Source organism: Lithobates pipiens, unplaced genomic scaffold (assembly GCF_037356315.1).
Source record: "Lithobates pipiens isolate NorthernLeopardFrog02 unplaced genomic scaffold, aLitPip1_a1.2 Scaffold_18, whole genome shotgun sequence".
NCBI lineage: Eukaryota > Metazoa > Chordata > Amphibia > Anura > Ranidae > Lithobates > Lithobates pipiens.
In genome coordinates this window covers 295624960-295769138 of record NW_027507758.1, presented here as the reverse complement: position 1 = coordinate 295769138, position 144179 = coordinate 295624960, and the positions used below count along the sequence as shown (strand labels likewise).

Below are 144179 nucleotides of genomic sequence, written 5' to 3'. Positions count from 1 at the left end.
AATTAGTTTTACAGAGAAGAGTGTCTCAATGACCAAAATGCCATTTCCAAAAGAACTTGGCACATTTATCCACGTAAAGCAATAAATTGTGTGATACATGTGTTTAGAGCTAGGCTTTTTTATTTTGCTGTATATTCAATAGTTTTTTCTCATGTTTCAGGCATAGTGAATGTGGTTAATAGTGAAAGAAAAGCATCATGATATGATAGTCAGCCTTTTACTTCCAAAAGCGACTACACAAAAAGACAAGTGTGGTGACTCATTTTTCATTACGAGAGTATATAAATATACTTTAGAACCTTTAAAAAGGATAGCTATATTGCACATAAAAAAATGTTTTCTTAAATGACCTTAAGCAGGCAAATAGGATTTGTTTTACGGAAGCTTCCACATTTTTATGCTTCCCTAACAGAGGCTGGTTTATTGACTGGTTTATTGATTATTGATTATTGGCTGGTTTATTGACTTTATTGATTAATTAGTATATACATGATAGTTATATATTAGTTCATGATCTTTCTTAATAACATTTTATTAACATTTTATCTATACACAAAATAGAACATACATCAAAGATAATGTAGTTTCATAAAGAAAAACATAAGAGTAATATTATATTACAGGTCTTACATAAAATGCAAGAAATATATTCAAATAGGAAAGGTAAAGACAATACAATGGGGGGGGGGGGGGGGGTGATCTCTGTCTTATGCTGAGCATACATGGATTGAAATTGGGCCGGTTCAACAGGTACCATCTGAATTTTGATCCATCTATGGTTATTCCTGTTCATAAGAAGTAAATCTATTGTTCGACTTCTTACGATTGGTCCTGCTGGAAAATTCTCATTTAATCAGCACTGGTAGTCAATTTCTGTGCTGATCAGTATATTCTGACCATGGGGGAGTCCCACGGCTAGAATACAATGACATAGCCGGGAAGAATCCTGCATCCATGTCAAATGTGTAGATGGGGGAATCGGGTACTTTTTTTTGTTCAACCTGCTGGCTGAATGAGAAAAACTGACTAATGTATGGCCAGCCTAACCATTCTACTGCCACTGGCATAAGGGTTATGACAGAGCAGAAATGCTTCCAGCTGACCAGCACCATAAAGCCGCGTACACACGGGCGGACTGAATGGCCAACTTAGTCCGTCAGACAATCCGACGGACAGTCCGTCCTACTTTCGAATGAACGGACTTGACCACACACGATGCACAAACAGTCCGTTGAAAGCTTGCGCGATGACGTGTACAGCACGTATGACGGGACTAGAAATAGGACGTCCAATACACAGCAATGCAACCTTCGGCCGTGTAAATCCTTTCTGAGCATGCGCCATACTTAGTCCGTCCAACTAGCCTACTCACGAGCGGATTGTCCGCTGAAACCAAAGTCTGACGGACAATATTACGGAAATTCCGAAATACTTAGTCCGCCAGACTGCACGCTGAAAAAGTCCGCTGAAGCCCACACACGAGTGGACTGTCCGCTGAAATGTGTTTCGACGGACTAAGTTGGCCAGACAGTCCGCCCGTGTGTACGCGGCTTAACTCTTACAGCAATTCCCTTAGGCTATCAGCTCATAGTTGCTTTATAGTAGAAGAGTCTCATCAGACCTTGCTGATTCATGAATAGCTGTGATCAGCACCTGACAAGTCATCAATCTATTTCTAAAAAAAATGCGGTGCATCAACACACTAAAGGCCCCTTTTTACTGGCAGGCACACATGTGCTAGTGCACCTAGTGCATGTACTCTGTAGTGGATTGTTACAACATCACAGTGGTTTCTCTTTTTTAAAGCCTTGATTGGACAGTATCACAAGACATAGGTGTGAAGCCAACCTCCAGATTTTTATCAGTATTTATTTCTTATTTACAGCTTTGCCTATTTTCAATTTTCTCCATTTCGCAGAAAAGCACAATTTGAAATTTACAACTATGAGTTTTTTTTTTTTACCTTTTTATATTTGAGTATCTTTGAAAGGAGTTTTGTTATGTTGTATGCTATATTTTTATAGAAAATATTGTTTTGATAAACATTTATGCAACTATTGCGCAATGACCAAAATCAACAGCACCTTCTTTTTTATTCTACCGGTCCTGTGCTTTCAGAAAATATATGGTTTGTTGGTATTTTATAAACTTTCAAAGTTGTAAGTTAAAAAAGCAATGAAACATTATTTAAAAATAAAAAAAGCAACAATAGTCGGACCACCTAATTTTAACAAGTGGAGAGCAGAGCAAGGGCTGATTCACCAGATGTGGTATGACCCTTGTGAAGTGGGCTGAATCGTAATTATATCAGAAGGTTTATGATATAATAAGTTCTTCTGTAAAAAAAGATCTGAGGCTGTCTCCAGCAATGATCTACTGGAGTTTTAAAATGTAGCCAGCACGCCCAGGTTTTATAAAAGTTTGCTTGCTTTAAGATAGAGATTTCTCCATGGGGTGTATTTAGTCTACATGCAATATCTATTCGGCCACAGGTGGTAGTCTAGCGGTCCTCTAATACTTAATGACTTGTAGTTGCATTTAGGAGGTGAGGCATTCTTCATTTTCTTACATGTGGGAACAGACATGGGAGTACTGGGGTATAAAATAACCCAGGGGTCCTGTGGAATAGTCACAATAATGATCTTTTTAATTAAATTAACAATCTGTACCCCAAAAATATTTATTAGTAAGCAGTTCCACCGGATATGGTTATGTGTGCCGAGAGCTAGGGGGCCAGCACAATGGAGCAGTCTGAGAGTCGCATCTACTTAGCCTACTGGGTCTCTGTCCATGAGATAATGACTAAGAGACCAGAGACCCAATACAACTAACTTAGTCATACTGTGTCTTTGTACATTAGTTCATGAAAAAAACAGCTTAAAGTTTGACTTCAGGCAAACAACTAAAAACAGATATTACTAAATAAAGAGCTGCATTAATGTGTGCCTTAATGTTATGCCAGGAGTTTAGCTTTAAAACATTCATTGCCATTATACTACCAAACTATCTTTCTCAAACTATTACAATTTAAGGTATGGTGTATGAATTTTTGTGCAAATGGTTAAAGATGCTTGTAACTAATACAAATCATCTTAAAAACTGTTCTGGGATACACAACATTTTTCTAAATAAATATAGCCATAAATAACTGTAGTGACTACACAAAGAGCAGCCTCAAGTACTCCTATGTAGTTTGCAGAGCTAGAGATCTGAGTAAAAGCTGCAGTTCTTTTCCACTGCTAAATACTTTGGAATGGAAGAAAGAAGTGCAAAAAGTTACAAAGAAAAGAAAAGGATAATTAGGGGACCTGAAGCCTTCCACTAATATGTATAGGACTTTGTAGGATGTAAAATGTCAAAGAGGCCACAAAGTGAAAATCATATATTAAAATCAAGTAAAGCTTTATTCCAAATGAGTTGAAGATTCTGGATATTGATTCCAACACGTTTCACAGTTGGACATTCCAATAGACATGTGCGCACCAAAAAATATTTTGTTTCGGAATTTCGCCTAGAGGCGATTCAGTTCGCATTGTGCGCTATACAAGTATTTCATTCATTCATTCATTCATCCGAAAAATAAATGTATTTAGTTACTCTCGAAATTTGTTTTTATTTATTTTGTTTAATTAAAAAATGCATTTGTACAAAAATCCGAATGAATTAAGGTTGAATCTGTCAATTGAAGGCTTATGGCGTCTGTCGGATCTTCTGTCGAATCTTCTGTTCTAAGAAGATTAAACAAAGCAGCTAAACTGTACGATGCCACGATTGTACATTTCCGGTTGACCGCTCTGCCCACAAGCTATGGTAGAATTTAATGTTTTTTTGCTAGTAATAATTCTAATTATTATTATTACTAGTCAAACAACATTAGAACTATTCTATAGCCTATGGGCAGAGCATTAGACCGTAAATGTCCATCCACGGCGATCATATGTTTTTAGCTGCTTCGTCGAATCTTCATGTCGAACAGTATTATAGATATTTTTGATCATATCGAATGATACGATACTTGTTTGTTTCTGTTCATGTCGAACGGTCTACACCAACATACACCAACAGCCAATGGAATTGCATTGAATCGAAATTCAAGCATATAACTTCCTTCCTGTTCGCTCTCTGCTCCTAACGGTTCTGGTTTGACCCCATGGAGGGGAGTCCTCTTTGGTTACAATCAGCCAATAACATTAATCATCATTATCTTTTACTTCCCCCACCCATTCCAGCAGTGACCACTAACAGATCTTTTACTATTGTCTCTATAATGTCTAAACCTTTCTCTCTATGTCAAATAATCTTGGACTAAGAGTTAGGTTAGGCATATTCGACCGCAGGTTCGATAGACACTGATCGCTATAAGTCGAATCTTCTAGCTATCTATATTGAACTGTTGTCGCAATGATACGAAAATATAATGGATCTGAAAATAAAACATTTTTTTTATTTTGGTTCTTTTGGATTTTGGATTCTGCACATTTGTTATCGTTTTCGTAAAATCCCCCAAATTCAGACGAAAATGCATTCGGACGAAAATGAATGCACGTGTCTACATTCCAACACAGTTGATAATATGCTGAAAGTTGAAGATTCTGGATATTGATTCCAATGCGTTTGACAGAGTTGGTCTGCTTCCTCAGGGAATATTAATGTCCATCAACTGTAAAAATACATTGAAAGTGACCAGTGGATGCAGCTCCAGAGGGACGAAAGGAATATTACGGTCATGGATCTGCAAAGACCTCAGCCACAGGATGTTAATAAGGGCAGTTGCTGACCATGACCGTGATGTTCCTTTTGTCCCTCTAGAGCTACAGCAATCGGTTATTTTTAATGTATTTTTACAGTTGATGAATATTAATATTCCATGAGGAAGCAGACCAACTCTATGAAATGCGTTGGAATAATTATCCAGAATCTTCAACTCTACGCATATTATCAACTGTGTTTTACCTTGTATGCCCGTTGTGACATTTTTAAAGTTGTGTGGTCATTTTGGATTGCTACTCGTTTTACTCATTTGGAATAAAGCTTTACTTGATTTTAATATATAATTTTCACTTTGTGGCCTCTTTGACATTTTGCATCCTACAAAGTCCTATACATATTAGTGAGAGGCTTTACGTCTCCTAATTATCCTTTTCGTTTCCTTGTAAGCTATTTTTGGATGTGGAAGTAAATTGTCACTCCCCTAGCTGGTACTATCCAAGTTTAAGGCGTGTAAAAAGTTTAATAGATTTCGCCATTGGTACGAACTGCTCCACAAAAGTGAGATCATGTTTCATATGAGATTAATTTGCCTAGGTGACAAAATGTAAAGAGCTTTCCTAATTTAGGGTGTGCCAGAAAATAAAAGCTGCACATTTATTGTACACACAAGTGATATTTTATTGCCAATGGATCCCTGCACTTAAATCAGAACTGCAAGAAAAGAAAAAAACCCAAGAAACAGGACACTTTTAGTCCAATTATGTATTTATTAAAAAGTAAATGTGCATTCAATAAAAAGGCATTAGGCAGCCTGATTGGCTGCTATAATTCTAGAATATTTCCTAAAATATTTCAGTGTTCTATACCTTCAAATTATGTAGCCACGGAGAAAAACAGATAAAGGAAATGTAATCAAAAATGCTTTAACAGATATATTCCTAGATATGTAAAATATATACAGCAAACCTTTTATATATATAATCAATAAATTGATATTTTAGCCTAAATAAAAACTGCCAGTATATGGCCATTTCAAATGGTAAAAACAAGTTAATACCACGCTATAGTGCAATTAAAGCATTAGCTGCAACAAAAACCATCAAATATCTCTATGGTGCAAGTAAATAATAAAAAAAGATAAGTTGCGCTAAATATGAGAAATCACAAATTAAGTCACATATAGTGCAGATAGATAAATAAACAGTGAACATTCAAAAATTCATCTACACAAAATACATGTATACATATAAAAAAACTTGATACTAGGTGAAAGAAGTCCAAAATTTATAATTAAATAAAGAAAATAAAAAGTATATAAAATAAAAAAGAGTCAATTGAAGTAATAAGATGAATGAAAAAAGGAGGAATCCATTGAATTGAGGTAAAAAGTTCCAAGAGTTATCCACCTTCACCAACAGAGGAAGAGAGGGGAGGAGGAAGAAGAGATCCCAATTTGAAGAGAAGATCATACTCTATGAGTGGGAACCCTTACCGGAACAAGTGGACCCCTCTAGAGCGAGGTCATAAGCGCAGGCAGATTAAGCCCTCTGCAGGGACTGGTTGGTCTCCGATGCCTTTTGAAATCCTTCCAATATGGACAGGAGCCACTCATCAGGGCATAGTGGAAACAAACCAACAGGCACTCCAATCTGGGGATATACACTCCGACCCAAAGCAGCAAGTGTAAAAAAATTAAATAAAAAAGAAGGACTCCAATCGTGAAATAACATTTTAAAAAGGAGCCTTTAATACTTATTAAAACAGAGAGCAAGCAGTGAGAAATGCAATACTACAGGATAAAAAATAGCTGGCAAGTTCAAAATACAAACACTGTGTACCAGGGTCACATGTGGCGTGATGGTGTCAGCGCATAGCACCACCCCATCATGCGCTGACGCCACCACGCTACATGTGACCCTAGTACACGGGTATTTGTATTTTGAACTTGCTGGCTATTTTTTATCCTGTAGTATTGCGGTTCTCACCGCTTGCTCTCTGTTTTAATAAGTATCAAAGGCTCCTTTTTAAAACATTATTTCACGATTGGAGTCCTTCTTTTTTACGCTTGCTGCTTTGGGTCAGAGTGTATACCCCCAGATTGGAGTGCCTGTTGGATTGTTCCCACTATGCCCTGCTGAGTGGCTCCTGTCCATATTTGGAGGATTTCGAAGGCACCGGAGACCAACCAGTCCCTGCAGAGGGCTTAATCTGCCTGCGCTTATGACCTCGCTCTAGAGGGGGTCCACCTATTGCGGTAAGGGTTCCCACTCATAGAGTGGGATCTTCTCTTCAGATTGGGATCTCTTCTTCCTCCTCCCCTCTCTTCCCCTGTTGGTGAAGGTGGATAACCCTTGGAACTTTTTACCTAAATTCAACAGATTCCTCCTTTTTTCATTCATCTTATTACTTCAATGGACTCTTTTATTTTATATACTTTTTGTTTTCTTTTTTTAATTATCAATTTTGGGCTTTTATCACCTAGTATCAATTTTTTTTTATATGTACATATGTATTTTGGGTTGATGAATTTTTGAATGCTCACTGTTTATTTATCTATCAGCACTATATGTCACTAAATTTGTGATTTCTCATATTTAGCGCAACGTATCTTTTTTTATTGGTCATTTTAAATACATATAAAAATAAACCATTAAACATGCGAATGTACAAAAGAAAGTATGTAGTGTGGCTGACTCACTAAATAAATAGGGCTTGCTTAACTAGCAAAGGGAATGTTTACTTAGTGAATAAGGTAAATCAAGTCAATCACATACAAGCAAAAATCCTGTTTTTATAATTTTTGCATGATTGGGTACTCAAGGTGAACAGGCCTTTACCTTATTAGCAAACCTATGTTAACAACCTCTATTCCTTTAACAATTTATTCCCTCTGATTGTAAATATTCTGTATCTGTTCACCTATGTTCTTATGAGTGCATGTGGTCAGTCTGTGATAATAGTGTATTATTATTGTATTGTTAACCTAATACAGTGAGTATGTATCTTGTCTTTACAGGGTGGCTGTCCAGTGGACAAGACACACAGAAATCAATGTAGGGCATGCCGTCTGAAGAAATGTTTAGAAGTCAACATGAATAAAGATGGTAATTAACATAAGAGTTCACTAAATGTCTCATTCTTATTAATAGGACCGTGTGATCATTTCTGTCCTAAATATACAATCATCTATTGTCACTCATATTAGAAAAAGAAAAAAAAATCCAATTATAAGATTTTCTTAGCAATCAGTGAGACAGTCATTGGTATTTTTTTAACATAAGCAAAATCAAAAGCATTATGCTTAAGAACAGAAGCCTACATTAAAATGATTGACATAGCTCTGGTAAAATATAGATTAATGTCGTTATTTAGAAAGGGAAAATCATAAGGAAGAAATGTTCTCTCAAGGACACAGTATGAGGGAAGATTTTCATGATTTTAACCTTTTAATGAAATGAAGTATCTAAGAGCCTGCTCTTTGCATCAATTTTCCAAATGAGTTTGATTAGTACTGAGATGATTACTGGATTGATTTCAGCTGTTCAACATGAAAGGGGACCAAGAACATCCACCATAAGGAAGCAAGTGGCTCTATATTTCAGAGGACATAAAGATGTCAATGGAAGCACGCCTCACTTTCCTTCAGCAGCCTTATCAACACCTACCTTCTTCACCACTGTTAGTCAGCTGGAGCCACATAACCTAGAGCTGGCAGCAGTATCCACCACTCCTGAGAGACAGACCTTGATTGGCCTGGCACAGCCAACCCCAAAGGTAAGTCACACTCTATCTCAAAAGCCATTCCATGCAGCATGATAAATCATTCAATGACATATAAATACTATGAAGAAAACCCTGCAGCTGGGCTAAAATAGGAAAGTAATTTATTATCATAAAGCGTATCTAAACCCCAAAACACAAATTTATTATATTAGTTTACTAGTCCTTAAACATGGTGGCTGCATTAGTTGTCTTTTCAGGCTTGGTGATCTTGCAAATAACACACCTCTTGTTCCTTCATTATTATGCTAATTTCTCCATTGTATCTATGGAGAGAGCCACAGTTTTCACACAGGCTGACCTAAACATGTCTGTCTATTTTTATCTCAATTATATGGTGGATTTATGGGACTAGCGCTTTACACAAGAATGATAAGGATGCGTGTGCTTTCTTTTTAGTTAAGATCAACAGATATTTACTTAGAGCTACATAGTAGCATTCTGACGGGTAGTCTCCGCCCCTTTTCTCTCATAGGTCCATTTATACACAAATTGGTACCCCATGCAACCATAGTGTTTACATTTTTTCCTCTTCCTAAACTCTTATTGAACGCATATGGACCTTTTATCCTGCCTTGCCAGTAAATCCCTGATGGTCCACCTATGTTTTGAGAGAGGTCCCCCCAAATGGTCTTCTAAATTAAATGCTGATATGAGAGTTCTACTGCTGGTCTCCTGTGACATGCTTTATGTATTGGTATGTTGGGAAGGTGCAGTGAGATGTGGCAGGCAGTAAACATACAGAATCCTGATTTGCAAAGAACATTGTATTGAACAGTAAGTCAGCAGCACAACAGGCCCAGCAGGAAGCTGACCCTTCCAGAGCCACTTACAAGTGTGCAGGGAATTTACAGTGGTCAGAAGACTCAGGGATGCTGACAGCATCTGCCACGAGAAGCAAAGTGTGACCTGGCCATTCCAACCCAAATTGTAAGCTTCCTGAAGAGGTAGACATAATCCCTGCTCTTTACCTTCTCCCCCGTAACCTTTCCTTAGTGCTGCCACTGCTGCCCCAGGTACCATGATTCTCCCACCATGTAGGCATTTTCCTACCACTCTATATGTTGTATTACTTATCAGGCTGTAAATGTAGCATAGTAATAGTATGCCAGTTACCTTTGTTTTTAGAATAAATCCAGCCATGCCAATCGCTCCAAAAGACCAGCTAGTTTAGAAATGGTAGGTAAGGGCTCCCACTGTACCTTATGCAGTGCAGCATGTTCTCCTGTCATCAGTCTCCCTTTTTTCTTGTGTGTCCTCAGCCCTTTATAGCAGATCAAATATTTCCTCACTCTTCCTGAAACAGATATAAACTTCGAAAGACACAGATTTTCACCCAGAGAAAGAAGTCTCTTTAGCCATCATTACAGAAATCAAAGATCAAGGTTTCCTTTGACACATTATCACTCTTCACATAGACCATATAAGAGAGCTTACCATTGTCACCCCCTTCTGATGGGTATTGGGCCTGTCATAACATAGTCCTGCAGGGAAAGACCAATTGTGAAAGTTACTTTATGGAAGCAACCAGGGACAAAGAGGCCAATCACCACCAGGTGGTTTCCCTAATGCAGGGGTCTGCAAACTATGACCCTCCAGTTGTTCAAGAACTACAATTCCAATCATGCCTAGTCATGTCTGTGAATGTCAGAGTTTTAGAATGCTGCATTGGACTTGTAGTTCCACAACAGCTGGATGGCCATAGTTTGGAGATGCCTGCTCTAATGAAACAAATGTTCCAGGAAACCTTACAGTCTTTCATCTGTACCTCAACCATTCAACATTCTAGCAGTCCAGAGAACCCAACTCTGTGTCCAGAAACGTAAACTCCAAGATCGCAGGAAGATGCCAAGTCTGAAGATTCTTGTTAGTCCTCATCAGATGAGGGAGAGTTGGAAGTTTTTCAACCTTGCCTTATTGCAGCCCTTCGTCAAGTCAGTCAAGCAAGACCTTCTGTGGGAGGATCTGGAAAAGAAGTTCCAAAAGAAGAAAACATTCTTTAAGCATATGAAGATGGAAGTTACAGCTTTCCCTCTCATAGACAAGTTTAAATACATAATTACGGATGAGTGGAATCAAGTTGACAAAAAAAAAATCATAATATAATACATTTGTGAAACTATATCATTTGGGTGTAGTGATGTGGATTTAAAAATATAAATATTTGACAGTGTCGCGTAAGCTGGTGGTGGCCTTAAATTGGGTCTCAAGGGCCCTCAGAGTTAGTGTTGAAAATGTTGAATCAGCTGTCTCCAACCATCCCAGTCAGACCAAGATTCTTACTACAATGAAAGACATACAGTGCCTTGCAAAAGTGTTCACCCCCTTGGCTTTTTACCTATTTTGTTACATTACATTGAACTACATTTAGTTCAATTTTTTTAATCTGAATTAAATGTGATGGATCAGAACACAGAACACTAAGTTGGTGAAGTAAAATTAGAAAAATATTTGCATAAAAATATTTTTCAGAAATACAAAACTGATAATTGGCATGTGCCTATGTATTCACTCCCTTTGTTATGAAGCCCATAAAAAGCTCTGATGCAACCAATTACCTTCAGAAGTCACACAATCTATCAGTGAAATGATGTCCACCCATGTGCAATCTAAGTGTCACATGATCTGTCATTACATATACACACTTTTTTGAAAGGCCCCAGAGGCTGCAACACCTAAGGAAGAGGCATCACTAACCAAACACTGCCATGAAGACCAAGGAACTCTCCAAACAAGTAAGGGACAATATTGTTGAAAAGTACAAGTTAGGGTTAGGTTTTAAAAAATATCTAAATATTTGATGATCCCTGGGAGCACCATCAAATCTATCATAACCAAATGGAAAGAACATGGCACAACAGCAAACCTGGCAAGAGACGGCCGCACACCAAAACTCACGGACTGGGCAAGAAAGGCATTAATCAGAGAGTCAGCACAGAGACCTAAGGTAAACCTGGAGGAGCTGCAGAGTTCCACAGAAAATTGTGGAGTATCTGTACATAGGATGACAATAAACCATACGCTCCACAGAGTTAGGTTTTATGGCAGAGTGGCCAGAAAAAAGCCATTACTTTCATCAAAAAACAAAATGGCACGTTTTGAGTTTGCGAAAAGGCACATGGAAGACTCCCAAAAAGTATGGAGGAAGGTGCTCTGGTCTGATGAGACTAAAATGTAACTTTTTGGCCATCAAAGAAAACGCTATGTCTGGCACAAACCCAACACATCACATCACCCAAAGAACACCATCACCACAGTGAAACATGGTGGTGGCAGCATCATGCTGTGGGGTTGTTTTTCAGCAGTCGGGACTGGGAAACTGGTCAGAGTTAAAGGAAAGATGGATGGTGCTATATACAGGGATATTCTTGAGCAAAACCTGTACCATGCTGTGTGTAATTTGAGGCTAGGATGGAGGTTCACCTTCCAGCAGGACAGTGACCCCACACTGCTAAAGCAACACTTGAGTGGTTTAAGGGGAAACATATAAATGTGTTGGAACGGCTTAGTCAAAGCCCAGACCTCAATCCAATAGAAAATCTGTGGTCAGACTTAAAGATTGCTGTTCACAGGCGCAGACCATCCAACTTGAAGGAGCTGGAGCAGTTTTGCAAGGAAGAATGGGCAAAAATTCCAGTGGTAAGACATGGCAAGCTCATAAAGACTTATACAAAGTGACTTGGAGCTTTGATAGCCGCAAAAGTTGGCTCTACAAAGTATTGACTTTAGGGGGGTGAATAGTTATGCACATTGACTTTTTCTGTTATTTTGTCCTACAGTGGTGTGAAAAAGTGTTTGCCCCCTTCCTCATTTCCTGTTCCTTTGCATGTTTGTCACGCTTAAGTGTTTCGGAACATCAAACCAATTTAAACAATAGTCAAGGACAACACAAGTAAACACAAAATGCAATTTGTAAATGAAGGTGTTTATTATTAAAGGTGAAAAAAAATCCAAACCATCATGGCCCTGTGTGAAAAAGTGATTGCCCCCTAAACCTAATAACTGGTTGGGCCACCCTTAGCAGCAACAACTGCAACCAAGCGTTTGCGATAACGTGCAATGAAGCTTTTACAGCGTCCTGGAGGAATTTTGGCCCACTCATCTTTGCAGAATTGTCCTAATTCAGTTACACTAGAGGGTTTTCGAGCATGAACGGCCTTTTTAAGGCCATACCACAACATCTCAATAGGATTCAGGTCAGGACTTTGGCTAGGCCACTCCAAAGTCTTCATTTTGTTTTTCTTCAGCCATTCGGTGGTGGACTTGCTGGTGTGTTTAGGATCATTGTCCTGCTGCAGAACCCAAGTTCGTTTCAGCTTGAGTACACGAACAGATGGTCGGACATTCTCCTTCAGGATCTCTTGGTAGACAGCAGAATTCATAGTTCCTTTTATCACGGCAAGTCTTCCAGGTCCTGAAGCAGCAAAACAGCCCCAGACCATCACACTACCACCACCATATTTTACTGTTGGTATAATGTTCTTTTTATGAAATGCAGTGTCCCTTCTACGCCAGATATACTTGGACACACACCTTCCAAAGAGTTCCACTTTTGTCTCATTGGTCCACAGAATGTTGTCCCAAAAGTCTTGGGGATCATCAAGATGTGTTGTGGAGAAATTGAGACGAGCTTTGATGTTCTTTTTGCTCAGCAGTGGTTTTCTCCTTGGAACTCTGCCATGCAGGCCATTTTTGCCCAGTCTTTTCCTGATGGTGGAGGCATGAACGCTGACCTTAACTGAGGCAAGTGAGGCCTGCAGTTCCTTGGACGTTGTTGTGGGGTCTTTTGTGACCTCTTGGATGAGTCGTCGCTGCGCTCTTGGGGTAATTTTGCACGGCCGGCCACTCCTGGGAAGGTTCACCACTGTTCCATGTCTTCGCCATTTGTGGATAATGGCTCTCACTGTGGTTCGCTGGATTCCCAAAGCTTTGGAAATGGCTTTATAACCCTTTCCAGACTGATAGATCTCAATTACTTTCTTTCTCAATTGTTCCTGAATTTCTTTGGGTCTCGGCATGATGTGTAGCTTTTAAGGATCTTCTGGTGGACCTTACTGTGTCAAGCAGCTCCTATTTAAGTGATGCCTTGATTGTGAACAGGTGTGGCAATAATCAGGCCTGGGTGTGGCTAGAGAAATTGAACTCAGGTGTGGACAACCACAGTTATAGTATGTTTTAACAAGGGGGGCAATCACTTTTTCACACAGGGCCATGATGGTTTGGATTTTTTTTCACCTTTAATAATAAACACCTTCATTTACAAATTGCATTTTGTGTTTACTTGTGTTGTCCTTGACTATTGTTTAAATTGGTTTGATGTTCCGAAACACTTAAGTGTGACAAACATGCAAAGGAACAGGAAATGAGGAAGGGGGCAAACACTTTTTCACACCACTGTATTTGTCCTTTGCTTCACAACAAAAAAAGTTGTGGGCATGTTCTGTCAATTAAATGATACAAATCTTCAAACAATCCTTGTTAATTCCAGGTTATACTTTTGCAAGGAACTGTACTGCTTACTTTTGTATTCTTACTGGAAGCATTAATTGACATCATCAAGTCAGTGACAAGAGTAATGTTATTATTACTCACAGGAAGGAGAGCACTTTCACACAGGCTATAGATGATGAACCCTGTCTCAAACCAAGGGTTGTGCAAGGCCCCCTTTCAGGGTCAATCATTATTCAGCAACAAGCTGGATGTGCCAAGGTGAATGGTGGTATATACTTCAGACAGGCAGAGGAAGAAGAGACCCCAATTTAAGCATCCATCTTCAAATACAGCAACAAGAGTTCACAATTCTAGACTAGGTCTCTATGGAACAAGAGACTTTATACTGATAAAAGTTCATACTTGAATTCAAATTCTCTTTTGTAAAAGCTCTACTAGAACAGCAGTAATTACAGTACTGCAGCAAGAGCTCTTCCTGGAGTATATTCACCTTGTTGAGAAGAAGGCAGGGGACTGGAGACCAGTTGTTAATTTTAAGGGTCTCAACCAAAACACATCAAGATGGAGACTCTGCAAACTTTTTTGCTGGGAGATTGGCTTCTTTCAATAGATGTAAAAGATGCCTATTTCCATATTCTGGTACATTCAGAGAGTCAAAAAGAGGAGGGGGGGGGGGGGAATAAATCAGGGGACAGGTCAAGGGTCCAGTTGTAATAAAAAATGGACTAGGTAGTGAATATCAATGTTAGGTAATACACTTAAAGAACATTAGCCCATACAATAGTCCTTAAAGTGGTTGTAAACCCATGGGAAAAAAAAAGCAACCTGCAAGGCAAAGGCATAATGAGCTATGAATAACTTACCTGAGAACGAAGCCCCCGAAGCGGTCCTCCGTCTTCATGTTCGCCGCTGCAATGTATCTCGGAGTGACTTCTGGGTCTCGCTGCTCCTGCGCTGTGATTCGACGGAGCAGCGATGACGTCACTCCCGCGCATGCGCACGGGACCCTACACTCGCGCCATGTCACCGCGATCTGCGGCCTGCCCGGTGGCTGTCTTTTTGTAAATATCTCCTAAACCGTATAGGTGTAGGGGATATTTCTTGGACCTACAGGTAAGCCTTAATCTAGGCTTACCTGTAGGTCAAAGTGGTTTGTAAGGGTTTACAACCACTTTAAAATCTGCTGAATACTTGTAGGCAGACAGTCCATAAAGCAAAAAGCTCTAAAATTGAATCAAAACAAGAGAGAGAGAGAGAGACGATGCTCTCTAAGTGCAGCAGGTAGTTGACACACATTTATTATAATAAAGGGATTAAAAACACTCACAAAGGAATTGTGAAGTACAGGCATACAATAGTTACTTGTTCTGTCCGCATTTCCCGGGTACCAGAGATCTCCTGCGTTAATGTCGAGGGCTCCAGCTCCTTCTGTGTGTCCTGTTTTTGGTAACCAGATGAACTCATGGCCTTTCCTGAATGCTGGAGCGCAAGCGGTGGAGAATCAGGGAGAGCCCGTGTTGTCTTGAGGGTATTTACTCCTGGGAGCGGGGTTAAAATGGTGGCGCTTCGGAGCATGCGTGCTCCTTCATCAGGCTGTATCAGTGGCCATATTGATTGAGGGAGGATATAGAGCGAGTAAGGGGAGGGGTCAATATAAGATATAGGCTGCAAAATATATGTTTTGTTTTCAGATTTATATATTTTGGAATCAGAGATCTGAGTAAAACAATACATTTTCACACGTTCTGTGGGCACGTCTGTTTCCTAGGACCTGTGCTGTATAACTTTCTCTCTCGGCCTCATGTAATGGTAGTCAGATTCCAACTTCCAAGGCAGATGTGAAAGTGATTTGTGGCTGTGATAATGCTGAATAGGGATGAGCTTCGTGTTCGAGTCGAACGTACGTTCGACTCGAACATTGGCTGTTCGTCCGTTCGGCGAAATCCGAACTCTTGGTCCGTTCGCGTCAAAATTCGTGTGGCGCTCACGGCCCACAATGCACTGCAATGGCGCAGTGCATTGCTGGCTCATGATTGGCCAAGCATGCACTGTGACCCCGCCTGCTTGGCCAATCGCAGCGCCAGCAGCGAGGAGAGCCATGATTGGCCACAGGCAGGATGCCTGTGGCCAATCATAGCTGAGGCTGTGTAGTGCACGCCCCACACTATATAAGGCCGCCATTGAGGCAGCCTCGTGTAGTGTGTTAGCATCTGAAGCAGTGGGTGTTCTGTGTACCTTCAACACAGTACACACCGATCGTTTTTGGCTGATTTCCTATCTTGCTGTTGTGTAGTGGTTATTGTCTGTGCCCTGACCGCAGTATACACCACTATATTCACTATTTACTTCACTATATTTATATATCTTTAATAATAGAGCTTGCAGTCAGTAGTGTTAGGAGATAGTGCGTGCTGTCTGCGTGCTCTGTACCCAGTACATACCGCTATAATCCACCTACATAGCTGTTCTCTATTTGAGCCCAATTGCCATCTGCAGGAGTTATTGGAAGTTGTGTGTGCCTCCAGCACAGCACAGTATACATCTGTATATACCCCTTTATCTCTGCTGTTTTCTGGTTATTGTCTGCGTGCCCTGACCGCAGTATACACTGCGATATTCACCTACCTATATAGCTAGTGATCTATCGTTAATAATAGAGCTTGCAGTCAGTAGTGTTAGGAGATAGTGCGTGCTGTCTGCGTGCTCTGTACCCAGTACATACCGCTATAATCCACCTACATAGCTGTTCTCTATTTGAGCCCAATTGCCATCTGCAGGAGTTATTGGAAGTTGTGTGTGCCTCCAGCACAATATAAACTACCCAACTGCTGTTTTACCCAACTCCCTTCAGGCCATTACCATGTCTGGAAGGCCAGCAAGGAGAGGCAGACAGGCGCGAGCCGATAAAAGAGGGCAAGCAGGCTCTGTGTCTAGAGACAACAGTGCTGGTCGTGGACGCGGTGCATTGTCATCAGCAGGTGGCCATGGGACATGCTTGTCCTTCTTTTCGGCAGCTGGACATGTTGAACCGTAACATGCCAACGACTTGGTAGAGTGGATGACCAAGCCCTCTTCATCCTCCTCATCCTCTCTCACCCAGTCTCAGGGTAGTCGCAAAGCAGCTGCCAACGCATCGTCTTCCCTCCTCTCAATGTCATCATCAGTGACTCCTTCCCTAGACCCACCACGTCCTCCTGAGGAGTCTCCTGAACTCTTTGAACACAGTGTTGGGTACATGCTCCAGGAGGATGCCCAGTGTTTGGTGGGCTCTGATGATGACACTCAGCTAGAGGAAGGCAGTAGCGTGAGCGCAGAGAGAGGGGATGCTCAAGAAGGACAGCAATCTGGCAGTCATGTTCCACAAGCTGAAGCATACTGCCAGGTTTGCTACAGCGATGAAGAGGGAGGGGATGATGAGGGCACTGACTCCACTTGGGTGCCTGGAAGGAGGGAGGAGGAGGAGGAGGAGGAGGCACATGTCCAACGAGGCAGGATGCCCTCCGGGGGCCAGCTTAGGGGCAGCACACCGACTGAATCACACCGCAGAGCTCCGCCTGTGCAGAGCGCTGCCTCTGCGCGTTATTCTAAAAGTTCTTTGGTGTGGGCCTTTTTTGAGACGAGTGCATCAGATCGCACCGCTGCTATTTGCAACATATGTCTCAAGCGTATCTCACGTGGCCAAAACATCAGCCGCTTGGGCACCACATGCTTGACCAGACATATGTTGACCTGCCATGCAGCTCGTTGGCAAGCGTACCTCAAAGACCCACACCAAAGAACAAAGCGGACCTCTCCTTGCTCCTCATCAGCTGGCATCTCCAACCCCACTAGACCTTCAGTCCTCTCTGAAACCTGCTCTGAGAGGAATGAAGGTGTAGAATTAGGTGTGTCACAGCCAAGTGCTTCCGGGAACTCTGCTAGCGGTACACCCACGTCCGATTATAGCAGGCAAATGTCCCTGCCCCAGCTGCTGGACCGGCGGAAGAAGTTTACTCCCAGCCATCCACATGCCCAGCGGTTGAATGCTAGCTTGGCTAAATTGCTAGCACTTCAACTGCTGCCTTTTCAGTTGGTAGACTCGGCCCCCTTCCGTGAGTTTGTACAATGTGCGGTTCCTCAGTGGCAGGTCCCCAAACGCCACTTTTTCTCATGGAAGGCGATTCCGGCTCTCTACCGGCATGTGGAAGGCAATGTCCTTGCCTCGCTGGACAGGGCGGTCAGCGGTAAGGTGCATATTACCGCTGACTCATGGTCCAGCAGGCATGGACAGGGACGTTACCTGTCTTTCACGGCCCATTGGGTCACTCTTCTGGCTGCTGGGAAGGATGCAGGATAAGGTGCAGTAGTGTTGGAGGTTGTTCCGCCACCACGCCTCCAAAATGCTACTATTGGTTGTGACACACCTCTCTCCTCCACCCCCTCCTCTTCTTCTTCCTCCATGGCCTCTTCCAGTGCTCTGTCCTCAGAACCAGCGGTGCTCCGTAGGCGTTGCAGGGGCTACGCAAGTACGCAGGCAAAACGATGCCATGCCGTGCTTGCGCTGGTTTGTTTGGGGGACAGGAGCCACACTGGGGCGGATGTTTTGTCAGCTCTGCAGGGGCAGGCCGAGAGGTGGTTGACGCCACGCCAGCTTAAGCCAGGAATGGTGGTTTGCGACAATGGCACCAACCTCCTCTCCGCCCTCCGACAGAGACAACTGACCCATGTGCCCTGTGTAGCTCACGTCCTTAACCTGGTGGTGCAGCGGTTCTTGGGCAGGTCCCCCGGCTTACAGGATGTCCTGAAGCAGGCCAGGAAAGTCTGTGTGCATTTCCGCCGATCATTTAATGCCTGTGCTCGGCTGGCTGAGCTCCAAAAGGAGTTGAACCTGCCCAAGAACCGCCTTATATGTGACATGCCCACCAGATGGAACTCAACATTGGCCATGCTGCAGCGGCTGCACACGCAGCAGAGGGCCATCAATGAGTACCTGTGCGACTACGGCACCAGGACAGGGTCAGGGGAGCTTGGTTTTTTCTCACCACGCCAGTGGGGCATGATCAGGGATGCATGCACTGTCCTGTCACCGTTTGAGGAGGCCACAAGGATGGTGAGCAGTGACAGTGCATGCATCAGTGACACTGTACCTCTTGTCCACCTCTTGGAGCATACTCTGCGTGGAATAATGGACAGGGCACTTGAGGCAGAACAGAAGCAGGAAGAGGAGGACTTCCTTGCCTCTCAAGGCCCCCTTTATCCAGACAGTGTTCCTGCTGTGCCACCCATCACACAGGAAGAGGATGAGGAGGAGGAAGAGGAGGAGGAGGATGATTGTGTCAGCATGGAGGTGGAGGCTGGCACTCAGCATCAGCAGCAGCAGCAGCAGTCTTATAGGGATGATTTACAGTCCCAAGAAACACGTGGACTTGTACGTGGCTGGGAGGAGGTAGCTGCGGATCATGTTGTCCTTAGTGACCCAGAGGACTCCGGACCGAATGCCTCAGCTAACCTACGCTGCATGGCCTCCCTGATCCTGCAAAGCCTGCGGAAGGATCCTCGTATTCTTCGGATAAAGGAGAGGGACCATTACTGGCTGGCCACTCTCCTTGATCCACGGTACAAGGGTAAGGTTGCCGACCTTATCTTGCCATCGCAGAGGGAGCAGAGGATGAGACATCTCCGGGAGGCCTTGCAGAAAGCTCTGTGCAACGCGTTCCCAGAGACTGGGAGGTTACAAACTCCTGGTCCTGGACAACGTGTTGCTGAGGCATCGGTCAGAAGGAGCGGTGGAGAAGGTGGCCGTCTGACTGATGCTTTCAGACAATTTTTTAGTCCGCAGCCCCAAGGTATGATTGGTTCCAGCACCCATCGCCAGCGTCTGATTTACATGGTGCAGGAATACCTAGGGGCAAGGTCAGACTTGGACACCTTTCCCACTGAAAATCCTCTGGCTTACTGGGTCTTGAGGATGGATCACTGGCCAGAGCTTGCACAGTATGCAATTGAGCTACTGGCCTGTCCTGCATCCAGCGTTCTTTCGGAACGCACCTTCAGTGCTGCTGGTGGCTTTGTTACCGATCACAGGGTGCGCCTGTCCACCGAATCAGTTGATCGACTGACCTTCATCAAGATGAATCAGTCTTGGATCACCCACAGCTACCAAGCACCTGAAGCTGATGTAACCGAATAATTTTTTTTGAAATACCACATCCCTTCAAGACTGCCTATGCTGATGCTGAGTGACTGTCCTGTTATGTTGATTGTCTATCCTCTTCCTCCTCCGCTGATATGTTGGAAGAACATTTTTGGTTCTGGGTGATGCCAGCAGCCCAATTTTTCTGCCCCTGTTTAACAGGGGCGTTTAATTTAAATTTTTGATGCAATGCTTTGCAGCAGGGCTAATTCCTGCAATAAAACTAGAGTATATGGCAGAGGTTGCAGTGTGGTGGCACCAGCACCAGTGCCTAAGGCCCAATTTTTCTGCCCCTGTTTAACAGGGGCGTTTAATTACAATTTTTGATGCAATGCTTTGCAGCAGGGCTAATTCCTGCAATAAAACTAGAGTATATGTCAGAGGTTGCAGTGTGGTGGCACCAGCACCAGTGCCTAAGGCCCAATTTTTCTGCCCCTGTTTAACAGGGGCGTTTAAGTACAATTTTTGATGCAATGCTTTGCAGCAGGGCTAATTCCAGCAAAAAAACTAGAGTATATGGAAGAGGTTGCAGTGTGGTGGCACCAGCAGCAGTGCCTAAGGCCAAATTTTTCTGCCCCTGTTTAACAGGGACATGTAATTACAATTCTTGATATAATATTTCACAGGAGGGCCCCTTCCTGTGCCCACCCAGAGTAACGGTGAGGACTTATAGTGTTGTGGCACCAGCACCACAACCACCAAAGGTCAATTTTTCTACCACTGTTCAACAATGGCATGTAATTACAATTCTTGATATAATCGTTCACAGCAGGGCGCTCCAGCGCCCACCAAGAGTCACTTTGAGGGCTTACAATGTTGTGGCAAAACCAACACCTTGTTCTGCCATTTCTGCAGAGCATATAGGGCAGGCCCCTACTTTCAAACATCCAACTTACAAACATCTCCTACTTGCAAACGCAAGGAGACAGCAGCAAGTGAGATGAGAAAAGATGGACGACAAAACAAATTATACAGGGGTGATAACCCTTCCCTATGTTTTCCAAAAAGCTTAAAAATAGTTTTTTTGACTGGAGCTACACTTTAAAAATGTACCAGTTGAAAATTACAAACAGATTCAACTTAACACAACAAACCTACACAGTCCCTGTCTTGTTTGCACCGCCTGTATACTGCTGTTCTGAGTATATAGGGCCTGGGGGCCACACGCATTTCCTTTTTTTAATATGGGTACAGGGTTCCCCTTAATATGCGTACAAGATCCAAATAGGCTGGTAATGGGCAGGGAGGGCTACCCATGCCATTTTTCTGAATGATTTTCAACCATATTGCAGGAACCAGATATAACATTAAAACCGCAAGCAGTTTTAAATGGTGTTATTTCCGTTAAATGTCATTTTGTGCAGGGACTGTTCTAAACACGGGAAACACGTGGCACTTCACAGGCATACTACAGACACCCCACAGGCACCATATTTAAAGGAATATTTCACTTTTTTTTTTCACTTTAATCGTCATTAAAATCAGTGCTCCCGCAAAAACGGCCGTTTTTAAAACTTTTTTTTGCATTGACCCTTGTCCCCTGGGGCAGGAGCCAGGTCGAACGTTCGAGTCCCATAGACTTCAATGGGGTTCTAACGTTCGTAACGAACGTGGGGTCCGTTCGAAAGTTCTGGTGCGAACCGAACCGGGGGGTGTTCGGCTCATCCCTAATGCTGAACCTTGAGCAATGATCTTGTGGTGTGGTGAATTTTTGAGCCCAATGGAGTAATTAAAAAAACAAATGTAAATGGAATTTCCGGATCACTAGATTAGTGTCAAAAGGAGAGGGATTTAAAGGTGCAATACAGCAATGCTTGTATTAAAAACAGAATTACTGAGCAAGCAGGCTGTGCTTTCTGTAGATATTTTAAAGCTTAGATGTGTATTTATGCTGAAGTGTAAAGTTTGTTTTAATTCTTAGAAGTCCTATCTACCAAAAACAGATGTATGAGTTTTGTACAGATGTTTCCACGTTATACTTATGCTACCTCTTTGAATCGCTGGCAATAAGATTCCTGCATTACATGAACTTTACAAACGTACTTGCCTATTGCATTCATACATAGGAATCTTCAATATGCAGAAAATAGCAGTAACAAGATTCCATCAGCTGCAACAGGAAACATAAGTCTCCCTAAGATGTGGGGACAGAGTTAGGAACTCAACTGAAGAGATCATACACTTCAATTCCTAGGAGATATGTGAAGCAAGTGAGTGAACACCCAGGTCTGACCCTCTCGTGACAACACCTGTAAGAGCATCACCTGGGGTTTTTTTCTCTTCATCTAGGGCTCCAAATGGACAGAGTAAAGTGAGCAGTTATGTTTACGGAGCCCCTAGAAGACATTAAGGGTGTGCCCGACATTACCACTCAATTGAGGGTGTTCTTTGCTTGCAACTCCATCCTCAGGACTTTGATAGATTAAAAAGTGGAAACTCCATGTCCCGTTTTTTTCCTCCTGCCTCTTCAGAGGTCCCTTGGATGGGACAAATTGGATAGCTCCATTCCCTATAATTGACACACTTCCTGGTATCACTTGGAGACTTTTAAGCTTAGCTACGAGAAGGGGCTACATGAAGTTAAGCCCAACTTGTGGAAGCAAATGATTGTCTACAAGTTGACCAGAGACAAGAACATAGTGGTGTCTGTTTCTGGCCTACCTCTAGCCACTTGTAAGGTGGTGTGGAGGAATGTTTCTTCAAAGAGACTCACCAACAGGCACGAAGATCTGCCATGGATGGCGATCCGGGGGGGGGGGGGGATTGGAGGACAATCATACATGCAAGAAACCTGAGCAGATACAGGTGTTGCTCCTTTTTCATTTTCCTATAGGAAACTGCTTTGCATCTTTTCTGGGAATGCCCCTTAGCTCAGAACCTGTTGGTGGCCTTGGAACCAGAGCTCAAACTTTGTACCACAAACAGCCACCACCCACTTTTGTGTGCTCAGCAGACTATTTTGTGGTGAATTTGCACAGGAGAATATGGCGCCTGACAGATGATGTGTTGCTTTAAGGACAGTTTCTGGTGCACCAGAAATCCCTCATCCACCAGAGGGAGAGGATGTCAATTGAAAAGTGTCACAGACTGGTCCACAGTTTGCTCAAAGATTATAACTTCATGAACTTTAACCACTTCAGCCCTGGAAGGATTTGTCTCATTTCCTGATCAGGCACTGCGACGCTTTAACTAATAATTGCGCAGACGTGCAATGTTGTACTCAAACAAAATGTATGTGCTTTTTTACCCCCACAAATAGAGCTTTCTTTTGGTGTTATTTGATCACCTCTGCGTTTTTTATTTTTTGAGCTATAAACAAAAAAAGCAATAATTTTGAAAAAAACACAATATTTTGTACTTTTTGCTATAATAAATATCCCAAATTTTAAAAAAAACAAAAACACATTTCTTCATCAGTTTAGGCCAATATGTATTCTTCTACATATTTTTGGTAAAAAAAAATCACAATAGACGTATATTGATTGGTTTGCGCAAATATTATAGCGTCTACAAAATAGGGGATAGATTTATGTAATTATTATTATTTTTTTTTACTAGTAATGGCAGCGATCTGCAATTTTTATCGGGACTACGACATTACGGCGGTCAGAACGGACACTTTTTTGGGACCATTGACATTTATACAGCGATCAGAGCTAAAAATAGCCACTGATTGCTGTATAAATGTCCCTGGAAGGGAAGGGGTAAACACTAGGGGGCAATGAAGGGGTTAACTGTGTTCCCTAGGTGTGTTTCTAACTGTGGGGTGGATGTAACTGACTGGGGTAGGAGACATATCATGGTTTCTACTTAGTAGGAACAGATGATCTGTCTCTACTCCCCTGACAGAACCAGGATTTGTGTGTTTACACACACAGATCCCCATTCTTGTTCTGTCAGGAGCAATCGTGGGTGCCCAGCGGACAACGTCTTTAAGAGCCAACTATAGCTACGGCGATTTGCACAGCTGTGCCAACCTGCTGCAGTATAACTGCGGCAGCTGATCAGCAAGCGGTTAATGAGATAAAGGACGTCTGATGAAGATTTCCCCATACTCCACTCTCCTTTATGTGTCTTTGTCCTTCAATAAAACTTTGCGCCAGTGAACTCTTTTCCTCTCCCCATGCCTCTTTCATGTCCCCTATCACACTCATTGCTTGCTGAAATGTGTGGAAATGCTTTTGAACAGTTTATACTTTATGTTGTGGTGCTATGTAGGCCATACAGGGCAGGGGTCTAATGTCTGAAAATGCACCTCTAGGTATTTTGGTGGTACCTTAGGGACCACATAATGCTTTTGGGGTAAAGCAGCATCATGCATGATATTATGGTTCAAGGAACTGTGCTCTGCACAACGTTAGGCATTATACCGATGAGTGAATGTACAGTAGTTTATTGTGTAATTGGAACTGTATTGTAATGTAGTGTATTTATGTGCTGTATTGCAGTACAGGGTGAAATGTACCCCAATTAAAATGATTGTAAAGTTTTTTTTGTTTTAATTAACAAACATGTTATACTTACCTGCCCTGTGTAGTGGTTTTGCACAGAGCAGCCTGGATCCTCCCCTTCTTGGGTACCTCTTCGTTGCTCCTGGCCCCATCCTCCTGTTGAGTGCCCCCACAGCAAGCAGCTTGCTATAAGGGCACCCGAGATGGGGTGCAGCTCTGTGCCCATTCAGACACGGAGCCCCCATTCGGCCCCACCCCATCTCTCTCCTTTTTGCCTAACTGACTTTGATGGACAGCAGCAGGAGCCAATCGGGACGCTGTTGTGTCTCAGCCAAGGAGGAAGGAGAGTCCAGGATGGCCGAGGGACTCATGGACATTGCTGGAGAGAAATTGGGCTCCGTTAAGTATTAGGGGGTGCTCCTACATACAGAAGGCTTTTTATCTTAATGCATAGAATGCATTAAGATTAAAAAAAATCTTCTGCCTTTACAACTCCTTTAAGTATTTTGTTTTTTATTATTTTTTTATATAAAGTACTGTACTTTATATAAAAAGAAAAATAAAAACAGAGTAAAGGCAGATGTTTTTTTATTTATCTTAATGCATTCTATGCATTAAGATAAAAAAAAAACAGTGTGTATCAGAAAAAAAAATCGGAGTCTATCCAAGACTAAATATCAGTTTTGAGTGACCTGTTAAAGATATTTTCAATGACAGACTTACTTATCCTACATATCCTACAACATGGATAATTTGTGCTTTTGAAACGCTCCTCTCTAAGATATGAGAAATATTAACATATGTTAACATATGTGTGCTTTAAATGTATGCAATAATAATATTTAAATTACCCACAAGCGTCATGTACCTCTAAGGGAGATTTCTGCATGTTTTTCATGTTCCAGCCACATGGTAGCCTTTGGACACCATTTCCTGAACCCAAGCATTAGATATGCAGGATGCATAAGCATCTGTAAAAGGGTAACAATCATCCTCCCACCTTGGAAAGTGGAGGTGTACATTCATGCAGCGAAAGGCTGGGCTAAAAAAAAATAGGGCAATTGCGCACTCTGGACCATAGGCCCCTTCCCCTCATTATGGGAGTGCCTTTACCACCAGTAGTGACTTGGCTAACTAGAGAACTTTCCAGAATTTCCATATCCCTCCTGAATCCATCAGTAGCTGGAAAAGACTGGAGAAACTTCCAAAAATTCAGGGCTGTCTCAGATAGACCCCTAGAGAACCCCAGTATAAAATTGGGAAAACTTGGTGAATCAAACCTGTGAGGTTCCTTATATAGTTACATAGTTAGTAAGGTTGAATAAAGACACCAGTCCATCTAGTTTAACCTGACTGAGTGTCTACAATTGTCCCTATCCCTGTATATTGCACACTCACCTCAGTCCCTACTCTCAATGAGCCCATAAACCAAGGTCCCCATTCATATACTAGGGCCAATTTTGGACAGAAGCCAATTAACCTACCTGCATGTCTTTGGAGTGTGGGAGGAAACTGGAGTGCCCGGAGGAAACCCACGCAGGCACAGGGAGAACATGCAAACTCCAGGCAGGTAGTGTCGTGGTTGGGATTCGAACCAGCGACCTTTTTACTGCTAGGCGAAAGTGCTAACCCCTAAACCACTGTGCCGCCCCTCACTAGCCAGGATTAGAACCTCAATACTGTATGGCCATCTTTAGGAAATACGGTAATACCGGCTCATTGATAAGGCAGGTTAATCTACATAAGCATACACATTTTTAAAGATTTAAGAAACATCTACAATTCAGGAATTTCTTTCTTACTTTTACTGGCAATAGCTTCAATTGGTTGTGGAGTACAAGATATTAAATTGTGCTGGGAGGGTAAGTCAGAGTGGTTTAGTATTAAAGATGAATGATTAATGTAGTAGTTGCCATATACTGTATTAATATGTAACTGAAATGTCTGTTTTCCTTTTTGATCTAGTACCCACATGAAGTGAATGGAGCTCCATTGTATCTCTATGAAGTGGCCACTGAATCTGTCTGTGAATCCGCAGCTCGACTCCTATTCATGAGCATTAAATGGGCTAAGAGTGTGCCAGCTTTTTCTACACTGTCTCTACAAGATCAAGTGAGTTTAGAGTCATAAAACAGTATCTTCAAAATGACTGATTCTTATGTTTGTTTTACAGTGCTTTTGTAAATGGTGTTAAAGAAAACCAGTAATTAAAGTAATAAGCAGATCATTTGCTAGTTGCCTACGTGTCATACTGACCCTTTAGGAGTTCTTTCTTTACATCAACTTGTGTTGCTGCTTACTAACTTAACCTCAGTAACTAGTGAAACTAGAGACAGCCAGGCATCTAACTTTTTATAGCAAATTTATAAAGCTGTAAGGTTCTTACCAAGTAAATTGAAAATGCAGTTTAGATATTGTTATGCTCACTCCCCGATTGGGGGTAATCCTTCTAACTCAACATACAGTATACTTGCAGAATAATTAATGGGACAGACCATTAATAAAAGAGACGTTAATAAAGGGGATTGTGGAGTCTTTTTATTATTATACAAATCCTTTATTTTAGGGATTCAGGATTAAAAATGACAAATGTTATACTGCACCTTCACCCTCCACCATATATATATATATATATATATATATATATATATATATATATATATATATATATATATATATATATATATATATATATACACACACACAAGTGATGACAACTTTGATAACATATATCGGAACACCGTCACTCACAGCAATTCTATGCAGGTCAAACATTAATCCATTTAACACTGAGCTCCACAACCTACAGAAAATATGTATTGTCATGGTGCCTGGCAAATGGCATAATGGTGATAAATAATAACTAAACCATCAGTGATCTACACTGCACTGTTGGCATACAATCCTGCTTCAATACAACTTAGCATTATATTATTAGGTATATATATATATATATATATATAAATAAAATCATCAATTAAATGTGGAACTTTTAAAGGAATGAGCCTAAACGTAATAAATAAACAAGCAGGCAAAGCCATAGGAGCCCTAGTATCATTATTTTTACAAGAAAAAGCTCAATAATCCCCATTATTAACTTCTCTTCTATTAATGGTCTGTCTCAATTATTCTACAGCCAGGCATCTAGCATTTTCAGAGATCAACAGTTAGGCTGGATTCACACCTATGCATTTTTAGTGCCTTTTGCATTTTGCAGAGTTGCACTACAGAACGTGTTCCATAGGAAACCATGTTAAATGGACTGTAGTGCAAATCTACAAAAAGCACTAAAACTGCATAGGTATGAATCAAGCCTTACAGAACCCATTGTTTTAAAACGAATACTGGTCAAAATTGATTCTATGCACTAAAAAAAAATAAAGAAATATTTATTTGAAGACAATCTCACCATCACTTTGGTGTGATATGCAATGACAAAGTTATTGGCAAATCATTAGGCTAAATGTCAGAAATAAACTGGTTTGTAAAAAGTACAATTGATAAGTAATGCATTTTCTAAAACATCCTATTGTCCAGTTCTGAGTGAAACATGGTTATAATATTTCCACGTTTTTATGTATTCAATAAAAAAGTATACTTTATTCAGTGAGCTCATATTCCAAATTTACTGTTTGCCCTAAAGAAAGCCTTGATAACTAACATTTCTACAAGCTTTGTGTTCCATATTTTGGAATTGTGTTAAAGGAGAAGTTTGGGGTTTGCAAAAAAAAACCATACATACTCACCTCTATGCTGCAGCATCTATGCTATGCTGCAGCTGTCCCATTTTGGCTTCAAGACCAAGAATTAGATCACATGACTGCTGTTCACTCAGTTCTCAGTCTGCTCACAGTGGAGAGCAGTGACTGTCAGTCACAGTGTTTTGCTCTGCTCCTGCAGTGGCGGGCAGGGGTGGGGTTGGGAGCAGCTGTCTCTTAGCCATGCACTGAGGGGTGGCATCAGCTGTGTGGATCTCAACAAATTTGTGGGAATCTTTCCAGAGCCTTGAGCGGTACTGCCACATCAACTGATAGTGGGCTATACCCTGCTGTCAGCTGACTCAGGGTCACTGGAGAGGAAAAGCAAGTGCACTCCTGTGACCCACAAGAGACGTATGGCCACAAATTATTTTTTAAATATAGAAATTTGTAGATTAGTCACTAGAGGGGGCTAGGGTGCAATTACTCTTCTCTAACAACTTATTTGTAAAGTAATAGCTGACCCATAGACCTATATTGTCAGAAAAGCATAACCATTATGTTGCACTGCAAAGCAGGATGTGTAATGAAGGAATATGACTGCTCACATGTGTATATACAGTGCCTTGCAAAAGTATTCACCCCCCCCCCCCCCCCCCCTTGGCATTTTTCATGTTTTGTTGCCTCACAACCTGGAATTAACATGGATTGTTTGAGGGTTTGCATCATTTAATTTACAGAACATGCCCACAGCTTTGAAGATTTTTTTTTTTATGTGAAGCAAACAACAAATAGGACAAAATAACAGAAAAAAATCAATGTGCATAACTATTCACCCCCCTAAAGTCAATACTTTGTAGAGCCAACTTTTGTGGCTATTACAGCTCCAAGTCGCTTTGGATAAGTCTCTATGAGCTTCCACATCTTACCACTGGAATTTTTGCCCATTTCTCCTTGAAAAAGTGCTCCAGCTCCTTCGATTTGCACTTGTGAACAGCAATCTTTAAGTCTGACCACAGATTTTTTATTGGATTGAGGTCTGGGCTTTGACTAGGCCATTCCAACACATTTACATGTTCCCCTTAAACAACTCAAGTGTTGATTTAGCAGTGTGTTTGGGGTCATTGTCCTGCTGGAAGGTGAACCTCCGTCCTAGCCTCAAATTACACAGTGGTACAGGTTTTGCTCCAGAATATCCACCATCCATCTTTCCCTCAAATCTGACCAGTTTTCCAGTTCCGACTGCTGAAAAACATCCCCAACAGCATGATGCTGCCACCACCATGTTTCACTGTGGAGATGGTGTTCTTTGGGTGATGTGATGTTTTGGGTTTGCTCCAGACATAGCATTTTCTTTGAAAAGTTCAATTTTAGCCTCATCAGACCAGAGCACCTTCCTCCATACATTTTGGGAGTCTCCCACAAGCCTTTTCACAAACTCAAAACGTGCCATTTTGTTTTTTGATGAAAGAAATGGTTTTCTTTTGGCCACTCTGCCATAAAGCCCAACTCTATGGAGCATACGGCTTATTGTCGTCCTATGTACAGATATTCCAGTCTCTGCTGTGGAACTCTGCAGCTCCTTCAGGGTTACCTTAGGTCTCTGTGCTGCCTCTCCGATTAATGCCATCCTTGCCCGGTTCTGATCTAGCACATATAATTCAGATTAAAAAAAACATTGAACTAAAGGCTGTAATGTAACAAAATAGGTAAAAAGCCAAGGGGGTTGAATACTTTTGCAAGGCACTGTATAAATACAAATCATACAGAAAAATATGAAACATTAAAGGTAACCCTTTTTGAGAGAAATATGGAAACTGCTGTTTCGCCTTTTCATCCTGTAAATGTCAGGTGCCTGGCTGTCATTCAAATATCTTCTGCTTAACCACTTCAGCCCCGGAGGATTTGGCCAAAGACCAGAGCACTTTTTGTGATTCAGCATGGTGTTGATTTAACTGACAATTGCGCGGTCGTGCGATGTGGCTCCCAAAAAAAATTTACGTCCTTTTTTTCCCATAAATAGAGCTTTCTTTTGGTGGTATTTGATCACCTCTGCAGTTTTTATTTTTTGCGCTATAAACAAAAAAAGACCGACAATTTTGAAAAAAAAGCTATTTTTTTAACTTTTTGCTATGAATGAATGAATGAATGAAATACTTATATAGCGCACAATGCGAACTGAATCGCCTCTAGGCTATAATAAATATCCCCAAAAAATATATAAAAAAACATTTATTTTCCTCAATTTAGGCCGATAAAAAACTGGAAGATGATTGTTTCTATGAAGAATTGCACCAGATTTTGCACTTTCCAGTTTTAGTAAATCAACCCCTTTGAGTCATTGTTGATATTGGCTTTACTTATCTGCATACTTGTTTGGAGTCAGTAATTTCAAAACTAGTGAAGTCAGTGGGTCTGCAAAACAGCTGGGCAATTAGCATTTTTCACAAGGAATTGGGCAAAGGCAGACTCCATGGGGTTGATTTAATAAAACTGGAGAGTGCAAAATTTGGTGCAGCTGTGCATGGCAGCCAATCAGCTTCTAGCTTTAGTTTCTTCAATTAGGCTTTGGCAATAAAACCTGGAAGCTGAGCTCCCCAGTTTTAGTAAATAAGCCCCCACGTTTCCCACAGGGAAAGTTTACTTTTCCACATAATGATACGTTTTTACACCAATGCGATCTCTTTTACATGTTTAGCTAAAAAACAAAAAAAAAAACATAAAATTTAGACATAGCATTTAATGTCAGGGTTTTGTTTTTAGGTCTTCTACATAAATTGTGTCGCAAAACTGTTAGCTTGTTCACAGCAAAAGATTTTGACAAAATTATTCAAATGAGTTCAGATTATCACTACTGAGTATGCCAACTGTTCATAATGAAGAAAAAACTATGTATAAAAATATGCTATTTATACATTTAAAAAAAGGTTTTACATATTCAAAGTTAAAAGTGATATACCCAGTTAAACTTGAAAAGCATATGATATTTATAAATATAAAATAAATTGAGCGGATAGATTACACATCCTAAGGGTTCAAGTATTCATGTACAATGGATCTTGTGATTTTTCAATTTTAGTCTCAAGCAGTGCTCTCACATACTGTATATAAGCCAAGAGCATAAAAACCCAATTCATTCCTAATTTAAGTGTCATTGGCAATGCACAAATGAGAAAATGCTCAGATGTAAAGTGTTCTATATAGCAGTCAAAGCAGTCGTGAAATTGGAGAGGGATGCATAGTTTATGTGCTTGTAAACCTATCATTCATTTACTCTATGGCAGCTGATGCTCCTGGAAGATGCATGGCGAGAGCTATTTGTTCTGGGAATAGCACAATGGGCCATTCCGGTTGATGCAAACACACTACTGGCTGTATCTGGTAAGTACCGCTCAATTTAATGACTTTATTGTAGAAATTAACATTAAAATACATAGCAGGGAATATGAACAACATGTGAAGAATAACAAATCCTGTGTGAACAATAGCCCATACCTGTCATTTATAAATCTATATTTAAATGCAAATAGTGTTGTTTTGTTGTATTCATAACTGCCTGCATCATCATTGAAATGCTAATCACTGTGTTTGTTATCATCCAAAGAAGTACTTTATTATCATTTTCATAATATCGACACAGATATAGTTTAGACCATGATGACAGATCCATGTTAAATGGAGTAGACTTGCTTGGATTACAAATGATAGATATAAAAACAATATTATCTATGATATGTTTGGATTTTAGGAATGAACAACGATAACACTGACTCGCAGAAGCTGAATAAAATTATAGCTGAGATTCAAGCTTTACAGGAAGTTGTGGCCAGATTTCGACAGTTACGGTTAGACGCGACTGAGTTTGCTTGTCTCAAATGCATTGTTACTTTTAAAGCTGGTAAGTATTTGTTGATTTTAACCTGCAAAATTAGACACTTGCTTTAACGGCAATCTCTGGGCTCGCTTTATAGGTGGCCATAGGTCTATACGGCAGGCACCTCAAAGGAATTCCCAAAACTCAGGAGCTCTAGTTTAAAGATTTTGTCCACTGCTTCCAGCCTTGATTCCTACCTGCCCCCTTCCACAACCTGAATCTTATTGCATTTAGTGACCAATAGGAAGTCATTGGGGTGTGAGGCATAGATCAGAAAGATTTGTCTTGATAGTGACTTTTGCCGTTACCATTTAGTAGGGCACCCAATTTAATTTAAATATTATTTTTAACATAAGTAATCCTGTACTTGACTTGAAACGTTTTCAAGCTTACAACCTAACCTACAATTGAGTCCACAAGATGCTAGCTTTTTACAGTTTTAAGCTAGAAAACTCTATTCTGCGCTCCTCCGCTTAGTCTCACATTGTTACTAGGGCCTGGCATTTTACTTTCCCCTGTCCAGTGAGTATCAGTGACCAGTAAGTGCACTCTAATTGAACAGTTGAATATCAGTTGTTTGTGCTTAGCCACAAAAAACAGAACGATCAGGCCCCAGTAATAGAGTGATGCAAATGTATGACTCTGTCATGTAGAAAAAAAAAGTGCCACCAATTTAGAAGTGCATAAATGTGTGCAAAGCAGAAGGGAGCAAGGTTCGATACCACTAGGAAGTATAATGCATTCTGACAACAAAATTAGTTGGATTTTTTCAGACGGATTTTGTCCTAAACTGGTGTTGCATACACGCGGTTGTCGGAAAATCCGGTCGTAAGGAAAGTGATGATGTTTGTTCGTTACGACAGGACTACGTTGAGGCTAGTAGCCAATAGCTTTGGTCTTGTAATTTGATCTGAGCATGCGTGGCACTTTGTCCGATCGGAATTCTCTACAAACGATCGGAAAAAGTCAGATCAGATTTTTTGTCGGCGATCTTTCTCTCAAATTTTTTTCCGTCGGAATTCATGATGGAAAAAGTCCAATAGAGCCCACACACGATCAGATTTTACGACAATATAATCCGATCAGACCTTTTCCGTCTGAATTTCTGACCGCATGTACAAGGCATAAGTGCTTTAATGGTCAGAACAGCCTTGCTTTGGGGCATAGCAGCGGGGACTTTGCAGGCCACTGTAGCTATGTTGCGCTTTAAATTTTTACATGATGCCAGTTTTTTGTAACAATGTCCAGAATAATATTATTAGAATAATACCAGTCTGCACCAGATTCCAGTCTATGCTTTCTTGTAAGCTAGAAGTATGATTAGAGTTTTCTACATACAACACTTCTGGGTGTGTTGGATGTCTGCTGCAGAACTGTGGTTCCACCTGCTGGTTGCTACATCCCTAGTAGGTCCTTGTACCTTGGTGATGACAGGACTGAGTCTTCTATTTGAAAATGTTTGGGCCCCAAAAAAGTTGTACTTTTGCTCCAAATAAATGATCAGATTTCATGTAAAATAATTTCAATATAAAAGGAAAAAAAATACAATTATCAAATACACATCAATTACTAAAGTGGCCCTGCCACGCTGGCATGTACAAGTAATTCTCTTTGCACCAGATTGTGTATCTTTAGCTCAACATTGTTAGAACAAGAAACACTATTATAGGATATCACTGCAGATTTTTGAAAACTACATTAAGGTCCCTTTCACACATGTGGACCGTTCGCTTCATCATTTGAGTCACTTTTTTTCCCCAAAAGTATGACGTTTACATCAGTTTGCCATCAGTTTTTCATCCATTTTTACATCAGTTTTTTTACATCGGCCAACTAGAATCCATAACCACTTGAGTCCCCAAGCCATTCTTTCATGCAAAAACGGACTGTTTGTCCATTTACATCCGTTTTTCATCCACTCTGTTTTTTTTTCACAGAAGAAAATTAGGGCTTTGATCCGTTCCAAAAAAAGGATGTTGACGGAAGTGGATGTAAACAGATGTAAATGGATGATCATCCATATACATCTTTTTTTCCATTGAGATGCATTGATGTCCGTTTTTCATTCGTCAATGGATGGATGAAAAATGGACAAACGGTCTGCATGTGTGAAAGGGGCCTTAAAGTGGTTGTAAACCCTTACAGACCACTTTGTGATACAGGTAAACGGATAATAAGGCTTACCTGTAGCTACCCAGGATATCTCCTAAACCTGCACAGTTTAGGAGATATCCCCTGTATTTGACGTCATCGACACATGCGCACTGACACAAACTGAAGCAATGGCACGTTACCGCTCGCATGCACGGGAGTGACGTCATCATGACCCCGGCCAATCACCACGATACCCATAAGTAGCACCAGGGAGTGAGGTCACTGGCCGGTGCTGTGTATGGGCACTGCAGCGAGGGCTTCAATCTCAGGTGAGTATTGCATACTAACTCATTATGCCTTTGTCTTGCAGGTGCTTTTTATTTTTTTTTTCATGTGGGTTTACAACCACTTTAAATTCAGTGAGCAATTGAACCCAGAGATAAACCAACAAAATGTATTGCTGTAAGAAGGACTCATCCATCATGCTCTATACAGTAAATGTGGATAATTTTTTTGTTGTATTATACATTATATAATCAATTAATGCTTTTACTGTGATGTACATTAATGAATTATTTTTCTTCTGCAGTACCAACACACAGTGGCTCCGAACTGAGGAGTTTGAGAAATGCTGCAGCCATCGCAGCCCTACAAGATGAGGCCCAGCTCACTCTTAACAGCTACATACATACTAGGTAAATACATTACTTACCTTTACAAAATGAAAATAATCTTTACTTGATTATCTGCTGTGGTCTCTGCAACAACAGCTCTTGTGAACAGGAACAAAAATATCTGCAACATTTCTTGAACTCAGCAATGTGTTGTGTATGCTAAAAAAAAATTATCATATAGGAATAAAAAAAGGTACTAATGATCAAGTCAAAGATGTAGCAGAACTTAAAGTAGAGGTATAGGCAAATATTTTTTTCATTTTGGATGGAGTAAGGGAAGGTTATAGCCCCTGTCAGATTCCATTGTGGAGATTGTCCCAAAGCCAAAGAGGAAGTTAGAGGAATTAAATAAATAAAAGGAATTTCCTGGGGACCCCAAGGCCACCAGAACTAGTGTCCCCATTGGAAGATTTCCCCTCTATTACTTTTCTGGGGACAACCCAAAATTTGGGATATCCTTTTATGTTCTCATTCAATGATAATGGTACACAGAACAAAGAGATAGGGTGAGATTGAATCTCTAACTGGGGCACAGACAGCAATAAAAACTGACAGGTGTTCTAATTCCTCTCTACCCCATCCAAAATGAAAAGAAAAGTTTTGACTTTAGTTATACTTTAAAGCGTTATTATACCCAAACCAACATATTGCAGCTTACCAATTACTAGATGTGGTGGCTGCATCAGTTTTCTTTTCCTATGCCGCGTACACATGATCGGATTTCTTGTCGGAAAAAGATATGATGGCTTTTCTGACGGGATTCCATTCAAGTTTGCCTTGCATACACACGGTCATGCAAAAGTTCGCTGAAATTACGACCGTTAAGAACGCGGTGACGTACAATACTACGACGACCCAAGAAAATGAAGTTCAATGCGTCCGAGCATACGTAGGAATTTTTCACATTGGAATTGCCACAGACGATTGCATTTTCGGATAGGAACTTTTTCCGACCTAAAAATTGAGAGCATGCTCTCAATCTTTTGCTGGCTGGAATTCCACCAGGAAAGACCGATGGATGCGGTTGCATTTTCCAATGAAAAACTCTCATCGGTCTTTTGCGGGCCAAAATTCTGATTGGGTGTATGTGGCATTAGGCTTTTTCCCTCTGTTTTCACCTGGTGATCTGGCCAGTAACACACTTCTTGCATTAATAAGATACCACTGGGGTGAAAGAGAAAAGGAGGCCCAGCAGACAGCAGCATTATCGGTCTGAGGGGGGAGGGGGGTAGTGATAAATGTATTAGCAGATTAGCATCAAAATTATAAAACGCAACACTTTTATGTTTGCCGCTATTTATCATGAGCTGAACGCAAAGAGCTACGACTTCTCCTATGTACACAAAAGGCCTATTTCTTTCAAATATTGTTCACAAATCTGTCTAAATCTGTGTTAGTGAGCACTTCTCCTTTTCCAAGATAATCCATCCACCTCCCAGGTGTGGCATATCAAGATGCTGATTAGACAGCATGATTATTGCACAGGTATGCCTTAGGCTAGCCACAATAAAAGGCCATGCTAAAATGTGGAGTTTTACTGTATTGGGGGTCGGGGGATCCAAAAACCAGTCAGTATCTGGTGTGACCACCATTTGCCTCACGCAGTACAGCACATCTCCTTCCCATAGAGTTGATCTGGTTGTTGATTGTGGCCTGTGGAATGTTAGTCCATTTCTCTTCAATGGCTGTGCAAAGTTTCTGGATATTGTCAGGAACTGGAACACACTGTCGTATATGCCGATCCAGAGCATCCCAAACATGCTCAATGGGTGACAAGTTCGGTGAGTATGCTGGCCATGCAAGAACTGGGATGTTTTCAGATTCCAGGAATTGTGTACAGATGCTTGCAAAATGGGGCCGTGCATTATCATGCTGCAACATGAGGTGATGGTCGTGGATTGATGGCACAACAATGGGCCTCAGGATTTCATTACGGTATCTCTGTGCATTCAAAATGTCATCAATAAAATGCACCTTTGTTCGTTGTCCATAGCATACGCCTGCCCATACCATAACGTTCACATCAGCAAACCTCTCACCCACAAAACACCATACACGCTGTCCAAAATCTGCCCTGTACAGTGAAAACCGGGATTCATCCGTGAAGAGATCACCTCTCCAAAGTGCCAGACACCATCGAATGTGAGCATTTGACCACTCAAGTCGGTTGCAACAAACTGCAGTTAGGTCGAGACCCCAATGAGGACAACGAGCATGCAGATGAGCTTCCCTGAGATGGTTTCTCACTGTGCAGAAATTATTTGGTTATACAAACCGATTGTTGCAGCAGCTGTCCGATCTTGCAGGTGAAGATGCTGGATGTGGCGGTCCTGGGCTGGTATGGTTACACATGGTTTGCGGTTGTAAGGCCAGTTGGATGTACTGCCAAATTCTCTGAAACACCTTTGGAGACGGCTTATGGTAAAGAAATGAATATTCAATTCAAGGGCATCAGCTCTGGTGGACATTTCTACAGTCAGCATGCCAATTGCACGCTCCTTTAAAACTTGCCACATCTGTGGCATTGTGCTGTGTGAAAAAAACTGCACATTTTAGAGTGGCCTTTTATTGTGGCCAGCCTAAGGCACACCAGTGCAATAATCATGCTGTCTAATCAGCATCTTGATATGCCACGCCTGTGAGGTGGATGTATTATCTTGGCAAAGAAGTGCTCACTAACACCGATTTAGGCTGGGTTCACACCTATGCGAATTGGATGCGGTTCGCATAGCAGGAGAATGTGACTGGCTCTCTATGGAGCCAGTTCACATATCTCTGGGGCGGCTGTGGAGTGTACCGCTGTGCGTCTTTGGCTATCTGATTCGTCCCTGAACCAGAGAACAGGGAGGCACAGCGTTCCAGTGTGAACCGAGCCTTAGACAGATTTTCAAACAATATTTGAGAGAAATAGGAAAAAGGGGAGGGAAAATACTGCACTAAACCCAAAAATGAAATTAAATATATACAGGCATACCCCACTTTTAAGTACACAATGGGGTTTATTTACTAAAGCTAAAAAGTGAAAACTCAGGCTCACTTCTGCATAAAAACCAATGAGCTTCCAGGTTTTATTACCAAAGCTTAATTGAACAAGCTGGGGTTAGAATCTCATTGGTTTCTATGCAGAAGGGAGCCTGATTTTGCACTTTCTAGCCTTAGTAAATAAACCCCATTGTGTACTTAAAAGTGGGGTATGCCTGTAAATAGCAGGTAACACTCAAACAAAGTTCAAAACAATGCACAAAAATTATGTGTAGCGCTCAAAAATGTAACCTTATGGCATGTGGGTCCACCATATCTGGTAAGGGTACCCAATCTCTTATTTGTTAACCCATACAAGTGTACATAGGCATACCATCTGGCTGACTGGGAGTATGTATCCAGAGCCCATCTGGAAATGGGGGATTAAGAACTTTCTCCACTTCTCATGGACTTGGCTTTTTGGACTGCTCCACTGTGCTATATTTAGCACAATTTGTATTTCTTTCATAACACTCATTTGATCCCATCACTGGGTTTAGATGGTGTTCACATGTATATTTTATGGGTACTGGGTATTTACAATACCAGTGCTTGCATTTTTTTATTCACATATTTTGGTCACTTGATTATACGTTTCTTTTCACAAGGTTACATTTTTGAGCGCTACACATAGAAATAGGCCTTTTATGTACATAGAAAAAGTCGTAGATCTTTGCGTTCAGCTCATAATAAATAATTTAGCTCAGTATATATATATATATATATATATATATATATATATATATATATATATATATATATATATATATATATATATATATATATACACACATACACATACACACACACACACACACACACACTATATTTTCTAGAGTATTGTGACACCTACCTTTACATGCACATGAACTTTAATGTCATCCCAGTCTTAGTCCGTAGGGTTCAATATTGAGTTGGCCCACACTTTGCAGCTATAACAGCTTTAACTTTTCTGAGAAGGCTGTCCACAAGGTTTAGGAGCGTGTCTATGGGAATGTTTGACCATTGTTCCAGAAGCGCATTTGTGAGGTCTGAGAATGATGTGGATGAGAAGACCTGGCTCACAGTTCTCGCTCGAATTCATCCCAAAGGTGGTCTATCGGGTTGGGGTCAGGACTCTATCTATGCAGGCCAGTCAAGTTCCTCCACCCCAAAATCACTCATCCATGTCTTTATGGACTTTGCTTTGTGTACTGGTGCGCAGTCATGTTGGAACAGGAAGGGGCCATCCCCAAACTGTTTCCACAAAGTGGGAGCATGAAAATGTCTAAAATGTCTTGGTATGCTGACGCCTTATTGCTCCCTTCACTGGAACAAAGGGGACAAGCCCAACCCCTGAAAAACAACCATAATACCCCCTCCACCAAATGCCTTTGACCAGTGTACAAATCAAGGTCCATAAAGACATGGGTGAGTGAGGGAACTTGACTGGCCAGTACAGAGTCCTGACCTCAACCTGATAGAATCCCTTTGGAATGAGGGAAGACTGCGAGACATCAGTGCCTGACCTCACAAATTAACTTCTGAAAGAAAGGTCAAACATTCCCATAGACACACTCCTAAACCTTGTGGACAGCCTCCCTAGAAGAGTTGAAGTTGTTATAGCTGCAAAGGTTGAGCCAACTCAATATTAAACCCTATGGACTAAGACTGGGATTCCATTAAAATTCATGTGTGTTTAACCATTAGCAGCCTGCTCACTGTCAAATGATGGCTGGGCGGTGTGGCTTTCGTTCTGGGTGGATATCATATGATGGCCTCCCAGAACGACCGCTCTCGCGTGCCCCCGGGGGCGTGCAGTGGCTGTGCTGTGTAAAGAGCTGCGGCTTTTTAACCATGCGATCGGCTGTGTCCCACCACAGCCGGTCACATTTAAACACGGAGATGCCGGTAATCAGTGCTCCGCGCCTCACAATGACAGACTGTGAGGAGAGGAGAGCCGACCAGCGGCATCTCCTCAGAGAGGACATCTAGGGATGTAATCAGGGCATTGATCATCAGTGCCCTGATTACAATTAAGTGTCCACCAGTGCCAGCAATGCCACTGCCAGCAGTGCCAACCAGTGCCCACAATTGGCACCAATCTGTGCCCACAACTGCCAGCAATCAGTGTCCACAAGTGGCAGCAATCAGTGATGCCAGTCAATGCTGGTTATCAGTGCTGCCCATCAATGCCCATCACTGCTGCCCATCACTGCTGCCCAATGCCACCCATCAGTGCTGCCCATCAGTGCTGCCTATCCGTGCCACCTATCTGTGCCCACCAGTACCACCCATAAGTGCCACCTATCAGTGCTAATTAGTGCCACCAGCATATTTGTGCCACCTAATCAGTGCCACCTCATCAGTGCCCATCAGAGCAGCCTATCAGTACCCATCAGTGCTACCTCCTCAGCGCCCATCAGTGAAGGAGAAAAAATTACTTATTTACAAAATTTACTGACAGAAACTAAGAAAAACGTAGGAAAAAATAAAAAACTAAAGAACCCAGGAATGATTAAATACCACCAAAAGATAGCTCTATTTGTGTGAAGAAAATGATAAAAATTTCACATGATTACAATGTAGCATGACCGCGCAATTGTCATTCAAAGTGTGACAGCGCTGAAAGCTGAAAAATGGCCTTGTCGGGAAGAGGGTGCAAGTGCCCTGTATTGAGGTGGTTAAAGGCAGGTGCCCCAATACTTTTGACAATATATATTTTTATATATATTTTTTAATCCTAAAGAAAAAAAAAACTCAAAAAACCCCATAATGCATACAGATAAACCATAAACAGCAAAGACCTCATGCATGCTGTGTGTTTTGCCCCAATGCATGAGGCCCTGCTGCTTATGGGAGGGTGGAAGGTATAGGCACACCATCCAACCCCACTACCAGCAGGCTGTCAAGCTCTATGAGAAGCTGAACACGGCTGCAGCTGGGACGGTATACAGAGCAGTCCAGGCTTTTGTCCCTGGGCGCATACTGCATTAAACACAAGTATCGCTGAGCTGTACAATCCAGCCGCAGCAGCTGTCGTCCTCTCACATTTGACAGACTGCCAGCAGTGGGGCTGGATGGTGCACCTTATACCTAATACCCTCATCTAAACTCTAGAGTCTCATGCACTGGGGCTAAATGCCCACTGTGTATGATGCCTAATAGAACACCAAAAAAAACAAAAAAACTAGTTAATGAAAACTAGCAGTTGGTTACACATTTTTTTATAGGGAGTGAGGAGGCAATATTATTGATGTGTATCTAATTATTTAATAATACAATTTATAGTATAATTTAGAATGTGGTTACTCCTATTATATTTTATTTACTTTTTTGGGGGGGTTATAAAAATTCAAACAACTTTAGTCCATTTAAGTATGTTCCATTAACATGTAACTTTTGCCAAGCTCCAGACATTGATGGGGTATAACATTACTTTTTGTGTTATATGAAGGAAAATGTGAATTACTTTATACTTATAAGTTGCTCTATTGAGGCTTTTTTCTGAGAGTGGGGGGCAGGTGGGATGCAAAGGATATTGTTTTAATGTACCCTTTGTTTTTTTGTTTCTTTTCTGTGACAAACACAAACATTTCAATAAAAAGCATTGAAAAGATAAAAAAAAATTACTTTTGCCAATTATTATTTTAAAGCTAAAGTTTAATCTGCTTATATGTTTCCTTCTCTGGTTCTTCCTTCCACCCATGATCAATATATTAATGAATTTTCTAATAAACCTATCTGTTTTAATTTCTGTGGTGATAATTTTGTACTGATTTTGATCATCTTTAAATCATTTTTGTTTATTCTTTTAATTGTTGTTGCATATTTTCTTTTTGATTGATTTGGGGAGTTGACGTTTGATATTTGTAAGGGTCTATATAACGCTTTCCCCCTTTTTTTTTTCTCTCTCTCTCATGCCGCGGACACACGATCGGAATTTCGGCCAGCAAAAGACCGATGAGAGCTTTTCATCGGAAAATGCGACCGTGTGTATGCTCCATCGGAATTTAGCTGTCCGAATTGCCGCCAGCAAAAATTTGAGAGCATTTTTTCAATTTTCCCCTCGGAAATTCCGATTGTGTGTATGCAATTCCGACGTGCAAAAACTCACGCATGCTCAGATTCAACTATGAGAAGGAAGCTATTGGCTACTGGCTATTGAACTTCGTTTTTCTAGTCCCGTCGTACGTGTTGTACGTCACCGCGTTCTTGACAGTCGGAATTTGGTGTGACCGTGTGTAGGCAAGACAGCTTGAGCGGAATTCCACCAGACCTTTTTCCGACCATAATTCCGATGGTGTGTACGCAGCATTAGAGTTTTGCCTCCCCAGAAATAAAAAGCCAATCAACAATATCATTGATTTATTTTTTGCTTAATATATTTAACCAATATATAAAACCTGGACTAAAAAAGCAAATATCAATTAGTCTTTGATTTGTTTTACACAGGTATCCAACTCAGCCCTGCCGTTTTGGAAAACTCCTACTACTTCTACCAGCATTACGGTCTATCAGCCCATCAACAATAGAAGAAGTATTTTTCAAGAAAACAATAGGCAATGTACCAATCACAAGACTGCTCTCAGATATGTACAAATCCAGTGATATCTGAAGGAAGCTCAAGCTTTAGACTTGAATAATACTGTTTCAATCACAAATGCGTTCCAAGAGTAATGAGACTTGTGAAGACAAATATTAGGGGACCTTCTTTTATTAAAACAGCCATCATATTGATGTGCATAATATCAAAATACTATTTGCCACATGGAACACTCAAAGCCATTTTGGTTCTACAAACCCAACAAAAAAGGATGAATGTTATCTTCAAGATTTCCTGTGATAACTCAGTGGCAATGTACAAAATCAAATCCTAAATTTTAAACAAGCATTTCTATCCTTTCTTTGTACTATAAACTATTTCACATTTTTTCCATGGCTGTAGTTTCAGAGAAAAATAATCACCCATATAGAACAGTATGTGATCAGAATTGTTATGACTACGGACACTTTGGACTAGATTGTATAAAAAGGCAACATGCATCTTTGGCTCCACCTGTGACCTATCGACAAACCACATTATTGTGTGCAACCGCACCAATGATACAACTTGACTAAAGTACCGATTTCCACTTTGCACCACACCATAATATATTTGATTGCCACAAGATTACATGAATCAGTTAGGTGCTGCAAATATGGGATCACATCTGTGATGTGTTTACAATAAAGAGGTTAGCTTTCACCATTATAGTACTTATGGTTAGACCATCTTATCAAATCATTTATTCTGGTCTGCTGGTAATACAAGTCACTTTGGTTATGACCAACTGAATTTTTAAACTGCTTCTTTCAAAACAGTATATATAGGATGCTTGCCTTTACATGCACATGAATATTAATGGCATCCCAGTCTTAGTCCGTAGGGTTCAATATTAAGTTGGCCCACCCTTTGCAAATATAACAACTCTTCTGGGAAGACTGTTCACAAGGTTTAGGAGTGTGTCTATGGGAATGTCTGACCATTCTTCCAGAAGCACATTTGCGAGTTCAGGCACTGATGTGGAGGAGAAGGCCTGGCTCACAGTCTCCACACTATATCATCCCAAAGGTGTTCTATCAGGTTGGTGACAAGACTCTGTGCAGGCCAGTCAAGTTCCTCCACCCTAAACTCACTCATCCATGTCTTTATGGACCTTGCTTTGTGCACTGGTGCGCAGTCATGTTGGAACAGCAAGGGGCCATCCCCAAACTGTTCCCAAAGTTGGGAGCATGAAATTGTCCAAAATGTCTTGGTATGTTGATGCCTTAAGAGTTCTCTTCACTGGAACTAAGGGGCCAGGCCCAACCCCTAGAAAACATCCCCACACCATAATCCACCTCTACCAAATGATTTAGACCAGTCCACAAAAGCAAGGTCCATAAAGACATGGATGAGAGAGTTTGGAGTGGAGGAACTTGGCCTGCACAGAGTCCTGACTCCAACCCGATAGAACACCTTTGGGATGAATTAGAGCGAGGACTGTGAACCAGGCCTCCTCGTCCCCATCAGTGCCTGACCTCACAAATGCACTTCTGGAAAAATGGTCAAATATTCCCATAGACACACTCCTAAACCTTGTGGACAGCCTTCACAGAATAGTCAAAGCTGCTATAGCTGTAAAGGGTGGGCCAACACAATATATCAGCTCGTGTGATAGACGCAGTGTTCTGTCTATCACACGAGCTGATCTAGGAGGAGGGCGGGACTTTTCTCACAGCGCGGCCAAAGTTTTCACACTCAGCTTTGAGACACACAGCGGGAGATGTCCGTCGACTGTGTAATCCAGGCACAGGTACTGACTACGAGGCTGTGATTATGGGCATGGTGAGACTGCATTATGGGCAATGGTGAGGGTGCCATTATAGGCACGGCAGAGGTGCGATTATGGGCACGGTGAGACAGCATTATGGGCATGGTGAGGCTGCGATTATAGGCACAGTGAGACTGCATAATGGAAACGGTGAGGCTGCGATTATGGGCATGGTAAGTCTGAGATTATGGGCATGGTGAGACTGCATTATGGGCACGGCGAGGCTGCGATTATGGGCATGCTAAGGCTGAGATTATGGGCACGGTGAGGCTGAGTTTATGACGTGTGACGTCATAGCCATGCCCCGCTTGAAATAACAACGGTACTAAATCAGCTAAAAGTAGTTGGATCTGTATGTGCGTTATAATTAATTGAAATTTTTGATTAATCGATTAAAGAAAATCAATCATGAAAATTGTAATCAGTAACAGCCCTAATAAATATAAATATATATATATATATATATATATATATATATATATATATATATATATACACACACACACAGTCAATATGCAGTATTTGGGTTTAGTTACATCAGGGGTAGATAACCTGGGGCCCTCCAGCTGTTGCAAAACTACAAGTACCATCATGCCTCTGGGAGTAATTGTAACTGCCAGCCTTGCAATGCCTCATGGGAAATGTAGTTCCACGAGAGCTGGAGGGCCCCGGGTTGCCTACCCCTGGTTTACAATAAACAGTGCAATCAAATTATGGAAAATTGCCTTTTTTGAGATCTAAAAGATTATGTGGATCTGATTCACTAATCAACTAAAAGACAGTCAATGGATGATTATTATTTCCTTTAGGTTTCAGGTAAAACCTCCTAATTTGTATATACTTCACTTATAACCTCAGTTGAAGTCACCAAAATATGATATTCTGTCAGACATTGTACTAACCACAACCATTGTTATAGTTCTACCTCTACTTTCCTGTTAAAGAAGTTGTAAACTGTATCTAAGTACAATTGCAAAGTCCAATAAGCACCATTGCTGTCCCGTGTACTCTTACAGACCTGGTAAGGCACATCCATTCTCCTTCTCCACACTACAAGTGTGCACGAGGAGAGTGTCGGTTTCTCTATACCAGCACAAAGTACTAGAGTGAAAGGGCTGAAAGCACATTTTCACTGTGAAAAAAAATATGTATTTTAAGGCAAGTGAAAATCATGGTAAGACTAATTGAGCTTTAAGGTTATCAGAGCAGCTTTCATAATTTGATAACATAAGCAACATTATAGGTCTTTGAACATTTTGGGAGGAATGCAGGATAGCCAGAAGCAATCCATATGAGGAATTATATATTTATACCAATGGACATATTTGTTACAGATTCTTGAACATGAAACACTACACAATTAATAGACCATTTTACAGAATGGTACATTTTAGTGGCAGACTATAAAAAACCAAACTCCAGGCAAAACGTTAAATACATGGATTAAAGAAATATATTTGAGTGTTTTTATGCCAAAATATTTGTAATTCTATGCAGCCATTCTTGTGATTTTAACACTTCTGCTGGACTGCATGGAAAGGAAAGTGATACCACTCACGCAATTTTGTAATTAACTGTATCTGCTTGGTCACTCAAAAATAAACGAACATGATCACATTGCTAAGTAAAGAACCTCAAACAGTCAGTATGATTTTTGCTCTGCCGTTTGAGTTGTGTATAGATAATATATTTCAGACAGCTACACTAGCATAATGATAAAATAATTAAATGAATATGTAACACCCACTTTTTTAAAAAAATATTTGCCTGGAGTTCCACTTTAACTGAATTTATCCAAATGCAAATAAAATGTCATTGGTCTGTAGAACAAATATGCACCAATTACTTACTGACATACCCTAAGAGTAAGGAAACTCTACATTTAGTACAGTTTAATAGCAGTATTTTTGTTCAATGTTTTCAGTGTATGACTAGGTTCTAGCACTAAGGATATCAGCACTTCAACTATTATAGAAAAGTAAAAATGTTCATTGTACAGTGTCATCTAATTGTGAATCTAAAGTTGTTTTCATTTCTTTACAGAGAATAAAATATATTGAACTTGGGTTCTTTCAGTTATTATTTTCCATAAATATTTGTATAAAATACTATTCATGCTTTTTTTGTACACAATAATATTTATATATTCTGAACAAGCAGTAAAAGCAGTTTAAAACAATTTCTCATTCATCTCTGCAGCTATAGGCATTGTGGAAATTTGTTTTGAAAGTTTGCATCAGAAGTTTTTTCCCTTTTAGCCCTTGTACACACGGTCGGACATTCTGATGGACAATGTCCGATAGGACCGTGTTGTCGGATAATCCGACAGTGTGTGGGCTCCATCGGACTGTTTCCATCGGAGTATCCGATGGACCAACTTTTCCAGCTGGGCTATAAAATTTTCCAACAACATGATCCGATCGGACTCTGTCCGATCATGTGTAGAGAATTCCCGTCGGACAAAGTGCCACGCATGCTCAGATCAAATTCCTAGACAAAAGCTATTGGCTACTAGCCTGAACGTAGTCCCGTCCTAACGAAATAACGGCATCACGTTAAGTACGATCGGATTTTCTGACAACTTTGTCCGACTGTGTGTGTACAACAGTTTCGGCCAAAATCCGTCGGATTTGGCTTTTCGGAATGTCCAACCGTGTGTACAAGGGCTTACTTTACTTTACTACAGAATCTTGGTAGTCTCCCAAAAAAAAAAAAATTCTGAACTGCTAGAAATAAACTGAAATCGATATAGGTGTGCATGTAATAAACAGTGAAAAAACAGTGATAAGAAGTTGTAACAGATGTTTAATAAATGCTTGGGAAATAAAAATCACAGTGAATTCTTGGTAATAAGTACAGAAAAAGTAAAAGAAATGTACCTGTTTAATAAATGAATAAAGTTGTGATGAATAAGGAGAAAAGCCCACTAGACTTATGAACAAGTCAGACTTTTTTAGGTGAAATAGTGAGAAAAGGGCCAGGAAGTTACCATGTGACACATCATCAAGCATAACTGCAGGATTGCTTGTGCTGTAAAACATCCAATCGGGCACTCTTCAACACAAGGTTCCTCACTTCCATTTTACGCAATTGTGAAAAAAAAACAATCAGCGCCAAAATAAAATGACTTCCTCCTATAACAGGGTAAATGTGAGATATATATATATATATATATATATATATATATATATACATACATACATATACACTACCCTGCATTCAGTGTAGCGTATATATATATATATATATATATATATATATATACAGTGGTGTGAAAAAGTGTTTGCCCCCTTCCTCATTTCCTGTTCCTTTGCATGTTTGTCACACTTAAGTGTTTCGGAACATCAAACCAATTTAAACAATAGTCAAGGACAACACAAGTAAACACAAAATGCAATTTGTAAATGAAGGTGTTTATTATTAAAGGTGAAAAAAAATCCAAACCATCATGGCCCTGTGTGAAAAAGTGATTGCCCCCCTTGTTAAAACATACTATAACTGTGGTTGTCCACACCTGAGTTCAATTTCTCTAGCCACACCCAGGCCTGATTATTGCCACACCTGTTCACAATCAAGGCATCACTTAAATAGGAGCTGCTTGACACAGTAAGGTCCACCAGAAGATCCTTAAAAGCTACACATCATGCCGAGACCCAAAGAAATTCAGGAACAATTGAGAAAGAAAGTAATTGAGATCTATCAGTCTGGAAAGGGTTATAAAGCCATTTCCAAAGCTTTGGGAATCCAGCGAACCACAGTGAGAGCCATTATCCACAAATGGCGAAGACATGGAACAGTGGTGAACCTTCCCAGGAGTGGCCGGCCGCCCAAAATTACCCCAAGAGCGCAGCGACGACTCATCCAAGAGGTCACAAAAGACCCCACAACAACGTCCAAGGAACTGCAGGCCTCACTTGCCTCAGTTAAGGTCAGCGTTCATGCCTCCACCATCAGGAAAAGACTGGGCAAAAATGGCCTGCATGGCAGAGTTCCAAGGAGAAAACCACTGCTGAGCAAAAAGAACATCAAAGCTTGTCTCAATTTCTCCACAACACATCTTGATGATCCCCAAGACTTTTGGGACAACATTCTGTAGACCGATGAGACAAAAGTGGAACTCTTTGGAAGGTGTGTGTCTAAGTATATCTGGCGTAGAAGGAACACTGCATTTCATAAAAAGAACATTATACCAACAGTAAAATATGGTGGTGGTAGTGTGATGGTCTGGGGCTGTTTTGCTGCTTCAGGACCTGGAAGACTTGTCGTGATAAAAGGAACTATGAATTCTGCTGTCTACCAAGAGATCCTGAAGGAGAATGTCCGACCATCTCTTCGTGTACTCAAGCTGAAACGAACTTGGGTTCTGCAGCAGGACAATGATCCTAAACACACCAGCAAGTCCACCACCGAATGGCTGAAGAAAAACAAAATGAAGACTTTGGAGTGGCCTAGCCAAAGTCCTGACCTGAATCCTATTGAGATGTTGTGGTATGACCTTAAAAAGGCCGTTCATGCTTGAAAACCCTCTAATGTACCTGAATTAGGACAATTCTGCAAAGATGAGTGGGCCAAAATTCCTCCAGGACGCTGTAAAAGCCTCATTGCACGTTATCGCAAACGCTTGGTTGCAGTTGTTGCTGCTAAGGGTGGCCCAACCAGTTATTAGGTTTAGGGGGCAATCACTTTTTCACACAGGGCCATGATGGTTTGGATTTTTTTTCACCTTTAATAATAAACACCTTCATTTACAAATTGCATTTTGTGTTTACTTGTGTTGTCCTTGACTATTGTTTAAATTGGTTTGATGTTCCGAAACACTTAAGTGTGACAAACATGCAAAGGAACAGGAAATGAGGAAGGGGGCAAACACTTTTTCACACCACTGTATATATATATATATATATATATATATATATATATATATATATATAGTGCATTCAGCGTTGTACGGTATATAATATACTTCATGCAGTGTATCAATCATATATATATATATATATATATATATCAGTCTAGTATATATATACCCTGGCAGAATTTATGATTTCTTGGCCATTTTTTCAGAGAATATGAATGATAACACAAAAACATTTCTTTCACTCATGGTTAGTGTTTGGCTGAAGCCATTTATTATCAATCAACTGTGTTTACGCTTTTTAAATCATAATGGCAACAGAAACTACCCCAATGACCCTGATCAAAAATTGACATACCCTGATGATTTTGGCCTGATAACATGCACACAGGTTGACACAAAGGGGTTTGAATGGCTATTAAAGTTAACCATCCTCACTTGAGATCGGTTTGCTTGTAATGAGTGTGTGTGCATAAAAGGTCATTGAGTTTCTGGACTCCTGACAGACCCTTGCATCTTTTATCCAGTGCTGCACCGACGTTTCTGGATTCTGAGGCAAGGTGAAAGCAAAAGAATCGTTAAAGGATCTGCGGGAAAAGGTAGTTGAACTGTATAAAACAGGAAAGGGATATAAAAAGATATCCAAGGAATTGACAATGCCAATTAGCAGTATTCAAACTCTAATCAAGAAGTGAAAAATGAGGGGTTCTGTTGAAACCAAACCACGATCAGGTAGACCAACTTAAATTTCAGACACAATTATCAGGAAAAATGTTTGGGATGCAAAGAAAAACCCACAAATAACTTCAGGTGAAATACAGGACTCTGAAAAAATGTGGTGTGGCTGTTTCAAGATGCACAATAAGGAGGCACTTTAAGAAATATGGGCTGCATGGTTGAGTCGCCAGAAGAAAGCCATTACTACGCATATGCCACAAAGTATCCTTCTTACAATATGCCAAACAGCAGAGACAAGCCTCAAACCTTCTGGCACAAAGTCATTTGGAGTGATGAGACCAAAATTTTGCTTTTTGGCCACAACCATAAAGACTACATTTGGAGAGGAGTCAACAAGGCTACGATGAAAGGTACAGAGGTAGATCGCTTATGTTTTGTTTATGTGTTAGTTACAAAGGCACAGGAAATTTGGTCAAAATTGTTGGCAAGATGAATGCAGTATGTTATCAAATAATACTGGAGGAACATTTCCATTTACCAGCCAGGAAGCTGCGCATGGGACGTACTTGGACATTCTAACATGACAATGATCCAAAGCATAAGGCCAAGTGAACCTTTCGTTGACTACAGCAGAATAAAGTGAAGGTTCTGGAGTGACCATCTCAGTCTCCTGACCTCAATATCATTGAGCCACTCTTGTGTGAACTGCACGTTTCAGAACTCCCCAGACAGCCCAAGAAATTACAGGACCTGGAGGCTTCTTGCCAAGAGGAAGAATGGGCAGCTTTACCATCTGAAAAGATAAAAAGCCTCATACGCAAAAGACTTCATCTGTCATTGATGTTAAAGAGGGCAATACACGGTATTAGGAACTGGGGTATGTAAACTTTTGATCAGGGTCATTTGGGCTGTTTCGCCTGTCATTATGATTTAACAAGAGTAAACACAGTTGATTGATAATTCACCACTTCAATACAGGGAACATTTGCACCTTCCTGCCCAGGCCAATTTTCAGCTTTTAGCGCTGTCACTTTTTAAATGACAAGTGTGCGGTCATGCTACACTGTACCCAAACGAAATTTTTATCATTTTGTTCCCACAAATGGAGCTTTTTTTTGGTGGTATTTGATCACCTCTGCGGATTAAATTTTTTGCTAAAGGAATAAAAAAAGACTGAAAATGTTGAAAAAAAAGTTTTTCTTTGATTTTGTTATAACATTTTGTAAATAAGTAAGTTTTCTCCTTCACTGATGGGCACTGATGAGGCAACACCAATGTGGTGGCACTGATGGGCATTGATAGGCAGCACTGATGGGCACTGATAGGTGACACTGAAAGGCTGCACTGATGGTACTTATGGGTGGCACTGATGGGCACTGATAGGCGGGACTGCTGGGCACTGAAAGGCAGCACTGCTGGGCATTGATGGGCACTCATGGCTGGCACTGATACAATTAACTAATAGGCATTACTGGTGGCACTGCATTTTACATTGGCACTGATTAGCATCTGCCTGGGTACTGATTGGCCTTTCCTTGGTGGTCTAGGGTAGCATACCTGGTGGTCCAGTGTGGTGGCCATCCCTGGTGGTAGTGGCGGCATCCTGGTGGTCCACTGCGGGCATCCAAGGGAGGGCTGCACTGATAAACAATCAACACAGACCCCCCCCCCCCCGTAATGAGAGCAGCCGATCAGCTCTCCTCTACTCACGTCTGCGCAAGTGAGGAAAAGCCGATCAACAGCTCTTCCTGTTTACATCGTGATCAGCCGTGATTGGACACGGCTGATCACATGGTAAAGAGTCTCTGTCAGACTTTTTATCTAGATTGGAGTTGCGGTGTGTCTGACACATTACTTGATATCCTGGCGACGTCATATGACATCCGGTCAGGATATCGCAACCACTTTGTCAACATCATATTGCTATATGGCGGACAGCAAGTGGTTAAGCATTATTAAGATCACTGCTCCTGAAAAAAATGCTTTTTTTTCTCTGCATTGATACATGTCCCCTGGGGCAGTACCGGGTCCTCATAAACTTTATATGACAAGAACTTGGATATAAGCCTTTAAAAGAGTTTTCATGTTTGTGTCTCATAGACTTTAACGGTGTTTGCACAAATCTTTTGCCTGTTTACATGTTCTGCTGCGAAGCGAACCGAACCGGGGGGGGGGGGGGTTGGTTTCGGCTCATCCCTACTCATCAGCTACATAGAAGGTTATATAAACAAGTGTGAGGAGGGGCAGAGAAGCTAGACCAGCACAGAGAGTAGTCACTCCAAAAAAAAAAAGAAGAGGGCTATGACATGGCAGGAGGGATGGGGCTATGCTGGGGAACTGACACTTCCCGAAGCTGTCAAATTTTTCTGGCATGTTTCAAGGCACATTGCAAGTGAATAAAAAAAACATTATTGAAAGAAAAAAACATTTCAAGTATACATTAGATTTTTTTTGTGCCTTTAGGCTGGGTTCACACTGCTGCGGGGGGAGATCCGGATGTGATTCGCACAGCAAATCACATCCGATCTCCGTAGCACTGCGAGTTCAGCCATACAGATAGTATGGCTGAACTCGCAGCTGTCCCGCAGCAAACTCGCACAGGACCCTTTTTTGGGTCCGCAACGGAATCGGATCGCATGGGGGTTCACACCATGCGATCTGATTCCTGTGCGAGTCGGCAGATCGCACTGCGATATGCCGACGGATCTGGGGGTGTCATTAACATAACATTGACACCCCCAGCCGTCCGCATAGGGCAGTGTGAACTGCCGGCGGGAGGTATGCGATGCGGGAAAACGCCGCGGATTCGCGGCGTTCCCGCATCGCAATAGTGTGAACCTAGCCTTAGCTGCAGTTTTTCAAGTAGGTGACAGGGTCTCTTTAACAAGCATCATGGAAGAAAAACAAAAAACACAAATACCTGCACTACTGATAGGAAACAGAGCACAACAGTACATTCATACCTGTGCATTGATGGTGGGGTGCATATGTGTTTGTTACATTGCAATACACAAGTACCGCTTGTTGTGGTTTACATGCAATAGCACTCATAAGCAATGGTGTAAAAAGAGCCTTAAACATACTGGATTCCTAATGGAATATCCTACTTTTGTCAGCTGATTGTAAGCAGGATATTAATATGAGTCTATTTGCAATTTGGCAAACTAGCCATATTTGTTATTTTGTCACCGACCTGAACCCCTGGCTGGTGTCTGTGCACAAACATCAGCCAGGAGTCTCATTTTGTAGTGGTACTTCAACTCAAAATTACCAATTTCGTCCAGCTTCTGTTTGTACACAAACCAGCAGGGGTCCGTATTTTTTTTTGTGATATCACTAAGAATCCCTGGCCGCTATGTTGACATACAACAGTTAGCTAATGTAACTCATTTAAAAACAGGATCAGTGGCAGGTGAACATGGGGAGACAATGTATCAACCCATGGCCATATTTGGTCATGTGCATAAAATGGAAAACAGTGCAGCGCTAATTGAAACAACACTAAAATAACACCAAAATATAATTATATATATATATATATATATATATATATATATATATATATAGGTCAATTAAGCTTTCCCACATGCATATTAGAGATGATTAATGCCTTTTACGGGATCCGAAAATTTTTGTTTAGGCCAGTAATATTGAACAAGGGGGTAGTGCCACATCCAATAATGAAAGAGAGAAGGAAATATCCCCTATATGGTGGGCTTTTAAGGCACAATCATTTTTCAAAAGATTTTAGTAAAGTATTTTCATAGTTTCAAAAATATTTATTGAAAAAAATATATAAAAAATTGTATAAAAGAACCTGGAATGTTTTAACACATCTAAAAGCTTATACACTGTCATATACAATGTGATACAATACAGTCTATACTTCTTGCACCTGACGCATTTCAGAGTACTAAGTTGTCTCCTTCTTCAGGGGTATCTAGCAAGAAGAGCCTAAGTTTCTAGAATAAAGCAAAAGATGAATGAATACAGAATATTGACATTGGTGTTAGGTAACATACAATGTTATTGGAGTACAGTGTTGAAAGAAGCACTTACAAACGTTCTGATGGTACTTTCTAAAGTGCTATTGTAAGTGAACTGTATATTAACCCTCACCTCTGTTATCCTGCCCATATGAACATTAAAACATTCATCTTCATCTGGCCATTGCATATGCCCTGTACACATCAACCCATTCCTTCTTCTGTGTATTCCGTTTATTTATTGCATCTAGTGCACCATTTTCAAGCTCTGTGTTTAACCACTTCAGCTGAGGAGCATTTGGATGGCCAAAGACCAGAGCTTTTTTTTTTCCATTCGCCGCTGCGTCGCTTTAACTGACAATTGCGCAGTCGTGCTACATGGCCCCCCAAAAAAATGTATGTCCTTTTTTTCCCCCACAAATGCAGCTTTCTTTTGGTGGTATTTGATCACCTCTGCAGTTTTTATTTTGTGTGCTAAAAACAAAAAAACTATTTTGAAAAAAAACTCAAACTCATTATTTTTTACTTTTTGCTATAATAAATATCCCCCAAAAATATATTAAAAAAATCATTTTTTTCCCACAGTTTAGGCCGATACGCATTCTACATATTTTTGGTTAAAAAAAATCACAATAAGCGTTTGATTGGTTTGCGCAAAAGTTATAGCGTCTACAAAACAGGAGATAGTTTTATGGCATTTTTATAAAAAAAAAAATATTTTACTAGTAATGGCGGCGATCAGCGATTTTTATCTGCGACATTATGGCAGACAGATCGGACACTTTTGGTGCTATTTTGGGGCCATTCACATTTATACAGCGATCAATGCGTTTAAAAATGCATTGATTACTGTGTAAATGTGACTGACAGTAAAGGGGTTAAAACTAGGTGGCGCTGCAGGGTTAAGTGTGTCCCAGGGAGTGATTCTAACTGTAAGGGGGGAGGGGCTGTGTGACACTACACTGATCACCGCTACCGATTACATTGAGAGGTGATCAGTGAAAATGTCATTAAGCAGAACGGGGAGATGCTTGTTTACATTAGCATCTCCCCGTTCTTCCTCACCATGAGACGATCGCGGGTATCCCCGCGGACATCGAGTCCTCGGGACCCGTGGTCGGACTCACGGAGCTTGTGGCGGACACGTGTGTGCATGCGCCTGCTAGCCAGGCCTCGCGAGATCATGTACAATAATGTGATTTCGCACAGCGCAGCCAACCTGCCACAGTAAAACTGCGGCGGCTGGTCCGCAAGCGGTTAAGTCCTTCAGTACCACAAGTACCTACTTCATTTAAAAAAAACAAAACTGTTTACACAACTAGGTGGTGTCTTCTTTACAAAAAGGGTAATTGTTGGGGGAAAAGGGGGGAGGGATACTATTCAGGCATTTTTATTTTAACAAATTTTCAGGTTATTTTTCCTTTTTATAGAAAAATAATAAAATAAAACCTAGAGGTTATTGAATACCACTAAAAGAAGGCTCTCAAACAATTATATAAATCTCATGAGTGCAGCGTTGCATGATGAAGTAACTGATGCGCAAACTATCATGGTGCTGAAAACTGAAAAATGGCCTGGTATTCACGTGGTTAAAGCAAGCTACTTAAAGTGGTTCTAAAGGCAGTAGTTTTTTTTTAATCTTATAGCATTCTATGTATAAAAAACAAAACAAAAAAAACTGTGAAGCAGCCCCCCAATGCTTAACTGAGCCCCATCTCGATACAGCGATGTTGCACAAGAGATTTGGCTGTCTGGGAGTCTCCCTCCTCATTGGCTCTGCTGCTGTCATTCGAAGTAAGCGAGCCAATGAGGACAGAGAGGGACGGGGCCGAGGCTCAATGTCTGAATGGACACACACAAGCAGAGGTTTGGGTGCCCCATAGCAAGCTGTTTGCTGTGAGGACACTCAGCAGGAGGGAGGGGCCAGGAGCGCCAGCGAGGGACCCGAGAAGAAGAGGCTCTGGTCTGCTCTGTGCAAAACCATTGCACTGGGCAGGTAAGTATGACTGGTTGGTTATTTTTAGACAAAAAAAAAAAAAAAACTAGCCTTTTATATCACTTTAAAGTAGAACTCAAGCCAAACATATCTTTTTTTTCAGTGTGGATAGAGCAAGGGAAGATTGCAACCACTGTCGGTTTTATGCCATCTGTGTCCATTAGGGGAAATTTCTCTTTACTTTCTGTCCCATAGGTAAAAGAGAACGTGAGAGAAAATAGCTTAAAATGTGATGGAAATTACCAGAAATAGTGTTCTTATTGGAAGATTTCTGCACTTTTCCTGTTCTAGTGACGATTTCAATGCGGGATTTTCTTTCATTTTTGGTGATAACGTTCACTAGGAAAAAATAGAGGGGGCGATTCTCTCAACTAGAGAAACAGTCAACAATAAAATTCCAAATCCTCTCCAATCTAAAACAAAAAAAAATTGCCTTCAGTTGTTCTTTAAAGTGGTTGTAAACCTCAGACATGAAATATGAAAAAAGTACATCTCTCTATAGTGTGTCTCAATCCAGAGCACTAAGTGTAATTTCTGTCCACTGTCCCATTCCTCTGCCATAAGCATGAGGCACTTCTGACACCAAGATAAAAATAGTGATGGGGAGGGACCTGATTGACAACATCATCCCTGTTCTGCCCCCTTCTTTTCAGAGCGGCAAGATCCTGTGTAAATCCTGCACTTTGAATGGATGTAGGGGAGAGATTGCTGCAGATAAACAGGTATAACTTATGAAGGAGGATTTGTTTCATCTCTATGTATCACCTAAGGTCAGTCATTCACTGGATAAATGTGAGTGTTTACATCTACTTTAACCATTTCAATACCCCCTTCCAGCCCAGTAAAATTTTCAGCTTTCAGGGCTGTCTCACTTTAAATGACAATTAAACGGTCATGCAACACTGTACCTACAGGAAATTTGAATCATTTTTTCCCCACACAAATAGAGCTTTCTTTTGGTGGTATTTAATCGCCACTGGGTTTTTAAATTTTTGCTAAATAAATGAAAAACTTGCATTTTTTTTTGTTTCGGTTATACAATTTTGCAAATAAATCTTTTAGGTCAAACTGTATTCTGCTACATTTCTTTGGTGAAAATAACCCAAGTCAGCGTTTATTATTTAGTCTGTAGGAAAGTTAGAGTCCACAAACTATGGTATATCTGAAAATGTACTGACTCTGCTAAAATGTAAGTTCTAATGAGCAGGGCCCTCTGATTCCTCATGTATTAAATTGTATTGTAACTGTACTGTCTGCCCTCATGCTGCAAACTGTTAGCATTATTATTATACAGGATTAATATAGTGCCAACAGCCTAGCTTATTTCTTGATGCCCAAAAAGACAAGACAGTAGGAATATCCCCCACATTTCCCCGTTTTTGGAAAGTAGGCAGTCCAAAATATTTAGCAAGAGGCATGGCGAGTTTTTTGAAATTGTAATTTTTTTGTCGCAATTTTTTGGAAGATTAAGAAATTAAAAAAATACTGTCACCAGGGCAGTACAGCATCATAATATAACTGGTGTGGCGGTTATCAGGGAAAAAACGTTTTTTCTTTTCTTTTTTTTACAGCTTATTTATTTTTCTTTTTTTTTTTTAAACATACTGTGACCAGAGGAATACAGTGTTACCATAGTACCAACTCTGGGGAAGTGATCAGGATTTTTATTTTTACACATACTGTCACCAGTCAGTGTCCCTGATCACCACCACCCCAGTTATATGATTGCATATACCAGTGAATTTCACTGTTATTAGCAACCATTTTTTACTGAATGAAATGGATGAATTCAGTGTTTACTATTGTGGTTAGCTGTAATTGTCCACAGATAATAACACTGTACAGATAAGCTGTGATCAGCCCTGCCTGTACCATATGATCACTGTGAACACTCAGAGAGAATAATACAATAGTACACAATAAATGGTATGAATGAAAACAATCCATTGTGTGCAATTGTAATGTAAACTGCTGCAATTTGTCACAACGATCACATTGTACAGGCAGCGGCCGTTACACTGATCAGTCATCCGCTGTCTGGTGGATATAGCGGGTGACAGATCGCGCTGTAGTGCGACACATGAAGCGTGTTCCGGAGAGAACGTGTCGGGTGTCCCGCCCAGTCGTAATTTGTCCATAGGCCGGGCAGGAACTGGTTAAGGAAATGTTGACCTTAAGGCAGCTTTAAACGATCTTCTCCATGCTGAACTGTTTCAGGAAATGTTCAGGTTTAGCAGACTTTTTGCGGGTTCACTGAACCTTTTGCAAACTGAACTTGCTCAGTTTGTTCATCCCTGCTACTCACTTAACAAATGTTTATACAGCTTAGTTAATTAGATGAAGCTGTGTCTATGTCAATAAAACCATCATGTGCTTGAAAAAAAAAAAAAGTGCCTCTACTCCTTTAGTAAACTAACTCCAGTCTCTTAGTTTTACTTTAACTTAATTTATGGGATTGGATCACCGTTTTGAAATGGCTGTGGCCAGTGAAAGACTCTTTATCCAAACCCTGGGTTATTATGAAATAGGTAGAGGTCGACCGATATATCGGCCGATATTTGCCGTTTTTTAATTAATCGGCATCGGCCGATTGTGCTGATAAAAAGCCGATTTAGAACTACAGCGGGACTTTGAAATTACTTCTGTAATAGAAGTCAGTGTAAGTTGCCTGAGTCGTCATAGAAACGACTTTCCTCCTCTCTGGGCAGTCTGCCAAGAAAAGAACAGAAAGATACAATGTTTACACTTGAATGAATGAACTCATCTCAGTGTGTAGAAGTTCTCAGTTTAACCATTTAAAGACTAAATCTTTTCTGACACTTGTTGCTTACAAGTAAAAATCCTGTATTTTCTGCCAGAAAATCACTTAGACCCCCCCAAAAATTATATATATTTTTTTAGCAGAGATCCTAGGGAATAAAATAGCGGTTGTTGCAATATTTTATGTCACACGGCATTTGCACAGAGGTCTTTCAAATGCATTTTTTTGGGAAAAAAATACACTACTTAAAAAATAAAAATAAAATAAAAACAGTAAAGTTAACCCATTTTTTTTTTCGTCCAAAAGTTTTGACTACCTGTTTTTATTTAATATATAGTTTTTTTTTTTTTTTATCTAAATCATACATACATACATACAAGTAAACTGATTGGAGGTTTGTTTTGTTTAATAAATGTTTAAATGTAAGAAATTTTCTGTATCACTTATGAAGGCTGCTTTCACACTGAAGCGGGCAGGCGTTGATGGTAAAACGCAAGTTTTAGTGGCTCTTTACCATCATTTTAGCGATGCTATTTGGCTGCTAGTGGGGCACATATAACCCAGCTAGCGGCAAAGGAAGAGGTTAAATGCGCCCATGAAGCACTGCTGCCAAATCGCATTGCATGCGCTTCGGCAGTGGTGCCCATTCAAATCAATGGGCAGGAGTGGTGGAGGAGCGGTATACACCACTCCAAACGTGCTGCTTGCAGGACTTTTTTTTTAAGATCCTGCCAGCGCATCGCCTCAGTGTGAAAGCACTCTGTCTTTCACACAGACTGCAGGGGAGCCATTTTGCAGGCACTTTACAGGCGCTATTTTTAGCCCAAAAGCGCCTGAAAAACGCCCCAGTGGGAAAGGTGTGTTAGATCAAGGGGGATTAAAAAAAAAAAAAAAGGAAAAAAATAAAATAAAATAAAATTGGCCTAACATATCGGCCCAAAAAAATCAGCTATCGGCCACCATGATTTCTAAATATCGGCATCGGCCAGAGAAAAACCCATATCGGTCGACCTCTAGAAATAGGTATTCAGATTTAAATCAAAAACAATAATACACACTCCCTCCCTCACAACTGTGTATCACCACTGCGCTTACACTAAAAAAAATAAAAAAAACTTGCTGCCACTCTAAATAAATAATAATGTGCAAAAAACCTACCAAGCAGTGTAGAATGAGCGGCGCTAAATACTCAGTGAATATGCTAATAATACACAATCTCAACTCAAATGTATTCAATAAAGTATGCACATAACATAAATAACATTGATGGTTACCACTTTAAACTATAATAGTTGCAATAAATTCTATGAATGAATAAATAAAGTGTCCAGTTTTTAAACACAAAGAGTCCAACGTTCATTAGATAGTGACCAGTGAATCAATCATAATTATAATTCATAAAGACTTCCAGAAACACTCCACCACACCGCTGTGACTTCACTCCCCTTATGTGCACACACTCACCGGCTGATTATGCCTCACACTGCCGTGTTTGGCTATAGATGCTTAAACCCTCTTTTAACAGGGATGAAGAGTGACAGATCTTCAGGTGTCAGTCAGAGGCAAATGCACAGCTCCCAATTAATCCTCTTTACACAATCCACATGTAAATGGAAAAAAAACAAAAAAAAAAACAAACAACACAGAGTCCGATAGTGTAAAACCTTCACACACTTTAATCTTATAAAATTCACTGCATTGCACTCACATGTGGAATATCAAAGGCACACCATAGACAAATTGCACAGCACTCCAAGACCAAAGTAGCTGGATAATGGATGGCCACAACAGACCCAGGGCTTACGAGATAGCATGATAGCAGCTGTAAGGCTCACCACTCTTCGTCACAGCCCCCGTCAGTAGCCACTCGATGTATGTTGGTCAGTGTTCGGTGTCTACCTCAATGATCGCTCTGTAGCCACACCCCCGACATGTTTCATCATAGAATTGACTCTTCCATCCTCACTGGAATGATTAAGAAATGGTCAAGTTGTGTATCTTTTCTACTGTACAATGGTAAAGTGAAATAAAGCACCCCTGTATCTAAAAAAATAAAAATAAAAAAGAAATGGTCAAGTTTTTGCAAAGCAGTGTCATCAGAAAAATTGATTTCTTGTTTAAGATAGTCAATCTTCCTGGCATAAGTTTTATAGTGCAGATGATGAAATCTTGATACGTCTGAAGTTCTATTGCTGAACTAATCTTTTGACAGTGGTGCCAGCCTTTAGTCAGTTATTTGCATGGATGGCATTTAAAGGAATGAGCTATATGGATGAGGCAAGTGATAGCTTGAATGAGCGACTTCCATGTTGGGAATCTTAAATCTGTGGAATTTAAGCTGACCACCTGAAGTGTGGAGATCTCAGGGTGGATTTCAACATCTGAGTCTTGTCTACTAGCTCGACTGACACTATCAGGACTGATCTGTTCTGTGAAGAATGCAGGTCCTGTAAATCATGTTGTGTCCTAAAGGCGACATGCAGCGACAGATCTTGTAGCATGGTGTGCAGGGTTATGGTGGGTGGATACATAGTGCCATTGTGTTGGACTGGTGGATCTCCTAATCCTTAGCACTCTTAACATAAACAGGTTAGATCTATATCGTGACTAGATGCTTCTAACACCCCCTTGCTGCCAGTGTAGAAATCAGCATCTTTAAAAGGTCAATGTCCATTTCTGATGCAATAAGTTCAGATAGCTCAACAGTTAATACAGCAGCACAATGTTCTAGTCTAGGTATGGTGTAATCAGGCTGTGGTTTACTTTACAGTTTTGTTTTACCTTGAATGGTGATGGGGATTTCAAATCCTAATGGATCACACAGGTAGGTTTTTCCTCTGTGCTTTTTTGGAAGATAACGGAATCCAATTTCAAGTCCCATAGCAGACCAAGAGTGCGTTGTACAGGTTAAGAGTCAGTCCCTAAATTTAAGTCCCTTAGATCATTAGAGTGATCTTGGGAAGGGAAAGCATCCATTAAGTCCTTACTGTTGGAATCAATGTCGTGAAACCTGAGATTGAAGCAGGCAAATACTTGCAGAGCTCTTTTTAGGAGACTAATTGCAGACTCATTGGAAGGCAGATATTTTAAACAGACATCTACGTGAAAGTAAATTTCTATGAATGATCCACCATCCACACCATACTCCGGTTCACCTTCTTGAGCAGAAAGTCTGAGTCCATAGATAGGAACTGCAGGAGAAGGGCTGTTGCCAAATATGTGTACTCTCATGCAGTACTTAATGTCTTTGGAGGGGTCATTATCTCTTAACTAAAGAAACCTCAAGAAGTTTCTCTAGGACAACGAAGCAATAGGGCATCTGTTGAGTGTCCGCTATTAAAGAAACAGTCTCTGGGAAACCGTAGAAGCACCTCCAGAAGTTTGTTATTGAGGTCTTGACCTGTCAAGAAAATATTGTTTAGGGAGACACTCTCAAATTTGGCATTAGAGTCATGCACTATTCTGATCTAACCCAGCTTCCTAGTGTGGTATACCCCAAATATCGGTAGGTACCAGCACTCCTCAGTCTTTAAGAGTGGGAGCCATTTCTGAATGATTGTTCCCAAAGATTTTCTCCATGAAGGAAAAGAATTGGTCTAGTTTCTGGCTTTCTTTGAAAATGACATTGAAGGGAAGAGACACCTTTGTACTCAGTCTCTTATTAGGTAGGCATCTCCTCTTGTTATTTTTGGCTAGTCCCTGCTCCATTATTTCTAAGAAGCGTTTGACCTCAATAGACAGTCCCACTTGATTGTCCTCTTGTTTTTTTTTTAAAGTTTGTGCACCCTAAATGGTCTTGATCACTGTTACAGGCAAGGTTGTCACTAGAGGGGCCTATGAAAGGACAAGGCAATTGGGTAGTGTATGGCAATTCCTTCATAAGGAAGTAGTTGAAGCATGGCTGATAAATTGGAAGAACGGTTCAGTGGACAAGTGTATTTTCTACAAATAATGAGTCGTCGTTAAGAACACCTTAAATTGACAGGACTAACCAGTGTACCACATGAGCACATACTGTAGCCAGTCTCTCAGAGCCAGAATTATTGTTGGTTGGTAGAGGATCAAATACTTATTTTACTCACTGAACTGCAACTCAATTTATAACATTTGTATCATGTTTTTTTCTGAATTTTTGGTTGATATTCTGTCTCTATCATTTAAAATACACCTATAATGGGCAAATTTACAAAATATGCAGGGGATCGTAGAATTATTTTTCCCACTGTACTTGTAAGCATTCTGTTAACAGAGGTAGGTTTGTGCAGGTTTCTTAGATAGAAATCTTCTATAAATGACCCATCCTAGGTCTAACCTCTGAGAATTGGGAGCATTGCGGGACCATTAATTTGAGCTTTTGCTTTAGGGACTCGTAAGATCTCTTTTCCAAAAAGAGTAGGATTATTTGAGCCCAAGGATCAAGTTCTGGTATCAAGTGCACTATGCATTTCAAGTGTGGGTGATGAACAGCTGCATCTGGTGTAGGAATTTCAAGCCTGTGATCGGGGATCTGATTGCATTCAATAAGAGTTGGTAAGGACAGGCATCTTTGTCGATCAATAGACTTGTCAAGGTAGCCAGATGCTCACCTCCCTGCCAACTCCACTATTCCCGCACAAGTTTTTAAGGAGTAGGGAATGTTGGAACCTTTAATGCCAGATATGTCAAAGGTTGAGCTGACCAAAGACTTGTTACTTTGATCAAGAATGCAAAAAGATTAATGGTTTTGTCCCTTTGGCCTGCTGAGTAAGGCCCTGCCACCTATGGTTCCTTTACAGACCTCTGTGCATTGTGAAGAGAGCTCTGGTGTAGTTGAAGCAATGTGTTCTTACTCCCTGCCATGCTCACTAGTGCTGTGAGTGCATTGTAAAATCCATGGGTCTGACCCAGGGTGTAAAGCTGTGCTGTGATCTGAGCTGTCACATTCTGTGCATTTTCCACTGACCTTACAATGGCAAAGCGAGATGTAGATTAGCAACACTTGTAGTAGATGTTGTTCTCCTTCAGGAAGGCTTTGCATACCTCTATGGACTTCTCTAAAGACTCTGCATTTTATAAGAGAACGTGGCTTCTGGTACAAGGGACACTGCGTACCAGGATCTTTTTATATTTGAAGCCATGTTTATCCACTACTCTTGCAAGTTATAGGATAGCTTTTATACAGTGATGTTGACACCTCTGGCTGTGTCGGGGAAAGTTCTTGTAAGTTCCCTTCGACTTTGGCTACCTGAAGTTTCAGTTTCCTGAGTTTCTGAGTGTCTTGTTTAGGTATCTTAGGAACGCCATCATGTATTTTCAATAGTACACTTCCTACTGCTTCTGCTGAGCCATAATATCCGTCATGTCTAACCTAGATCATTTTAAGGCCAGTGTATGGGTACTCTATATTTATTGTCATTATTCGCCTGGCATGCTTAGTTAACAAATTTTCATGCCATTTGATCAGGAGATCGATCTCTTTTCAGGGCAGTCGTTAAAATTTTCAAGTCTTTTTAGGACTACCTCATACTGTGCAAATGTGAAAAGAACTTGGCAAAGTCTACTATGGCTTGATTAGCTGGCTGTGTATTGCTATGGAGAAAGGTGATGTGTAATCATACCTTTTAAGAGTCTTTAGTTTAAGCCAGCCCCTGTTGTACCACTCTGATGTGAAGGCAGGGCCTGGAGAATATGGTATAGATTCTGGTACCTTGCATGTAAGGCGTGTGTCATAAGAGGTCTCTGAAGTAGAGTTTATGTCTTAAAAAATAAAATAAAAATAAAAGATCTTGCTAAAATCTTCAGCAAATTCTTGGAGCATCTGGGAGTTTCCTGTGCTAGGTGGAAGGAGCCTCTCTGTTGTAAGCCATCCTGGAAGAGGACTTGGGAAACTCTGAAAATGAAAAAGTATAGCATTACCCCTGCAAGTTATGAGCATGATGTGCCTCGAACACTAGCACATTATAAAAAAAACTTAAAATGAAACCCTCCAGCAGCACGCTGTCACTGCTATAAGGGCTTCCATATTCACTCGGTCTTCCTTCTGAGTAGACCAGCTGTTTGAATGGCCAGGCTGCAAGGACGCAGGACACACAGGCGTGGCACAGCTCTTCCAATGGCTCGGCATGCAATCCACTGACAGCGCAGTGCATTTGAGCCAGTGACGCCACACACTGGCTGCTACAAAAACTTAAAGATCTCCTAAATGATGTACGTTTAGGAGATACCTGCAAGTACAGTAGATAAGCCAGATTATAGACTTAACGGCAGGAAGAAAAAAAAAAAAAAAAAAAAAAAACTTTACTAATGCTTTAAGATACGTTTTTTTTTTCTTGCATCTCCCAGCTCTAGACATAATAATAAAGACAACTAAATTATTTTAGTCTCATACTTTTATTTCAAAAATTTCAGCAAGTCATATAAATGTGTTTTATACTTGTATAAAGTAATTTCCCCATATAATATAAAGTCTTGTGCAAGCATTGACATACATGTGTAGAGATTACACATTAAGAAAAGCTGAAAACACAGTGGTAGAGATTAGCACAGTAATGGAACACAAATGAGGATATACAGGGGAGGAGAAGATTCAGGGTTAGTGCTAGTTAGCTGCCAAAATTGATTCTACATACATATGAGTAAGACAATTCCAATGACTCGTGACAAGTGTTTCTTAGCTAAAAACAGAATTCACATGAGCGAAATCACTGTCAAGGTTAAAGGAGCCTTTACAGAAGAAAAAAAAAAAAAAAAAAAAAGAAGGCAACTAAAGTGTGATTCTGTTACAATCAATCAGTAATTAGTGAAACAAAATCTTTATCCTCAGTAGAAACAGTACTTCCTCCAGGTCCTCGGCAATAAAATGCAAAAGTGATTATAGCAGTTATTTAAATATGACTAATTAACACTGGCAAAAATGACTACCAAGCAGTTTGAAGGATCTCCAATGCAAATTTAGTCAGCCTATAAGGCTGACACTTTTTACTGTCAGAAGCTATAGAATCTCCATTGCCTACAAAAATGTGCTTTTCCTGGAAGACCTGTAAACAACTGAATACAACTCAGCTAACATTGCTGTCATTCCTTGGACCATGAACTGCTCTTCTATATGCAAGTCAAAATAAGTAAGCAATTGTGAACACAGGGCTCTGATCACAGTTCAAATTCAGTATCTCAAAAGGAATAAAGTAGTGTCAAAGACATCTTGTGTGCAACATGGACCTATCTGGATTTGGTTCACAGCACAGAAAAACACATACTGAAGGCAGAATAAAGCAGAGTCCAGTCTGTCCTTGCTGTCATAGAGCATTTGAGTTTGAGAGAACTGATTTATGCGCTTTAATAAAAACAAAAATTGGACTCTGAAATAAGAAGCAGCAAATTAAAAAAAGAAAGGTTAGTTTGTTACATGTATTAACAGATTGTAACATGCAGAGGATATAATGAATAAAACCATGTTGGACAGTCACAAGAATTTGAAGTTTGATCCTTTTGCTAAGCATTTCTTATTTTAGATGGTGTGTAGTTCTTGTCTATATGTTCATCTTGAAGAAACATGTGAAGGCATCGTTCATTCTGTGCCAAAGGGTGTCCAGCAACTCTGGAAGTTAAACGGAAGTAAACAATATTTAAGCAGACAGCAAAAGACATAGCCTCAATACTTTATACATTTTAAAAAAAATAATTGTGATTGGATGGGATGTTATGATGTCACGTCCAGCCCAGCAGATTGTAAACACTGCTGTGTACTCGACTGAAAAGGCTGAGAGGTTTTTTTTTTTATCTTGATCTTTCCTACCTAGAGTAGAGATGTGGGGTCTCAGACTCCACCTCTCCATAAAAAGGGCCTGTCATGCCCTATTCCTATTACAAGGGATGTTTACAGTACTTGTAACAGGAATAAATTAGATTAAAAAAATAAAAATAAAAGTTGAAAGCACCCGTCCCCGCACACAGAAGCGAATGCATATTTACATCGCACCCACACCACATGTGAGGTATCGCCGTGAACATTAGAGCGAGAGCAACAATTCTAGCCCAAGACCTCCTCTAACTCTAAACTGGTAACTCGTAAACATTTTTAAAGTTTTGTCTATGGAGATTTTTAAGTACCAAAGGTTGGCGCCATGCCACTGATGTGTGCAATTTTAACATGTGAAACGTTTGCCATCTATTTTTTTTAAGTCATGAAACCGTTTTTCCCCCCCCCCAAAAATAAAAAAAGGAGTTTGAAAGATTTCTGCACAAATACCATGTGGCATAAAAAGTTGCATTATTTTAAATCACTAGGGTCTCCGCTAAAGAAAAATACACGTACGTACGTACGTGCGTGCGTGTTCTGTGGTATTGAGTATTTTCTAGCAAAAAAATTATGGGTTTTACATGTAGGAGAGGAGTGTCAGAATAGGCCGGTATGGAAGTGGGTAAAGTAGAAGTCCACCCTAAAACTAAAATCCCTGCATCTACAGACATTCACAAACACTAACCTATCTAAACATGTAAAGAAGAAATCACTATACATACCTTTTCTGCAGCCGAACTGACCCCATGCTTTGCTGTGTAGGCAGCTGCAGAGGACACGTCCGGCAACGTAAGCCCCATAGTAACTCTTTAGGCGACGTCACTCCCCATTCATTTCACAGCTGTTGTCGGCTGTGCCCTCTGCAGAGCTTCCGCCACTGGAGACCGGGTCGGATCAGCTTCAGAAAAGGTATGAATACCGATTTCTTCTTTACAGGGCTAGATAGGTTAGTCTTAGCCCTTGCACACACGGTCGGACATTCCGACCACAAAATCCATCAGATTTTTTCCGAAATTGGTGTTGCCTACACACGGTCAGACAAAGTTGTCGGAAAATCCGATTGTTCAGAACGCAATGACATTCGTTGGTTATGACGGGACTACGTTCAGGCTAGTAGCCAATAGCTTTGGTCTGGTAATTTGATCTGAGCACGCGTGGCACTTTATCCGATCAGAATTCTCTACAAACGATCGGACAAAGTCCGATCAGATTGTGTTGTCGGAAAATTTTATATCCAGCTCTAAAACTTTGTTGGTCGGACATTCCGACGGAAAAATTCTGACGGAGCCCACACACGGTCGAATTATCTGACAACACGGTCCAATCGGACATTTTCCGTCGAAATGTCCGACCGTGTGTACAAGGGCTTAGAATGTGGATGTCTGTAGATGCAAGGATTTTAGTTTTAGGGTGGACTTACACTTTAACACAAGGGGTGATTCAAAGCTAGACCTCTATGCACCGTTTTAAAATGAGAAATTTCAGAGATTCCATACTTTTATATAATGCCAAAATCAGAAGAAAAAACATTTTTTTAAAACGTGCCAAACATGAAGCGCTTGCACATGAAAGCAACTAGCAAGTTTAGTATCAAATACATTTCAGCACATCAAACCTTGTACTACAAGACTGCAATCAAAGTAAACGATCATCCCAGAATTGTGAACTGCATTGTTTCAGCAGCAGGGCACACGTCGATCCCGGTATTAGCTATGGCATACCATGTAACTGTCTGTTTCAGCACCATCAATTTCAAAGGCAATCTGCATAAATTAGCTATACACAACAAATAGAAGGTCAACAATAAGGAGGACTTGTTTTAACTCATTCAGTATAAGGTGTTTCACAATGCAATCTGTTTATATATTACAGGATAATTTTCCTGGCAATTGAAAAGGATCACACTCACTTGTTTATAAATTGTTCAAGTCCTTGCTTTCTTTCCTCTATGAAAGAGTCATCAAAGATGCCTTCATCTCCTCTGAAAGGAAGCTGTCTAAAAAGAGCTTTTCCAGGTAAGGGGGGCACCACAACCTGAATGATACACAGGGGGGAAAAAAAAAAAAGGTGGTTACCTACTATCTTTTTAGAATGATCATGTTTTAAGCCAAACTTATCTTATGCAAGTGTAACACTGACGTTAAAGTAAACGCAATGATGTACCTTCTGAACGACGGTTTACAGTGTTAGAATTCAGTGCACAACCCTGAACACAGACACTTGGGAGTCCAGGGCCCCTCATCTGTCCCTGTGCATAAGTAAATGCTTGGATGTAGAGAAACCAGTCTACAGCCACACCCTGTCATTGATGTGTATAGGTCAGTTCTGGGGGCCCATGTAAATGAGACCTTATACAGGGGTTAGACAAAAATATAGAAACACTACAGGATTTTCAGGTGTGAAAGCATCAGGTTTCACGTTGAAAAGGAAAGTAACGCAACATTCTTTTGCTTCCGCTGTGTAGGAAGGTAGGAAGCCTCACTTTGTGTTGCTATCGGTGCAAGTAGTGAAATGACCAGAGTCATGTCAGAGCTTATAGAGTTTCAAAAGAGGGCAAATTGTTGGTGCCCACTTAGCTGGTGCAGAGAAGTTGCCAATTTGTGGTGTCGCGAGGTACTGTATCAAAGGTTATGACGGCATATACAGTTTCTAGGAAAACATTATCCGATAGCACGGTTGACATGGTCAACTGACCGAAAGAGACAAAAAGCATATTGCACAGGATTGTGACCTGGAATAAGAAAACAACTACTGCAAAGGTGACTGCAGAGCTCAATCTCTGTCTTCCAAAGCCCATGTCCACAAAAACTGTGCAGAGTGAACTCCATGAGCGAGCTAAAATTGCCAAACCACTAGTGACGGATATTAATGCTCAGAAGAGGAGAGAGTGGTGCAACACCAATAAAACGTGGACTATAGATCACTAGAAGACCATTATATGGTCCAACAACCGGATGTGTTTACATGTGGTGAACACCATCCCAAGCTTACGACCAGGGTTGGCTTGTGCCAACAGTAAAGCATGGTGGCAGCGCAATCATGGTTAGGGCAGCCATATCTTGGTATTCACCTTGGAAAAGTAGGAGTCACTGCCAGCTACTACATACAAATTGTGGCCAACCATGTGCACCCCATGGCACAGACATGGTTTCCCAAAGATAGCACCATTTACTAAGATCATAATGCTCTTATTTACACAGCTGGTGTTGTCAATTCGTGGAAGATGAAGTCTCGCACCTTCCCTGGGCACCGCACCTCATATCATAGCCACTATGGTCAACTTTGGAGAACAAGGTTCAGGCTGGTTTTCTGCCCCCCAGCATCTCAGAGAACTAGAACAATTTTTTCATGAAGAACGGTATCAAATTCCATTATCCTCCAAAAGGCAGCCCAACCATCAATGCCAAGCAGGGGTGCCCACTGTCGCCGCTATTATTTAACCTAGCGATTGAACCTCTATCTAGATTGCTTAATTCGCGGGGTGGGATCAGTGGTCTACCAATAGGTCAACACACAATGCGATCCGCTCTATTTGCGGACGACATCCTGTTGTTCACCACTGACCCCATCTCCGACTTTGCTAAGTTACAGGGCATCTTTGCCACTCTTCAAAGCTGCTCAGGTTTTCGAATTAATTTTGACAAGAGTGAGATATTATCCCTGAATCCCAGACTGTCCCACAAATGGACGCATCAGTCCCCATTCACCATAGCCAAACACCACATCACGTACCTAGGCATACGCATAGGGAGAGAACCGACCTCATTGTATGGGTTGAATTAGCCCCCCCCCTTATTTCGAAGATTGTACAGGAATTAGATCTATGGACAGCCCTGCCTATATCGCTCTTCGGGAGATGCCATTTGTTTAAAATGATATCCTTTGCTAGACTACTATACCCCATGCAGACCATACCCCTTCTGCTAAAACACGTAGATGTCCAGAAAATATACAAGGCACTATCAGCCTTTCTGTGGTCTCGTAAGAGAGCACGTATAGCTCTCCATAAATTATGCCTCCCGAAGACAGAGGGCGGTGCTGGGGTGCCCAACATTGGCTTTTATAACCTTGCATGCCTACTACGTCAGGGTCTGGACTGGATCTCAGGCAACTCTAGATATTGCAATGTACGACTAGAAGGAGCTATGGCTTCTCCATACTCGCTGGCAGCAATTCTTCATTCCCATTTACACGCATTGCCACCTCATCTTAAATCTAATTTGCTGGTCAGAGACACTGTCATTGCCCGGAGAGAAACCCGCAAACTACTGGGTTTACCGGCCACCATCTCGAGTCATCTTCCTATACAAGGGAATCCCATGTTTATCCCGTCCACTCTACACGCAATCTATGGGCAATGGAAAGTAAAAGGTCTCACGTCCACAAAAGCTTTCTATCAATCTGACTCTCGCAAATTTAAATAGTTTGAAGTCTTATCTCAAGAATTTTCACTCTCACCGACCCATCTCTTTTACTATGGTCAGCTGATCGCCTACTTGAGCTCCCAATGCGGTCCGCAGACGGACCCTTTCCAGCAGTCTTTCATAGACACCGTATTGAACTCGGGGGAATATTCGATAACCAACCTCTATTCTTATCCAACACCAAACTGACAAATACCATCTCACCCCATTCCAGAAATGGGCAACCCTTCTACGAGATGAAGCTATTCCTGACAAAATATTGGATGGATACAGGCGAATAAGGAAACTCACGCTTTCTGAAACATGGCGCGAAACACAATTTAGGATACTTCACAGAGCCTACTACCCCGCGTACGTAGATAGAAATAATGGTAACTTGAAAATATGTCCATGGTGCTCTGTGCCTCACCCCACGCTACTCCATCGACTATGGGACTGTCCTGCCATTGAAAGCTACTGGGACGCAGTAACTACCTACGTTGGCTCGATATCTCACCAACAGATTCCGAAGGATATTGTGCTTTGCCTTTTTGGCTATGTTCCTCAAACCCCACCGTCGGGATGTCAAAGCTGGACCCCAGTTTCTCAATGGGCTCAGCTGGCCCTTCTTGTTGCTCGCAGGACCATTATGCAATCCTGGATTTCCAAGACACCACCTACACTACCCATGTTACAAAAGGCTATTGAATCGCTCTTCTACCTGGAGAGATTGGATACCATTACCAGGAATCCTAAACCTACCCACCACTTTTTTGCGAGGTGGCGTAAATATATGGAGGCCACACTGACACACTCTGACATTCAGATGGCCATGCAACCGTTTCGCTTCACGGAATGGTATCTTCACCACAACCTAACTGGATCTCTGGGTAGACTTAAACTACTTTCCCGTGGGGATCCGGCTAACTTTAAGCCTCCTTGACAACATGGACCTTTAACTGTGCTATTTTTTCTCTCCATTCGTCTCACCCACTATAGAAGATAATCACCCAAGGGCTACGAAGTAGAATTGTTTAGCTGGTATACTTAGGCCGTTTGAATTTTTAGGACCCTTTCAGGTCCGAGTAACACAATACAAGAGGTCTACTAGTACTCTGTTTGCTGTTAATTGTGCAGAAATATGTATCTGTAAAACTATACGGCTATGTTTTGTGATTTTTGTTTGTAAAACCAAATAAACATTAAAAAAAAAATAAAAATAAGGCAGCCCAACACCATATTATGCAACAATTTTGTTCTTTTACCTGGTATTTCCATTATTTTGTCCAACCCCTGACCTAACATGCTACAGGGACATGATCTTGAGTAACATATGCGACTATATTCCAAAAATCATGTAATGTTCAAATTGAATACCGTAACAGTGAAATAATATCTATAAAACCTGTTCAGTAAATTAACACAAAATAGATATATTCAAGAGGAAATTAGCAACAGGTAGAAAGTCATGCAGGTTACAGTACTGTAATGCTCAAACATGTATACCCTTTGGATTAGGAGCCTGAGTTTTTTTAGTCCCCTAATTTAATGCAGAAGTACTTTTATTTGTTATTTCACAACGTGAAACAATCAAGGTAGCCTTATTAAATCCATTTGGATATCAAGCGCACATCACATGGAAGTAAAGATGAAACCTCAACAAAACTCAAACTAAATGGGTCTACCTGTAAACTCACCCACCTCTCATTGTCAACTCCAAGAAGAAAATTCCAAATTCCATTTTCAACATTATCACACTATTCTAATAAAGGTAATCTATAAAAGAACAACCTCCTCCCCTTCACACACCCAGCAGTTATCCTCAGCGCTTTAAAGTCAAATTTTTAGACAAGCTATTAATTTGGTCACATATATTTCCCTCTGGTGAGTGATTCTCCACTATTCAGCAAGACACAATGGGGGAGATTGACTAAAACTGGTGCATATAGAATCTGGTGCAGCTGTACATATTAACCGATCAGCTTCTAACCTAAGCTTTCTCAATTAACCTCTTCCTGCCCAAGGTACATCATATGACATTATTAACTTTGTGCGGATATATCTGAATGATGCCTGTAGCTACAAGCATCATTGCGATATCTGCTTTTTCAGACAGCGATTCCCTAGACCATAAGAACGGGCATAGCGGCTGTTCCCCTCTCACCACCCGTAAGAACGCTTAAGCGGCGGACTCCCTACCACCCTACAGTGCTTCTACTGACTCACCGCTTCCATTGGCAAGTCGGAGATGGGATCCGCCGGCCCTGGGTGGTGACCATAGAGATTTCCAGCAGACCAGATGGTTGCCGGAGTCTCTATGATCACTCGGAGGCCGGGTGCGATGTTGTTGCGTCACACCCGGCCTCTGCATTCAAACAAATGGTGCCGCGTCGGCTGGGAAAACGAGATTTAAAAAAAAAATTAATTATTTCAGGTTTTCCAGCCTAGAAGTGAGATGTGGGTCTTATGGACCCCATACCTCACTGTAAAGAGGACCAATCATGCCATATTCCAAAAAAAAATTAAAATAAATAAAATTACATTTAACCACTCAAGGGCCGCCTCATGTCGATATACATCGGCAAAATGGCATGGCTGGGCACAAGCACGTTGCACTTTAAGAGCCCAGCCGTGGGTCACACTCGCAACCCGGTCCTGAGGTCTGTGACCGTGGGACCTGATTGCTGCCTGTGTCCCGCGATCGGGTCACAGAGCTGAAGAACGGGGAGAGGTACGTTTAAACAAACCTCTCCCCCTGCTTCCTAGTGAGCTTGTCACTGATCGTCTGTTCCCCGTAAAAAAAAAAAAAAAAAAAAAAAAAAAAAAATTACTCACACTGATAAACAAATCAATCACAAACCCCTACACTGCCCCCTTCGCTGCCAGTGACATTTTAACAGTAATCAATGCATTTTAAGTAACACACCCCTAGGAACACTTAACCCCTACACTGCCACCCACTGGTTAACGACTTCACTGCCAGTGTCATTTACACAGGAATCACATGCATCTATATAGCAGTGATTGCTGTATAAATGACAATGGTCCCAAAAATTGGTCAAAAATGTCCGATGTGTCCGCCATAATGTTGCAGTCACAATAAAAATCGCTGATCGCCGCCATTACTAGTAAAAAAAAATTATTAATAAAAATACCATAAAACTATCCCCTATTTTGTAGACGCTATAACTTTTGCGCAAACCAATCAATAAAATGCTTATTGCGGTTTTTTGTTTTTACCAGAAATATGTAGAAGAATACGTATCGGCCTAAACTGAGGAAAATTTTTTTTTATAAATATATTTTTTGGGGATATTTATTATAGCAAAAAGTAAAAAATATTGATTTTTTTTTCAAAATTGTTGCTCTATTTTTGTTTATAGCGCAAAAAATAAAAACCGCAGAGGTGATCAAATACCACCAAAAGAAAGCTCTATTTGTGGGGAAAAAAGGATGCAAATTTTGTTTGGGAGTCAAGTCGCACGACCACGCAATTATCAATTAATGCGACAGTGCCGAATCGCAAAACGGGGCCTGGTCCTTTAGCTACAAAATGGTCCGGGCTTAAGTGGTTAAAGCGTCCCTGTGTGCTTGCACGTAGAAGCGAACACATACGCAAGCCCCGCCCACACATGAAATCGGTGTTCAACCCACACATGTGAGGTATCGCTGCGAATGTTAGTGCGAAAGCAATAATTCTAGCCCTAGACCTCCTGTAACTCAAAACATGTAACCAGAAAAAAACGTCGCCTATGGGGATCTTTAAGTATAGTTTGGCGCCATTCCACGAGCGTGTGCAATTTTAAAGCGTGGCATGTTAAGTAACTCAGCATAACTTCATCTCTCACATTATGCAAAAAAATTGGCCCAACTTTAATGTTTTTTTTTTTTTTTAAAAGCATGAAACTTTTTTCCTCTAAATAAAACTTGTTCGAAATGTTGCTGCGCAAAACCACGCCAAATAAAAATTTGCAACAACCACCATTGCATTCTCTAGGATCTTTGCTTAAAACACAGATATTCCCAGGGTGACAAATTCCTTTTACTGCTGCTGTAATCACCACGTCGGATGTCACAAGTTGGCTGGTTAGGACAAGGATCCAACTTCAATTATATTCAATGGGCTGAAGCAGGACCAAAGTCAGACCAATATAGTTCAAAAACCTTTTTCAAAGTCGGATCAATTAAGACAGCTCTCATTGGGAATCATTGGTTTATACACATCATGCGACATGTGCTCCCAGTCGGAGCGTATGTCGTACCAGTGTGAATCCGGCCTAAAACCTGGATGAGGATTGGTTATTATGCACAGCTGCATCAGACTGTGTGCACCAGCTTTTTTAATTCTCCCCCAGCCTGTCACTATTTATATATGTTATTTGTTCCACTACCTTGTTTCTATCCTTAAATCCTTCAAAGGAGCCTCTCAACCAGGGTCCTGTGGAATCCAAGGGTTCCTACAATGGCTGCTAGGGGTTCCTTGAGCAATGAGCAAATGTATGCCTTATGCCTCTCAAAAACGTATACCAATGATTTTTTTTCTAGGGAGTATAAAAAGGGTCTTTCCTACATGGTGAGTCTCATGGCAGTGTGGTCCACAGACAGCATTACAAGGTGGAACTTTTATTTTGCTGGTGGATGCCTGACCACTTGTCTCTCTCTCCCTCCCTCCCTCCCCAGCATCATTGGAAACAAGGGGGTCGCCTGCATTCTGGCGTTTGGTACCAATCAGGTTGAAAGGTCTATTTAACATCACTGGACATGGTTCTTGAATATATAATCCACCTTTAATTTAACTTTGACCCTTGATTTGAATTTTATGGGGGGTTCCAGCTATAGCCCATCATTGGATTATATATGTATGTTACCCTATTACATACTAGGGATCTTTTGGAATGCATAAGAGGACCCTTACATGTTCGCCTGCTAGGCCGTATCAGTATGTAGATTTCCCACCATGTTATAGAATGTTTTACCCCATTTATTATGGTTCTGAAGAGGCTACGCAGTTAGTGAAACATGTTGACGTATTAAGGTGAAAAAAAAAAAAAAAAAAAATTTACAACCCCTTTAAAGTTCGTTTTATGGCAGCATTTTTTCCAGTTTCCTTTTTGCCATCAGATCTGTCCTTTTAAGGCATTTAAAAAAAAATTGGAAACCGCCAATGGCTGCAGGGTGCCAAGTCATGTGAACAGTGGTTGGTCGAATTTCTGAATGAGTTTCCGTGCCAGGAACTCATGAACACTTAATGCATCCTGTCGTGGTAGAGAATCCATTTGTCAGGCCAGAGGTTCGGTCTTTTCCTACAGATTGCTGTAAAATTTTCAGAATTTCCAAGTTACCATCTTGGTTGACTGGTGTTCTACCATGTTTTATGATCTGATAGTGAACTATTGCCTTGTGATAAAACCAAAAAAATAAAACAGCATTGCTTTGAACTGAGAACAAGACATGCTCGTTTTCTTTGGGCGAGGTGAATTCTTTGTTTCCCACTGCATGCTCTGGCTTTTGTTTCCATATCATACTGGAAACACCATGTTTCATCACTGGTAATATCCCTTTCAAACACCTCTGCCTTTTTTAATACATTGTATGAAATTTGGGGGTTAATTACTGAAGGCAAATCCACTTTGCACTACAAGTGCACTTGAAATTGCACTGAAAGTGCACTTGGAAGTGCAGTCACTGTAGATCCGAGGGGGACACGCAACGAAAATAAAAAACAGCATTTTAGCTTGCACATGATTGGATGATAAAATCAGCAGAGCCTCCCCTCATTTCAGATCTACCCCTTAGATTTACAGCGACTGCACTTCCAAGTGCACTTTCAAAGCAATTTCAAGTGCAATTTGCACTTATAGTGCAAAGTGGATTTGTCTTTCGTAAATAACCCCCATTTTTCTTCCCGATCTTCTGACAAGATTCAAGGAACCATCTTCGCAGAAATCTCTCTCATTCCTAAATCTGCTGCACGGTTTCCCTGTTAATGTTCAATTCTTTTGCCATCATTCGCACACTCAATCTTTGATCTGAGCGTACAAAGATTCGTACTCTACACATTTGCATCTGTCCTTTGCATTTTTGGCTGCCCACTTCTTGCCTCATCAGTCACCCTCTTGCCCCACCTTTAACCACCTATGCTATTCAAAAACAGTTGATTTCTTCATGGGATGTTCACCATAAGCCTGTTGCAAAAGAGCTAAAGTTTCATTCACACTTTTGCCAATTTTTCACGCAAAATGTAATGTTAAGCCACTGCTCCAGATTACTGCCATCATACAGTCTCATTTTCCAACAGCACGTACACACGTATTATTTCTTCTACTACCCTGTAAAGACTTAATCAACTGGGCGAGTGTATGTTAGAACATCAGGACACGCTCGAGTGCAAATGGCTGCTAGACTCAACACCATAGTGCTACATTTTGCAGGCATGCCAGGAATTAAATTGTCTCACACGATTAGCTAAATTTAGGAAAAATTTGTATTGTTATGTTTGTCTCAGTAAATGAGGCTGCCAACATAAGCTACAAAAAACATTACATTATAGCTAGCATAACCGCGGTTTCCTCTTCAACAGCGGCAGATTCACTTTTAATCAGGGGCGAGAGAGGGCCTGGTCTCCACCGCTTACCGGGGCTGCCGGTAATGGCGGATAAGATCAGGTCCTCTCCTCCCACAGGCTGAATACCGAGTGAAGGAAAGATGGGCCCCGCTCGGCTCCACATCATTGGATGGCAGAAACAACGTCAAACGTCACTTCTGTCCAATTGTCTTAAAGGGGAAATTTTTTATAATCTATTTTCTTTTTTGCATTTTAGTGTAAGGCTGCTTTCACAGAGGAGCTTTATAGGCGCTATAGTGCTAAACATAGCGCTCGTAAAGAGCCTCTCTCACACTCCAGTGTGAAAACCCTTGCTTTCACACTGGAGCAGTGGACTTGCAGGACGGTAAAAAAAGAAGTCCTGCAAGCAGCATCTTTGCAGTGCTGTAGGAGCGGTGTATACAGTGCTTCTAAAGCACCCCTGCCCATTGAAATCAATAGGCAGCACCAACGAACCCTTCTAACCCTTTTTCGGCCTCTAGCGGGGGTTAAAATGCGCCGCTAAAACGACGGTAAAGTGTAGCTAAAAATAGCGTCACTTTACTGACGACACTACCATTGCCTCAAGTGTGAAAGCAGCCCAAGGCCCTTTTCACGCTGAGGCGCTTCTAAACAGCCAGTAAAACACTGAGCACTTTTGGAGAGCTTTTCAGGCGCTTTTGAAGAACTTTCCATTCATTTCAATGGAGAGGGGAGTTTTTTCAATGCCCTGCCAGCACACTGCCCCAGTATGAAAGCATGCATTGGTTTTAATGGAAAAAGGGGTTTCGTGAGCCTTTCAGGCACTTTTTTTTAGCGTGAAAGCGCCTGAAGAGCGCCTCCGTGTGCAAGGGGTCTTAATGTTAGATCTGAGGTCTTTTTGAAACCAGATCTTACATTTGATTTTACATTCCTTGTAATAGGAATAAAAGTGACACAAAGCTTTTTTTTTTTTTTTTTAAAAGGACAGGGTCAAAAAAAAGAAAAAATTCAAAGCACCTGCATATGAAAACAGTGTTCAAATACCACATGTGAGGTATCGCCATGATCAATAGAGCGAGAGCAATAATTCTAGCCCCAGACCTCCTCTGTAACTCAAAACTGGTAACCTGTAGAGATTATTCAATGTCATCTATGGAGATTAAGGGTCAAAGTTTGGTCGCCATTCCACAAGCGGGCACAATTTTGACGCGTGACATATTGGGTATCAATTTACTCCACGTAACATTATCTTTTACAAAATCTAAAAAACAAAAAAAATTGGGCTCTTTACTGTTGTCTTATTTTTAATTCCAAAAAGTACTTTTTCCAAAACAATTGCGCTTGTAAGAGCACTGTGCAAATACGGTGTAACAAAGTAACGATAGCAAATTTAAAAAAAAAAAAAAAAAAATATATATATATATATATATATATATATATATATATATATATATATATATATATATATATATATATATATATATATATATATATATATATATATAAATTATATACGTGTTTGGGGGATCCAAGTAAGTTTTATAGCAAAAAAGTTTTAACTTGTAAACACCAAGTCTGAAAAATTGGCCGGTCCATAAGAGGTTAAATAAGCTATTCATCCAAACTACTTACCTTGCTTTCCCTTTCAAGCTCACCCCTTAACCATTCAAAGTCACTGTATCTTCTGCGGACACTAGATTCTTTTAACTTGAAAATTGGGAGGTTTGTCTGCAAAAAAATCAAGATGTGAGATGTTGAGATCCATTTTTTCCCCAAGCAATATATTGTAAACAGTATACTTATTACGAACTATAAGCAGCATTTAAACCTTAAAATACAAAGAAACAGTTTAAAAACATGTAAGTGATCTCCATGCCTGCCAGGGGCGGACTGACAACTCATGGGGCCCCTGGGCAATAGGAGATTATGGGGCCACACAGTATACACAAACACACACACACAGTATACAACCACACAGGTTACACATGCATGTACACACAGTATACACAGATATGTTTCTATTGGCTGAGAAGTTACTGGAGAGGTGGGGCAGCTATAATCTGGATTTTTAGACCAAAAAGATGTCAGTAAGGGACATTTCAGAGGCAAAAATAAAATAAAAATAAAAAAAATAAAGATTTTTACATACTGTCCCTGGTTTTACTGAGGCTGGCAAACCTGAAGGGACCCCCTAGTGGCGCGGGGCCCTCGGGCAGTGCCCAAGTGGCTGAATGGTCAGTCCGCCCCTGATGCCTGCTAACGAATTTATAATTCTGTAAAGGTAGTTGAGTAATCCAGCATTAACAGCTCTTGAAACTCCAATGCACTCAGACAGTACAGCTTAATCCAAGCAGAAATGGTTAACTGAGCAATAAAACTGGCAGCAGACGGCTCAGTCATCAATCTGCTCCTTTGGTCAGTAAGCTCCCACCATTGTAGACCGGGCCGCTGATAGAAATCATGGGGCCCTGTACAGCCTACCTGACGGGGCCCCCTTCAGCCCCAACCCTGCCCCGCCTTGAAACAAAGTGCAGGTTTGTCTTAAAGTGATATTTATATTTATTTATAGCATCAACAAACTATGGGATGTATATGCATTCATTTTTACTAGTAACTGTGGCGATCAGCAACTTAACAGTGGGACATGCCAATGACAAAGCATGTGCTGCCTGCAGAGCAAGTGTCACCCATGCTGCCAATGCCCTAACGCATGGGCTGCCTGCAGAGACAGTGCCACCCATGTTTCCAATGCCCTAACGCATGGGCTGCCTGCAGAGACAGTGCCACCCATGTTGCCAACGCCAAAACGTGTAGATTCTGCAGACAGATACAGTGTGTAATCATATAGTAGATCTTGAATCCCCCCCAAGCAAGCACACACCTGTGTTAGACCCATAAGCCACTTCCTCTCTGATCCTGCTGCTGACTGGAGTCACAATTTCAAATGTCAGCCGAGTGGCTTCCTCTTCCGCCATTCGCCTCACTGCTTCTTCTCCAGTCTTAGGCAGAGTGGGGAACAGAGCAGAGTGGCACAAGCAGAAGCAGATAAATCACTCTGCCAGGGAAGGCAATGTAGTTTCCTCCTCTTCCTCCCCCCAACCTTCAAAATTCATACCAGACCCTCACCCGAGCATGCAGTCTGGCAGGTCGGGAAAAGAGGGGGCACTCGTCGTTGCCCCTGAGCCATACCAGGCCACATGCCCTCAACATGGGGAGGGGGGTTGCTTTGGGGCAGGGTGCTTTGCGCCCCCCCCCTCACAGCACCTTGTCCGCATGTAGCATGGCCTGCTCTTTTGACACCAGCTCAATGCGGTAAATTACCACATGAAAAAAAAAAAAATTACAGTTCAAACAAATACTGCATTCATTATTTTTCTTAGTGAATTACACTTTTAAAACAGATTTACCTCAAGTGTTATTTCATTGCATTTTATTGTCAGTTATTTAACCAATAAAAAAACTTTCCTACAAGAACAAGTGGTTCTCATAACAGGAGAGCCGCAGGTTCAAAAGTCAGAGTACTACTATGATTTTAGTACTGCTAAAGTACTTGTCAGCCTATGCCTTTTAGCATTCTCCTGGCATCACACAAATATACCCAATCAGAAGAGAAGAGGCACGTTTTAAATTTACCTTACAGTCCAATGTAAGATTTTTTTTTTCTTACGCGAGAATAATGTGGCACGAGTTCATGCTGGCATTTACTTTCTATAAACGGTATGCTTTAAGCAAAACAAGGCTGTGTGCTTTTCTTTATTCACTAGGAGTAAAGTGGTCATGAAGATGGCAAAATAGTAAAATCAGGTATTAAGAACGGTATCAGCTGGCTTTTTACCCGACTTCAACTCTACATGTTTGGTGTCAGAGAAAAGTAGAGAAGATAGAAGTCTTTACAGCTTAGCGTTTTCTGCAGGTGATATTTTGCATTTCAAAAGTCCCTCCTCTCAAATTACTTTACAAAAGGGGATTAGCTGCTCTCTTCTAGTGACCCTGTAAAGATCAAGTTTGGGAAGGCTGTTCAGAAAAATTTTTCATACACTGAGTAAGGAAGTCTATAAAGTTAATCTCTGAAATAACAGATCAAGTTAACATATACAATACAAGGAGTAGAAGTGCCAATTCATCTCATTTTACCATGCATTTTCCTCATTCTGAACTTTTGACATAATGATGGGCGTAAAACAAAGCGCGGGGGGGGGGGGGGGGGAGAAGAAAAAAAGCACAAACATACAATTCCTGCATAGGTCTAAAGTAAATTCAGTTTTAATTTTTTTTTTTTTTCACAAAACCATTAAAAGCCTGGAAATTCCCCACTTTAACTTTTTCAAAAGTCATACCAGTAAAGTACAAACTATAGAGACCGGAAAGTCTCAGGATGTTGATTAGATTAGGTCTTCAAGAACAATTCTATAGGCAACGAGATGAAGCAATCGAGTTACTAATGTTCATCTGAGTTTTGTGTAATCCACTGTAGTCAGAATCCAGACTTCACTGGGTTACAGAGTATTCTTTCTGAATCTTGTACTATACAACTTTCTCCATCTTGCTTCCCATTTTAACCAATAACATTGAAATTTCAAAAAGTAGGTTGAACAGGATTAGTAGCCTTGAAAAACTTCTTGGCTTTTCAGACTATCAAAAAGGCAAAGAAAGAAGTCTATAGTGGAAGTTTTTGGAAATGCCGCTCCTGCATCAAAGGCAGGAATCAAATCACCAAAGTACTGACATTACAAAGTAGGATAGATTGAGGCAGTACCGGAACACATGGATTAAAAAAAAATCGAAATATGGAACAGGTAGACTTTGCTCTCACAGTTTAAAAACTTGCCATCAGTCACTGCATATTTTATTATGATTTGTGCATCATAACCTCCTCTTCACTATAAAGTTATTTTTAAAGAAAGTTGGCTGTCTTGCTTATATTACAATTTTAAAATATCAAGAAAAATGTTGAGAACTCATAAAACCTCTGGAGCCGAGAATGCTACCTCTTAGGGCTCATTCACAAGATCGGGGTCAGTAAAACCAATCAGTCATGGCTGTACTCGTAACTTTGCAACTGCAGCAAAAATAGGATTTTGTACTAAATCTAAACCCTTTTCTCTGAAGTTCATTGATGGACACAGCACCTTTAATCTTGACCTTAGGGTTATATCGCCACCATCAGGAGAGAACTAGGCAGAACATGCAAAAACAGCAAAACTGCACAGTACCGCCCACGGGGCAGGCCTACTGGCTATAACCCCTCACTCTGCTTCCAGCAGCTCAGTTTCTTTCTGCCTGGTGTAGGAGAAGGACCTGGCTCGGTCTTCAGGATTTTTTTATGCAAAACCACACATTTGAAAAACTGCTGAGCAAATACTGTCCAAGATAAAAAGTTGCAATGCCCACCATTTTATTATCTAGGGTCTCTGGAAAAAAAAAATAAAAAAAAAATGAAAAAACACAAACACAAACACACACACACACACACACACACACACTGGTTTGGGGTTCTGAGTAATTTTCTAGCAAAACAAAATGGATGATGATGAAAGTGGTTAAGGAGCACTTGCGGAAGCATCCTGTAGGTTTGGCTCCAAGCTTTGCATTCCCACTCATGCCTCCCTCACCTCCCATGCCTCCTGGGCCTGAGTCCTCTAGTGCAGTGGTCATCAACCCTGTCCTCAGGGCCCACTAACAGGCCAGGTTTGCAAGATAACAAATACATCACAGGTGATATCATTTGCTGCTCAGTGATTGCAGTATTCTAGTCTGCATCTCCCCAAGGTAATACATAAAACCTGGACTGTTAGTTGGCCCTGAGGACAGGGTAGATTACCACTGCTCTAGTGAAGAACCCATGCAGCTTTAGGAGATACTGAACCACATTTTAGACGCTATTTGCACTAGTCTCACTTCACCTTTGGGTGAGAGAATATTGGCCTCTCAGATCCATTCTCCTCATGGAAAACCTGACTTGTGCATGACTTGGGGGGGTGCAGCGTGGCTGTAATAGAAAAATTATATATAAGAGATAGAGATAGATATCTATCTATCTCTATCTATCTCTATATTGCATTGATATATTTATTAAGAGCCAATGTCTGGGACCTGTAAATAAAAAAAAAATAGATGAAACGCGTTGGTACGCATCACGCTGGCTCTATTTACTGCATTCTACTTTTTGCTCTCCAATTATACCATATACAGTGCCTGTATCACTCCTATTGATGCAAGTGCAATATTTCTTTTCCTACGACTCCCTCTTATGGATCGGTGGAGCTTAGGAGTTCCTGGATGTCGGACCCTTGTTGTGTATCCTGTATGCTGGTTCCAGTAATGTCTGGATGTTAGACCTGTGCGGGTGCCATTTCAACATATTGGTTCTGGTGGTGACGCTCAAAGTTTCCAGTACTGCTCGTTTGGCTCCTCGCAAGTAGCCCACACCATCTGGTAAGATTACCCCAATTCCTTTGCTGGTGGCACATCCAACGGTGATTCCGTCTTGGCTGTGGGCTTCTTGAGGATTTTATCACCTAGCCATACGAATGATTTTTCTTCAAAGGCTGAACATTCATTTATGAACTCTTTCACTCCAAGTGCTCTTACACGTGTTTGGATTGTTTCACGTTTTTCTTCCAATTCAGTTTGATGTACAGGTGCCAGACATTGGCTCTTAACTTAATATTATAGCGATATATTTATTGTTTGCATATTTGCACAATCATTTAGCTCTGCACTTTACCTCCCTTACACAATTTGTCTAATTGCAGTGTCAGTAGCTTATACAATTTTATGGGTGGCGCAGTAATTTTTAAAACCTGCCACAACCACACACTAAATAGATATACAATATCTTCAGGAGTGAAATCAAAAATTTGCGCCCTTAGAAATCCTGAAGGCATCGATTGGTTTCCGGGGTCCCGTACGTGGCTAGGCTCCCAAAAAGTCCCACACGTGTGATATCCCCGTACTCAGGAGAAGCAGCAAAATGTATTTTGGGGTGCAATTCCACATACAACCATGGCATGTGTGAGCAATATATCATTTAGTGACAACTTTTTGTAATTTTATTGTTTTTTGTCATTATTCAATCACCTGGGCCAAAAAAAAAAAAAATATTCAATAGGCTCAACAAACCTCTCAGTAATTTCCTTGGGGTGTCTACTTTCCAAAATGGGGTCATGGGGGGGGGGTTGTACTGCCCTGCCATTTTAGCACCTCAAGAAATTAGGTAGGCAGTCAAATTAAAAGCTGTCTAAATTCCAGAAAATTTACTCTAGTTTGTAGACGCTATAACTTTTGCGCAAACCAATAAATACGCTTATTTACTTTTTTTTTTACTAGACATGTGGCTGAATACATTTTGGCCTAAATGTATGACTAAAATTGAGTTTGTTTTTTTTTTTTAATAACAAAAAGTAGAAAATATATATTTTTTTAATTTTTCGGTCTTTTTAGGTTTATATCGCAAAAAAAAAAAAAAAAAAAAAAAAAAAAAAAAAAAAAAAAAATCGCAGAAGCAATCAAATTTCGTTTGGGTACAACATTGCATGACCGCGCAATTACCAGATAAAGCAGCGCAGTGCGAAATTGTAAAAAGACCTCTGGTCCTTAGGCTAACTGGTCCGGGGCTGAAGTGGTTAAACAATCTGGAATCAATTAGATTAGCAGTTCATTGTATGAAACTCTTTGTGAATGCGATGCAATCTTAGAACAAAAGATCAATATTCTCACACCACACAGAATATATCAAATCAGGAATCCTATAATATATATATATATATATATATATATATATATATATATATATATATATATATATATATATATATATATATATATATATATATATATATATATATATATATATATAAGCAATAATATATAGACCTGAACCTATAAAACATAAAAAGATATACTGACTTAAAGTGGGGTGTCCCTTAAAAAAAAAAAAAAATTAGCAGCTACAAATACTGCAGCTGCTGACTTTTAATAATCGGACACTTACAGTGGTGTGAAAAAGTGTTTGCCCCCCTTCCTCATTTCCTGTTCCTTTGCATGTTTGTCACACTTAAGTGTTTCGGAACATCAAACCAATTTAAACAATAGTCAAGGACAACACAAGTAAACACAAAATGCAATTTGTAAATGAAGGCGTTTATTATTAAAGGTGAAAAAAAATCCAAACCATCATGGCCCTGTGTGAAAAAGTGATTGCCCCCCTTGTTAAAACATACTATAACTGTGGTTGTCCACACCTGAGTTCAATTTCTCTAGCCACACCCAGGCCTGATTATTGCCACACCTGTTCACAATCAAGGCATCACTTAAATAGGAGCTGCTTGACACAGTAAGGTCCACCAGAAGATCCTTAAATGCTACACATCATGCCGAGACCCAAAGAAATTCAGGAACAATTGAGAAAGAAAGTAATTGAGATCTATCAGTCTGGAAAGGGTTATAAAGCCATTTCCAAAGCTTTGGGAATCCAGCGAACCACAGTGAGAGCCATTATCTACAAATGGCGAAGACATGGAACAGTGGTGAACCTTCCCAGGAGTGGCCGGCCGCCCAAAATTACCCCAAGAGCGCAGCGACGACTCATCCAAGAGGTCACAAAAGACCCCACAACAACGTCCAAGGAACTGCAGGCCTCACTTGCTTCAGTTAAGGTCAGCGTTCATGCCTCCACCATCAGGAAAAGACTGGGCAAAAATGGCCTGCATGGCAGAGTTCCAAGGAGAAAACCACTGCTGAGCAAAAAGAACATCAAAGCTCGTCTCAATTTCTCCACAACACATCTTGATGATCCCCAAGACTTTTGGGACAACATTCTGTGGACCGATGAGACAAAAGTGGAACTCTTTGGAAGGTGTGTGTCCAAGTATATCTGGCGTAGAAGGAACACTGCATTTCATAAAAAGAACATTATACCAACAGTAAAATATGGTGGTGGTAGTGTGATGGTCTGGGGCTGTTTTGCTGCTTCAGGACCTGGAAGACTTGCCGTGATAAAAAGCAACTATGAATTCTGCTGTCTACCAAGAGATCCTGAAGGAGAATGTCCGACCATCTGTTCGTGTACTCAAGCTGAAACGAACTTGGGTTCTGCAGCAGGACAATGATCCTAAACACACCAGCAAGTCCACCACCGAATGGCTGAAGAAAAACAAAATGAAGACTTTGGAGTGGCCTAGCCAAAGTCCTGACCTGAATCCTATTGAGATGTTGTGGTATGACCTTAAAAAGGCCGTTCATGCTTGAAAACCCTCTAATGTACCTGAATTAGGACAATTCTGCAAAGATGAGTGGGCCAAAATGCCTCCAGGAGGCTGTAAAAGCCTCATTGCACGTTATCGCAAACGCTTGGTTGCAGTTGTTGCTGCTAAGGGTGGCCCAACCAGTTATTAGGGTTAGGGGGCAATCACTTTTTCACACAGGGCCATGATGGTTTGGATTTTTTTTCACCTTTAATAATAAACACCTTCATTTACAAATTGCATTTTGTGTTTACTTGTGTTGTCCTTGACTATTGTTTAAATTGGTTTGATGTTCCGAAACACTTAAGTGTGACAAACATGCAAAGGAACAGGAAATGAGGAAGGGGGCAAACACTTTTTCACACCACTGTACCTGTCCCAGGGTCCAGCGATGTGGGGGAATGAAGCCCCGCTCGTCCGTCCCCACCCCCCCCCTCCACTCAGCAGCGCCAGCATTCCTACTGTGGGCACCCGGCTGTGGCTTCACAGCCGGGCACCCACTGCGCATATGATTGGTCACAGCTGATCACGTGGTAAGAAGCCTCTGTCTGAGGCTTCTTATCAGGATCGGAGAGTGGGTGTAGAATATTGATCAGGTTTTATTAATTTATCATGGCTAGTCCTCCCTCAATGGTATGAGGATAGAGGGGGGATGGTAAAATTCTAGGACCGAAGGGTGACCGCTATTCAAAATTGACCAGCGTTTAATGATATTTATCTTATTATAAAATTGATGAAATTGAGAGATGAAAGGCTTTCTATGAACCATATATTTAACCGGTTCCCGACCAGCGCACGCCGATGTACGTTGGCAGAATGGCACGGGCAGGCGTATTGGCGTACAGGTACATCCAATCTTCAATGCCGCCCTGCCATCGCTCGCGTGCCAGTCGGGACCCCTGTGAGTCTGGTCGCGGGTCCCGTGGACTCGATCGCCGCGGGAATACCCACGATCGTCTCACGGGACGGTTGAATGGAGAAGTGCCATTGTAAACAGCATTTCTCCATTCTGCCTAGCAACTAGTGACGTGGATCTCTGCTCCATGTGATTGGAGCAGAGATCAGTGTTCACTAAATGAAAGCCCAACCCCCCACAGTTAGTAAAATACCCCTAGGAACACTTAACCCCTACACTGCCAGTGTCATTTACACAGCAATCAATGCATTTATATAGCAGTGATTGCTGTATAACTGACAATGGTCCCAAAAATGTCCGATGTGTCCGCCATAATGTCGCAGTCACAATAATAATAAAAAAAAATAAAAATACGCTGATCGCCGCCATTACTACTAAAAAAATAAATACTAAAAAATTAATAAAAATGCCATAAAACGATCCCTATTTTGTAAACGCTATAACTTTTGCGCAAACCAATCAATAATTGCTTATTGCGATTTTTTTTACCAAAAATATGTAGAAGAATACGTATCGGCCTAAACTGAGGGAAAAAAATGTTTTTTTTAATATTTTTGGGGGGATATTTATTATAACAAAAAGTAAAAAATGAGTTTTTTTCAAAATTGTCGCTCTATTTTTGTTTATAGCGTAAAAAAATTTAAAAAACGCAGGGTCGATCAAATACCACCAAAACAACGCTCAATTTGTGGGGAAAAAAAAGGATGTCAATTTTGTTTGGGAGACACGTCACACGACCGCGCATTTGTCAGTTAAATCGACGCAGCACCGAATCGCAAAAAGTGGTCCGGTCTGTAAGTGGTTAAAGTATCCTCGCTTTCACAGCTTCCATTTATCACCATCAGTCATTTAGGACAACATTGGATCATTCAGAGATCCTCGCTGAACTTCTGGAGTGAGTTTGCTGCACTGAAAGTAAAGGGGCCGAATAATTTTGCACGCACCACTTTTCAGTTTTTTATTTGCTAAAAAAGTTTAAATTATCCAATAGATTTCGTTCCACTTCACAATTGTGTCCCACTTGTTGGTGATTCTTCACAAAAAATTAAAATTTTATATCTTTATGTTTGAAGCCTGAAATGTGGCAAAAGGTTGAAAAGTTCAAGCGGGCCGAATACTTTCGCAAGGTACTGTACATGTTTGTGAAATATCCAACGGACATTCGCTGTCCCATCAACGGATGGGTCCAATATCGACGAGCTCTGACTCTGGACCTCTCACGAAATTTGCGACGACGTTGCTCTTGATGAGACAGCAACATCAGGAGCATTCCCTGACATATATTCAATATGGGATCCATTTCAAAATATATACCACAGAAAGAGGCAAATGCAAGTGTAAAACTGCTCACTATGCTGCTGCTGCTCACTCTGATCAAAATAGCAGAAATAGTTAAAAAAAACATGCTTTGAGAGCTTGGGGAGGGTCTACATGAAGTTATCTTTATAAACGCTTATAAACGCAAGCGCGGCTAAACGCGCGTTTCAGCTTTTTTTGAGCAGAGTTTTCACCTGCGTCTCATGTGCATGAGGCCTTAGCCTTAGGACAGAAATTGATTGCTATTGGAGATACTGCACCTCATAATTATTAAAAGAGATAGAGGAAAAAAAAAAATTATATATATTATATATATATATATATATATATATATACATATACATATACATATACACATACATACACACACACACACACACACACACACACACACACACACACACACACACACACATATATATATATATATATACACATACACACACACTGTCAAGCATTGGGACGCCTGCCTTTACATGCACATTAACTTTAATGGCATTCCAGTCTTAGTCCGTAGGGTTCAATATTGAGTTGGCCTACCCATTGCAGCTTCAACATTTTCTGGGAAGGCTATCCACAAGGTTTAGGAGTGTATCTTTGGGAATGTTTGACCATTCTTCCAGAAGCACATTTGTGAGGTCAGGCACTGGTCTTTATGGACCTTGCTTGGTGCACTGGTGGGCAGTCGTTGGAACAGAAGGGGCCATCCCAAACTGTTCCCACAAAGTTGGGAGCATGAAATGGTCCAAAATGCCTTGGTATGCTGGTGCCTTAAGAGTTCCCTTCACTGGAACTAAGTAAGGGGCCAAGGCCAACCCCTGAAAAACAACCTCTCACCATAATCCTCCCTCCACTAAATGATTTGGACCCATGTACAAAGCAAGGTCCATAAAAGACAGATGAGCGAGTTTAGGAGGAATTGACTGGCCCGCAGAGAGTCTTGGCCTCAACCTGATAGAACAGCTTTGGGATGAATTAGAGCGTAGACTGCGACCCAGACCTTTTTGTCCAACATCAGTGCCTGACCTCACAAATGCTTCTGGAGAATGGTCAAAGATTCCCATGGACACACTCCTAAACCTTGTGGACAGCCTTCCCAGAAGAGCTGAAGCTGTTCTAGCTGCAAAGGGAAGACCAACTCAATATTGAACCCTACGGACAAAAACTGGGGTGCCATTAAAGTTAATGTACATGTAAAGGCAGACATCCCAATACTTTTGACAATATAGTATATTGCAGCCCTCACATTTTCCACTCGCCTACGCGCATTTTGTAAGTGGAAAATGATGACTGGCATAGACTGCCTCAGAGCGGGGGGCGTGCAGCGCCGGCAGACGGGGCTGAATGGGAACAATTCGCCCAGGAGAAGAGAGCGGGCAGCCGGATCATCACAGGGGAAGAGAGCATAGAGGAGGAGAGAGGGCGGCCGAATCATCACAGGGGAAGAAAGTGTGGAGAAAGAGGGGGCGGCTTGATCATCACAGGGGAAGAGAGTGTGGGGAAAGAGGAGAGAGGGCCATATCACAGAGCGGGGATAGCCCGCTGTAACAGCTTACATTTGAATTGCCTCTACTCACGGTCACACACAGTCCGCCTTCTGACCCAGCGCCTGTGACAGACAGAATGCTGGTCAAATGCCAGTATGGACGTGTCGTCATAGGCTTTTATGTATTGTGAGATCAACAGTCCATTTTGACCCAACACTTCATGATCAGCCATTGGACTACTTTTAATCATTTTTATAGTCTTTGTAATAAGAGTTTGTAAAAAAATATATATATTTTATAACTAAAAGGTCTTGCAAAAAAAAAAAAAAAACAAGTCGTTTATACGATTCCTCTGTATGCGACACACAGTCTTTTAGGCTAGGTTCACAATGGGATTATGTAGCGCAATTTGAATGCAACTTTGATAAAATTTGCATATTCTATGGGGCCTAACTCGCACTGGAATTGCAATAAATGAGTACAGGAACCTTTTCCAAAATCACACTGTTCTGAGTTGCAGTGATTTGAACGGACAACATGGAAAACAATGTAATTTCCATTGTCCTGTGATTCTGTGCCACTCAATTGCATCTGAAATTGTGCTAGTGTGAATGCAGTTACAGCAACAGTTTATTTTTTTTTCTTTTGGGATAAAGGTTTTTACATAGATGTAAGCCCATTGTCAGTGTTAAATTGTTTGTAGCATCCCTATAACCAAGAACTGATAAGCTGAAATATAATAATTTCTTTTGGGTTTAATACCGCTTTAAAGTGCTTTTACTGCTTGTTCAGAATACATGGATACTTTAATATATAAAGCCTGGACACAAGTTCCCTTTAAGGTAGGTTGTATATGCATACAACGTACATGTGCTCCCAGCACAGGGACCAGCCTGTCTGTGACAGCCCTGCTGTCTCTACTAACAATCGGAGCCTAGGGGACCTGGTCCTCGATCTGATTGGCTATTACAGTGATCGCTCAGGTGTGAATGCAGCCTGAATGTTTACAGCTCGTAAAACGCTTGCAAAAAAACTCCTAAAAAATGCCCAACAAGCAAAATCCCATTCATTTCAATGGCACCTGTTCACATCGGAGCTTTTTTTCACCTGAAGCAAAAAGCCTGAAAAACACCTTAAAGCGGAGGTCCACCCTAAAATGGACCTCCGCTCATCGGAATCCCCCCCCCCCTCCGGCGCCACAATTGGCACCTTTCAGGGGGGAGGGGGGGTGCAGTTACCTGGATAATCCAGGTAACTGCACCCACTTCCGGGATAGCTGTCTGCGGAAAGGGGCGTAGATTACGCCCCTTTCCGCAACTGCCCGCCCCTTTGCACAAGTGCCCCGCTGCCTGCTGGGAAACACACAGTTCCCAGAGGCAGCGGGGACCGTCCGGATTGCGCCGCGCGGCTCGCGCATGCGCAGTAGGGAACCGGGAAATGAACCCGAAAGGCTCCATTTCCTGATTCCCATACCCAAGATGGCAGCGGCAGGACCCGACAGACGACCTAGAGATCGGCTTCGGGTGCCGACATCGCGGGCGCGCTGGACAGGTAAGTGTCACTATTTTAAAAGTCAGCAGCTGCAGTATTTGTAGCTGCTGGCTTTTAAAAAAAAAAAAAAAAAAAAAAACGCGGAGTCCCGGTGGACTCCCGCTTTAAGCTCAAAAAAGAACATAAGCTTCTTTGGGGCAGATTACAGGTGGTTTTTCTGCTTTTTACATTGGGGACCTACCTACAAAATCGTGGCAAAAAAAGTGAGACTTTGAAATGCTCAGGTGTGAATGCAGCCTCAATCTGCAGCAGACACCTGTGCTTTTCCTAGGTACAGAAAAAAATTGTCTGTTGAAAAAAATTTTTAAATCAAGCCTTTTGCACCCGATACGCCTGTTTGAGCATCTACCGTTTCAGACTTCTTTTTTGTATGCATTTGTGCGCATTTTTTGCGCATATGCACAAGCAAAAACTATTCTCGCATTTTTGCTCTGCACAATATAAATGTGAATTTGGGCACGTATTTGTGCGCATGAGGCGTAAATTTATGACCAAAATGCAGATTTTTCCAATTTTCTTTTTCATCAACGAATGCACGGCTATTGTTTAGGTGTCTGTGCACGAACGAACGAACGAACGAAAGCTGTATTGAGCTTTTTCAAATGCAAGAGGCCTAAAGATTAAATAGTTGAGGGGTTGATCTAGTGTAGTCAGTGTTGGTGTCAATGTAGGTGCCAGTGTGTTAGTTACCGTTTGTGTCAGAGTTAATGTCAGTAAGTAGCGGGATATCAGAGTTGGTGTTAGAATTCCCCTGGATTTGCCCAAAAGCAGAATCCCAGGACCCGGACTCAGGCATGACAGTGCCCGAGACCCTCTGGTCATATGTAGCCACAAGGAGCAATCCCATCTCCCGACGGGTTGCTGGGAGCTCCTTTTTGGAGAGGGAAAGACCCACCCATATGGCTGCATTCAAGAAGCCTCTGTACCCTGCCAGACAGCCTGTACAAAAAACAAAATTTTACAAGTTATATGTGAATAAACATTTAAATAAAATTAGTTTGTGTTGCCTAGTAGATTTCTATAAATCAAGGGATAAACTTAAGGAAATGTGTGTGTGAAAATATATATATATATATATATATATATATATATATATATATATATATATATATATATATATATATATATATATATATATATATATAATTTTTTTTAGTAGAGACTCTAGAGAATAAAATGGGAATCATTGCAATACTTTATGTCACAATGTATTTGTGCAGCGGTTTTTCAATCGCAATTTTTTTGGAAAAAAATATACTTTAATAATCAAAAAAATTTTTTTGGGGACATTTCGACTTAAACAAAAACAAACATGTGTTTATGCCCATGAACCAGAAGGAACATCAGAGGTCGCTCCGGCCTTCATGGCATAGAGCCAGGGGGAGCCATCTTGCCCTCACTTGACCTGCATATGACATATATATATATATATATACACACACACACACACTTGATGCATGGGGGTACCATTATTCCCAATTACACCACCACGCACTGGAAAACGCAGTGCTTTCCCCATACTGAAAAACCACACTGTGCTATGTGGTTTGCCTGCGGCCGCTGTGACTTTTTCTACGTTTTCAGTAGGTACAAAATGAATGGGCTGCTGTACATGAGCAATGCAGCCACAGGGAAACCGCACATGTGTAAACCTAGCTTAAAGCGTGCTTCACATGACTTGTTTCTGAGTGTAATAACCATGTACAGGAAGCCCTACAGATTTTAGACCAAGGCTGTATCTAGATTATCAACTTCTGCCAAGGTTGAGATTAACCCACTTCCTCATACAAATCCAAGACAAGAAGGGGAAAGACTTGATTTAGCTTGGGCAGATGTTAAGACTCCATGCACGGTCTGGTCATAGAAACCAAGAAGGCTTTACAGAAATTGGTTTAAAACTATTATAGGTACCACAAGGTATACACCCAAGCACTGTTACCTTAGAAACCCCTTAGGCCAGGCCAGGTTCAGTTTAAATGTAACTGTGAGCCTCGTGTTTCAAACTGTCCATTGAGGAAAATGGTGGGAGTGGAGGACCTATACTTGTAGAATGTTTTAGAACTGGGTAAAAAATATGAGACTGTGGGAAACAACTGCCCAAGAACAATGAAGCAAGGATTACACAGCTATTTGGTATCTGAGCTCTTTTCTGAAGCCCTCTTCATAAAACATCTTGTTAGGGCATTCTTTGTTTTGCTCAGATGCACAATCAACTCACCATCTAAATCCACAAAGAGTCTGCGGCTTGATTTTAATTTTAAACTATGTACCTGCAAATTCATAAAGACATAACAGTGCATATACGACAGACATCGACTAATATGGATTTGAATGATATTTTTAATTTGCAGGAAGTCGCTGCAAATTACATTTCCCCCAAATCCTACCCTCCCCCCCTCTTCAACCTCAGGAAAACAGAGTAAAGACACTGGAAATTAGAAGAGAGTCAAGTACCACTTTATGTTGTCGCTAGATGCTTTTTAGAAGCCAATGAACATAATGAATAATACTGCGGGACTTCTTTCATCCTGCTTTACTAGTCATAGACATAAACATAAAGCTGCCTTGTTGCCATGGAGCCTACTTTTATGCTGCCATTTCAAGTAGGCCAAGGTAGCCTTGATACAGCTGGGTTTACATTTCCATTAAAATAGTTGTTTGAAAGTTTAAAAAGAATCTATTCACTTTGGCTTACTGTTTATTGCTTATGTTAATATCCAATTAACTTTCAAAAGGGCATCTCAATGCTGTGAGCATCAGAAGTGAGCTTGGGAAAACAAACAGAAGGAGGTGGAATATATGAAGCAAGAAGCACACAGTGTTACAGCTGCACAACCTCCTAGCAGCACTCATTGAAAATGCACTGCAAGGAAAACACTGGATCATGCAATGCCCTAATCCAGAACAAATAGTACCAACACACAAAACTGGCTGTGCATTTCACACAAAGTGCCAAAATAGGCTAGCGGCTAAGTCAAATTCATTCACAATCTAGAACAAGTCACTTGAACCTTGGAGCCAGGAGGCACTTTTAAAGAACTAGAGAAGTTGTGCTTTCAATCACACCAATAAAAAAACAAAAAAAATAAATAAGTTAGTTGGGTACCAGCTGATTTCTTTAGACCCCTTTCACACCAGGGCTTTTGCAGGCGCTATAGCGTCAGAAATAGCGCCTGCAAAACGCCCTAAAGGAGCTGCACCATTGTCTGTAGTGTGAAAGCCCAAGGGCTTTCACACTACAGCAGTGCGCTGGCAGGACGTCAGAGAAAAGTCCTGCCAGCAGCTTCTTTGGAGCGGTGTGTTTACCGCTCCTCCACTGTTGCTCCCCATTGAAATCAATGGGGCAGCTCTGTAATACCGCCGGCAAAACTACGCTATTGCGGCGTATTGCCGGCGGTTTTAACCCTTTTACGGCCGCTAGCGGGGGGTAAAAGCGCCCCGCTAGCGGCCGAAATGCGCCGCAAATCTGGTGGTAAAACGCCGCTAAAAATAGCGGCGTTTTACCGGCCACGCTATCGGCGGTGTAGTGTGAAAGGGGTCTTAAGGCACCATTGGCTGTCACACTCCAGCAAATAAAAATGGCAAATCTTTTCACTAGTATGCCAAAACCATTTGCTGCTCACAAGAGCACATGGGTCTCATGAAGTATATGCACTGAAAGCTTAAAGGGGTTGCCAAGTCATTGCTATAAAATGCTCCTTATCCCCTCTGGTACAATAAGTGCCCCATGTTTATGTTATATAATAAATATGCTCATCTGTACCAATAACACATCAGCTCATGGTGCTCAGTTGCCGCCTCTGCCCGGCTGACCGTTCCAGCGGGTGGGGCTAAGCACTGCCGCTGACATCAGCCAAAGAGGAGAGAGAGAGCCGAGGAGTCACATGAGGGAGCAGGGAGTCATCGCAGGGAGCCGATGTATTAGGCATATTATGTAACACAGGGGAGCTTATTGCAATATTACAGAGGGGATAGGAGCATTTTAGAATATATGAGTGTATTAGGAGCCGTGGGTAGGGCAGGCACTGACACAAGCAGATAGGCAGGGAGAGGAGGGAGAAGGACACAGGATCAGAGAGGAGACAGAGCAGGGCTGCAGATGACGAAGGCAAACTGACCACGGTGTCAGGGCTCAGCAGTCATGATACACCATAGTCAGTTTACAAAGGGGAGGGTATAGCTAGGCAGGATCAGCCAGGTATTTTTAGGTGTTACAGGGGTCCAAAATGACACAGAACAAGCACTGTGCTGTATAAAAATTATTTAAGGGACCAGGATCGGTTAGCGCTTGCCTCTGCAAGCAAGCGTTTCTTTGCCACCTTCAAAAGGTCGAAATCATTGCACTGAATTATTTGGTCTTCCAGGTCAAATTTTCCAAAAAGACTGAATTTCCATTACGTCTCCCGCTGACGCTTTCAAGGATGTGGATGAGTTGGTTCATCTTGTATCATATCTAAGCCCAAATGCCCAAAATTTCCAGTCTTTAGATGTGGTGGTTGATTCCTCCCCCCCGTTAGGCTAGGTTCACAAGGTTTTCCGATGCGTTTTGCACACAAATTTTGGCATGCGTTTTGCGTTTTTTTTCTTCTCCTTAACAGACCGAATAGCTGGTTGTTACAGAGCGGGCAGCCACTGTGTCCTTATAACTTTAAGTAACCCAGGAATCTACAGGATGGGAGGAGGGGTTTTCTCAGATAAGCACAGCCTCCTGCCTGCATGCTTAAGCTAAGAGCAAATGGATTCCAGGAAGTAAATGCTACATGAATCAGTTGCCCTTACTCAAGATGGCCATGGGCAGAAACGCTAGGGGGGCGTTTTCCAAAGCAGTCGCTCAACAAAATAAAGCATGGAAACATGAATGGATGAGGAGTTTGCTTAATGCTTTGAATATTAAAAAAAAATGTATGAACCACTTGCCTACCACCGTATTGTAAAATGACGGTGGCAAGAACCCTTCCTGACTCTGGGCGGACATCATACGACGTCTTTGTCTTCCCGGCATTGTGAAGAGCATGTGTGCCGCAACACTGGGGACCCGATGTGCACGCCCGGCAGCCGCGATGTCCACCGGGCACCCGCAATTGCTAACCACAGAGCAGGGACGTGGATCTGTGTGTGTGTAAACACACAGATCCACGTTGTATCAGGGGAGAGGAGAACTGATCGTATGTTCCTTGTATATAGGAACACCAATCGGTCTCCTCCCCTCACCAGTCCCCTCCCCCATAGGAACTCCTTCAGCGTCCCCTAGTGTTAACCCTTTCCCTGCCAGTGACATTTATACAGTAATCAATGTTTTTTTTATAGCACTGATCGCATTCTAAATGTCAAAAGTCCCAAAATAGTGGCAAAAGTGTCCAGTCTGCCGCAACGTCAAAGAAAAAAACAAAAACAAAAAAAAACACAATCTCGCACCACAGATCGCCGCCATTAGTAGTAAAAAAAAAAATTTAAATAATAATGAATAATAAAAATGACAAATCTATCCCCTATTTTGTAGACGCTATAACTTTTGCACAAACCAATATACGCTTATTGCGATATTTTTTGTAAAAAAATAAAAATAAAAGTAGAATACATATCGGTCTAAACTGAGAAAAAATGGTTTTAAAAAAATAAAAAATTGTGATATTATAACAAAAAAAACAAAAAAAAACACAGAGGTGAGCAAATACTGCCAAAAGGAAGCTCTATTTGTGGGGGGGGAAATAAAAATGATCAAAATTTAATTTAGGTACAATGTCGCATGACCATGCAATTGTCAAAGTGTGACAGCGCCGAAAGCTGAAAATTGGCCTGGGCAGGAAGGCAGTGAAAATACTCTGTATTGAAGTGGTTAAAAAGCATTTTTAGTTTGTGGCGCTCAGATGCAGTAAAGATTCATTTTAATATCAGGTCTATTCCTCAATGCAAGCATTTACTTATTTGAAATGCCCAGGTGGTCTCATATAAACAAAATATCCTTAGTTGGTCAGTCAAGAGTCTACGCCATCTTGCCTCTTCAAGCAACAATAAATGGCATCCTTATTCTCCAAAAATAATCCACACACATCCATTACTTAATGGAGTTGTAAAAGAAACAAAAATAGACCCAGGACAGCCCAAACATAGCAGAGACATGCCTCCATCCCTGGAGGATATATAAAAAAGGAGAAGAACGAAGGAATAAGTACGGGACTTTAAATGAGGCATGTCTGTTAGTAAAGGATATTGTGAGTTGATTGTATAAAGACTATTAAAATGTAACCAATCCCTGATGGGTAGTCCCTATAATGAGCAAAATTAATAAATATTTCTTGTGTACAAAATAGTGCACAATATAACCATATTCAATGCAACACAGTCACATATTTAATATATTCATACATAAAAAGGACATATATTGGAATAAATTCATAATTATACAGGCTATAACCTGGCACCCTTGAGTGTGGTCTCAACGAGTTTCATGGCATTTAAAGCCAATCGATCAGGAGTAGGATGCTATGGAGTAGCTCATGGGTATAACTCTATCGCTACTGTAATGGAACGACCATAGCCTGGACAAGTTTGTCTCATCTGGGGTTGAGGTGGGAGAACCCAGACCAATGCATGTCCCCATGCCACCCCGCCCGAGACCACGGGCAGGCTGGGTGGGTGACCACAGGGCCAAACAGCTGGGAAAAGGAGCGAACCACCACAAAGCGATCAGGATGGAGTGGCAGGAACCCCGGATTCAAATTAGGGTAGTAGACACCCAGTCCATTTAGTGACCTTAGATGCCCAACATGTTTATACTAACCTCATTCGAATCTATTCATACATACCCATAGATTCTTATTTATATTTCAGTGTAGCAATGTTTGTTTTCCATTACACAATTCTTACAATTGAATCAATTAGGCTCACTTCCTATGTCTATTGGACCATTAATTAGACAACTAGATTTAGGCTTTTCCTTCAGTGACTCAGCATGCTAACCCTGAATTTTTCCCTATCCTTATTTGCTCTTCACAGATTCCTTAGCCTAGGGATCATGGCCATGGATTGCCTTTGTCTCCTTCCTGGGTTTCGAGGTGCCTAGTAGCTCCCCCTCGCCCATCCCATCATGTTGTGGGGGTTTAATTCTGCACCTCGGCTCACGTATGCTCTCATGCGGCGCCCCTCCGGGCGCTGTTGAAGGGCAGTGCGCAAGCCTTCCACCTCTCACGCTGCGATGGGGATGGAGCTTTCCTATCCTCCCCGCCACTCTGCGTTGACACATGACGCTGGCCCACCCTTTTGAACGGGTACTTTAGCCGGTGGGAAACCGCTGGCTGCTCATAGTTTGTTGCCACCCTGGTGGGATCACACACCTTTGACCCCTTGCAGGTTTTTCCAGGTATGGAGGGAATTTCTCATTCAGACACACACACACACACGTACTCACCTTTACAACACATTCTCATACACTTACATATACGCTCCCATATCCTTTCACCTTTATATACATCTACATTCATACTACATTCATTTACTTTTTCACTATGTATTTGCAGGGTTAAATGATGGACACTCCAGCAATGGATATGCCCATTTGAATAGTCATTCAAATATATCCAGGGTTCCTGACACATCATCATGATCGCTTTGTGGTTGTTCTCTCCTTTTCCCGGCTGTTTGGCCCTATGGTCACCCACCCAGCCCGCCCGTGGTCTCGGGCGGGGTGGCATGGGGACATACATTGGTCTGGGTTCTCCCGCCTCAACCCTGGATGAGACAAACTTGTCCAGGCTATAAATGCCATGAAACGCGTTGAGTCCACACTCAAGGGTGCCAGGTTATAGCCTGCATCATTATGAATTTATTCCAATATTTTCTTTTATGTTTTATAATTTCATACTATATACTGTTCATTATGACAATCATGTATAATATTCTATTATTGTTCTTTGTACCAATCATGTCCATTTTATGTATGAATATATTAAATATGTGACTATGTTGCATTGAATATGGTTATATCGTGCACTATTTTGTACACAAAAAAATATTTATTTTGCTCATTATAGGGACTAACCATTGGGGATTGGTTACATTTAATAGTCTTTATACAATCAACTCACAATATCCTTTACTAACAGAGACATGCCTCATTTAAAGTCCCGTACTTATTCCTTCGTTCTTCTCCTTAATGGAGTTGTAATCTGTTTTTCATGAAATCATTTTGCTGTGTTTTTTTGTAACATCCTCTGAGCTGTCCAACCTTTTTTTCCTCCCTCACTTCCTATTGTGAAACAAGCAGTGCACATTAGTTGGGATCATTTGCACTACTCTATGCAGAAGAAATTTAGCATTTGGGGGAGGTAGCTAAAAGTAACAGAAGTTCCCTTTTTTGGTGATTTATTTATTTTTTAACCAAAGTTTGGCATCACTTTTAAAAAGTGTTTTTAAAATTGATAGGCGTTTTACCTTAATTCACTCCCTACATTAAAGTAAAAACACCCCACTACTTTTTCCTCACTCTCAATTACCTAACATCTCATGAGCCAGCACTAGCTCTGCCAACAAACCCCGCTCTCCTCTCATTTTACAAGTTACACTGAGAGCAGTGGGAGCCATAGACGCCTGCTGCTATCAGCCAAATCCTGTGAGGATGGAAGCAGAGGGCGTAGCAAAGCTTCTGTGTCCATGTAAACAAATACTAATATTTTAGGTTTCATTATTGATCCAATATTGTGATGAAAGATCAACAAAAAGGCTTCCAATGCAGGAGAGTAGGGTCATTGAAATAATTCAAAAAAGTGAAACTCATATAGATCCATTACACACATAGTGATATATTTAAAGCATTTTTTCTTTTAAAGATTATAGCTTACAGCTAGTGAAAACCCTAAGCCACTCCTAAACCACAGACAAGGAATACGACAGTTGTAGCCCATGTTCTGGATATGTCGTTGTGTGTGTGTGGTGGCTTGAAGCATTAAAACTAGCTGTAGTCCACTCCTTGTGAATCTCCCCCAAATTCTAGAATGACCTTTGCTTCCAATCCTCTCATGGCTGCCATTATCCCTGTTGCTTCTGCAACTTTTCCCATCCACTCAACTTCTCATTAATATGATTGGATATAGCACTTTGTGAACAAAGCAATAACCATTTGTGACTTACCCTCTTTGTGGGGTGTCAATGACTGTCTTCTGGACAACTGTCAAGTTATCGGTCTTCTCCGTAATTGCACAACCTACTGAACCAGACTGAAGACCATTTAAAGGATCAGGAAAGAAACCTTTACAGGAATTTTAAGTGATTAGAGTGTGACACCATGAGTCTACAATATTGAACTTTTTCACAATATTCTAATTTTCGGTTTTCACTAGCTGTAAGCCATAATCATCAAAATTAAAAGAAAGAAATTCTTGAAATAACTAAATGTCTGTAATGACTATATAATATAGGGAGTTTCACTTTTTGAATTGAATTACTGATAAATTCACTTTTTGATGATATTCAAATTTTTTGAGCTGCACCTGTATGTGAATAAACCTAATGATTCGCTGTACCATTTTCCATGACAAAAGAGAATTGGGCAATATGTTACTAGTGCCGATATGCTTACAGGAAATTAACATTTTATTGCTCATTTCCACAGAACTAGAGAGAATGGAAAGCTGATGCAGCAATAATCAAACACTGTGGCTTTTTAAAAGAGACATGATCACTGGACCATTTGGTTCAACAAAATTTTTCCCAGAAGATTTGTGCATGTCTTGCAAGTTATTTAGCATTAAAAGTCTTTCTTGGGTAGACATCTTAAAACTTCTTGACACTGCTGCTGGGTGCTACCATTTAAAAGTGATGTTAGCATCCTCAGGGCCGTCGCTAAAGAGCAAGGTTTAATTAATTTTGAAGAAGTTTGTTTGGATCAAGCAGGTCCAAGGAAACCAATTTCCTTTACTAATACATGTACCCGCTGGGAGTGCTGTATAAACTGTAAGCGGTATTTGCTAAAGTACATATTGCCTAAGGACCCTTTCACATAGGCCAGAACCAGTTCTCTCAGCAGGGGATCTGTCCACTGTTCACCTGTTGAGCCGAGTGGCCAGATGACAGTTGTGTGTCCACTTCGCTTAGAATACATCCTGTGCTGCTCTATGAGCAGTTGGATGTAAATGACCTGGCTGTTTACACCCAACTGCCCTCTGATCAGTCTGGAATGGAACTGATCCCATTCCTTTTTTTTTTTTTTGCTGGGTCGGAGGTAGCCAGGTGTAAACAAATGCTGATGTTAAAAAATGAAAGTGTATTTTTTTTTTTATATTAAATGATTTTAGATACCCTTTAATCATCGATGATGGCCTAAAAATGATCTCTCTTGTTATGGCATGCATGGCAATACCTAATATGTGCCACACAATCATTTTATGTAGGGCTTTTATATTTGCGTGCATGCAAGGACCCACATTTTTTTTTCTACAATATTTTTTAGAACTTATTAATTTAACTTTATTGCTATTACATGGGGGCTGATAAAACCCCTTTGTAATACCATATAAAGAGTACCTGCCACCTCTCATAGAGACATCTGAGAACTCCTGGACCCGAATGCCTCCTCTGCACTTCCCCCAGCTAAATACTGAATTTACTCAATCTGGTTGCCACGGCCAGGATCTGACAACTCTGAATCCAGCAGCACTTCAGTGTTCACCGCTTCTAGGGGAGATTGGGAAACAGTTTCTCATCCCACCATTGATGGACATCCCAAGCTCCCAAAAGGCACACGTTAGTCCGGGATACAAGGGGGGTGGGTTAGCGCCGCACCATCAAACCTGCAGAAGAGATTGGGCACCCAAATCACTTATTTGACAGCTTGAACAAAAATAAAAAAATCTTTATTTACATCCCAACACTGATGCACCATGACACAAATGGTGGAGGTAAAAGAGCTAATAGCCGCAAAAGGATACAATAAAAAATGCTGTGTGCACAAAACGTGCACACGTACAATGAGGTAATAGCATGCTGCATACAGCGTGTGCAGATAAAGATACCAGTGGGATCCAGCAGGTCCACCCACTACAGACTTTCCACAGAAAACTACAAGGTAGAGGATACAAGGCTAGTCACCATAAACAATCAGGGCTGTGTCTTTTTTGCTGCCCCCCTGCACAAAAACCTCCCCCGACCCGTCCTCCCCATGTACCGCTCACATACAGCCACCTGCAGCCGGCTCCCTCTCAGCTACAGCCTCCTCCAGCTTTCCTTGCTATATATCATCATGGGCACTCACTCGTACTTGGCTGGGGTGGGAGTGACTGCCGCCCCCATAAAACAGACCATGTGTCGCCAGTATCATTGGCCAATGGCCATATGGTGGTGCACACACATAGCACAGGCGGAGCCTAATGCTCCGCCTACCCACCTCCGTGCACCATCATTGCATGCTCTCCAGCTCGGGGAGTCAGGACGGGTCTCTCTGACCAGAGGAGGAGGAGCAGGAGAGAGGACGACGGTGGTGGCGGGAACAGGTACACAAAATGAAGAGCGAATGAATAGATATTTATTGAAACAGCGAGCCAAGAGTCAGGACTAATTTAAAAAACTTGTTTACACAGGCAGCTTTAGTAATGCAGCCACTGTGCCCATCAAATGCAGCCACTGTGCCCATCAATTAAAAGAGGAAGGGGTGTGGTTTACAGATGACAGGGCGTCTTAAATAGGAAGGGGTGTGGCCTTGACAGGAATGGGTGGGTCGTATTTAAATTAGGGGGTGCATGAGTTTGGTCAGGCCTAGGCCAGCACAAAACCTAAATACACCACTGTACACAACGGGAGAGCAGGGACTAGTCTAATACAGGAAACGCCTCCACAGAGGCAAAAGGCCGGGCGTTGTTTAACACTTGATTACTGCGCAGATCTGGAATAAAAAAAATAAAATAAAAAAATAAATCAATCAATCACAAAGGATCCCAAGGTTCAACAATACATGTGCCTCTTGTATTTAGACAATTGTTTAACTCGGACATAAGCTTTTAAAAAGGAGGAGTTCATGTAACATGTTCCAACATCTTCAGCCTCCCCCTACCCTCTCGAGAGAGCAGGCCTGAATGAATGCCTACCGTCGGCCATTGTGGCTGGAGGCTTGTAGTTTTCACTGACCTGTGAGGGCACTAGTAAACGTCCTTGTAGTCTATTGATCTTCCTACTCTCAGGTAACTGCCTAGCCATACGAGCAGACCGCTAACCTGAGAGAATCTGCAGGAGCTGGTCATCACACCCTTAATCTGCTGATTGCGGGTGCAATGCTCTGCAGGCTTCTTTACCTGCGAAAAAAAATGTGCATTCTTTTATTTTTAGGTGACCTTCTCCTTTAAGGGTCTGCAAGCAAGCAACGTTTGTTTCAGCCAGTGCTTGGTTCTGTTAACCACAGGTTGTAAGTCAGTTGAACATTTATACAGGATTAACTGAACCATGCAGGGCAACTACTGAGCAGACCTCACAGGCTTTCAATGTCAACCCACAGAGGGCAATAGTTCAAACTGAAAACACCCAGAGAAAAATGTCATGTATACGTCAGCACTTTCAACATTAACATGGTTTGATATTTTTATAGGTTATCGTTTGCTAAGATATCAGAAGACACAAGACACTTGCTGACATGAACAGGAGAGAGAGGGGGGGGGGGGGGTGTCTGGATCAGTTCAATAGAGACCCATTTTAAATCCCCATGCACTGCTGCAGCACTAAATCAGATTTAATTTTTTTTTTTTTTTTTTTTTTTTTTTTTTAACGGTCACAAAAATTCTTATCCACAGTATTACTGTTGACACAGCCTCTCGATTTCAGCAAAGCATTTTATACAGTTCTATGTAATAATCTCATAAAAGGTTGTACAAGCTAGAGCTTAACCACTGGGGGGTTCCGTGGATAAACAGTTGGTTAAAAGATAGAGTGTGGTTGTAAACAGGGTTCATTCAGAACTGAATTAGTACTTTACCAATAGGCTTGAAACTGGGTGCTGTTCCATTTAATCTACTGGTAATAAAATACAGGGTGCATTTGATTAAAATCAAGTCGCTTTAAATCATGATTTTTAACTACTTCCCACCCGGCCTATAGAAAAATGACGGCTCACACACTGCTACACCGAACTCGGTAAAGAGCCTCCTATGAAGGCCCTTTATCACGTGATCAGCCATGTCCAATCATGATGTAAACAGGAAAAGCCATTGATCGGTTTTTCCTCACAAAGGTCTGATGCAAGTAGAGGAGAGCTGATCAGCGGCTCTCCTGACGGGGGCGGTCTGCACTGATTATCAGCGCAGCCCACCCATTGGATGCCCACACTGGACCACCAGGAAAGCCCCCAACATGTGGATGGCCAGGTACATCCTCCATGGCCATCCACATGTGCCCAATCTGTGGCCACAAATGGGCACTGACTGGCACCATAGAGCAATAGATGAATTGAGTAATGCCCAGCAATGCCAGCCAGTGTCCATCAGTGCCCACCCATAAGTACCCAACAGTGCAGCCATATCAGTGCCCGTCCTTGAAGAAGAAAAACATTTTTTACAAATTTTTTTTTAACAGAAACAAAGAAAGTTTTTTTTCTAAATTTTCGGTCTTATTTGTTGCACATAAAAAAAAAAAAAAAATAAGGGGGGGGGGGGGGGGGGGATCGTAGAGGTGATCAAATACCACCAAAAGAAAGCTCTATTTGTTGGAACAAAATTATAAAAAAATTTGTTTGGGTACAGTGTAGCATGTCTGAGCAATTGTCATTCAAATTGTGACAGTGCTGAAATCTGAAAATTGGCTTGGGCAGGAAGGTGTCTAAGTGCCTGGTATTGAAGTGGTTAAAGAGCAACTGCCATCTCTGTCCAGCAGCAGCTCAACTTCTGAGCCGCTGTTGACTTACCGACAGTCACATTCACTTTAATGGGACGGTTGGTGACAAGGTGAGGGACGTGGTGGCAGCAGGTGAGTGGATGCCCGCTAACAGGCACTGCCATGATTGATCTGAAATGACAAGTTCTCTTTAAATGTAAGGACCAATTCTTGCTGGTAGATAGAAACTTTAAAGAGGAAGTAAACCCTGATGGGTTTACTTCCTCTTTTTTTCCCTGCAAAGGTAAAGCATAATGGACTACTATGCATCGCATAGTAGCTCATTATGTGTCACTTACCTGACGCAGGAGCCAGCGAAGTCGCCGCTGATCCCTGTAGTCCGCCGCGTCCATCTTGCTGGTGGCGTCTCGCAGCTCCGACCAATGACAGCGGCGAAGCCGCGATGACGTCACTCCCGCGCATGCGCACGGGAGTCGCGCCTCGCAGCTCCGCCGCTGTCATACGGCGAGGCCGCGATGACGTCACTCCCGCGCATGCGCACGGGAGTCGACAAATTTGGCAAATCCATTCTTGGACTTGCCGCATTTAGTGCGCATGCGCGCCGCTGTCTACGGCGCATGCGCCGTAGACAGCGGTGCCCATTTTCGGGCAAATATCTCCTAAACCATATAGGTTTAGGAGATATTTCTTGGACCTACAGGTAAGCCTTAATCTAGGCTTACCTATAGGTCCAAGTTGTTTGGAAGGGTTTACTTCCCTTTTAAGAGAAAAAAATAAATAAAAAATAAATAAAAGTTTTTCTGGGATTGTTATAACATTTTGTAAATAAGTAAGTTTTCTCCTTCACTGATGGGAACGATTGAGGTGGCACCAATATGCGACACTGATGGGCACTCATTGGCAGCACTGATGGGCACCACTGGCAGGTATTGCTGGAGGGCACTGACTGGCATGTGTGGGCACACACTGGCACCAAGGATGCCATACCCGGTGGTCATAAGTGGTGGTCATCCCTGGGGGGGGGGGGGGGGGGCTGTGCTGATAAACAATCAATACAGACCCCCGTCAGGAGAACGGCAAGTGAGGAAAAGCCGATAAACATCTCTTCCTGTTTACATTGTGATTGATACGGCTGATCACATGGTAAAGAGTCTCCGTCAGATCGGAGTTGCGGTGTGTCAGACAGATGCCGCAACAACTTTCGCCGCGATGAGTGCCCCCAGGGAACGTGCAGCGGCTAGTTATTCTGACCATGTCATTTGACGGCCAGACAGGATATATCGCAACCACTTTGCCAAAATCATTTTGCTATATGGCGGGTGGCAAGTGGTTAAGCCGCTTAGAAGGTTTCACTTTGATTTTTACTGCTTGCCCTTCCTCCTCACACTTAAAACCTGGTACAGATGCATTTCTCTTCAAACAATCATACAGTTTGTAGTGTACATAGATTCGCAAAACAACGGGATAAAGGAATATTCCTGAACTTTGTTTTATCTCATGGTTACTGTGAAATTGTGTGAATGCATCAATGCAGTGCATGTTATCTCAGTTTGCATTCATTGAATTAGTTTACCAAAAATGTAAATATTGCAGAATATACAGCCTCATTAACCACTTGCCGACCGCCGCACGACGATATACGTCGGCAGAATGGCACGGGCAGGCATATGGGCGTATATATAAGTCCCTGCCTGCCCGCGGGTGGGGGGCCCGATCGGGCCCCCCCCCCCCCCCGGTGCCTGCGGCGGTCGGCATTCCTTCGAGAGCGATCCGGGATGAGGGGGCGGCCATTCATTCATGGCCACCCCCTCGCGATCGCTCTCGACGAATGGAAATCCTCCGTGACATCACTTCCTCTCCTGTAATGTAAACACAGGAGAGGAAGTGATGTATTCTCTCCTCCGTGTCGGTATTTTTCGTTCCGGCACCGAGGAGAGAGGTTCGGTGAGTTGCACCAACACACCACACATACAGTAGAACATGCCAGGCACACTCACACCCCCCCTTTACCCCCCGATCACCCCCCCAATTACCCCTGCCCCCCCAGTCACAGTGACACCAATTGCTTTTTTTTTTTTTTTTTGCATTGGTGTCATTTGTGACTGTAATAACTGTTAGGGCAGTTAGGGTTAGCCCCCTTTAGTTCTAATGTGCCCCCCTAACCCCCCCAATAAAGGTTTAACCCCGTGATCACCCCCCGTCGCCAGTGTCACTAAGGCTGGGTTCACATTGCAGCGGTTTATGAGAACGAATGTGATTCGCACCGCACTGCAGTGCAAATCACATCCGATCTCTGTGCGATTCGAGTTCAGCCATTCGCCGCACCCGCCACACCCGCCGCAAATTCGCACGGGACCCTTTTTTTGGCCCGCAGCAGAATCGGATCGCATGGGTGTTCACACAATGCGATCCGAGTTTGCAGATCGCACTGCGATATGCGAACTGATCTGGGGGTGTCAGTAACATTTCACTGACACTCCCAGCAGTTCGCATAGGGCAGTGTGAACTGCCGCCGGGAGGCATGCGATGCGGGAACCCGCCGCGGATTCGTGGCGTTCCCGCATCGCTCCAGTGTGAACCCAGCCTAATAAGCGATCATTTTTCTGATCACTGTATTAGTGTCACAGGTGACGCTAGTTAGGCAGGTAGGTATTTAGGTTCGCCGCAACTTTTTATAGCGCCAGGGACCCCCATATACTACCGCATAAAGCCCCCTGATTGCCCCCTAGTTAACCCTTTCACCAGTGATCACCAGATAACTGTTACAGGTGACGCTGGTTGGTTAGTTATTTTTTTTATAGTTTCAGGGCACCCGCCATTTATTACCTAGTCTCACTAGTGTACCCCTAAATTTAGGGGTGTCTACTTTCCAAAATGGGGTCATTTGGGGGGGGTTTGTGCCATCTTGGCATTTTATGGCCTTCAAAACTGTAACGCCCTTAGAAAGCCTGAAGGCGGTGCTTGGTTTTCGGGGCCCCGTACGCGGCTAGGCTCCCAAAAAGTCCCACATATGTGGTATCCCCGTACTCAGGAGAAGCAGCAGAATTTATTTTGGGGTGTCATTTCACATATGCCCATAGCATGTGTGAGCAATATATCATTTAGTGACAACTTTGTGAAAAAAAAATAAAAAAAAATTAAAGTTTGTAATTTTCCCGCAACTTGTGGCAAAATATAAAATATTCCATGGACTCAAAATGCCTCTCAGCAAATAGCTTGGGGTGTCTACTTTCTAAAATGGGGTCATTTGTGGGGGTTTTGTGCCATCTTGGCATTTTATGGCCTTCAAAACTGTAATAGGTAGTGAGGAGTGAAGTCAAATATTTACGCCCTTAGAAAACCTGAAGGCGGTTCTTGGCTTTCGGGGCCCCGTACGCGGCTAGGCTCCCAAAAAATCCCACACGTGTGGTATCCCCGTACTCAGGAGAAGCAGCAGTATTTTGGGGTGTCATTTCACATATGCCCATAGCATGTGTGAGCAATATATCATTTAGTGACAACTTTGTGTAAAAAAAAAAAAATATATATATATATTTTTTTGTCATTATTCAATCGCTTGAGGCAAAAAAATAAAATATTCGATGGGCTCAACATGCCACTTATCAATTTCCTTAGGGGGTCTACTTTCCAAAATGGGGTCATTTGGGGGGGTTTTGTACTGCCCTGCCATTTTAGCACCTCAAGAACTGAGATAGGCAGTCGTAAACTAAAAGCTGCGTAAATTCCAGAAAACGTACCTTAGTTTGTAGATGTGACAACTTTTGCGCAAACCAATAAATATACAATTATTGACTTTTTTTTTACCAAAGACATGTGGCTGAATACATTTTGGCCTAAATGTATGACTAAAATTGAATTTATTGGATTTTTCTAATAACAAAAAGTAGAAAATATCATTTTTTTTCAAAATTTGCGGTCTTTTTCCATTTATATCGCAAAAAATAAAAATCGCAGAGGCAATCAAATACCATCAAAAGAAAGCTGTATTTGTGGGAAGAAAAGGACGCAAATTTTGTTTGGGTACAACATTGCATGACCGCGCAATTACCAGTTAAAGCAGCGCAGTGCCAAATTGTAAAAAGACCTCTGGTCATTTACCAGCAAAATGGTCCGGTCTGAAAGTGGTTAAACACTAATAAGCTCCATTTCTTCCTAAATAAATTATTAATGTATCTTAACCACTTCCGGACCACCCACCGTTTACATACCCTGGCAGAACTCATGATTTCTTTGCCATTTTTCAGAGAATATTAACGATAATACAAAGACTTTTCTTCCACTCATTGATAAATGGCTTCAGCCACACACTATCAACTGTGTTTACTCTTTTTAAATCATAATGGCATCTACCACCCAAATTACCTTGATTAAAAGTTTACATATCCCAGTTCTTAATACCATGTATTGCCCCCTTTAACATCAGTGGCAACTTGAAGTATTTTGTGATATTTGTGGATGAGGCTGTTTATCGTATCAGATGCTAAAGCTGCCCATTCCTCTTGGCAAAAAGTCTCCAGTTCCTGTAAATTCTTGGGCTGTCTTGCTTGAACTGCATGTTTGAGATTTCCCCAGAGTGACTCAATGATTGTGAGTTCAGGAGACTGAGATGGCCACTTCAGAACCTTCACTTTATTCTGCTGTAGCCAATGACATGTTGACTTGGCCTTGTGTTTTGGATTATTGCCCTATTGGAATGTCCAAGAAGGTACCATGCGCAGCTTGCTGGCTAATGAATGCAAATGTTCCTTGATAACATACTAATTCATCTTGCCATCAATTTTCACTAAATTTCCTGTGCCTTTGTAGCTCATACATCCCCAAAACATCAGCGATCCACCTCCGTGTTTCACAGTAGGAATAGTGTACCTGTCATCATAAGCCTCGTTGACTCCTCTCCAAACGTAGTGTTTATGGTTGTGGCCAAAAGCTACATTTTGTTCTCATCACTACAAATGACTTTGTGCCAGAAGGTTTGAGAGTTGTCTCTGTGCTGTTTGGCGTATCGTAAGCGGGATACTTTGTGCCATTTGCGTAGTAATGTCTTTCTTCTGGCAACCTGACCATGCAGCCCATCTTTCTTCACGTGGCTCCTTATGGCGCATCTTGAAACAGCCACACCACATGTTTTCAGAGAGTCCCATTTCACCTGAAGTCATTTGTGCGTTTTTCTTTGCATCCCGAACAATTTTCCTGGCAGTTGTGGGTGAAATTTTAATTTGCCTACCTGACCGTGGTTTGGTTTTAACAGAACCCTTTATTTTACACTTCTTGATTAAAGTTTGAACACTGCCGATTGACAGTCTGAATTTCTTGGATATCTTTTATATCCCTTTCCTGTTTTATACAGTTCAACTACCTTTTCCCGCGGATCCTTTGATGATTCTTTTGCTTTTCCCATGACTCAGAATCCAGAAACATCAGTGCAGCACTGGATGAAAGATGCAAGAGTCTGTCAGGAGTCCAGAAACTTATTGACTTTTTTTTCTCTCACACAGGTCTTTTTGACCCCATATCTCACATTAAAGAGGTTCTGTCATGCGTTCTGTTACAAGGGATATTTCAATTCCTTGTAATAGGAATAAAAGTGATCCAAAATTATTTAAAAAAATAAAAATTACGGAAAGAGCCCCACACAGGCACAGAATCAAACGCATACACAAGTCGCACCCACATATGTAAATGTTGCTCACATCACGCATGAGGCATTGCCACAAGCGTTAGAGCAATATTTCTAGCAAAAGACCTACTCGTTCACTTAAAACTGGTAACCTGTAGAAATGTTTAAGGGTAAAAATCTGTCGCTATTCCACGAGCGGGTGCAATTTTGAAGCATGACAGCTGCAGCCATGAACCTGGTATAACTGCTTGCTACCCAGGAAGTATAATATACATACATATACACACACACACACACACACACACACACACACACGTGCTGGGCAGCAAGAGGTTAAAATAATGGTATGACAGATATCAAGGTATGGCAAATCTATATATTATAAATAATTTGAGAGTCCTTGTAGTAATTATAATCACAGAAAGCATATGTGTTCAAAGTTCTGTAAAAGCTACCGACATTATTGTCCATAAATCCAGTCCCAAATCAATTGCTTGAAGACCACCACCAGGAACCCACAAGGGCATGTACGCTTCTCATTATGGGCCCATATCACAGGGACCAGTGAAACGTTTAATGCCATTAGTTACGCAGACACTTTCAGACTGGACCACTTTGCAGGCCAACGACCAGACCACTTTTTGTGATTCGGCACTGTGTCACTTTAACTGACAATTGTGCGGTTGTGCGCCATGGCTCCCAAACAAAATAGATGTCCTTTTTTCACACAAATAGAGCTTTCTTTTGGTGGTATTTGATCACCCCTGCGTTTTTTATTTTTTGCGCTATAAACAAAAAAAAAAGCGACAATTTAGAAAATAAATTCATTATTTTTTTACTTTTGCTATAATAAATATCCCCCCAAAAAAAAAACAAAAAAAAAAAAAAAAAAATAACTTTTCTTTCCCTCAGTTTAGGCCGATACGTATTCTTCTACTTATTTTTCGTAAAAAAATAAAATAAAAAAAAATATAAACTCGCAATAAGCGATTATTGATTGGTTTGCGCAAAATTTGTAGCGTTTACAAAATAGGGGATATTTTTATTCTTTTTTTTTTACTAGTAATGGCGGCAATCAGCGATTTTTATTGTGACTGCGACATTATGGCAGACACAGCGGACATTTTTGGGACCATTGTCATTTACACAGCAATCAGTGCTATACAAATGCACTGATTCCTGTGTAAGTGACACTGGCAGTGAAGGGGTTAACCAGGGGGTGGCAGTGTAAGAGTTAAGTGTGTCCTAGGGGCGTGTTACTAACTGTGGGGGGCAGGGCTTTGTGTTAGTGAACGCTGATCTCTGCTCCAATCACAGGAAGCAGAGATCAGTGTCACTTGTTGCTAGGCAGAACGGGGGTATTGACAACGCCATCTCCCCTTTCTCCTTCCCTGTGAGATGATCGCGGGTATCCCCACAGCGATCGAGTCCACAGGACCCGCGACCAGACTCACAGGGGTCCCGACCGGCAGGCGATGGCAGGGCGGCAAATTCAACTGGATGTACCTGTATGCCAGTTTGCCTGCCTGTTCCATTCTGCTGACATACATTGTCGTGCGCCGGTCAGGAACTGGTTAAACCATGTTCAATGTGCTCAACATCAGACTCGTTCTCCAGTCAAAAAGCCCAGGACAAAGAGGGGAGAAGAAAAAAAAAAAAAAAGTGCTTACGTTTGCAAACAGTAGTAAGGGCAGATCAAAGTACTGAGCTGCCACCTCCCCTCATATCTCAGTTTAAGCATGTACACAAGCTGCAATGTTCCAAGATCAATAGGAGCCAGTAGTCTGTGGTATGTCACTCACACTGTCCTAATTTAATAGGCTCCACTCTATGCGTTTCATATGCGTGACATCTTCACATACAATAACAATATTGTACAATATAACATTCTATAACACATGCCCCTCATTTAACTTTTAGATAGAGCAGCACTATGCACGAGTTCTTTTTTCTTGTGCATATACCATACCTGTGGGATCCTTCTAGAAACTGGAAAAACAGTGCTACTGCAGTGATCTCAACTTGCTTCTGGGTCCCTATCCTTCTGTATTGTGAACACTGGAGGTCAGCATGGGTGCCATTCAGAGAAGGTTTTGCATTTTCTCGATGAATGCAAAGCATTCTGATTGGACGACATGGAGAAACGTGGCAGTGACATCATGCATTCCACCTCGTCCAATCAGAGAATGCTTTACAATTATTGAGAAAGTTGAAAGCATTACCTGAAAAGGTGCCCAATGAAGCAAGGCTGCCATGCTCTCTGCCTACTAGTCCAGAGAATGCTTTGTATTCATTGACAAAATGCAAAGCATTTTTGAATGGCACCTGTGCCAAGCAGTAGAACTACTGTGTTCACAATGCAGTATGGCAGCTACATGGAATTGGAACAGGAAGCAAGTGGAGATCACTGGATTTTGGCTGTCAACTACAGTGAATTCCAACTTCTAGAGGAATCCTACAAGTATGTGGTGACAAGAATGGGGGCTAATGCCTAGCCGCTACACCTGTCCATAGCAGTATGAGGTTGACTGGCAACTCCTGATCATTTGATTTGACCAAAAGCCAGCAGGATGTAGGGAGAATGCCTCAGAGGAATTCGCCCTACACCCCTCTTCAACAAAGTCCTTATGGGGCAACCCATCAGTAGTTTGTTAAACTGCGGTGTTTAGGATTTTAGCATTGTGAATGTTTTGCTGTATAATTCATCTTTGTTTCTATTAAATAATTTGTAATTTTTATATAAAAAGTATTTGTGTATTTCCTATCGAGTACCGAGATAGTCCATCTAAATAAACATTTTTTGGGTGTGGATACCAAGGGAGCAGCCTCAATAACTGCCCCGCTATTCCTAGAATCCCTATTTTCTGATAATTGGACAATAGAAGATTGGAAAAATCGTTGCCTGGTCTGACGATTCTTGATTCCAGATGTAACATTCAGATGTTACGGTCAGAATTTGGTGTAAACATGAAAGTACGAATCTATCCTGCCTTGCATCAAGAGTTCAGCCTGGTGGTGGTGTAATGGTGTGGGGGATATTTTTTTGGCACACTTTGGGCCCCTTAGTACCAATTGAGCATCGTTTAAACACCACGGCCTACCCGAGTATTGCTGCCGACCATGTCTATCCCTTTATGACTACAGTGTACCCATCTTCTGATGGCTCCTTCCAGCAGGATAATGCACCATGTCACAAAGCTCAAATTAAACTGGTTTCTTGAAGATGACAATGAGCTCCCTGTACTACAATGGCCTCCACAGTCACCAAATCTCAATCCAATAGAGCACCTTTGGGATGTGGTGGAACGGAAGATTTGCATCACGAATGCGCAGCAGCCGACAAATCTGCAGCAACTGTGCGATGCTATCATGTCAATATGGACCAAAATCTGAGGAATGTTTCCAACACATTGTTGAATCTATGCCAGGAAGAATTAAAGTGGTTCTGAGAACAAAAGGGGGTCCAACCTGGTACCAGCAAGGTATACCTAATGGCCAGTGAGTGTATATGCCTTCAGTAAATCAACCCCTAAGCTTCCATTCACACCTAGAATTTTTTTTGCGCATGTATACGCATGTTTTAATAAGCGTTTTTTTTTGCATGTATAAGCAACCTGCTGGGTGGGAGAAGGGGACGACAGTAGAGACCAGTTCAGGCACAAAATCATGCAAAATGTTAACAGCCCCTTCTATTAAAGTATAAGAGGGACAAAAAAAATGTAAACACTCTACAAGCTAATGTACCCTTTTCAGTTACCAGCAACTGAACATAGAGATGAAAACAGACAGCATCGAAGAAAACAGGATTTCCCATTCATGCTGAGCGTTATTGATACCTGAGCATATTTGCATCTTGGAATACCAATAGGTGTTAAAGTTGGCCATATACTGCTGAATTTTGCCAACTAGACAATATTTGAGCTGTGGGTGGCCCTGTTGCAGGCAGACTACTGAAGTGGATGCAGCGGTTGCATGGACACAGCAGCATGTTAAAATTTGACATGCTTGTATGACTGTGCTGCACGGATCTGGACACAGTGTACAGTTGGACCAGCGTACCCACTCTTGCACGTACAGTGGATATATAAAGTCCACACATCCCTGTTAAAATGTCAGGTTTCTGTGATGTAAAAATATAACAAAGTAATTTCAGAACTTTTTCCATCTTTAATGTGACCTATAAACTGTACAACTCAATTGAAAAACAAAACTGAAATCTTTTAAAATAATGTGGTTACATAGGTGTACACACCCTCTTATAACTGGGGATTTAGCTGTGTTCAGAATTAAGCATTCGCATTCAAATGCAAGTTAAATACAAGTCAGTACACACCTGCAATAAGTGCCTCTGATTAACCCCAAATAAAAGTTCAGCTGTTCTAGTAGGTCTTTCCTGACATTTTCTTAGTCGCATCCTACAGCAAAAGCCATGGTCTGCAGAGAGCTTCCAAAGCATCAGAGGGATCTCATTGTTAAAAAAATATCAGTCAGGAGAAGGGTACAAAAGAATTTCCAAAGCATTAGATATATCATGGAACACAGTGAAGACAGTCATCATCAAGTGGAGGAAATATGGCCCAGCAGTGACATTACCAAGAACTGGACGTCCTTCCAAAACTGATGAAAAGATGAGAAGAAAACTGGTCAGGGAGGCTGCCAAGAGGCCTACAGCAACATTAAAAGGAGCTGCAGCAATATCTAGAAAGTACTGCCTGTGTGGTACGTGTGACAACAATCTCCCATTATCTTCATATATCTGGGCTATGGGGTAGAGTGGCAAGACGGAAGAAAGAAAAACATCCACGCTGGGCTAAATTTTGCAAAAACACATATGAAGTCTCCCAAAAGCATGTGGGGAAATGTGTTATGGTCTGATAAGACCAAGGTTTAACTTTCTAGCCATAAATTCCAAGAGATATGTTTGGTGCAAAAACATCACCAAACGAACACCATACCCACAGTGAAGCATGGTGGTGGCAGCGTCATGCTTTGGGGCTGTTTTTCTTCAACTGGAATAGGGACAAAGTAGAGGGAATTATGAACAGTTCCAAATACCAGTCAATATTGGCACAAAACTTTCAGACTTCTGCTGGGAAGCTGAACACAAAGAGGAACTTTATCTTTCAGCAGGACAACGACCCAAAGCATACAGCCAAAATCAACAAAGGAATGGCTTCACCAGAAGATGATTTAAAGTGACACTAAAGGCTCATTTAAAAATAAAATAAAAAAAACAAACAAAAAAAAATTAGAACACAATACCATACTTACCTAAACTGTGCAGCTCGTTTTGCACAGAGTGGCCCCAAACCTGGGGTCCTTTGGCGGCTCCTCCCCACATCAGATAAACCCCTGGGAGAAGCGCGGGTTACCTTGCGGGCATGCTCCTCAGTGGAAAAAGTTCTGAAGATATTTAGCTTAGTCTATTTTATTTATTTTTTTACATCATAGAAACCTGACATTTTAACAGGAGTTGGTAGACTTTTTAGACTGTATGTAACATTTTTGACATGCGGCACTGCCGACGCAGCCGCTACATCTACCTCTATAGGCTTCCTGCTACAGCACAGGGCGGGCGCAGGTGCGATCACACAGGTATCAACTAGGGGTGCACAACTTCACTGGTCTCAATTGGATGACGATTATCTGGTCAACGATTCGATTCTGCGATTCATCACGATTACCGACGAACTTCCACTTCCGCTTGGGCCGTCAAGAGGGCCCTTTGACCCTGCAATCTTCTGGGACATATAGTTCCAAAAAAAAATGCCCAGCTACGCCGCACATCGCTTCACAGCCGGATGCACACAGTAGTGTTGCCAGCGCCGTGGACAGGCGGGGGAAGAGAATGGAGGGTTTAACCACTTAAGGACCGCCGTATTGCCAATGTACGTCAACACAATGGCACAGGCAGGCACAAGCACGTACATGTACGTGCCTGCCTTCCAGTGGGTGGGGGGTCCGATCGGACCCCCTCCCGCTGGATACGACGGTCCGGTTCGCTCCAGGAGCGTTCCGTGATGAGGGGATGGCCGTTGGTTTTCGGCCACCCCCTCTGGATCGCTCCTGGCCAATGAGAAGCTTCCTCCCACTGTGTATTGTTTACACAGGAAGGAGGAAGTGATGTCATTCTCCTCGGGGTGGTCTTTTTGACCGGACTACGAGGAGAAGACACAAAGTAAGTGTGCACCAACACTACACTGACATGTAGGTACACACAGGCACACAACCCCCCCCCCCCCCCCCCCCCCCCCCCCCAGTCACAGTGTCACTGATTGCAGTGATCATTTCTTTACTGATCAATGCATTCAGTGTCAGTTGTGACAGTAAAAACTGTCAGGACAGTTAGTGTTAGGTCCAGGGTAGCCCCCTATCACCCCCCAATAAAGATTTAACCCCCTGATTGCCCCTAGAGTTAACCCTTTCACCCCCTTTTGCCAGTGTCACTAAGCGATCATTTTTCTGATCGCTGCATGTGTCGCTAGGTAGCTAGTTATTTTTTAGGTTCACCGCCAGGTTTTTATATCGCTAGGTACCCAGATATACTACCCAATAATTGTTTTAACCCCCGATTGCCGCTAGTTAACCCTTTCACCCCCTTTTGCCAGTGTCACTAAGCGATCGTTTTTCTGATCGCTGCATTAGTGTCGCTACTGTCGCTAGGTAGCTAGTTATTTTTTTAGGTTCACCGCCAGGTTTTTATAGCGCTAGGTACCCCGATATACTACCCAATTATGGTTTTAACCCCCTGATTGCTGCTAATTAACCCTTTCACCCCCTTTTGCCAGTGTCACTAAGCGATCATTTTTCTGATCACTGCATCAGTGTCGCTAGGTAGCTAGTTATTTTTTTAGGTTCACCGCCAGGTTTTTATAGCGCTAGGTACCCCCATATACTACCCAATTGCCCCTAGTTAACCCTTTCACCAGCGATCACAGTACAAGTGTCACTGGTGACGCTGGTTAGCCAGTTAGTTATTTAGATTCGTCAGGTTTTTATATAGCGCCAGGGACCCCCATATACTACCTAATAAAAATTTGAACCCCCTGATTGCCCCTAGTTAACCCTTTCACCACTGATCACCGTATAAGTGTTACGGGTGACTCTGGTTAGTTTGTTTTTTATAGCATCAGGGCACCCACCATTTATTACCCAATAAAGGTTTAACCCCCTGATCACCCGGCGGGTGATATCAATTAGGTTTTAGGGTCAGGGTCTGCGTCGCCCCAGGCAGCGCTAGGTTAGTGCCAATACCGCTAACACCCACGCGCAAAGCATAAACCTCCCGTAGTGGTATAGAATCTGAACAGATCAATATCTGATCTGATCAGATCTATACTAGCGTCCCCAGCAGTTTAGGGTTCCAAAAAACGCATTGTTAGCGGGATCAGCCCAGATACCTGCTAGCACCTGCGTTTTGCCCCTCTGCCCAGCCCACCCAAGTGCAGTATCGATCGATCACTGTCACTTACAAAACACTAAACACATAACTGCCGCGATCGCAGAGTCAGGCCTGATCCCTGCCATCGCTAACAGGTTTTTTGGTAGCATTTTATATTTAAATCCGGAAGGCAGTGCTTGGTTTTCGGGGGCCCGTATGTGGCTAGGCTCCCAAAAAGTCCCCCACATGTGGTATCCCCGTACTCGGGAGAAGCAGCAGAATTTATTTTGGGGTGTAATTTGACTTATGCCCATAGCATGTGTGAGCAATATATCATTTAGTGACAACTTTGTGCAAAAAAAAAAAAGTTTGTAATATTCCCGCAACTTGTGGCAAAATATAAAATATTCCATGGACTCAACATGCCTCTCAGTAAATAGCTTGGGGTGTCTACTTTCCAAAATGGGGTCATTTTGGGGGGTTTTGTGCTATTTTGGCATTTTATGGCCTTCGAAACTATGATAGGTAGTGAGGAGTAAAATCAAAAATTTACACCCTTAGAAATCCTGATGTGCTGGAGATGTCGGGGAGATATAGGTTCCCATTTCCATATCTTCTGGGCATGCCCATTGATCCGTCCATTTTGGATTACAATACAATCCTTCGTCCAAGACTTGTTGGAGATTTCCCTCCCATTAGACCCTCTGTATTTCTTACTAGGGTTGCCGATTCCTGGACTCTCTAGACATGCTCAGAAGCTTGCCACCTTTATTTTGTTAGCAGCTAAGAGAGCTATCCCTACACGGTGGCTATCACGTACCCCGCCCACTTTCCCCCAGGTCTTGCAGAACCTAGAACATATCGGCTGTATGGAAAAGCTTACAGCCATAGTCCATGACACTATGCCTAAGTTCTCAATGATTTGGGATCTGTGGTATCGCTCTAAACTATATACTGCTACTTAATATAGTCTTCTGAGTTTGGACCTCCTACGCTGAGTTTAAGGCTCAAATTGCACGTTCACACTGTTCCATGCCCTTCTAAAGGAATGAAGTTTCCACATTTCCTGCTCACTGTCCTATGCCTATTTGATTGTGACGATTGCTGTTTTGTACCACAAATAATTGTTAATTAATGTGAGGATATACAGAATGTGCTGAAATATCAATAAAAATACAATTTAAAAAAAAAAAGAAATCCTGAATGTGGTGATTGGTTTTCGGGGTGCCGTGCGCGACTAGACTCCCAAAAAGTCCCACACATGTGGTATCCCCATACTCGGGAGAAGTAGCGGAATATATTTTGGGGTGCAATTCCACATATAACCATGGCATGTGTGAGCAATATATCATTTAGTGACAACTTTGTGCAAAAAAAAAAAAAAGTTTGTAATATTCCCGCAACTTGTGGCAAAATATAAAATATTCCATGGACTCAACATGCCTCTCAGTAAATAGCTTGGGGTGTCTACTTTCCAAAATGGGGTCATTTTGGGGGGTTTTGTGCTATTTTGGCATTTTATGGCCTTCGAAACTGTGATAGGTAGTGAGGAGTAAAATCAAAAATTTACACCCTTAGAAATCCTGAAGGTGGTGATTGGATTTCGGGGTCCCGTACGCGGCTAGGCTCCCAAAAAGTCCCACACATGTAGTATCCCTGTACTGAGAAGCAGCAGAATGTATTTTGGGGTGTCATTCCACATATGCCCATGGCATGTGTGAGCAATATATCATTTAGTGAAAACTTTTTGTAAATTTTTTTTTTTTTGTCATTATTCAATCCCTTAGGACAAAAAAAATAAATATTCAATGGGCTCAACATACCCATCAGCAATTTCCTTGGGGTGTCTACTTTCCAAAATGGGGTCATTTGGGGGGGGGGGGGGGGGGGTTGTACTGTCCTGCCATTTTAGCACCTCAAGAAATGAGATTGGCAGTCATAAATTAAAAGCTGTGTAAATTCCAGAAAATGTACTCTAGTTTGTAGACGCTATAACTTTTGCGCAAACCAAAAAATATACGCTTATTGACATTTTTTTTACTAAAGACATGTGGCTGAATAAATTTTGCCCTCAATGTATGACTAAAATTTAGTTTATTCGATTTTTCTCATAACAAAAGGAAGAAAATATCTTTTTCTTTCAAAATTTTCGCTCTTTTTCCATTTATATCGCAAAAAATAAAAATCGCAGAGGCAATCAAATACCATCAAAAGAAAGCTCTATTTTTGGGAAGAAAAGGACGCAAATCATTTAGTGACAACTTTTTGTAAAAAAAAAATCTTTTTTTTTTTTTGTCATTATTCAATCCCTTGGGACAAAAAAAAAAAAAAAATATTCAATGGTCTCAACATGGCCCTCAGCAAATAGCTTGGGGTGTCTACTTTCCAAAATGGGGTCATTTGTGGGGGTTTTGTGCCATCTTGGCATTTTATGGCCTTCAAAACTGCGATAGGTAGTGAGGAGTAAAATCAAAAATTTACACCCTTAGAAATCCTGAAGGTGGTGATTGGATTTCGGGGTCCCGTACGCGGCTAGGCTCCCAAAAAGTCCCACACATGTAGTATCCCTGTACTGAGAAGCAGCAGAATGTATTTTGGGGTGTCATTTCACATATGCCCATGGCATGTGTGAGCAATATATCATTTAGTGAAAACTTTTTGTAAATTTTTTTTTTTTTTGTCATTATTCAATCCCTTAGGACAAAAAAAATAAATATTCAATGGGCTCAACATACCCATCAGCAATTTCCTTGGGGTGTCTACTTTCCAAAATGGGGTCATTTGGGGGGGGGGGGGTTGTACTGTCCTGCCATTTTAGCACCTCAAGAAATGAGATTGGCAGTCATAAATTAAAAGCTGTGTAAATTCCAGAAAATGTACTCTAGTTTGTAGACGCTATAACTTTTGCGCAAACCAAAAAATATACGCTTATTGACATTTTTTTTACTAAAGACATGTGGCTGAATAAATTTTGCCCTCAATGTATGACTAAAATTTAGTTTATTCGATTTTTCTTATAACAAAAAGAAGAAAATATCTTTTTTTTTCAAAATTTTCGCTCTTTTTCCATTTATATCGCAAAAAATCAAAATCGCAGAGGCAATCAAATACCATCAAAAGAAAGCTCTATTTGTGGGAAGAAAAGGATGCAAATTTCGTTTGGGTGCAATATTGCATGACCGCGCAATTACCAGTTAAAGCAGCGCAGTGCGAAATTGGAAAAAGACCTCTGGTCCTTAAGGTGTTTATTGCTCCGGGGCTGAAGTGATTAAGTGGTCACGTTGCTGGATTGTGGTAGAGGCGAGTGTCTTTTTATTAAAGGTCAGAAGATACACTTTTTTGTAGCTGCTGACTTTTAATAAACAAAAAATTTACTGAAACTCCACTCTGAATTAAAAATAACTTCACTCCCTTAAAAAGTGCACTAATCTGGTGCACTACAGGGTACAGGCATTCACACACACTGCTGCTGTGAGGTCAGGAGGGATTACAATTCAGAACTGACAAACTGCCCTGTGAAGTACTGTCTCTGTGCTAAACAGTGGCAGCCGGTGCACAAAATTTTTTGGGGGGGGGCGCAAACAAACGGAAAAATACTGAACCTCCCCCATCAAGCAGCCACTCTGCCCATCAAACGCAGCCACCTGTGCCCATTTAATGCAGCCATCACTTCACTAACCCCCCCCCACACACACACACACACACACAATGCACGGGTCGTCACTGGTGCTGACAGTTCCTTAGCATTCCTGTTAGCACCTTCCAGCAAACTGCTAACAGTGGTAAGAGTTAACAGTGGAATGTGCAAAGGGAAGCCCAGGGACCTGCCAGCACGGAGTGTGAGGTGTAAGAGTACAAACACATTTGTACTCTGCTTACTGTTGTTAAAAGGACTTTGTTTTAATAAATGCCATGTTACAAAGAATGATGTGCTCCGCTGTATGTGCTTTTTTTTAAAAAATATGTCACTTCATACCAAAATTTCACAGGACAATACATCACGCTCACGTGACTGCTCGGCCAGGCCCGCCTCTCTCCATTCTCCTCTGTCCCGATGTCAGCGGGGAATTCTCAGCCCTGCCCATCTCTCTTCTAATATGATAGCTATAGTCAGCGAGCGGGGCTTAGAATTCCCTGCTGACTTCAGGACAGAGGAGAGCAGAGAGAGGCGGGACAGGCCAGGCAATGCAGTCACACGAGCGGGATGTATTGTCCTGTGAAATTCGGTATGAAGCGACATTTTATTTTTATTTTTTTTAAAACACATACAGCGGAGCACATCATTCATTGAAACATGGCATTTATTAATAAAAGTCATTTTTTACAATACGCTCGGAGCACTCACTCGGGAGGGGCAAGTCAGGATGATGTCACCTGACAACGGATTTTGCAGTCCTTACGCATCGATGCAGCATCAGGGACACCTGAATCGCAATGCATCGATTCATTTCAGCACCCCTAGTTTCAACGCTCATCTGAATGAAGCTTTCACATGGGGATCTGTCCGCTCCTCCCTTGTTGATCTCAGTAGAGCAGGATGACAGCACATTAGTGTCTGCTCAGTTTCTGTACAGTGGACACGGAGAGAGCCTGCTTTGCGGGTGTATGGGAGAAAACAGACTCCACTGTCCGTTTACACCTGACTGCCCTCTGATCTGCCTAAACAGAGCAGTACAGATCCCCTTCCGTTTGTTTTCGGGGACCAGAACGGAGGTAGGTGGGTGTAAACGTACAGAAGTATTTAGCTCCTGAACCTCTAATATATGGATTGACAGTTTGTATTTTATTGATTCTGCACATAAAAGGTGTCAGAGCGGCCATCCAGCAATTTCTTGATTGTTCATCGTGTCTTGCAAAGGCAGCAACTGTATGCCTTATGGCCCGTACACACGATCCAAAAGTTGGACAAAAAAAAAAAAAAATACTGCTTTCCTGCGATTGTACAATAATCAGATCGTTAGTACAGAGCCAATCACGACAGTTCGTCCAATATTTTATCAGACATGCACAAAAGTTTTTCTCGTACGATACAAGATTAAACAAAAATTGTACAATCGGTACCGTTGTCATCTGAAAATACAATACAAATACACGTGACATCACTTCTGATTTTTTCCTATCCTCTCGTACGAGAATTTTCATTACTTTAGTAAACTCTTCAGGTTCTATATACGACTAGCATGCAAAAAAATTTAAAATATGAACAATCTGTTGTCCGATTTTTGGACCGCGTGTACAGGACATTAGAGTGGGGTAGGTTGATGTGGGATCGCATGCATGTGAATGTGTTCTTACACTCGCCGGTCCATAGGGATGAATGCAGGGGTCCAATCAGTTCGGCCTGAAAAACTGACATGCAGACTTGATAAGAGCGGTCAAGTGATGGGGGGGGGACTAAAACTATGAACATGAAAGATAGAAACGGATTGGTTACTGGCTGGCACAGCCCCTCCCATGTCTTAACACATACAATTTGGCTGGCCAAACAAACGAGTAAAATTATAAAGAAATCCAAAAGTATCAACCCACAGGAAAGACAAAATAACTAACTAGAGACTCTCTCTCAGATATATATATATATATATATATATATATATACACACACTGTCTAGATTGTTCTGAGTAGAATCCCTACTGGTGACACCTACGATAGTGGGCACCCTGGTAAGGAGGCCCCCTCTGGTCACATGACCAGAGTCTACAGTCCCCGGGGTGCACAGGCCTCACCTTCAGTCGAATCTCATAGGTAGTGAACCGGTTCCGGCCCACTCCCACTGTTTGCGGGTTGGACACATCGATCTCCAGGAAATTACTCGGCGGTCCGTAAGCGTCGTTCAGATTCTGAGGCTTGCTGTGCAGGCGGCGGGTGTCAGCTACAGTGTCTGCCATGTCTCCCGTCGGAGAACGAGGCGAGCAACCCGGCACACAAACTGAATTCCGTGCTGTCCAGCGAGCTGCCGGAAGTGGCGGCTATGACCTGTCAGGTGACAGGAGGAGGAAGGCGCGCCCACGTGCTGGTGGAAAGCTACAGGAGCGCGCACGGAGTTGTGCCCTCGAAGTCACGTGCTTGACGTGGTGCTGGAGAGGCGTGTGAGAGATTGTGGAACATTTGCATGGCCTGATAACTGAAGTCAGCAATGCATTCGGACATATGTGTACACAGATGCTAGTTCATAAGTATGAAGCAAGTTTTAGGCCCATTCACTTTAGGCCTCATGCACACAGGGAGAAAAAAAAAAAAATACCACTGCTTCCTATGTCTTTGGGTTATCTAATATGCATCATTTAGAGACATTTATTAAAGTAGCCTTCAGGGTAGGGTTGCCTCCTTTTCTTCTAGCCAAACCCAAACACTTTATCAACTCACAGCAATTTTCTTTTTTTTTGTAGTATACATTATGCAAATGCAGTATTTTGTTATTAACCACCTCAATACAGGACACTTATACACCCGACCAGGCCAATCTTCAGTGCTGTCACACTTTGAATGACAATTGTGCAGTCATGCTACACCGTAACTATGTGAAATCTTTATAATTCACACAAATAGAGCTTTCTTTTGGTGGTATTTTAATTACTGCTGGGTTTTTTTGTCCGTAAGTGCTACCTCATCAGTGCACATCAACTAAGGAGAAAAATTACTTCTTTACAAAATTTACTGACAAAAACTAAGAAAAACTTTTTTTCAAAGTTTTCGGTGTTTTTTTTTTACTTCTTTACAAAATTTACTGAAAGAAACTAAGAAAAACGTTTTTTTCAAAGTTTTCAGGTCTTTTACATATCAGTGCCCATAAGTGCCACCTCATCAGTGCACATCAGCTAAGGAGAAAAACTACTTCTTTACAAAATTTACTGACAGAAACTAAGAAAAAACGTTTTTTCTAAGTTTTCGGTCTTTTTGCTGTAAACAAAATGACCGAAAACTTTAAAAAAAGTTTTTGTTAGTTTCTGTCAGTAAATTTTGTAAAGAAGTAATTTTTCTCCTTAGCTGATGTGCACTGATGATGTGGCACTTATGGGCACTGATACGTGGCACTGATGAACACTTATAGATGGCACTGATGGACATTGATGGGTGACACTTGTGGGCATTTATGGGCGGCACTGATAGCCAGCACTGACTGGCATCACTAATGAGCACTGATTGCTGGCACTGATTTATGTCACTTCTGGCGCTATATTATAATCATGGCACTGATGATCAGTGCCCTGATTACACGTGTAGATGTCCCCCTGCGAGGAGATGCTGCTAATCGCCTCTCCTCGCCACACACTCTGTCAGTAACTCTGCAGCAAGTGGTTAAATAACATTTCTAATCATATGGAGTTAATCCCAACTTTCCAAAATATTTGCTGTAGAAAGATACTATTTGGACAGGATCAGTGTCACCCCCTTCATAATACAGGACCCCCCATAGTGACCATCATTAGAGTCCCCTTAAATCAGTGACCCCCCCTTCCAGAAAGACCCCCTATATCAGTGTTTCCCTTAGGCTACTTTCACACTGGGGCGTCGGGTCTGTTGGCAGTAAAGTGCCGCTAGCTTTAGCGGCACTTTAGCCTCGTTTTAGGTGCGCTTTTCGACCGTTAGCGGGATGCTTTTAACCCCCCGTTAGCCGTCGAAGAAAGGGTTAAAAGTGCCTGTGTTGTGGCACTGCCAAAACGCTTTACAGGCTCTTCAGCAGGGCTGCGCATTCATTTCAATGGGCAGGGGCGGTGTAGAAGAGGTGTATGCTCCTACACAACCTGAAAGATGCTGCTTGCAGGTTTTTTTTCCCGTCTTGCAAACACACCGCCCCAGTGGGAAAGTACATGGGCTTTCACACTGGGGAGGCGGGAAAGGAGCTTTACTGGTGCTATTTTTAGCGCTAAAACACCTGAAAAGCGCGTCAGTGTGAAAGGGGTCTAAGAGACCCAAAAAAATGAAAATTAAAAAAAATGCAGTACACCTATAATTATATTAATTCATGTGTGAAAAATAATTGTGAATGATGGTGGAACCCCCCCCAGGATAATCTAAATATTAATACACTCCAATCTTATTCAAACATATACAGTATACTGTGCAATCTTGGTACACATAATACTGTATGAATAGTAGACATGTGCGATTCGTTTCGTACGAATCTCAAATTCGTACGAATTTCCCTAAATTCGTACATTCGGGAGGATCCGAAATACGAATTGCCATGCGTCCGAATTTTGTACGAAATACGAACTTTTGTTTACAAATCCCCAAGAGGAAGTCAGCACAGCACAGGGATGTTGGGAGCCCCTCATCTAACGAAAATTCGTATTTCGGATAGGAAATTCTTCAACGGAATTTCGTATTTCGGATAAAAACCAAACTTCCATCAGCATCGACTGTCATATTGAGGTATATTTTTGCCTTTAAATTCATTGTAACGAACGTTCGTACAAGTTAACGAACCTAACGGCAATTCGTATTTCGTACGAATTGAAACGGAATTTCGGACATTAAATACGAAGTACGAATTAATTTTAATACGAACCGTAACGGAACAGAACGAAACTAATTTATTGACGGCGCCCATGTCTAATGAATAGTGGTGGAAACTTCCAATCCATTCCAAAATGTCTTGTGCTAATATCCAACTCAAAAGGACTTTATATGTTGGATATTAGCACATCACATTTTGGATGGGAGGTTTCCACCACTATTGAAGTATTTTATGTACCAAGATTGCACAGTAAATATGTTTGAATAAGATTGGCGTGTATTGATATTTAGATTACCCTTGGCAGTTTCCACCATCATTCACAATCACTGTATTTTTTCACATATAAATTAATATAATTATAGGGGAGGGTGCATTGAATTATTATTATTTTTTTTTGAGGCATGGCAACACATATAAGTGCTAGCAGCAATTTATTCACTGAGTTTTTCATTTTTAGATCAGAGGCCCCCTATATCAGCGACCCCACCCCCAGTTACCAATTAGTCTCTAAAGGGGTCGCTGATATAAGGGAACTCTGATAGGCAGCACTGATGAGCATTGATAGGCAGCACTGATGTGCACTGATGAGGTGGCACTGATAGGCATCATTGATAAGGAAGGGGGGGGGGGCACCGATATAAGGGGACTGTGAGCTAATGGGGTTCTCTAAGGGGGATGCTGCTGATCTAATGGTTGATCATCAACCATTAGATAAGCAGTCAGTAGCCCCTGTTAGAGACCCCCATTAGTTTAAAGTCCCCTTACATTAGTGTCCCCATTCCTTAGTGACCTCAAGAGATCAGGGAACCCCCCCCCCCATATCAGCTCCCCCTGCCCCCTTTAGACATCCTTTCAGATTGCCTTACCCGGGAACAGCAGAATTAGTGTGTCATTGGTTGCTAGGACAGCAACCAATGGCTGCAAAGGAGATAATCACAGGGGAGTGGAGAAACGCTGGGCAGGGGAGAATAGAAAGCGATGAGAACAAGCAGGCGTAGCCAACAGGATTTTTCACTGGGTTGAGGGCAGCTCATTAAGTGGAGGCTGGAGCGCAGTGCAGGAACTTGGTCTGACACTAGCTCCATCCTCGAGACAGATTAAAGCTGGATATGCGCTATACCGTGTTTCCCCAAACATAAGCCCGGGACTGATATTGATTTTTTCAACAAAAGACCCAGTAGGACTTGTTTTCGGGGTCACAAGAACCACCGGCTTCTTTTCCTGCTTGACCCTGCGAAGAAGTTGTCGTAGCAGCAGAATAGGAGGGAATGCATAAATCAATGAGAACTGATACCACGGGGTCACCAAAGCATCTGTTCCATATGCGAGTGGATCCCTTGTTCTTGACACAAAGTTGTCAACTTTTTTGTTGAACCTGGACACAAACAGACCTACGTCTGGAATCCCCCATCTTTGGCATATAGGCAGAAAGATTTTGGGGTGAAGGGACCACTCCCCCAGGAACAACTGCTGGCACTCAAGTAGTCTGCCTACCAATTCTCTACCCCTGGAATGAAGATTGCCAATATCCACGGCACCTTCTTTTCTACCCAGGCTAAGATATGGTTTACCTTTCCCTGGGTTGCATGACTTCTGGTGCCCCCTTGGTGATTGACATAAGCCACTGCTGTGGCATTGTCGGATTGAATCCTGACAGGACAAATCCGCAAGCTGAATGTCCAGGCCTTTAGGGCTGGGTGTGCTGCCCGAATCTTTAGAATGTCGAAGGGCAAGGTCCTTTCAATTCTGGACCAATTCCCTTGGACAGTCGCCTTTTCCAGGACTACCCGAGAGGCTGGCAGCTGTTGTTATCATCTTTCCAGTAACTGGTAAGAAGGCTTTCCCCTTCTGCAGATTCTTGGATATCTTCCACCAGCTGAGGCTTTGGCACACCCTTTGGCGACAGACTCTTTGGAAAATCTAGCACTTAGACCTTCTTGTTCCAGGTAGACAGGATACTGTTTTGCAGCAGTCTTGAATGAGACTGAGCATAGGGAATTGCTTTGGATGAAGCCACCATCTTTCCCAACAACCTTATGCAAAGGCAAATAGAAAGACACTTCTTTGCCCTGACCACCTGAACCAGCTCCTTTATGGAACTGATCTTTGCCTGGGGTAAAAGCCACCCTCTTCTGGCCTGTATCAGTAAACCAAACCCAAGTATTCTTAGTCTTCTTAATGGTTTTAAAGGAGATCTATCTAGTTTGAGGACCCAACCTATGTATTCCAGGTAGCTTATTGTGTAGACCATACTTTGGTCTAAGCGGGCTACCGACCTGTCTATTCAGAGCAGGCCATCTAGGTATGCTACAATTGTTATACCTTGAGTCCTTAAAGGGGTTGTAAAGGTTTGTTTTTTATTTTCTAAATAGGTTCCTTTAAGCTAGTGCATTGTTGGTTCACTTACCTTTTCCTTCGATTTCCCTTCTAAATGTTTTTTTTCTTTATTTTCTTTGTCTGAATTTCTCACTTCCTGTTCCTCCTCAGTAAGTTGTTCAGTAAGCTGTTCTGGCTGACTAAACACCACTCAGATGATGGTGTCAAGTTTACTGAGGAGAAACAGGAAGTGAGAAATTCAGACAAAGAAAAAAAATATTTAGAAGGGAAATCGAAGGAAAAGGTAAGTGAACCAACAATGCACTAGCTTAAAGGAACCTATTTAGCAAATAAAAAACAAAGCTTTACAACCCCTTTAATCTGGCCAAAGGAAGGACCAGAAATTTTTTAAACACCCGAGGTGCAGTAGCTAGACCGAAAAGGCAATGCTACAACTGAAAGTGAAGTTTTTCTACTTAAAAACGCATGAGCAGGCAAAATTAGGCACATGCAGATATGCATCCCTGATGCCAGAAGCTCTCCTCCTTATAGGATGGAGACAACAGATTAGATTGATTCCACATTGAAAAAGTGGATATTTCAGGAACCTGTTTAGATCCTTGAGCTCTAGCATGGGTCTGACATTCCCATTTGGTCTTTGGCGCCGTGAAAAGGTTTTAAAAAACCCCAACCCCTGCTCCATCGTGGGGACCGCCATGACCCTTTTTGAGAAAAAAGTTAGACCAATGCTTGAAACAAAAAAAAGGAGACTTCTTTTTCTCTGGATCTATGGACCTTTGCCCTGAGAAAAACGAGGAGACAGGAAATCTGGGAACTCTAGTTTGTAGCCTAGAGCCATTATGGAGACCATCCATCTGTCTCGAAACTCCTCCTGCCAGACCCTTGAGAACTGCAGAAGTCTTCCCCCCACTCGAGCGAGAGGGGACCCCCCCTTCATAAGAGGCTTTAGCGTTCTGTTTTGTAGTTTTTTTCCCCCCCCCAGGGCTTCTTTTGTCCCTGGGGTTGACCCTGAGGTCGTCTTGAACCTGACGGTGGAGGCTGTCACGACTGCCTGTATGCAGACGCCCCTGGCACTGGAGAAAAGACCCGTTTAAATGAGGGACATTTTACTCCTTTTCTTAACCACTTTCAGACCGGACCATTTTGCTGGTAAATGACCAGAGGTCTTTTTACACTTTGGCACTGCGCTGCTTTAACTGGTAATTGCGCGGTCATGCAATGTTGTAACCAAACAAAATTTGCGTCCTTTTCTTCCCACAAATAGAGCTTTCTTTTGATGGTATTTGATTGCCTCTGCGATTTTTATTTTTTGCGATATAAACGTAAAAAGACCGCAAATTTTGAAAAAAAATGATATTTTCTACTTTTTGTTATTAGAAAAATCCAATAAACTCAATTTTAGTCATACATTTAGGCCAAAATGTATTCAGCCACATGTCTTTGGTAAAAAAAAAGTCAATAATTGTATATTTATTGGTTTGCGCAAAAGTTGTCACATCTACAAACTAAGGTACGTTTTCTGGAATTTACGCAGCTTTTAGTTTACGACTGCCTATCTCATTTCTTGAGGTGCTAAAATGGCAGGGCAGTACAAAACCCCCCCAAATGACCCCATTTTGGAAAGTAGACACCCTGAGGAAATTGATAAGTGGCATGTTGAGCCCATTGAATATTTTATTTTTTTGCCTCAAGCGATTGAATAATGACAAAAAAAAATTTTTATTTTTTTTTTACACAAAGTTGTCACTAAATGATATATTGTTCACACATGCTATGGGCATATGTGAAATGACACCCCAAAATAAATTCTGCTGCTTCTCCTGAGTATGGGGATACCACATATGTGGGACTTTTTGGGAGCCTAGCCGCGTACGGGGCCCCGAAAACCAAGCACCGCCTTCAGGCTTTCTAAGGGCGTAAATTTTTGATTTCACGCCTCACTACCTATTACAGTTTTGAAGGCCATAAAATGCCAAGATGGCACAAAACCCCCACAAATGACCCCATTTTAGAAAGTAGACACCCCAAGCTATTTGCTGAGAGGCATTTTGAGTCCATGGAATATTTTATATTTTGCCACAAGTTGCGGGAAAATTACAAACTTTAATTTTTTTTTATTTTTTTTTCACAAAGTTGTCACTAAATGATATATTGCTCACACATGCTATGGGCATATGTGAAATGACACCCCAAAATAAATTCTGCTGCTTCTCCTGAGTACGGGGATACCACATATGTGGGACTTCTTGGGAGCCTAGCCACGTACGGGGCCCCGAAAGCCAAGAACCGCCTTCAGGTTTTCTAAGGGCGTAAATATTTGACTTCACTCCTCACTACCTATTACAGTTTTGAAGGCCATAAAATGCCAAGATGGCACAAAACCCCCACAAATGACCCCATTTTAGAAAGTAGACACCCCAAGCTATTTGCTGAGAGGCATGTTGAGTCCATGGAATATTTTATATTTTGCCACAAGTTGCGGGAAAATTACAAACTTTTTTTTTTTTTTTTTTTTCACAAAGTTGTCACTAAATGATATATTGCTCACGCATGCCATGGGCATATGTGAAATGACACCCCAAAATAAATTCTGCTGCTTCTCCTGAGTACGGGGATACCACATATGTGGGACTTTTTGGGAGCCTAGCCGCGTACGGGGCCCCGAAAACCCAGCACCGCCTTCAGGCTTTCTAAGGGCGTTACAGTTTTGAAGGCCATAAAATGCCAAGATGGCACAAACCCCCCCCAAATGACCCCATTTTGGAAAGTAGACACCCCTAAATTTAGGGGTACACTAGTGAGACTAGGTAATAAATGGCGGGTGCCCTGAAACTATAAAAAAAATAACTAACCAATCAGCGTCACCTGTAACAGTTATATGGTGATCACTGGTGAAAGGGTTAACTAGGGGGCAATCAGGGGGCTTTATGCGGTAGTATATGGGGGTCCCTGGCGCTATAAAAAGCTGCGGCGAACCTAAATACCTACCTGCCTAACTAGCGTCACCTGTGACACTAATACAGCGATCAGAAAAACGATCGCTTATTAGGCTGGGTTCACACTGGAGCGATGCGGGAACGCCACGAATCCGCGGCGGGTTTCCGCATCGCATGCCTCCCGGCGGCAGTTCACACTGCCCTATGCGAACTGCTGGGAGTGTCAGTGAAATGTTAATGACACCCCCAGATCAGTTCGCATATCGCAGTGCGATCTGCAAACTCGGATCGCATGGTGTGAACACCCATGCGATCCGATTCTGCTGCGGACCAAAAAAAGGGTCCCGTGCGAGTTTGCGGCGGGTGCGGCGGGTGCGACACGAATTCAGCCATACTATCTGTATGGCTGAACTCGAATCGCACAGAGATCGGATGTGATTTGCACTGCAGTGCGATCTGCAAACTCGGATCGCATGGTGTGAACACCCATGCGATCCGATTCTGCTGCGGACCAAAAAAAGGGTCCCGTGCGAGTTTGCGGCGGGTGCGGCGGGTGCGACACGAATTCAGCCATACTATCTGTATGGCTGAACTCGAATCGCACAGAGATCGGATGTGATTTGCACTGCAGTGCGGTGCGAATCACATCCGTTCTCATAAACCGCTGCAATGTGAACCCAGCCTTAGTGACACTGGCGACGGGGGGTGATCACGGGGTTAAACCTTTATTGGGGGGGTTAGGGGGGTACCTTAGAACTAAAGGGGGCTAACCCTAACTGCCCTAACAGTTATTACAGTCACAAATGACACCCGCCGGGTGATCAGGGGGTTAAACCTTTATTAGGTAATAAATGGCGGGTGCCCTGAAACTATAAAAAAATAACTAACCAACCAGCGTCACCTGTAACAGTTATATGGTGATCACTGGTGAAAGGGTTAACTAGGGGGCAATCAGGGGGCTTTATGCGGTAGTATATGGGGGTCCCTGGCGCTATAAAAAGCTGCGGCGAACCTAAATACCTACCTGCCTAACTAGCGTCACCTGTGACACTAATACGGCGATCAGAAAAATGATCGCTTATTAGGCTGGGTTCACACTGGAGCGATGCGGAAACGCCACAAATCCGCGGCGGGTTCCCGCATCGCATGCCTCCCGGCGGCAGTTCACACTGCCCTATGCGAACTGCTGGGAGTGTCAGTGAAATGTTACTGACACCCCCAGATCAGTTCGCATATCGCAGTGCGATCTGCAAACTCGGATCGCATGGTGTGAACACCCATGCGATCCGATTCTGCTGCGGGCCAAAAAAAGGGTCCCGTGCGAATTTGCGGCGGGAGCGGCGGGTGCGGCAGGTGTGGCGGGTGCGGCGAATGGCTGAACTCGAATCGCACAGAGATCGGATGTGATTTGCACTGCAGTGCGGTGCGAATCACATTCGTTCTCATAAACCGCTGCAATGTGAACCCTGCCTTATGTGACACTGGCGACGGGGGGTGATCACGGGGTTAAACCTTTATTGGGGGGGTTAGGGGGCACATTAGAACTAAAGGGGGCTAACCCTAACTGCCCTAACAGTTATTACAGTCACAAATGACACCAATGCAAAAAAAAAAAAAAAAAGCAATTGGTGTCACTGTGACTGGGGGGGGGCAGGGGTAATTGGGGGGTGATCGGGGGGTAAAGGGGGGGTGTGAGTGTGCCTGGCATGTTCTACTGTGTAGTGTAGTGCTTGTGCAACTCACCGATGTTCTCTCCTCGGTGCCGGAACGAAAACTACCGACACAGAGGAGAGAATACATCACTTCCTCTCCTGTGTTTACATTACAGGAGAGGAAGTGATGTCACCGGACAATTTCATTCGCCGGGAGCGATCGCGAGGGGGTGGCCACGAATGAATGGCCGTCCCCTCGTCCGGGATCGCTCCCGAACGAATACCGACCGCCGCAGGCACCGGGCGGGGGCCCGATCGGGCCCCCGACCCGCGGGAGGCAAGGGACGTACATGTAAGCCCTTATGCCTGCCCTTGCCATTCTGCCGACGTACATCGGCGTGCGGCGGTCGGCAAGTGGTTAACTGGCAAAAGGGTACCCTTTCCCGTCCCCAACAGCCTTTCACCGGGGAAAGGAAAAGACAGCCAGAAGCTTTTGCATGGCACTTCAGCTAACCACTTTTCAACCATAAGATTATACGGATATGCCCCAACCCAAGCGTAAAGCGAGAGGTTTGCAGAATAGAATCTCTGATTGCGTTAATTGCAAAATGCCAAGCCCCTGGCAGCTTGGCTAAATCCTGGGCTATCTGTTTAGGGAAAACCTTGAGCACTTATCTCAATTGTCTCTCCGGGACTGACATACCCCATTTGCCGCCACTGCAGGTTGATCTGCTAAAGAGAAAATAGTTTTTAACAGGAATTCCAATTTTTCATCAGATGGATTCCTAAGCATTTGAGCATTGTCAACTGGACAAGTCAAATTTTTATTTTACAGAGGAAGTAGCAACGTCAATTGCCACCTCTTAGTACATTTTTTCCTCCATAGCATAAAGTGTTGAAAAACTTTTTTAGGAGGAAAAGAATGCTTATCTGAGTGATCCCACTCAGAATAAATAAGCTTTCCCAGCAATGAATGAATAGGAAAGGCATGCACAGCTTGAGGTAAACCAAACCAAAAGTGGGCTTTTCAACCGACTCAGTTATGGGTAACTTAAATGTGGGGCAAACCATTTCAGTAAGAGATTGCACCAGCAATTTTTCAGCCTGTGAAGCTGAAGGGGGTCCTTCCCCACTTAATTCCTCAGAAGAGGAGTCATCAGTCTCTTCCCCGTTCCCCTGAGGGGGATCATCTTCCTTCTCCCAGATTTTCTCTGTTTGAGGGTCCTGGGTGATAGAAATGGCCTTAATCTCCCTCTGGGTATGATTATGTCAGATTTCTGATGCTGAAAGTGGTACATCTATTTTGCATGGAAATTTGGCGTTTTATATTGTAGGCCTGTAATGCCGCGTACACACGATCAGAATTTTGGTTGGAAAAAGCACTGATGGTTTTTCTGACAGAATTCCAAGGGGATTTCACTCAAGCTGTCTTGCATACACACGGTCACACAAAAGTTCTCTGAACTTTCGACCGTCAAGAACACGGTGACGTACAACACTACGACGAGCCATGAAAATGAAGTTCAATGCTTCCGAGCATGCGTAGGAATTTTTGCATGTCGGAATTTGTACAGATGATCGGAATTTGAATTTCCGATCAGAACTTCTCCGACTGAAAAATTGAGAACATGCTCTGAATCTTTTGCTGGCCGAAATTCCACCAGCAAAAGTCTGATGGAGCATACACACGATCGCATTTTCCGACCAAAAGCTCTCATCTGTCTTTTGCTGGCCGAATTTTCGATCGTGATGCTTAGGAATTAGGAATTCTTATGCCGCGTACACACATCAAACAATCGGGTGGAAAAGTCTGGCAAACTCAAGTCCGCCGCACAATCTCCCCGTGTGTAGCCTCCGGCATACTTTTTTGACCCGAAAGTATGGCGGACTTAGAAAGTAGTTTTGCACTCCAATCTTCCCGCCGGACTTGCATTTCGGCGGACAATCCGGCCGTGTGTGCCAGTCCGCCGTACTTTTGAAATGAACGGACTTTTCCCACCCGGAGAAAAGCGGTCTCCAGGTAGGCGGGGTCCGCGAAGGAGACGTCGCTGGCCCCGCCACCTGGTATGGACTTAAAGTGGAACCCCAACGCCGAAAAAAATCGGCGTGGGGGTTCCCCCCAGGTCCACATCAGACCCTTGTCCGAGCACGCTACCCGGCCGGCCAGGAAAGGGGGGGGGCGAGCGAGCGCCCCCCCACCCCAAAGCACCTTGTCCCCATGTTGATGAGGACAAGGGCCTCTTCCCGACAACCCTGGCCGTTGGTTGTCAGGGTCTGCGGGCGGGGGGCTTATCGGAATCCGGGAGCCCCCTTTAAATAAGGGGACCCCCGGATACCGGCCCCCCACCCTATGTGAATGAGTATGGGGTACAAAATACAGGCGGTGGCCCGGTCTTCTGTTGTCACCGCCGCCGCCGTCGTCATCGTCGCCGCCTTCTGTTCTTCTCTTCTTCTCTTCAGATGTTGCCTCGTCGGATCCTCCGCACACAATGGCTCTGACGCGGCGCGCAGCGACTTATATAGGGACATCAGCGGATGATGTCCCCGCCTATTATGATGTCACAGTCCCAGCATCCCAGCTCGCTCGCCCCCCCCTTTCCTGGCTGGCCGGGTAGCGTGCGCGGACAAGGGTCTGATGTGGACCTGGGGGGAACCCCCACGCCGATTTTTTTCGGCGTTGGGGTTCCACTTTAAGTCCATACCAGGTGGCAGGGCCAGCGGCGTCTCCTTTGCAGGCCCCACCTACCTGGAGACGCACTCGAAATTAACGGACTTTCCTCCGCGTGTGTGGGCGAGTCCCTTCATTTCAAAAGTAGGGCGGATAGTACGGCGGACTTAGTACGCCATATTAGTCCGCTGAAAAAGTGCTGTGTGTGGGCAAGTAGCCCGTTCGGAAAGTTCGACGGACAGTCTGGCGGGAAGTCCGCCAGACTAGGTCCGTCGGATAGTCGGCTACGTGTGTACGCGGCATTAGGAATAACTCACATAAATCTGTCCAAACAAGAGTCTAGTAGACATCCCAGATATGATAAAGTTTGAAACATGAAATCATAAATTATAATATACCCTGTTTCCCCTAAAATAAGACCTAGCATGATTGTCTGTGTTGGCTGCAATATAAGCCCTACCCCCCAAATAAGCCCTACCCTGTTTCCCCGAAAATAAGCCCTACCCTGGAAATAAGACCTACAAGGACTTTAACTAGGGCTTATTTGAGGGGTAGGGCTTATATTGCAGCCATCACCGACAATCACGCTAGGTCTTATTTTAGGGGAAACAGGGTAATAAATATCTATAAATAATTATAACAAATAATAATAAAAAAAATATTGAATAATGTAATCAAGTCAAAAACACTGAAATTTGTGTCATTACTTTCAGTGTTTGATGATGGATTTCCCCACAAATCACTATCGCTCAATTCTGCAAGTGATTCTAATTTATTATCGCTGTTTTCTAGCTGGTCTAAAACCACTTTTGATGTAAAGGGACAGTTTTGGTTGCTATGGACAATCTCCAGTTTCCAGGCAGGAAGAACAGTATTAATAATATAAAAGTGCATGCAGGGCACTGGACAAAGCACTAGGGACAAAAGGGATGTGAAATAAATTGATACAGTAACGTAATCTGTAAGATTACAGTGTACTGTATATGTATTGTGTTTTTTATTTTTTTTATTTGGCGCCGCTCTCCGTCCCCGTGCGATGCAGCGCTCACAGCGAACAGAGCTCGGCTCTGTGATGAATTGAGTGGAAGACGGCTCACGTACAGAGCAGGGAGGACATCGCAGGAATCTGGGGACAAGGTAAGTGAACTGTACCTGGATCCTGCGATGTGATCCTGAGTTTGGCTCGGCGTTACTGCTTTTGGTGCTGAAAATCCACCCCGAGCCAGACTCGGGAATACCGACAAGGAGGTTAATGCATTTTCTTCTACTTTGTGAAAATGCGATTAAGGTCACTAATCTTTCCTCTAATCCACTCATGGCGGAGGAAAAAACCTTCTGAGTAATATATACAGGGGCTGAAATGCCAGAAGCAGTTGCAACCCCAAACACCGATGGCTCACTCTGACCAGCCTCCCTAGGTTTTCCAGGGGAAGATGGCATTGCAGAGGGAGGGTCCTCAGAGCCTGAGGGAGATCTCCTTGAGCCCTTATTTTTTAGGGTATTTGTACCTCCCCTTCTGCCCATAGTGCTAAGCACAAATGCAGAGATACTACCAGAAATGCACCCACTGCTGAGCAGTATAGTTCAGCAACTGCCGCTGCTATCAAGGCTCAGTCTGATGCTAAGTAAATGTGCCTGGGAATGCCTGTGTCACCCACTCTCACACGCAATCCATCTGCTCTGTGTCCCTCCTTTAGCTGTGTGCGCCTGAAAAAAACGCACCTTTATAGCTAAGCATGGCCCGCGCTTGTGGGAGTTGAACCACGGCGATGCCGTGCTGATGCTCTGTACTCCTCTTCTCCGACCACCCCTTCAAAAAATAAAAAAATAATAATAAAAATAAATAAAAACAAATAAAAGACTGCTGTCCCGCGCGAGCAGAGGCTCTGATCCGACCGGATCTCACGTGGAGGAGGGATGTGGCAGAGAAGAGAGGATGGCAGGTGGATGGTGAGCCACCGTAATGGTGGCGGGAGCGGTGGGGCATTTCTAAACAGAAAAAAACCCTTTCCCACATCCTTCCTAGAGCTTGGGCTAGAAGGAAGCAAGCTTGTGACACTGAGCAAGACTGATAAGCATGGAACAGGTACGTGCTCTTGACAGCCCTGGTGGCCACTTTAGACATAGCAAACATTTATTTAAAGGAGAAAACCCACAAGAATTAGAAAAATTCCTTAGGAATCTCCCTTACCTTATCCAGCTGCAGGGTTCTGTGATAAAACAGACCCAATCTTCACCACTCACGGTGGGCTCCATTTAAAAAACCTTCAGGGACAGGGACTCCCTTTTCATTGGGGGATCCACAGCCCTGGGCCTGTAAAAAGCACCCTGCCAGGAATATAGCTGAAAAAAATAAATACTAGATCCTGGGGTCCAGCTCTCTAAAAAGAGAAGTGTTACAGGTAAAACCTTGTTTCTTCAGACATGAGTCCCGGGTACCATTCAATTCGGCCTGGAAAAGACACATTGAATAGATCCGGATCCAGCAAGGAATATTCCAGTGGAGCTCAGCACAGCACATCTTTACTTGTGACCAACGCCTAAGACACTAGCGAAAAAACTGAGATACTGTAGGGGGAGGGATTATATAGGGAGTTGAACTTCCTGTTTAGGGTGTGCCAGTGTCCATCACCTAAAGCTGGCCTATATAACCCACATAGTAACTACTATGGCTCTGTGTCCTGTGATGTACGATTAAGAAATGTTAGTCCTTGGGATTATAGAGTAATCTAACAGCAAGTGGCCAGGTCCCATAGTTCTTTTCTTTAAGCCAGATGGCAGGCTGTGGTTCTGCAATGACTGAAGGAAACTGAAATCAAAATGAAATATCCAAATGTGATGCTTATTCAAGACCCAATAGATGAGTTGCTAGAAGGATTGGCTCCCACCTGGTGCATTACTACCCTCTTAATTACTAAATGTGGGTCACGGGACAAAGCATGGTTCAAAGCAGTCACAGGATAGCTGTCTAATGCCGCGTACACACGATCGGACTATCCGGGGGACTTAGTCCGGCAGACAACCCGCCGGACTTTCCAGCGGAGGTCCGCCTGACTTTCCGAACGAGCGGACCTGCCCACACACGACTGGACTTTTCCGGCGGACAATCCGCCAGACTCTGGCGGGAGTCCACCTCACTTTTGAAATGAACGGACTTGCCCACACACAGAGTAAAGTCTGTTCATTTTGAACGTGGCTCCAGGTAGACGGGACTAGCGAAGGAAGTAAATGTCGCCGCCTCCATCGGCGAGATTGACACCTCGCTAGCCCCGTCACCTGGTATGGATTTAAAGGGGAAGCCAAGGTCCATAGCAGACCCTTATCTGAGCACGCAGCCCGGCCGGTCAGGAAAGGGGGTGGGGATGAGCAAGCGCCCCCCCTCCTGAGCCGTACCAGGCCGGGTGCCCTCAACATGGGGGGTACTTTGGGGAAGGGGGGCCCTTACCTATTCACCTGGGGGTCTTGTCCCGCTCTTCAGTTCTTCTTGCCGGGCCTCCGCTTTCTTCTTCCAACCCTTTTACTAGCGCTGGCCTGGTCTTCTGTCACTGTCGCCGCCGCCACCGCCTTCTGTTTCTTCTTCTTCCTTCTTCCGATGTTGACACACCGCTCTCTTCAGCCTTAAAGTGGAAGTAAACCCATGGATTTAAACAGTAAAAAAAAAAGGCATGTCGGGAATGCTAACTGCACATTGGCTGTGCTCTCAGCCAAACTATCAAACGGCTGGTGTCATAACGAATCACATGTGTAGCACCATAGCAGTTGAAGATTAAACAGAGGCAAAGATGGCAGCTTACTTGGCTGAAAACGATAGGGGAGTTTACTTCCACTTTAATGGCAGGGACGCACTGTGCGGCGACTTATATAGGGACAAGGGGCGGGGTCACCGGATGATGTCACCTGGTGACCCCGCCCCTTATGATCTCACAGTACCAGCATCCAGGCTGTGAGAGTGTCGTGTCAACATTGAAAGAAGAAGCAGAAGCCGACGGTGACAGTGACAGAAGACCGAGCCAATGCTAGTAAGAGAGTTGGAAGAAGAAAGCAGAGGCCCAGCAAGAAGAACCGAAGAGCGGGACAAGACCCCCGAAGAGCGAAAGAAGATCCCCGGATGGCGGGGAGATGAAGGAGAAAGTCGGGCTCCTCCGCTAGTAAAAGAGCTAGCAGAAGATAGTGGAGTCCGGTCGAGAAGACCCCCGAAGACGGAAGAAGAGAAGACCCCTGAAGCTGTCTAATAAAGTATTTTAAAAACCTGTGTTGTGGTTTTTTTATGAACACTTTTTTTCCCCAGGTGAATGGGTAGGGGTACAACGTACCCCATACTCATTCACATAGGGTAGAGGGCCGGAATCTGGGGGCCCTATTATTAAAGGGGTTTTTTTCAGCGTAAGGGTCTGCTATGGACTTTGGGGGGACCCCCACGCCGTTTTTTCGGCCCCTTTTTCTGACCGGCCGGGCTGCGTGCTCAGATAAGGGTCTGCTATGGACCTTGGCTTCCCCTTTAAATCCATACCAGGTGACGGGGCTTGCGAGGTGTCAATCTCGCTGATGGAGGCGGCGAGATTCACTTCCTTCGCTAGTCCCGTCTACCTGGAGCCACGTTCAAAATGAACAGACTTTTCTTCATGTGTGGGCAAGTCCATTCATTTCAAAAGTCCGGCAGACTAGCACAGTCGGGCGGATTGTCCGCCGGACTGCCGAGTCCAGCAGACAATTTTGAGTCAAAACTTCTTTCTAAGTCCGCCGGACTTTTGAGAACAAAAAGTCAGCCGATGCCCACACATGGGCGGATTGTCCGGGGGACCAAATCCGATCATGTGTACACGGCATAAGTGTGACTTTCTTGGCAAATCCAGGACCGTTGGCAAGTATCGGTGGACTTGAATAACAAATTAAAGCCAAACTCCAGCTAACCTTTTTAAGCAGTACAAACAAATGGTCATGGCCCCCACCTTTAACTGGCCTTCGCAGAAAGGACCACATGGACACATGGACAGGTAACACATGTCAAACAAAACAACAAACCAAAGACAATACCCAGCTCAACTTAGCAACCAGCCTGCAATCAACCGAATTATCCTGTCTAACAGTATGTGTTAAAAACAAGGATTTAGTTTGCACACATTTTCAAATAAATGCGCAAGCTACAGAGCCACTTCTCAGCACCCCAGTATTATCTGCAGTCCTATGGAGAGCCTCCATAGTAGATCCACATGCATAATAATGGATAGATTGAGGGCAGGTGAGCTTGGAGGGAGAACACTGCTCCTTAACCTTTTCATGACTTAGGCCGCGTACACCCGGGCGGATTGTCTGCCCAACTAAGTTCGTCAGACAATCCGACAGACAGTCCGTCCAACTTTTAAATGAACGGACTTGACCACACACGATGAACAGACAGTCCGCTGAAAGCTTGCGCGATGACGTGTACAGCACGTACGACGGGACTAGAAATTCGACGTCCAATACACTGCAATGCAACCTTCGGCGTGTAAATCCTTTCTGAGCATGCGCCATACTTAGTCCGTCCAACTTGCCTACACACGAGCGGACTGTCCGCTGAAACCAAGTTTGGACGGACAAAATTACGGAAATTCCGAAAGACTTAGTCCGTCAGACTGTCCGCTGAAAAAGTCCGCTGAAGCCCACACACGAGCGGATTGTCTGCTGAAACACGGTTCAGCGGACTAAGTTGGGCAGACAATCCGCCCGTGTGTACGTGGCCTAAGCCTGTTTCTGGCATTTGTTGCTTGCAAGTTAAAATCCGTATTTTTTGCTAGAAAATTACTTAGATCCCCCAAACAGCAGAGAATCTAGGGAATAAAATAGCGATTGTTACAATATTTTATGTCACACTGTATTTGCGCAGCGGTCTTTCAAATGCAGTTTTTTAGGATAAAGAGACACTTTCATGAATTTGAAAAAAACTAAAACCAAAGTCAGACCAATTTTTTGTATAATGTGAAAGAGGATGTTATGCAGAGTAAATAGATACCTATGTCACGCTTTGAATTTTCACACATTCCTGGAATGGTGACAAACTATGGTAACTAAAAATCTCCAAAGGGGGTGCTTTAAAAAAAATAACGCTTACCAGGTTAGAGTTACAGAGGAGTTCTAGTGCTAGAATTATTTCTTTTGCTCTGACGATCATGGCAATACCTCACATGTGTGATGGGAACACCGTTTACATATGTGGGCGTGGCTTATGCATGCATTTTCTTTGCTGCACGAGCTCGCGGGGATGGGGGTGCTTTAAAAAATATTTGTAGCTGCTGACTTTTTTTAAAATTTTGCAGCTGGAACACCACTTTAAAGAGGTACTCCAGGCTCCTACCGAAAAAATGTAAAAGTCAGCAGCTACAACCACTGTAGCTGCTGACTTTTAATGTTAGGACACTTACATGTCCACGAATCCTGCGGTGTCTTCCCCCGAGCCCATTTTTCGGGTCTCTGGTGCTGCCGCCGCCACCTCGGCTATAGCAAACTGGAAGCGAAACCTTGTGGCTTCACAGCTGATTCCCTACTGCGCATGTGCAAAGCGCGCCGTGCTTTCTGAATGGCCCAGAGGCGGGGGGAGGAGGATGGGGTGGAACTTCGCAGCGGCGAGCTCAGCCAGAAGTGGGAGCAGTTATCTGTCAAAACCAGGTACCCACTCCCCCCCAGAAGGTGCAAAATGTGGCAGCGGGGGGGGGGGGGGGGGAGAGGAAGCAAACAAGCGGAGCTTCCCCTTTAGTGTGGAGTTCCGCTTTAACTGTGCTTTGTTTCTGATTCCTACTTGGTTTGAGAACAGCACCATCTTGCTTACATAATTAAGTTGGAATTCCCTCATTTCCTGCCTCCTTCTTCTGTACTTTTGAAACTTCATTTAACTTCAGTGTCCAAAATATTTGGCTCTAGAAATTAAAATATCTGATATAATTTATATTTTTAAATGAACTAACAATAGTTTACATTGCTCCTTGTAGTGTGTTCCTTAATTCTTTTTCCTGTTCTTTGGAATTGTGCTTCCAGTTTGCCATTTGCTTTCTTAATTAATCTTCTTCCTGTTTAGGATGGGTGTTGTTGCCACCTCCTGGACAATGTCACAAACTTCTGTTCATAATTTTTCAGCAACACTGTCTTCCGGACGTATTTGTTTTATTTTTATTTTTATTTTTTTTGCGGTTTTAAAAATCTTGCAAACATATGTACAATTTTGTTTTAAATGTGACATAATACCCTTCCAGATTTAAAACACTTCTAAAAGCCCAACTCCCTTGCAGTGGGACTATGCCTGGAGTGCAGGCATTAAACACTCCTTTTTGTATAGGGGGTCAGGAAAAACTGTTTTACTCACCTGACCCTCTGCTCACCTAGAAAAGAGTGCTCCCCTTTGCTCCAGCAGTGGACCCTTCCTATGGGCCCTGCATCAGTCTCAATGACATCAGAGAGTATCTGACCAACACAACATAGAGGAGAAAAGGCTGCAGGGACTGATTGGTCTTACAGCATTGAGAAGTATTGGAGGATCAGGTAAGTAAAAC

At 42.2% G+C, this 144179-nt stretch overlaps 2 protein-coding genes across 2 annotated transcripts in view; one reads left to right on the top strand and one right to left on the bottom strand.

The window, feature by feature from the left end:
• The window catches only part of NR2E1 (nuclear receptor subfamily 2 group E member 1), a 90732-nt gene extending 44406 nt beyond the window's left edge, over positions 1–46326 (top strand). The window contains exons 3-9 of the mRNA XM_077487153.1: positions 7727–7814; positions 8249–8484; positions 26530–26676; positions 31547–31643; positions 32011–32160; positions 34820–34925; positions 42360–46326. Of these exons, the coding sequence (XP_077343279.1) occupies positions 7727–7814; positions 8249–8484; positions 26530–26676; positions 31547–31643; positions 32011–32160; positions 34820–34925; positions 42360–42522 (987 nt within the window). The 3' untranslated portion in view covers positions 42523–46326. The remainder of the gene's footprint in view (positions 1–7726; positions 7815–8248; positions 8485–26529; positions 26677–31546; positions 31644–32010; positions 32161–34819; positions 34926–42359) is intronic.
• An 18560-nt stretch (positions 46327–64886) lies between these two features.
• On the bottom strand, positions 64887–124608 carry SNX3 (sorting nexin 3). The gene is made up of 4 exons (XM_077487152.1): positions 124329–124608; positions 78914–79009; positions 68223–68347; positions 64887–66112 (listed from the first exon to the last, which is right to left on the bottom strand). The coding sequence occupies exons 1-4, from the start codon at positions 124488–124490 to the stop codon at positions 66007–66009; spliced, it is 489 nt and encodes a 162-aa protein (XP_077343278.1). The 5' UTR covers positions 124491–124608; the 3' UTR covers positions 64887–66006.
• Between the last annotated feature and the right edge of the window lie 19571 nt (positions 124609–144179).

Bases quoted from the DNA above. Each gene is read 5' to 3' on its own strand.
- SNX3 (XM_077487152.1), bottom strand. From the start codon at position 124,490: ATGGCAGACACTGTAGCTGACACCCGCCGCCTGCACAGCAAGCCTCAG. The intron at 79,010-124,328 runs GTGAGGCCTGTG...ATTTTTTTGCAG, and splicing joins CCTATGAGATTCGACTGAAG to ACAAACCTCCCAATTTTCAA. The intron at 66,113-68,222 runs GTGAGTGTGATC...TTTAACTTCCAG, and splicing joins CTTGAACAATTTATAAACAA to AGTTGCTGGACACCCTTTGG.